Source organism: Protopterus annectens, chromosome 3.part1, assembly GCF_019279795.1.
Source record: "Protopterus annectens isolate FY-2018-M chromosome 3.part1, PAN1.0, whole genome shotgun sequence".
NCBI lineage: Eukaryota > Metazoa > Chordata > Ceratodontiformes > Protopteridae > Protopterus > Protopterus annectens.
The window spans coordinates 730101537-730245715 of NC_056732.1; positions in this window are offsets into that span (position 1 = coordinate 730101537).

A 144179-nucleotide genomic window follows, 5' to 3' on the forward strand; every position below is an offset into this window, starting at 1 on the left:
CCAAGTGATCTCTTGGTTTACATGTCTGGTAACTACCTATGAACCTATCCATTCTCAAGTTAGCAAAAGCATTTAAAAACACTGAAAGACAAATTCATTAAAGTCAAGGGGGAGAAAAATAATAGGAGGAGATGAAACAGATCTTCATTTCATAAATAGATTCAAGCAAAGTTCAAACTTAAAGGCATTAGTATTTTATTTTAAATTTTATAGTCAAATGGAAAAGGACAGAGCTTATATACCAGACCTTTGGTAAACATGAGAAACAGATGAGGTGATCACCAGGCTTATAGAGTTCAAGAAAACTATACAGCTTAAAAAGTAAAGCGTATGACAAAAGGTACTTTATCTAGTTTGAACATTCAACCTAAGCATGGAGGAGCAATAAAAACTCATGTTGATAACCCACCATTCCCATGCATGGCATCCCATTCATAGCTCCATAACATGATATGCTTTCTTCCTGCTGCTGGGGGAAGCAGCAAAAACCATACTGATGTTATGGAACTGTAACTGAGATATTATACATGTGGTGATGGGAAACACCATCTGTTTATTATTATTATTATTATTATTATTATTATTATTATTATTATTATTATTATTGTTATTATTGCCACACTAATTAAAGTAAGTCAATAATTTTCAGTAAAATAGTCCCCCTCCCCAAGCAGTCAGGACACTCACAAAAGACTCATATGGAAGGAATTTAGGAATTTAATATCTATGGCAGGCTCAGCAGATGCATAATACTTTTTAAAGAGCTGTTAATTATGAGTCAAGGTACTTCTTGTGACAGCTGCTGCTGACTATCTTTCCTTTTGCAGTGGACTTAACAATGGCTTTAGGCAGGAACCAGCATTTGAAGAATTGCACAAAGCTATATTTTTCCCAGTGGTTTTGCTACTACTCCACCTTGCAGATTACTGTACACTGTGGTGTAAATGGCATGTACTTGCTAATGTTCCTGTACAGGGTTAAACTGAAGAGAGAAACCTGGGCCGGGCACTGTTAATTATGTTCAAGTATTATCCATCATTGCTTGAAAATTAAACTTAAAATCAGATGTTAAGAATATCATGTCTTTCATTAGGAGGCCACTCAGTAGTTTTGTTCAGGCATAGTACTACTTTATGATAGCCAATTCATTGGTTATATGATAAAGTCCGATTCCATTATTCTGAGCATACCAAATTCCCACTGCATTGATATGCAAACAAGGCTATAACATGTGCTTACACATCATACCATCTCAAGTACTAGACCCATAATAAGCGGCATACCCCAGGGATTGGTCTTGGGGACTGTGTTATTTGAGATATATTTTTCTGAGGTGCAGGCCAAAACCAATGGGCTATGGCTGACCAAGTTTGCAGATGACTGCAACCTGGGTGCTGTCATCAATTCCCCTAGTGATGTGGACATCCTCCAAGTGGGTCTCACCCAAACATATGACTGGTGCCAGAAACATGGACTCAAGCTGAATACCAAAAAATGCATTATCGTCACCTTTGGGGAGAGTGACTTCCCCACAAATTATCACATTAATAACAACATCCTAAGCATGCAGTCAGTCATGAGGGATTTGGGCATCCAGATTGATAGCAACCTGACTTTTGACCACAATGTTGTTTCCGTTGTATGGAAAGCTTTCTACATGGCCCACGTTATAAGTAAGGGTATCTCATCCAGGGACAAGAAGGTCATAATATCACTGTATTCTTCCCTTACAAGGCCAATTATTGAGTACAACACCCCTTTCAGCATGTACACTGCAAAGCACATGCAGCAGCTGGACAGACCACAGAGGTCCCTCACCAGGAGAATCCAGGGCCTCAAACATCTATTGTAGACTGACAGGCTAAAAGCCCTGTCCCTCTACTCAGTTTCATATAGACTCCACAGAGGTGACCTCTGTCTAGCATACAAAGCAATCTCAGACCCCACCTTGATGGGACTGCTGCATATCCGCAAGTCAAGCTCCACTTGAGTAACCCACACAAGCTATCTCAACCTGGTCTGTGACATCAATAGGACTTGTTGGAGGGACAGATTTGTGTCCCAGAGACTCCCCCATCTGTGTAACAGACTCCCTCTCCATGTTAAGCAGAGTACCTTATTATCCCTTTTTAAGCCCAACCTGGATAACTGGGTGGGAAACAGAAAATACAGCCCTGGGATTCCACCTGAGTCCCTGCTGGACTGGGGCATTTGGTGCTGACTTGGCTAAACATGGGCTAAACTCTTGGCTAGGCTTATAAGGGCCTCAGAGCCAATAGCCTAGTAACGTTCTATGATCCTATGCATATACATCAATGCACAAGCACACATACACAAAATCAAACTAAGGTACAAGGTCTGATTCTGACCTCTGGTTATAGGCTAGGCTTGCAATAGTCTGCATACTGATATCCCAGTATTTACCTAAGCACCTATATGTACTAGTATGTCTACAGTTTGCCAAGATTAAATTCCCCAAACTTCAAGTCTCCAAGTCATAAGACACCAAAGTACAAAACACTGAAAACTGTTTAACCTCTTTGTTATGTGTCTAACTAGGCACATTCAGCAACTGGAATGTTCATAGAGGTTCTTAACTAAAAGAACACATGGCATAAATAGCATGTCCTATGCAGACTGCCTCAAAGCCCTACCCCTGTATTCTGTCTCCTACAGGCAATGGAAGGGAGATCTATGCCTGGCATGCAAAGCATCTAAGGACCCCACAATGATGGACCCCCTGTATATCCACAAAACAAACAGCACCAGAATTACTCATTTTAAAGACTTAAACCTTGCCCGTGATATAAATAGGACTTGCTGGAGAGACAGGTATGTATCCCAGAGACTACCCCTTCTCTGGAACAGGGTCCCCATTCATGTGAAGCAGAGTTACTCCCTAATCTAATTCAAGTGTAACTTGGGCAAGTAGATGGGGAACCAGAAATTCACCCCTATTTTGGCACCTACCTCTCTAATGGACACATGTAGTCTGTAAATGGTTAATTTCACCTCGCAAGCCTCTGTTTACACTACCAAAGCTACTAGAACTTGTCAGAGATTTGGGATGCATGGCTATGCTTAAAAAGGCGCCAGTGGTTTTTAGCCTAGGGCACACTGATAAATCTTACATAAGAAGGGAATACAAACATACACCCAACACCACTTTACTTAATTACTCTAACTCTGAGGTCACCACTACCACTGAAAAGAGTCATTGTAACTCTCAGAGTTTATGTTTTGTTTTTTATGGTTTTGAATTTCCATCACCCAATAACCCAGTTTTGATGACTCGCTCATTGACAGACCAGGTTTTACAGTGCATCTTTCCTCTTTTAATTATTACATGCATAATGTTATAAGAGTTAACTACTGCCCAGACATTTATTGATAGGCATTACCCTCACCCTCATCTACTTTGCTCCTAATTATGGGCAGATTACTTTGAAAGCCTAGGAGCAATAACTTGGAGGAGAAAGAGAATGGGAAATAAAATAATAAAATAAAAGGCATAAGAAGAGACCCTAATGTTTTTTGTTTTCTGTCTCTTAATATAAACTGAGATGATCAAACCTAATACCAGTTCTTGCATTCATTTTCTTTAATGTTTAATGCCTTCTTTCTCTAGGATGTGGCTACCTCGAAGATGGCTGTAATAATCTGCTGAAGTCAGAGGGGTACAACCCTCCCCCCAAAACAAAGTTCAACAGTTTGTGGTGGCGACTAGTATTCTAGTTATGTTTTTTAACAAACTTTTTAACAGTTTTACCAACTTCCACAATTTGATGAATTCTGTTTCACTGAACTACCTCTAATCCTTTATAGCTGTAATGTAAGCCAGTAATGCAGCCCAGTCTGAAGAAAGACAAATGACTGTACTATGTGGACCATATCCTGTCTCTGTACCAGTATCTGCCAAGCCAGCTCTGGTGCTATAGAAGGATAAAGCTCTAGTTATGAGGCAAGTGACTAGAGTTAAATTAACACATCTGGTGCCAGATGGAGCTGACAGGAGAAGGGTGATGTGACAAGGCTTTCCCTACTTACCTATCTTTGGGAGGAGGAGGAAGAGAAGGAGGAGGAAGACTGGGAATTACATGACTGCAGAGAATGTGCCACTTCTACAGTCCCAGTTATTTATTTATTTATTTACTTCCATGTGTTTACCTGGTAGGTGAGGTGGCCCATTGACTCTTTTCAGTCATGAGTTAGGTACTGACAAACAGTGCATAACATTGCAGCCAGCATTGTTTTACATAGCTGATGTCATAGAATGACAGCACACAGAGGATACAGAGATGAACAATAATATGTAATGGTACTGCTTTGTATAGAAATTTCTTAAAAATAAGTATAATAAAGAAAGAATAAAGCACAATATAACTTATATACACGTAACAGAAGCATTATATCTATCTGTCTGTCTATCTGTCTATCTATATATCTATCTATCTATCTATCTCTCTCTCTATGTGTATGTTGATGCTAAAAAGTTTCAATTGATATGCAGCAAGACTGCGTTATAAGGGAAGAGAGAAAGAAAACAGTAAACATAATACTCTGTAATAAAGACATTCCATAAATGAATTGAAGGTACATAATTCTTCTATGAGAACTCCCAGTATAATCTGAGCAGCTTTATTTGAAAAAAAATTTAGAGGGTACTTGGAGTATTTTAGTGAGCATCAAGAAAGCAAGTGCATTTGGCCTCATTTTATAGATGTTGATGTAGTCGTGTAGTGACGTTTTGAATGATTTCAGTGTTAGATTGGTTTCCACATTATTAGGGAGTTGATTCAATAGTGCAGGTCCTAATCTTGAGAAAGCCTATTCAACCACTATAGTTTTGGATTTAGGTCATGTCAGAAAGACAAAGTCAATCTGACCATTTCTAAAGGACTAGATTAGTTCCCAGATGGAGAGAATGGTTATCAGTGGAAAGCAGGAGCCTAGTTCAAGAATTTGAAAACATCAATGTGCTGTGCTAAGGAGAATGATGGCCCTGTTTGAAATAAGTAATTACATGGATTGTTTAAAAAGTTGCAATGATGCATGCTCATCTCTGCTAGTAGAATAAATCTACATATTTTATTTTCTGCTATTTATAGCTTATGTGTTTCAGGGTGAATTTAGGGAAACCATGGTAAACCATATTTAAGTTTTGGGAGTAACATATTTTTAGTTATGGCCATTCATGCAGTTGGTGATAGTAGGTTAGAGACTCTATAACAAAGTTTGAGTCAAGAAGTTACTTTAATAATAATGCCATGATTGTAAAGAGAGACAGTTAAAGTCAGATGAAGAGTGATGTCTCAGTATCTTTGTTGTACTTTTTCAGAAACTGGATTCCTTTAGGGTCCTTGATCATTAGAGGCAAGCAAGTGGCAAGTTTTTGAGGTATTGTAAAAAAACTTAATAAAAACAATTTAATATTTGTATTCTTAGGATAAAACAGGAATTTGTTATTATGCAGTCAATTAGATCATTTTGTGAAGGATGCTTGGAGTTTAGGTTGGAGGTTGTGATGAATTTTATTGCAGTCAGTCATTACTATACCTTCAGTGTACATTACTAGTTTGAGGTAGGTGAGTCTAGAATAATGTCATTGATAAACAGGAAAAATAGCAATAGGCCTAGCGGTCAGTCTTGTGGTAACTCAGTTAAATGTGAAAGATCCCGCTGCACTTATTAAAAAGAGCAGGGTTCCATGGTACCCTGGACAAATTTCCCCAAGTCAGTATACACACCAACTCAAGTCTACCTTGAAAAGTGACCACAGGCCAAATATAACTAATCCAGTCAACAAAGCATTAAAAAAAAAAGATAACAAAATGGTTTTCTTAAGTACTGGACATCATAAGTCTTGACTTTGCTATACAGTATTTAATACTGCAGGATACAGACAATGCAGTACTACAGATAGAGAAAATGTCCTGAATTAAATGTTGCTTAAAAAATCCTTAGTGAAATGACCTCACCTAGAACCAAAAATTAAAACGTTAGCTATATACAGAAAACACAAATTCAAGAAGTGCTGAAAACTTAGTGATATCTTTATGGTCCCGTTGTGCATATAATGTGTAGCTAGATAAATGGATTTAAGATCCTGACTCCCATTCCCCTATCTTTTGCTGGAGTTTATTCAGAGTCTGCCCGCAATGCCACATCATCTGCATACAACAACTTTGTTGATCTGTCCCCTCCAACCTATCTGCTAATGTAATCCATCACCAGTATGAACAGCAGTGAGCTCAGAGGTGAACCCTGATGCACGCCCACTCCCACTGGGAACCCCTGTATGAGACAGAACACTGTCCATATTTGAGTCTTTGGATCCTTGTACACAGCCTGCAATAATTCTACTAATGTTTCTGGGACTTTGAACCACAGGTGGTGAGTAATTATATACAAGGGGAGAAAAACCCCACAATTGATTAAATATTTTACAATGAGGTGGCGAGTAGTTAGATACAAGGGGAGAAAAGCCCCTCAACTGATTAAATATTTTATAATAAGGTGGTGAGTAATTATATAAAAGGGAGAAAAGCCCCACAACAGATTAAATATTTTACAATGAGGTGGTGAGTAATTATATACAAGGATAGAAAAGACCCACAACAGATTAGTTTACAATGAGGTGATAAGTAATTATATACAAGGGGAGAAAAGCCCTACAACAGATTAAATATTTTACAATGAGGTGATGAGTAATTATATACAAGGATAGAAAAGACCCACAACAGATTAAACAGTTTACAATGAGGTGATAAGTAATTAGATACAAGGGGAGAAAAGCCCTGCAACAGATTAAATACTTACAATGATTTTGGGAGAAAGTCTCCACAAACAAGCATAAAAACATTTTACACTAGCAGATAAATAATTATATACAAGGGGAGAAAAAACCCACAAAAGTTAAAACACATTAAAACAAATTGGGGTGTACCTTTTATACAAGGGACTAACAGCCCCGACAACAGATTAAAATGCATTTACAGAATATTGCTAGGAGATTTCCCACATTACTTTCTACTACTCTGTTTATCAGTCATCCTCTCCAGAACTTTCATGCAGTGACAGTCATTTGATACCTCTGTAATGATCTACAGTTGTGAATGTCCCCTTCGTTACTGTCACTAATATGCTTATGCTCCAGTCTTCTGGGTATGCCTTTCTCTCCATACTGTTACAAGTACCCTCAGGAGCCATTTCTTCCTTATCTCATAGGTTCATAGGTGAATACTAGGCCAACTGCCTTGGAGGGCTATTTTAACCCTGGCCAATAACATGAGAATCAAATCCTGTATCTTGTGTCTGTAAGGAGATGACTTTAACCATTATGACAAACCCACCCGACATCTTGATCATATCTGCTGTGCCCTCACCTGAGCCTGCTGCTTTCCCTGACTTCATTTTCCTTAGTGTTGTTCTTACTTCATCTAGGGTGGGCTCCTCCTATTCTTTTACTGTAGGCTGTGTCTGAGGGAGTACAGCTTCTGTGGGGTTTTCTTCATTCAGAAGCTGCAGGAAGTATTCCTTCCATTTGCCTCTGATGTCCTGTAAACTGGTGAGCAGATTGTTTCTGGCATCCCTTATGAAGAGTGTCTGACTATCTTGTTTATCTCTCTGTTTTGCCTTGCAGCCTGATAGAGTTTCTTTGTGCCATTTACTGAGTCACTTTCTGATGCCTTGTTCCTTATTTATTTAATTAATTAATTTTACATTTGTTGACCGGGAGTGTCTGACTGAGCTGAAGCCCTTTTTCAGCAGAGGCCTTGGGAGAAAAGCTCCATGTAATATAAACAAACAATTTTACAGTACCAAGGTACTTTAGGAAACAAATATGATAATACACAATGCTTAATGGCCAACGTCAAGAGAGAAAACCAATGTAAACAGCAACAGAAACATCATTATATAAAGGTAGTATGTTTACAAGAAAGGCTAGGAAGTTTTCTATTTAGACTAGATGTTATATAATATATTAAATATCGTCAGTATGTTACAGTTGTTTCCAGAGAAATAAGTAGAAAAGAAAGTGTAGAGGTGACTAGAAGAGAAAGGATGGAGTAGGCTAGAAGGATAGGGAATGATTAAGGGGAGAACAGTAAGGAGAGAGGAAAAAGAAGGTATCTTGGTTAGATAGGTATATTCAGGGAGGGTGAGAACAGTGGCAGGTCCAGTACCTGATAAAGTAGTCTCTTGTAACCAGCTTGAATTGTTTAGGATGTGTGAGCGTTCTGATTTCTAGTGGGAGTTTGTTCCATGCTAAGGAGGGGTAGTAACTTTATATGTTGCACCCATTACTATTGCATCTCCTCTTTTAGCCTGTTTGTTAGCCAACCTGTATTCCTTCTTAATTTGGTCCATGTTTTCTATCTCTCACTTTTTTCTTCACTCTTTATTTCTTTTGAAGACTTCCTGGACTTCTGAATTCCACAACCAGCTTTCTTTATGCACCTTATTTCCATACCTGGCTAGGCCGCATATCTGTTCTAAAGACCTCACACATGCTATTTTGAGGGACTGCCATTTTTCCCCAACTCCACCTATTTCCTCTTCTTCCTGAGGTGCTAGAGTCCTGAGCAGTGAGAAGGATAGCTGCTTCAACCAGTGCCCTGGCCTGGTACTATGATACATCAGTGCCCCACCCCCTCAGCTCTTCAAATGAAGAACAAAAAAAAGCACTTTGCTGTTATAAACTAATCGCCACATTGACACCTCCCCTCCCTTCTGCCCCAGTCATTTAGACTCCTGCTTCTGTGCCATGCCAATAACCCTCCTTCAAATTATTTTATTAAAAAAAACTTTCTTCTTTTAAACTGTAGTTTATACTCTGCCTTTCATGGAGTGGTACAGTGCTCATGTTTTAGTTTAAAAAAAATATATGTAGCAAACTGCTTGCTATAAATGTAGCAAACAGTTGCTACAGTTTATAACCTGCCTGTATGGACAGCTGCAGCACTCAGCTTTTAGTTAAAAAACAAACTTTTTTTTATTTTTAAACTGCAGCAAACTGCTTGCTACAATGTAGCAAGCAGCTGCTACAGTTTAGACCACACACCAAGTGGTACAGTGCTCGGGTTTGACTGCCAATGCAATACCGGCTTTTAAAAGCCAGTATTGCATTTAAGAGAGATCAGGAAGCACCCCCCCCCCAACACTTTGTTCCCAGGGCAGTTGCCCCTCTCGCCCCACCCTAGCTATGCTCATGCCCTGAAAAATTCCTTGAATTACTGTGCTCTGTCTTTCTCCCTCTCTCCGTCTTCAGTCAACTTCCAGGTCTTCAGCCTAGCCTCTGTTGACTTTACAGCCTTCTCTGACTACTGCTTGTAACTGATTGTAGCAACCATTGGTTTATGCTGTGGGCCAACTGTTTTACTGGAGATGTCTTTGAAATTGCTGATTGGTGCCTTTCCCTTACTTGAAGTAAGTCTACTTGAATTGCATGTTAGTCACTCTCTTATGTGATTTTCCATACAGAAGTTCTAGAATGACCTCAGCTTCTTTATTCCTGTTGTCCCACACATGTGGACGCAAGCAGTTCTCATATCCTGTTCTGTCTGTCCTAATATGTGCATTCAGGTCCCCATTATCAACACCAATTTATTTTATTATTTATTTTATTTTCCATTTGTTTACTGGGTTAGTCTGACTGGACACAAGGTGACCGTTTTCAGCGGGGGCCTGGGGAGAAAAGCTCCAGATACATAGTAAAAAAATTATAAAAAAAATAATAAAAATAATAAAAAATTGTATAAACATAGCTATTTCGTACAAAGAGCATAGAACATATAAAAAGAGTAAAACCAGAGTTTTACAAATGATGCAGCATACAGTGGTTAGAATATTGAGAAACAAATAAGATATTATACAACAAATATACAATTGCTTCATTTCAAAAAGAAGTTTCCATAGCCAAACAGCGTCATAAACCAGAAATCATAACTATAAAGGTGGCCTAAACACCTGGTTCACAGTACTATGCACTAAGTGAAACTACACAATACACCTGTGATCTAGGGATGTTGAAAGTCAGGAACAGGTGAAATTAGTCTGGTTCTGTACAGGAACAAGTTTTAAATAGGAAATTTCTTAGTAGGGATTTGAAAGTATGTTTTCTACTTACACATCTAATGTCAGGGGGTAGAGAGTTCCAGGCCTTAGTAACTGCATAGGAATAAAAGGATTGGCCTGAGCAATGTAAGCAATTGGTAACAGTCAGTAGGGTGGTATTGGAAGATCTTAGTTGATGCACAGTATTATGGAAGGTGAGCCGCCCAGAGAGAGCAGGTATTTTATTTGGTTGGTATAGTAGTTGATGGGTCAGAAGACACTGATTGTATTTTAGTAGGTTAGGGAGTTCTAACCATCCTAGTTGTCTTAGGGAGAGGCAGTGATGAAAACTAAACTTAGCATCGGTTGCAAATTATGAGATTTTACTGTAGGAGGTAGATAGTTGCAGAAGGTCAGACTTGTTTAGGTTAGTTAGAACTGGGGAAGCATATAATAAGGTGCAAAGTAGATGAGTATGAGAGATAGTGAGGAAGTGAGTGTGAGGAAGCTCTTGCAGTGGTAGAGTGAACCTAGTTTTTTTATGAACTTTGGCAATTGTTAGTGTTATATGTTTGTCAAATTTTAGATTTTGGTCAATAGTTACACCTAGTACCTTGGCTTGAGTTACTGGTGTGATAAGGGTATTGTTGGAGGATGTTATTGAGAATGGTGAGGTGGGGGTGAAAGTTTTGGATAGGTGGAAGATCATGAGTTGGGTCTTAGATGGGTTTAGTATGAGTTGGGAGGAATTTAGCCATTTTTCTATAGTAGTAAAGGCTTCATGGGTTCTATCTTAGAGTAATTGTAGAGAGGGGGCTGAGTAAATAAGGGTGGTGTCATCAGCATACTGTACTATGTTAGTCTGTTGGGTAGCCGAGGGGAGGTTATTGGTAAAGATGGAAAATAGTAAGGGAACAAGAATGGATCCTTGCGGAACACCTTGTCCCACAAGGGGTGCATATGCCCCTATTGGCCATTGTGTGCCTGTCATAAAGCCCAGCAGCCCAGGGTCAATAAGCTACTGGCTAACCAGTGTCTAGGTGCCCAGCTTGGGTTATCTGGGATAGCTTTGTTGAGTGAAAGCTGGACGTAAAGCCAATCAATTTGCCAATTCATGTTGAACTTCTTTTCTAGTAGGTCCTGCAACTCTTGCCTGAACACACTCTTTTTTTTCCTTTTCAGTGCCACCTTTGCTGTGTGGCACAGGCTGTTATTATGAAAAATGCCCTATCATTACACTGGAGTTTGAGTGCCATGAGTTTGTCACTAATTCTGATGACATCCCTAACTGTCTTTCGAAGCCTTTAACTCTATACAGTTCCCACACTATTTCTAAACTGTTCTTTCCCTAAGAAACAGACTATGGATCCCATGTCAAGTGGCTTTGCTGCACTGCCCTTCCATATTGTCTCATGAATACATAGGAAGTTCAGCCTTCACCATACCATCATATTATCCATTTCCAAGTTGCATCCTGTCAGTGAACCTGCATGGAGTGTAGCAATTCTTAGTTCTTAATCAGCAGGTTGATTGATTTTACATCCAGCTTTCACTCAACAAAGCTATCCTAGGTAACCTAAGCTGGGCAATTAGACACTGGTTAGCCAGTAGCTTATTGACCCGGGGCTGCTGGGCTTTATGACAGGCACACAATGGCCATTAGGGGCATATGCATCCCTCCCACCATTAGCATAGGTCCCTGGAGTGGAGTAGGTCAAATCGTCAACTTATCACCAGCAAATATCCATGCTCATTTTTGGCAACATTAGTTAGCACTACTGAATCATCTAGAGCCAATTTTTACACGATCAAATAGCTAGCCCTTATATGGCACACAATCTGCAATCTGTATTCTCCTATCTTGAGGATACTGTGCACTACAGTTGATGCCCAAAGCAATGGCACCATCTAGTGTTTGTGCTGCTCTCCACAACTCTATTCTTGGGTGAGTTTGAGGTGGAAACACTCTGCATGTTTTGGGGAGGTAGTAGGGAATCCACAGAGACACAGAGAACATGCAAACTTCATACAGGCATTGGCTAGAGGTCAGGCTAGAACCTTGTACTTTGTGCATGAGAGGCAAAGACCTTAATAATTATGGCAACCAGTCTGTTGAACAAGTCTTTTTTCTTTCCACATATATATTTCCATGATTCATTATATAAATATTTTCATTAGTCAGTCTAGTGCATAGTTCAATAAAGCAATAATTCATGACTGTGCGTGGGTATATCAGGATTTACCCATAGTTGGTGTGGTTTGATCACAAGAGTGAAGCCTGTGTGATTAAGCAAAGCCAGACATGGATAAATCCTGATATAAGCATGCACAGTTATGGATTATTGCTTTTATACAATAACATTATTTAAAAAAGAAATTACTTACCTTTATTAAATAATGCGATTGCATAATGAGATTTCTGTCTTCTTCCATGTTGTCTTCACTATTCTGATGTACTGCACAGGAGAAGCAATGGCGAAAACAGAACCTCCATTGTTGTTTGTTTAGTTTTTTTTTAACTGTTAAAAAACAGACATTTACAGGCACAACACAAAAAATATGAAAAAAAGGAGGCATGTTTCTGTTTTACTTTTGCAGAATGTACCCAGTTTTTCTCATATTTTGCTGTGTCCTCCAGTATATGCCAGTGGAAAAGTCTGGATGGGCAATGGCACTTTAGCAGACATACTTTTTTTCTATTGGTCAATGCTTGATTTACACTAGGCACACTGGTTGGACTATCCAAGCAGCATGCTTGTTTTTGAATAATAATGAGCCATTGTTGTACAATAGTTATTAGTTTTGCAATGAAGTAACACAATATCAATATAGTGTGTGTGTGTGTGTGTGTGTGTGTGTGTGTGTGTGTGTGTGTGTGTGTGTGTGTGTGTGTGTGTGTGTGTATGTATATATATATATATATATATATATATATATATATATATATATATATATTAGAAACCACAACCCCAAAGCAAGGACTAGAGAGCATACAACGATATGCTTAAAGTAGAACAAATCTTCCCAGTGTATGCATACGCCCAAAATTGGCGTCCGTTAATGCAGATGGGATACAACAGCTTAATATGTCCGTTCGCAAATAGCATCCAACTATAAACTTAAAACAGAACTTCTTAGTTCATAAAACGCCACCAAACATGACATCCGTGAATGCGGAAACCATATAACAGCCGATGATATTAAAGTAAGAAATTGAGCATAAACAGCCTCTACCATATGACCGGAGCTCCAACATCCAATATCCAACATCCAAAACGAGACCACGAAGGCTTCCAAACTTTTCTCTAGATAAATCCACAAAAAGTCGATGACACCATTCGGTTCAGTTCAAACTACCATTTAATAGTAAGCGCTTTCACGGCTATGAGAAGCCGCTTCTTCAGACAAACAGGTTGGCGCCATTGAGGCGCAGAATTTATACATACTCTACAAACTTTAAGGTCTCCTCCCACAAGCATCTAAGCAAATATTTAAAGTGCCAGTGCAATGTTCGTCAACCTCACTACTACAAAAATACTTTATAGCATACTTTATAAAATAAACTTTATGAAATAAAAACAAATATTTTAGCATACAATATTATGCATGCAGAGCCATAAAAATAAAATAATATAATAATATAGTAAAAACGCAATGGTCCTACATTCTAACATCAAAATATATATAAAAATACATGTTACTATAACATTATTTAAATTAAACATAAAATTAATATTAATGGTGCCAATACAATGTCCGTTACCCTCTCTACTGCAAAAATACTTTTTACAATAGAGACAAACACTTTAACACAAACTACAATAATTAAAAACTCCTAATAAACCTGAAATTCAATATGTGAAGACATGAGTCATGGCTAAGGCATGATCGTGAAAGGCAAGATTCCTGAGATATCTAAGAATGTTAAATATGCCTAAAACTAAGAAACCTGTAGCTCGTGTGTAAGACTGACGTGGACTGCAATGATAGAAATTCCTCATAAACCTAAATATCATTAAGGGAATTCATGAATATAGCATAAACAGCAATGTTACCTACAGCTATTGGTACTAGAATTCTAACTATAGAATACAAATATGATGTACAAAGCTAACGTAGACTACAATAATTCAAAACACCTCAAAACCTAGATGTCATCATAAAATTCATGAATTACAGATATTACATTAACATGATGTTACTAAGAACAATGTGTACAGAGACATCTGACAATTAGGTGCATATATAGAAAAATCAGATTCTTATACATTATGGCGATAAATATAAAAATAAAAATATAAAAAATACACCAATATCTATCTACTAAATACATGTGTAAATAAATCAATTACATCTACAAAATATATATATGAAGGTTATGTAAAAAATGTGTGATATATACAGAGGTTAACAAAAATTCAATTACATCGATGTATACATCCAATATCTACTAAATACATGTGTAGATAAATCAATTACATCTACAAAATATATATATGAAGGTTATGTAAAAAATGTGTGATACATACAGAGGTTAGCAAAAAATGTAATTACATCTATGTATGCATCCAATAACGAGTATGCATGAAAATATCCCCTATAAATATGGAGGGCCTGACTGTGAAATGAACTAAGATTAATGCTGAGAAGGGCAAATACAGATCCTAACGACAAGAGCACATCAACACTATAGAGTAACAAGGGCCAAATGTAGAATACATATGCATGTTCAAGTAATGCACATACTAAGCATGGGAACCATTCTTCCAACCTAATGATCATCTCAATACAGATTATCTGTACTTCAGGTAATCCTGCCAATAGAATAATAATGGCAGAAGATAGTGGTAGTATAGGTGGACCTGAATATTATCTCAATGGTCTTCCTCTCAAGTGAGGTTTTATTGACAACACCTCATTTAGGCCCTTCTCCCTATGCGCAGCTAGCCTGCACATCCATCTTAACTCAGCTTGCTCAGTAAGATTAGTTATATCACCTAGCCTCAAACTAGGTTCCACTACTTGGAAAACTTGAAATAGAAAAGTGTGCATGGGGCCTTCTCTAAGTGTGTGCTTTGCTAAGGCACTGTATTCTTGCTTTCTGATCAAACAATAATTGTGGTCACGTATCCTTTCTCGAAGAGTTCTATTAGTCTTGCCCACATAGAATGAGAAGCATACAACGCAATGGGCTACGTAAACAATATTCCTAGTATTGCAGTCACTGCTGCAGTTAATGGTCCAAAGGTGGCCAGAAACCGGATGTCTGTAGTAATGGGATTCATCTATGAATCTACATTGTTGGCACTTCCCGCATTTACTGGTTTTCTCAAAACCTGTTCTCTCATGGATGGTAATACTCCTCGTACCACACAGCAGTCTCTTAAGATTTAGCATGTTACTGAAGACAAAATTCGGAGTGGGTCCTACTATCCTCGTGATGTTGCTTTCTGCAGTGAGTATATTCCAATTTTTCAAAATTATAGATTGGAGTTGATGTGTACCTTGCCCATAGGGTACAACAAAACCCAATGATCTGTCCCCATGGCACTGATTGGGTTTGTCTATATTACTTTGTCCACCAAAAAGATATGGCTTGGCTCTATTCTCCCTAAGATCAGTCATCTCTCTGTATACCTTCTGGATTTCTTTATGTGTATACGAACGTGCCTTGAGCCCTTCACTGAGCTCATTCAACCCAGTATGATAATCATCCTCTTTCGTTGATAACCTCGAGACCCTCATGGCCTGGCCCTTGATAATGTTCTTGAAAATGTGGGGAGGATGCATGCTGTCCCTGTGAAGGAACGAAGGTTTGTAACAGGTTTTACGATGAATCTTGGTATTAATCGATCCTTCCCTTTTAAAGAGGGTTACATCCAAGAAATCAATGCTTGTAAAATCAAAGTTCATGGTAAACTTCAAGAAAGAACTACTAGAGTTCAACTCTTGGTGGAAAGCATGTAGCTGCTCAATGCTCCCTTTCCATAAAAAGATGAGGTCATCCACAAACCTTCTGTAAAATAAGATGTTTGAATTTTTTATAACATAGGCTTCTTCAAAGGTCGCCATGACCAAATTGGCATAGCTGTTAGCACAGCTAGTGCCCATGGCGACCCCTTTTACCTGCTTGTAGCATGTTCGTTTATACAGAAAGATGTTGTTTTCCAGGACTGTTTCCATGAGTAACAGTAGGAACTCAATCCTGTCCTCATTAAATTCAGAATGACTCCTGAGGTACAGATGTAGCATTCGGAGACCCTCATCATTGGGGATACATGTAAACAATGAGGTTACGTCCATAGTCACAAAGACTATGGAGTCAGTCCTCTCCTTGTCAAAGGTACAAACTAACCTATGTAGCTCTCTGAGTAGATGCTCAGTGTCCTGAAGAATATGGGCTGATTTCTGTATAGGTTCCTTCAATTCGTGATCCAAGAACATTGAAAGTGGCTCAGTGAGCCATCCAGCCCCTGCCACTATGGGTCTGAAGGGAGGTCTAAGAAGATTCTTGTGGATTTTCGGTAAACCCGAGATGGTAGGGATAACTGGGTGATCAACGATTAGGAAGAGATAGAGGTCCTCATTCAAGTACCCCATGGCCTTGCAATCTAATAAAGTTCTGCTAATTCTCGATTGCATATTACCAACTATATCTACAGGAACTTGCTCATATGCTGCATCACTCAGCATATTCAACATTTCTGTTTCATAATAAGATGAGTCCAAAACCACCACAGAGCCTCCTTTGTCGGCCGGACGTACTGTTATATTGTAGTTATTTTTGAGGCTGCTTAATGCTTCTACCTGTATCCTAGTTAGATTTTCAGTCAAAATAGACTCATGCGTCTGCTGCATTCCATAAATATCCTTTTCCACGGCTTTCACAAATATATCCAAATTAGGATTAAACGGTGGCATAAATACACTTCTTCTTTTAAACCCTGTGGGTTCGTTCTTACTACAATCATGATATAATAACTTCAACCCAACATTCCTTGCAAAGGATCTTAAGGCTAGAATAGATTGACTAGGATCTATATGGGAGGTGGGTATGAATGACATACCCTTCTCCAAAACTTCAATTTCTGCGTCTGATAGCACGTGGCTAGAGATGTTATAAATCAGACAGTTTGACCCCAGAAATTCTGAAGGGTCTGTTGTGTGTTCAACAGAGGGGGTAAATCCTTCTTTTTGGCCCCCCGAAGATTGTCGCTCTCTAACGATCTTTTGCGATTTAGTCGAATAGGAAAAGGAGCCTCCGTAGGGTTATGTAATTCCACCCTATCGAGCTGTATTTTCCTTCTGACTGTCCCTGCTAAGGAAGTATTGATTGGTACTTCATTATGGTTCATGTTAGTGCCAATATCCGTCGTACTGCCACATGGAGTGGTATAAACTGAGGTGACCACATCCTCGATGGGTGATTGCATATCATCCAGCACAACCGCTGAATGATCCTCTTCAGCAGAAATAGCCATAGCTGAATTGAGATTAGGTAAAGGTACTGTTTTAGTAGAGACAACATGTTCATTTTGACCAACGCCGTCATTACTACGACCAGGGTTAATAACATTGCCAATATTAGATGTATTGACACTAGATGAACTATAGCCATGTCTATTCATCGGCCTATAGGTGCCAGGAGTACCTCTGGTATACGTAGACTTATTCTGTATGTTACCAGGTCTTCTATTTGTTTCCTGGTCATTCCTACCTTCAGGTAGCGTGCGTGGCCAAACAAAGACATGCTGCTCTGAAAAATCCTTAATATCCCTGCTCAACTTCTTCCTCTTATTGTTGAGTAAGTTGGTTTCGTATCTACCCACTCGATCAAATAACTCGTGCATGTACAATTCAGTCGCATTATCTCCTATAATGTTGTTCAAACGTTGGTGCAGGCTATCCATACTCTTCTTGCATTCTTCCTCAATAGGGAGAAAGAAATCAATGAGAAGTCTAATGTATGCCCGACTGGCATCCAAATTAATTTGTTGCCACTTCTGTAGTAATCCCGGGTAGAGATTCCCATAAGTCGGCATGTTCAGGATCCTTAGACCCCTAGGTATAACACCTTTAGCTAGACATGCCTCCATGTGATATCTCTGAGTTTGTAGGCGTTTAAATCTATATATATCGTTGTCAATGTCCCTTTTGATGTTTCTAATGAGTGCTTCATCTCTCACTTCATTCTCATCATTGGTGGTGGATGGATGACCAAAATCTACTAATGGATTATCAATGTCTTTCATCAAATCTCGTATAAGAATTCGAGTTTGAGGCATCTGGCCTTTAATCGAGCTCTCACCCATAGCTCCTTGCATGTTGAATGTGTGAAAGAAGCCTCCAAAACCCAACTAATGATTTATTAGAAACCACAACCCCAAAGCAAGGACTAGAGAGCATACAACGATATGCTTAAAGTTACTCTGTAGTGTTAATGTGCTCTTGTTGCTAGAATCTGTATCTGCCCTTCTCAGCATTAATCTTAGTTCATTTCACAGTCAGGCCCTCCATATTTATAGGGGATATTTTCATGCATACTCGTTATTGGATGCATACATAGATGTAATTAAATTTTTTGCTAACCTCTGTATGTATCACACATTTTTTACATAACCTTCATATATATATTTTGTAGATGTAATTGATTTATCTACACATGTATTTAGTAGATATTGGATGTATACATCGATGTAATTGAATTTTTGTTAGCCTCTGTATATATCACACATTTTTTACATAACCTTCATATATATATTTTGTAGATGTAATTGATTTATTTACACATGTATTTAGTAGATAGATATTGGTGTATTTTTTATATTTTTATTTTTATATTTATCGCCATAATGTATAAGAATCTGATTTTTCTATATATGCACCTAATTGTCAGATGTCTCTGTACACATTGTTCTTAGTAACATCATGTTAATGTAATATCTGTAATTCATGAATTTTATGATGACATCTAGGTTTTGAGGTGTTTTGAATTATTGTAGTCTACGTTAGCTTTGTACATCATATTTGTACTCTATAGTTAGAATTCTAGTACCAATAGCTGTAGGTAACATTGCTGTTTATGCTATATTCATGAATTCCCTTAATGATATTTAGGTTTATGAGGGATTTTCTATCATTGCAGTCCACGTCAGTCTTACACACGAGCTACAGGTTTCTTAGTTTTAGGCATATTTAACATTCTTAGATATCTCAGGAATCTTGCCTTTCACGATCATGCCTTAGCCATGACTCATGTCTTCACATATTGAATTTCAGGTTTATTAGGAGTTTTTAATTATTGTAGTTTGTGTTAAAGTGTTTGTCTCTATTGTAAAAAGTATTTTTGCAGTAGAGAGGGTAACGGACATTGTATTGGCACCATAAATATTAATTTTATGTTTAATTTAAATAATGTTATAGTAACATGCAGCTTTTTTATATATATTTTGATGTTAGAATGTAGGACCATTGCGTTTTTACTATATTATTATATTATTTTATTTTTATGGCTCTGCATGCATAATATTGTATGCTAAAATATTTGTTTTTATTTCATAAAGTTTATTTTATAAAGTATGTTATAAAGTATTTTTGTAGTAGTGAGGTTGACGAACATTGCACTGGCACTTTAAATATTTGCTTAGATGCTTGTGGGAGGAGACCTTAAAGTTTGTAGAGTATGTATAAATTCTGCGCCTTAATGGCGCCAACCTGTTTGTCTGAAGAAGCGGCTTCTCATAGCCGTGAAAGCGCTTACTATTAAATGGTAGTTTGAACTGAACCGAATGGTGTCATCGACTTTTTGTGGATTTATCTAGAGAAAAACTTGGAAGCCCTATTGGTTTCGTCTTTGGGTGCTGGACATTGGATACTGGAGTCCCGGTCATATGGTAGAGGCTGATTATGCTTATTTCTTGCCTTAATTTTACCAGTTGTTACATGGTTTCCGCATTCACGGATGTTATGTTTGGTGGTGTTTTCATGAACTAAGAGGCTTTGGTTTAAGTCTATAGTTGGATACTGTTTGCGAACGGACATATTAAGCTGTTGTATCCCATCTGCATTAACGGACGCCAATTTTGGGCGTATGCATACACTGGGAAGATTTGTTCTACTTTAAGCATATAGTCCTTGCTCTGGGATCGTGGTTTCTAATAAATCATCAGTTGGGTTTTGGAGGCTTCTTTCACATATATATATATATATATATATATATATATATATATATATATTCACTTCAGAACCTCTAAAGCCCCAAATCTCGAATTTTAAAAAACTGAGACCAAAATCTCCAAAATTCAAAACATTGAAAACTCAATATGCTGAATTTCATAACATTGAAAAAAAACACAGGACACCAACACTTACTATATTCCAGCACAACTACATAGAGAAACAAATAAATGACAAACCATATTACACTTCTCCAACTATAAACAAGGGGGCAAGCCCACCTGCACCCCCTGCTACTTAAATATATCAACTCCGAGATTGCACTTCACTACACTAAGATGAGTTATGTTGTAGTATAGCAAGTTAGAAGGGAACATGACCGAGGTTACAACAGACAGTCATGAAGCATGTAATGGTATGTTTGCCATTTTGTTCTGTGAAGTGAGATCTCGGAGTTGATATATTTAAGTAGCGGGGGGGGGTGCAGGGGGGCTTGCCCCCCCCCCCCGCTTATAGTTGGAGAAGTGTAATATGTTTATGTATGGAGTTGTGCTGGAATATAGTAAGTGTTGATGTTCTGTGTTTTTTTTTTCAATATTATAAAATTCAGTGTTTTGAGTTTTCAGTGTTTTGAACTTTCGAGATTTTGGTGTCAGTCTTTTGAAATTCGAGATGTTGGGCTTTAGAGATTCTGAAGTGAATATATATATATATATATATATATATATATATATATATATATATATATATATATCAATAAATTATATATAATCATCCATTAAATATATTATACACAATCATTCCCATCTTACTCCCATCCCAGCCCCGTTACTGTTTAGTTCAGTTTAATTTGCTCCAGCCTTAATGTCTGCATAAACTGTGCCCATTGTTGCTGTAAAGGAAGTTCTAGGGGAATAGGTTGATCTCAAAAGTTTAATGTTAAGCATTTTGTAACTGCAGATGTTAAAACACACAAACTTTTCAAAATGGTATTCCGGAGTTTCAAGATGGCCACCAGCCTGTGAATCCTCACTCTCTAGAGCTCCTCAAATATCAGTTTAAATCTTTGCAATCAAACCTTATTAATCTCCGTTTCCCTCCCACAGCAGACAGCAATATACTCAACTAATCATCGGGTCTAAGCAGCTGGGATTATTTCTTCATTCGGCACTGTGCAAACTTTATGTTTTAAATCTGAACTTTGTCACTGCAAACCTCATGGCAGCCTGAGGCCTGCACTGAACTCAGCATAGCACAGTCAGCAATCAAGAACAAACTAATCAAATAAATTATCTGAAGATGCCTAATGAATAAGACCAAATGGGCTCACAAACAACCAAAACCAAATTATCACAACTTTTTTCTCCTGAAAAGGAAATTTTAACTAAAAGACAATGAACTCAAAAACAGCAAGAAGCAACAATAAAATCCACTGCCAAAAATAAGCCTGAAGGGGTCTACTCTATGGATGAACTAAAGTCTGCTTTAATGCCTATACAATCTGCTATCCAAAACTTTTCTGAACAAATGATTAAGTTTGGATCTACTTTGGAACAAATTGTAACTCGCCATGACCATGCTGAAGCCAAGTCCGCAGCAAACAAAATGAAAATAGAAGAACTCCAAAAACAATTAAAAAATAATGAATCTATACTAGAGGAAATGCAACAAAAATCACAGACCTTGAGGCTCGAAGCAGGAGGAATAATATTGTTATATGTGGGATTCCAGAATCTGTTGATCAGTCACAACTCCAGGATACCCTTAAAAATATATATAATACACTCATGGAAAAAAATCCAACCACCAATGACACTGTAATAGAAGCAGCCCACAGAGCCCTCTGAAGGTCTCAAGATCCTAAGTCTCCACGTCAGATATATGCAAAAATCTTAAATTACCAACATGTACATGAAATCCTCCATGGAGCAAAGCAAAAGGGTACTTTATTGTGGCAGGGTCACAAAATAACATTTTCACAGGACTTACCAATGTCTATCAAGCAGGCAAGACAACAACTGGCTCCCTATTGTGCTTTTCTCATCAGCAAAAAAATAAAATTTCAAATGAAATACCCCAGTACCCTTGTTTTTCCATGTAATGAACAAAAATACTCAGCCAAAATAGCTCTGAAGCCAAAACTGTCTTTATTAAGGCATTCAGATAACTTCCAAAACTTTAAATAATCCTTAAAAAGCTTTAAATAATATTCCTCTTCTTAAAACTTGACAAATGTAAGTAAAACTATTACCTAAAAGCTGCATTAGATGGCCTGGCTCATGAAATGTGGTCTGAAATGCTCTAGATGTCTCATTGGGATTCTCCCGGCCTTCTTTGCAGCTTCAAACCCCATTTGCAGAAAAAAGTTGCCAGTGCAAGCTCCATTTAGCAGGGCAAGACTCCCGTTGCAAATTTCCACACCAAGGAAGGTAACAATTAACTCTGTCTTGCCGAGAAACGCATCCGCATCTTTTCTGGCTGTTTTTCAACTTCCTGTGTACAGAGGGATGCGTTATGATGTGGTGCAGCACTATTTCCTTCCTTCCTGCAAGGATTCTCTCGGTAATGGATTTCCGGATCGACAATCGTCATTGCAGCTCATCTTAAATGGATTCAAAAGAGGAAAAAAATAAAAAAAGAGAAAGAAAAAAGGCAAATCTGGGATGAAATCAAGGCAGCACATTCCCTGACAGCACTGGAGATGTTTACCTTCTACAGGCAGCCTGCAACTGCTCATCAAGACAGGGTAAACACAGCAACTTTAAGTTAGCTTACCTAAAGCTAACTGGCAACAAAAATGAATAGAAATCAGCTTCATTAACAAACAGGAGCTGTTCTTCTTTATGTAATATGCTCAATAGCATGCTATCTAATGGAAAAACTAATGTGGTTTGAAGTACAATTTAATGGCTATTTCCTAGCTATAATTTTTTTTCTCTTCCTCGGAAGTCAAGAAAATGGACTGTAATGTTGTATTTACTCGGGCTTTAATGTGTTGCTCCGTTCTGTGACATGGTCTCTTGTAAAAAGTCTTTCGACAGGAGATTGTATCTGACTGAATCTAACTGTTTACAAGCCAGTCTATGCTCTTTATAGCAATATGGTCTGAGCATTGTAAAACTATAATGTAATGTAACATTGCAGCTACATATTTTGTGATTAATACCAAATGCCAATTTCTTTGCAATATGTAGCTATAGCAACAGTAGTTTGTAAAGGCTTAATCTTGGTTAAAACATATTGGAGCATTTAAGGGGGATTACGTGGTGTGGTCAAGGTTGCACATCTTGTGTCTGTGTGTTTGTATATAATATGTATATAGTTTTATTAGATTTGTTTACATTGAAATAGCTTGTTAATTATTTAACCTCAAATCCTATTGTAATGTTCTGCTATTTATCTGCTTTACAAAATACCTTGTTAATCTTTCTCTTAGAGATGGCAGGTATATGATTAGGCACAGTTAGGGATCTAAGAGATTTTAGTGCTACAAAACATCTAATCTTGCCATATTTCTACCCAAATCCTTCTGAACACTTTAGGAGGAAAACATATTTAAAACCAAATTTAATTACACTTTACATCTGCTGTGTGTATTTATGCTGTGGGAGGTAGACTCATGGAATGTGAAAGGTTTGCAAGATGTTAAAAAAAGAAACTACTCCTTCATTTATTGCACCAGTCCCAGGCAAGCATTATATTTCTCCAAGAGACCCACCTGTTAAATGATGACTGAAACAAAGACAGGACGAGACCCTGGTTAACCCAAGTTATTGCCTTGGATAGTAAAACCAACTCAAAGGGAGTGGATATTTTGATTAAAAAATAATTTAAGGAGGGGGTTGTAGACTATGGTATGGATACTATTGGTAGATGGTGTTATTTTAGATGCATTAATTCTGTAACCTATAAACCTACACTTTTTCTAACTATATATGCCCCCTGCATAAACCAACAAGACTTTATAGTCCGGATCTACAAGTTTTTGTCAAAATTCCCAGAACATGATTATATAGTAGGGGGAGATTGGAACATAGTTAGCGACCCCTAAATGATAGATCCATCAAAAATAATAAACAAAATGAGCAAGCTTTAATCACCTTAGATGAACTAACACTAGAATTCACCTTAGTTGACCCCGCTCTCTCAAACAACCAGTTCAGTAATGCTGACAGATTAACATTTTACTCACCATGCTATAAGTCATGGTCTAGGATTGACTCCTTTCTGATCTCAGAATCCCTCCTAAATGAAAAAAACTAGTTATACAAACAGTCCGAGATTTCTGTCAGACCATTTCAAAATAACTCTGAAGCTTTTCCTCTTAAATAATACTCCTAAACAAAACACCTACCACTCTTGGTCCCTAAACCCAAATCTTCTTGAAAAGGAAGAAGTAGTTAACGAAATCAACATTATACTAGATGAATACTGACTTATTAACCTCAGACATCACTCTGGACATTCTGTGGGCAGCCACAAAAGTTAAAATCCATGGGCTGATGATACAAAAGGCCTTGTAGTTTAAAAAAAATCCAAGAAATTGAAAAATTACTCCAAGAAAACTTCTGCCCTGAACTAGAAGCCCAATTCTCAACCAACAGAAAGATTTATACCATTTGCATGCTCGAAGTCTCTCATTCCAAGAAATAAAACTCCTAGCCAACTACTCCGAAGAGACTCAACAGCCCTCTAAGTTATTAGCTAGGGTCACAAAAGCTCAACAAGACCCACCTTCGATTTCACAAATTAAACACAATAATGAAATGATCACAAATAATCAAGATATAGTGCGTATCTTTGAAAATATCTATGATAGACTATATAGACCGCAGAAAAGAATAGCTCCACAATCTCACAACTCTTTCTTTAATGCTATTACATTCCCAAAAATTGGAAAGCACCAGTTTGAAAATCTTGAGACCCCTTTAAAAACTGAAGAAATAATTGAAGCAATAAAGAGTCTAAAAAGTAACAAAGCCCCAGGTCCTGACGGGTTTACTTCGATTTTTTATAAAAAGTTTGCCTTGAAACTTGTCTCTATCCTTCTTAAAGTCTTTGATCACATTTCTAAATATGGCTTTGCTGATTTATAACTTAACAACTCCAAAACCATCTTTATTTATAAACACAATACTGACAAATCTAATCCATCAGATTATAGGCCTATTTCACTTATTAATGTAGATGTCAAAATTATGGCTACAATTCTAGCCAATAGAATTAAACAAGTCATCCATTCAATTACATCCCCACAGCAATCAGAATTCATGAAGGGAAGATAAACTTGGGACAATACACTTATCCTAGAGTGGCTATACAGTTTACTGCAAAACACAAACTTCCCCATACCTTATGGCACTGGATGCCACGAAGGCTTTCGACAGAGTAAACCACAAATTTTTATTCTTAACTCAACAACAATTCAACTTTCTTAGTTTTATAAATATAATTAAAATCTTATATAACTCTTCATATACTATGCTAGTAATCAATAAACTACACTCATCTAAAATAAAACTAAATAATGGCACTAGACAGGGTTGTCCCCTCTCACCATACCTCTTTAACATATATATTGAACCCCTATTCTTATACTTAACGCAAAAAAAAAACTTTCACCATATACCCAACATTCTAGGTAATAGTCTTGCCTTTTCAGCATTTGCAGACAACCTCTTTATATATTTCCATCTTCCCAACACTGATCTTACTAAAGTCCAAAATACAATTGAAATCTTCTCGAAAACTTCTAACTATGAAATTAACCCCTCAAAAGCTCTTATCTTTCCAACTAACCCAAACAGTAATAAAGAAGCTCTTTTTCCCATATCCTAAATAAAGCTGAACTATACTCTTAAATATCTAGGGATAGTATTTGACCATAATCATAAAAACTCTCTACAAAATAACCTCCTTAGAATATGGTCACCAGATGGAAAAACATGAAATTCTCCTTCTTGTCTAAATTAGCAATAATAAAAATAAACGTTCTACCCAGAATACTGTTCCAGTTTAATTCAACAGATAATATCATCCCTCTAAACTTTTTCAAAAAATGAACAGAACCTTAACTAAATTTATATGATTCCCTAAAAATCCTAGAATCTCCTTATCAAGATTAATGCTGCCTAAAATCAAGGGATGACTGGGGATGCCTGATTTCAGATTGTATTATGACATAATCTGTGCCAGTAGAATCATACTAATCGCAGACCATAATCCAAATGAAATAACTCACTTTCCCCAATGGATTGGTCTCTGGCAGGCTCATGTGAAAAGTTGTAAAATAAACTCCAAATCACTACCCTTCATAAATAAATCTTTATTAAAAGACATTAAATTACAAAATCTAATTAAGCATAAGATTAACATATTTCAAAAACTCTTTGCCTCATTAGTCTGTCAAATGCGCTCATTCTCTTGCAACCCATTCACCTGAACCCAAATCTAAAACTGGGTAACAAAATGCTAAACCTAGATCAGTTCCTTCAAATTAAAACCTCAACTGTATGGGATTTCTTTCAGCTTAAGGACAACTCCATTAACAATATCAAAATAAAATTTAACTTAAATAGCAAATACACGATAATTTTGAGACAAAGCAAAGAATTATTTCTACCTTAGGATGCTTCCCAAATAAGTTACAAGAAGAAATAAACTTGGCTACATCATTCATGAAATGTCTAAAAATCAAAAAGAAGATGCTTTCAATCACTTATAAACTAGTCTCTACAGCTAAATACCAATCCTCTATTACATTTGTATGATATTGGAGAAACAAAAACCCTGACCTGACAGATGCTCATCTCTCCCAAGCAATTAATCACACGAACAGTTTTGCCCCTTTTAAGAAACTATTATATACCCAGTTAATGATTAATAATAATGCTTACTATACTCCAGAATGTTTAAACTCTTTTTTTCCTAACACTTCACCCTTTTGCCCTTTTTGCCCCGCAGCTACAGCTTACCTCCTACACATTCTATGGTACTGTAAATATGCTCAGAATTTATGGAATTCCCTAAGGATCAAACTTTAAAAAATGAGCTATGATAAATCCACTCTCTCCTGGGAATTTGCTATACTTTGTATATGCCATGCGGACATACCCTCTACTGATCTCAGGATACAGATTGCTCTTTTCATGTTAACCAAGCTCTATATTACACATAACTGGTTAGATCGCTCTAAACTAGATTGGGGCAACTTTAAGAACATGAAATCTAAGTATAGTTTATCTCATAAACTAACCACTAACAATGTTAATAAGTACCTGAAATACCTCAGGTTCTAGAGTATTACCCTTGTTTGCATCTTAACATAACAAACAATGTGTTTCTATATTTATTGTTCTTTAGTAGTATTGCCACCAATCCCCCTCCTCATCAGAGTCTTATTCTGCTGTGTTCTATAATGGTTACCTGTATATATGATGCATACAAACGTAAGAATTTATCACGTCTCATTAAATGTAATTGGAATCTTGTCATTATACTGTAGCACTATTTGTAAATAGTTGTATATAGAAGTTTTTTTTTTCCTCTGTTTGTTTTTCCTGCATTCTATAACACTGTATAGTTATCTAAAACATTCTATGTGCAAAAAGCTACATTGTATTTTAACAGTGTTAATATTGTCATATTTCTTGTATGTCTGTTCATCTAATTTTTCTGTTCATGTTTGTCTCTCTTCATATTGAGAAAATAAACTTTAAAGGTACTTGTCTATTACTAGAATGAACAATTGCTTTATCTAACTTTGTAAATGGTTTACATTCAATGTATTATCACATGATACTGTAGGATTCCGGCGTGTAGCTCGCGAGACATTTGCCTGCGAGCTACATCGCCGAAACCAAACGGCTGCATCAGCACTTTGCCGTAGTGCAAAGTGACTGAAAAGCAACGCTGCAACTATAATCTATGGACGGGCAGCTGCAGCCGTACGGGCTGTGTAACGCATTCCTTCTTCTCGTGCAAGGAATGCATTTATTTAATTATTTATTTATTGTGTTGCCAGTCTGGCAACACAATAAATAAATAATTAAATAAATGCATTCCTTGCACGAAGAAGGAATGCTACACAGCCCATACGCTGCAGCTGCCCGTCCATAGATTATAGTTGCAGCACTATTCAGTCACTTTGCACTACGGCAAAGTGCTGATGCAGCCGTTTGGTTTCGGCGATGTAGCTCACAGGCAAATGTCTCGCGAGCTACACGCCGGAATCCGATACTGTATATTGTATTTAACAATTTGTCTAATGAAACAACAAAAAATAAAAACAAAGATTTGAAAAAAAAACAAAATGGTATTCTGAATCTGATTGCCATTGATAATCCAGAAATCATGTTACAGTACAAATTAACTGCATTACATCTGTTAGACTGATCCCTACTACCTTTCTCCTTTCCTTAAAATATTTCTCTTCCACTGCACCTCATCAATCTGCAGCTCCACTTTTATTTGTGATATCATTCATACCACTTCCTGCATGCCTGAACCTTAATTCCTTCATTCCATTTAGTGTGTGTGTGATTTATAGTTGCTAGATTTCTGTTGTTTCATTACATATTTTTTTTTGCGTTTTATTTCATTTCTCTATTTGCATGAGTTAATATATATTATACAATTCTTCCTCTAAAACGTGCATGCTGATTGGCCAGCCCAACCAGCGTGCCCGTTGTAAATCCCTCAATATACTAACGGAAAAAGGTCCGGTCGCCCGGACTTTTTCCGTTAGTATAAGACACTGTCTCGCTATGTTAAAAGAGTTTAACATAGCAACACAGGTTTAAAAAAAGCAACGCAAATCTCCGTTGCTTTTTTTAAAGCTGTCTTGCTATGTTAAACTCCTTTAACATAGCGACAATGTAAAAACGGAGATCTTGCAATCTCCGTTGCTTTTTTAAACCTGTCTCGCTATGTTAAATGGGTTTAACATAGCGAGACAGCTTTAAAATAAGTAACAGAGATCTCAGTTGCTTATTTTAAAGCTGTCTCGCTATGTTAAACCCATTTAACATAGCAAAATAAAAGCAACGGAGATCTTGCATTCTCCGTTGCTTTTGCCCAACTCTGATGTACTGCGTAGGCATGCGCAGTACATCAGAACTGCATGAATACCAGACAGCTGCGGAAGGGCAGCAAAGAGGATTATACAATGCCATTATTTAAGAAAAGTAATTATTTCTTTTCTTAAATAATGTCATTATATAACAATAACCACTTCTGGGTGTGGGTAATGCGATTTAACCACGGTTGTCTTTGTTTGGTCCCTCGGGCTTCACCCTCGGGACCAAACCACGCCAACCGTGGTTAAATCCCGCATTACCCACACCCAGGCGTGGGTTATTGCTATAATATTCCATTATACAGTCTACAGTTGATGCTTTAATCATTATGCTTTGCATTGCTGGTTTTTATCTTTCTCCTCCAGGTTACATCTGAATCCAGTCTTATCAGACTGTACCTCCTCCAGATGCAAGTACGGGTATTGTGAGAACTTATAAAGTGGAAAGGTACTTTGTATTAGCAGTGATATTGCATACTTCCTACGTACTCTCTAGACTTGAACTAAACCTTTCTCCCCAGTCTGTTTACGTCTTGCCATGCAATGTACAGCGGTTTCAGCACTTCCGTCTGCCTTCCCTCTTCTCATTTTCTTAGTACATAATTTCAAATTCTTACAAAGTTAGAAGGCTAATCATGAGTTTATCTGCATTTTTAATTAAAGGGGAGCATAATTTTCAACATCTTCACTTCAGACTTGGGGACATTTAAAAAAAATATTACTTATGTAAAACAATAATACAATGCAATATATGTATAAATGTGCACTTCCTGGGGAAAAATATGACTGCAACATTTGGCATTACTTAATGACTGTAAAACTTCTGTTTTTTATCAGAAAAACAGCAAACTTTACAGATGAAAGATCAGTATCTGAAATTAAAATCAGCACTCTTCAGAGCTATAAAGTAGAGCATTGTGTCTGTAGACCTGGATCTGTGGCACACAGCTAACTTTCCAACATAACACTGTGGTTCCAAGACCAGTAGAGCTTCTATGTCTAGGTATGTGTTTCCTTAAGAGTTCTTCTTCTACATAGTTGTATAGTTTTTTAAGTGGGTATTTAAAAAAAAAGAAAACATCTTTATTGAGTTATCATTTATGACATAGACATACATTTATATGAATGAAAACAAACCATATTGACATATTTTCACTTGCAAACATTATATATCATATATAATCTATAGTCATTGTCAATCAAACATTACATAGCTCAATCAATTTCTGCCTTCTCTTAAACCTCATTTCTCCTCCAAAACATTTTTCTGCATGTATTGTTCCAAAATGTCCTTTTTTTTCTATGTAGTTTGCTCCTACCCTGTTCTAAAGATCCCACTTCCAGTTATTGTATCTATCTTACTATAGTCACTACTTCTAGTATGGTTGGTTTAGACTTGGATTTCCATTTTCTAGTAATTGCTTTTTTTGGAAGCCACTGGAATTAAACTCAGCAAGGCCTTACTATGTCTAAGCAATTACGATTCTGTATTACAGCTCAAAAAAATAATCTGAGTAGTTACACTAACTCATTACACTCCCAAAGAATATGTTGCCAATTCCGCCCTTCTTTCCCACCTCCAACATTTGCATTCTACCTGAGAAAAATTCTTTGCAATCTGCTCGGAGTATAAAAGTATCTATACAAACACTTCCAAGCAAAAATCCTAAATCTTCTAGACTTAGTTGCATATTTGGGAGCCATACACATGTCGTCTCATGGGTATTTTGATGCCATGCCATTTTTTGTTCTTGTCTGTGCTATTCTTAAAGCATAGAATGGGGTGTAAAGGGGCACATGTTGCAGCAGAACAGGAATTATCATATCTGTGCTATATGCACTTGTGTTATCACCAGTTATGACAGAAACAATTGCATTTTTGCTGTGCTGCTCTATCCTTCTGGGTATCCAAAAATTTGAGCATATATTCTTTTGTCTCTCAGCTTTTTTTTTTTTTTTTTTTTTTTTACAATATCTAAGATTTTCTTACAGTTTGCAAACCAGGATCTTTTAAGGAGACACAACTAGCTACATAAGATTTGCCTTTTGAAGTAAGCACATGAATTACTATATGCGAAGCAATGCCACAGATGGATAAAAAGCCATTACAGGTGACCATAAATACTATCACTCTGTGTCTCTTCAAAGGTGTGCACAATGAAGGCTGTCCAGAGGTGTGCACTATGAAGGCTCTCCACAGGATTGCCTGTACAAAGGCATGCACTATGAAGGTTGTCCACAGGTGTGTCTGTCCAAAGGTGTGATTAAAGGGAGCATAATTTTCAACATCTTCACTTCAGACTTGGGGATATTTAAAAAAATATTACTTATGTAAAACAATACAATGCAATATATGTACAAATGTACACTTCCTGGGGAAAAAATATGACTGCAACATCTGGCATTACTTAATGACTATAAAACTTCTTTCCCACCTCCAACATTTGCAGTATACCTGAAAGGTTGTCCACAGGTGTACACTATGAAGGCTATCCACAGGAGTGCCTATGCAAAGGTTTGCACCATGAATCATGTCCACAGGTATGCCTGTCCAAGAGTGTGCTTGTTGAAAAGTGTGCATTGTGAAGGTTGTCCACATGTGTGCTTATCCAAAGGTGTTCACTATGAAGGCTGCTCAGAGGTATGTCTGTGCAAAAGTGAGTACTATGAAGGCTTTCACCAGGTATACTTATTCCTATGTTAGTAACAGGGAAAGTGATGTCACTCAAAAGGTCATTCTCAGCAATTATCTAGAAAAAGTATCTTAGTAATAAAGAAACAAAGTTACAGCATGCAACAAATATACAAACAGCATCAACAGCTCATATGTCAATGAAGGAGGATTACCTTTCTGACAACTGTCAGCAAGTTCTGTATCTCTGAATTCGCAGCCTGCTAGATATCAAACCAAACACTATTTTCTGAAAGACCAGTAGCCATGAGCTTGGAATTCTCTTGATACACTCTGCCAAGTACCTTATTAGCTGTTAGTGCTATGTAGTGTTATGTGCCTGGATACCATCATTTACCCTACATTTTATCTTGGCAGAAATAGAGCATGCTATACATTTCATGGCCACACGTATTTCTCCATCAGGAGTCGCACATTGAACAGATGGAGTTGAATTTGAGAGTTATATTGTCCTGACATAATTTATGATGCATTACTATGAGCTGCCAGCAGAAAATGTGAATAAACAATAGATAAGACAGGTTTGCATCTGGAAGAGAGGCCTTTGAAGTAAATGCTAAGATGGACACCTGAGCTGAAGAAGCTGAATAGGTGTACTGTTATGTTCAATATAAATGGTTTCACAGCACGAATGTGGGACTTGAAATTACTTTGTGTACACAAAAGCATGAGAGATCAGAGAGAAAAGAAAAAAATGGAAATAAGATGCATGTTAAACAGTGATTAAACCATAAAACACTATTCAGTCAGTCACGTATTAAAATTCCAAATAACGTGCCAGAAATTCATAACATATATTGACATTTGCTTTGGCTAATATGTGTTAATTTCATTTCCTTCTCTCTTGTGTGTTTTTGAAGCTGTCTCTTAGTATCAGGACAGATAGGTCTAAGTAATAAAGTATGGGTGGGAAACATTTCTACCATTGTACATATGAGTGATGCTTTTTTTTTTTTTTTACTTAATGTGCTTTGTTAAGATTTATTCATATAAAACAAAAGCATCAACACACAATAAATCACTCATGAACAGGAAAATCATCTGAGCTATGATTTTTGTATTATTAATATAATCCCCGCAATCATGAACAAAAACTATGCTGAATAAATGTTATGACTGCTTTTATTCTCCTCCCCCTTCCAGCTCTCATATCCCTCTAATAAAATGCCTAATTTTCCTGCTCCCTAATTCTTATCATTTTATTACACAAACAGCTAAATTCTTGACAAATTCACTGACACTGACCGTGACTGAACCATAAGACAAACTACTGCTGTTTACTTCCAGGCGGTCCATTCATAACTCCTCCCACTCACTGTCGCCCAGCACTGAGTGTGCCTTCCAGGCCTTGAGGAACAGAATAATTGCCATTACTCCAGCTCCACATCTTCTATACTACTTTTTAAATAGCACCAAATAAATATTTGTTCATAAAACTTTCAGATGGATTTTAATATGGGTATTGGGAGGAGCTATGCAACAGGTCTGAGGTCTTGTTCTGTACTAGTATTGATGTTTTCATAACCTCAACAGAAGCACTGTTTCAACTGTACTAACCTCTGATGCCCTGTTATTTCTTTATACTTCCGCAGTGTTTCTCACAAACTGTAAAAGTTTATTGTAAGTTAGTCATAATGGGTCATGCCTGAAAAAGGTCACTGAACCAGCACACCTGCCCAGTTAAAAATGTTAAAAGAATGAATGAATGGATAAACAAATAAATAAATGGTCCCTACACACGTGGGACTTTTGTAGCTAACTACCTGATCCAGTCACTGTACTTAGAAAACAAGTCAGAGTAGATGGTAATATAAATAACTCCATCTCTAACAGCAGTATCCATGTCCTGAAGCATCCAAACTACCCATTCTGCTAGCTTTTAAGGGACCAGGAGACTGCCCCAAACAGCTAGGAATATAGATTCATAGATTCATAGATTAGTACTAAGCTAACTGCCCTTGCGAGCCATTTTAAGCTTAGCCAATTATCCCTTGTGGGACTCAAACCCAGCACCTTGTGTTTGTAAGGCAAACACCTTAACCGTTAGGCCACCCTCCCAACCCCACTGATATATAACACTGAAGGAAACGGACCGCTTTCCCATTTATGCCCTCAGTTTATATATATATATATATATATATATATATATATATATATATATATATATATATATATATATATATATATATATATATATATATTTATTGACTCGGTTAGTTCCACTAGGCTAGTTGCCAATTTTCAAGGGAGACCTGAGGTGGTATTAATACTACTAGGGGAGATTTGGCCTGAGCACTAGGGAAGTTCCCCTACTCTTTTTTGGTAAGTGCCACAGAATCTTTTATATCTATTGAGTTACCACCAACTTTGGCAGATAAGACCTCACCTGAAGCACAGCATACTCAGGAGTGCAGCTCTCCCCATATCCTGCACTACAGTGTCAGTTAATCCACATTTACTATTTCATTATTGTTTATAAGATCTGTTACCTTATCCTTTATGAGTATGACCCCTGGACACCTCTCAAGTAATTGGGGCTCTTATCTGTATTTTGAACCTCAGGTTATCTATTAGAAGCTGCCTGACATGTGAACTCGACATAAAAAAAGCTTGTCCTTCAGCTGTCCCAAAGCTAGATAAGTACACCAGTGGTACAGCCTTGCATGTGACCTTGTCAATATTTAATACAACCATCTGAGGATACTGAGCATTCATTCAGACATGAAAAAACTCCATACACTGCAAGCATTATAACCCTGGAAAACACTGATATATGAATTATCACAGAGCCTGGTTCAAGACCAGTAAAAGCACTCCATAAGTGGAAGGCTCAGTGCTTACCACTCATACAGGCCAACCACACTAGAAGTAGGCACTAAAGGTAGAAAATACCAATTCCAGACTCATCAGACAAGATAAAGATTTGGAACTCCTCCATGTCCAACTTACTATAAACAAACTTTTTTATCACATCATAGCTAACTACAAGACCTCCTCTATGTCTCAGTCAGCCCCTATCTCCTACCTAACCAGTATGGCATTTCTATCTATTCAGCCAATCACTATTTTCCTAGGAAACATCAACTATCCCACCATCCTCTGGGAGACTTATACATCCTCAAACATGAATGCCCAGAGATTTCTGGAGTTCAAAAATACAAACTCCCTGGACCAGCTAGTCTGCATCCCAGCTAGGAGAGAGAAAAATCCTGGACTTGGTCTTTACCAGTGTGGAACAACTCTGCTCCTCAATTATTATAAACTCCTCCATGGTCAAACTGGACAACAAGTCAGCCACATTTACCATAAGACTGACGTCAGAAGTATCCTCCAATAGCTCAGTATGCTGATACTATGCAAAGTCTAATCTAATAAAACTGAATGATAACTTAACTAAAATTCAAAATCCCATTCCACCTCAACAATCCCACTGCTTAAGCAGAATCCTTTACTGTCATGTTCTATGTACCTGAAAATGGCTGCACAGATGCATCTGCCCCCACCCCCCAACCTCAGAAACAAATACAGTTCTAAATTTGAAAAATAAACCCTTATGGATGAAGCCTAAATAAAAAAAACTCATTGCATGCAAAAATAAATTTAATCTAAAGAAGTCAAAAATGCTCTTGTTAAACTAAACAAGGAAGTCTGGATCCTGATCAAATCAACCAATGCCTGATATGATGCAAAAATATTCAGTTGATAGATAACCACAAAGTCTTCTTTAACTATGTTGTAAATCTCAGAAACAATGTTCAGCACTGCACAGAGTTCATAGCAAATTATACTACATACTCATAACCAAAGGACATTGCTAATCTACTAACAGACAAATTAGCTCCAACTTCACCCAACCCCTTTCCTGCAACATTCTCAGATCAAATACCCACACCTATCCCCTCCTCAAATTTCTCAATAACGATTTCTCAAGGCACTATCTAAGGCTGAGAACACTATGTTTTTTGGGCCAGATAATGTACCAGTCTGCCTACTGGCTAGCCTAAAGTATGAATTGTCAGACCCCCTACAGAGGCTATGACAGCGAGATACACAAAATACTGATCAATAAATTAGTACAACTAGGTACTGATGTATTCTTGATAAGATGGATAGTTGCATGGCTTACAAATACAACATAGCAAGTATCATACAACCACTGGACAGGTGAAATCCTTGGTTACTGTCAGGGTGTCCCACAGGGCTCTGTCCTAGGCCCTTACTTGTTTAGATTGTATCTTTCAGACCTAACCTTTTCATCTGAGGTGTTCTACTGTCTATATACAGATGATCTGAAATTGGTTAAACTGATTACATGTGTTACAGATAAGGCCTGTTTGCAAAGGAACTTGACCAAATTGACCATTTTTGGCACAGGAGAATAATATGCTGATAACTAAGCATATGAGATTTGGGAGAAATATATTGAAAGGTGAATATTTAATACAGCACACAGTGATTAAAAGGTACAGTTGCATACACTTACCATAAATGTAGATGTTCGAGTGTATTCATTGTTGCAGTCATCACACTTGGGTTATCTGCCTGCAGGTAGTCCTCAATTGGCCCGAATACCAGAGTCTTGGGATTTCTGCATCAGATGCTGTCGCTTCTTCCATGACATCAGGTCATCAGGGGTATAAAACAGGCAGCTGATGCCATTACATCAGTTTATCTTGCTCCAAATGTCAGGAGCCCCCAAATAGGAAGCTAGTATATGGTGGGGAACATCACCAGTAAAAAGTAAATACCACTGCCAGTAAAAATGGCCATAGAGAGGAGTAGTAGAAAGAATAGAGAAAACCAGGGGGCTGGAGGGAGGGAAACCAGGACTGCAACAGTGAATACACTCGAACATCTACATTTATGGTAAGTGTACACAACTGTACTATGTTCTTCGTGTTTCACTGTTGCAGTAATCACACTTGGATTGATTCCCAAAGCTGAGGAAGGGTTGAGGCAGTCAGGAAGTGTTAGGGCTGGCTAGCAGGCCTTGTAAGACAGCTGTAGCAAATTCAGCTCTGGATTTAGAAAAAATAGGTAAGTGGTAATGCTTGATGAAGGTATGAACAGAACTCCAGGTTGCAGCTTCCAGAATGTCCCTGGTAGGGACTCCCTTGAGAAATGCTGTAGAGATGGAAGTAGCCCTAGTGGAATGTGGTTTGATCCCCTGTGGAGTAGATTTTCCATGGTGCTTGTAGCAGAAATGGATGCAGTGTACTATCCATTTGGAAATGGTTTGTTTTGAAATGGCCTTGCCCTCTGCCCCTGTAGCAAAGCTGACTAGCAGCTGGTCAGATTTTCTGAAAGGTTTAGTCCTGTCAAGGTAGAACCTGAGTTGCCTGTGCACATCCAAGGAGTACAGGATCCTTTCCCCTTTATTCTGAGTATTAGGGAAGAAGGTTGACAAATGGATGGACTGGTTTAGAGCCACACTGGACACCACCTTAGGCATAAAGGATGGGTTAGTCCTGAGGGAAACCCTGTCAGCATGAAAAATAATGAAGGGTTCTAGAGCCATTAGCGCCTGTAACTCAAACACTCTTCTTGCTGAAGTTATGGCTAAAAGCAAGGTTGTTTCCCAAGAGAGGAAGTTTAACTCTGCTGAAGCAGCAGGTTCAAAAGGGGGAAGCATGAGCTTTTCCAGTACAAAGGTAAGGTACCAGGCAGGGGTGCTCTCCTAGGGGGCCTTAAGTTGTTAGCCCCTCTCAGGAACTGTTTGATGAAAGGGTAAAAAAATAGAGGTGGCTCAGTATTATAATGAGCCGAGATGGCAGAGGCATGAATCTTAATGGAGGAGAAGGACAGGCCTCTGTGGAGTAGCTCTGCTAGGTAATCCAGGATTAGAGGTAAGGAGGGCACTGCTGTGTCCTTTCCTTGAGACTGATACCAAGAACAATATCTTTTCCACTTTTCAGCATAGGATTTCCTAGTACTAAGCCTTCTGGCTTCAAGAATGACATCCAGCACCTGTTTGCTGATGGTTGCTGGTGGTGTATTCAGGGGATAAGCCAGGCTGCAAAGTTGAGGGTTTCCAACTGTGGATGCAACATTTGTCCCTTCTGCTGGGACAGTAGGGTAGGAGTCTGGTGAAGGTGCCAGGGTGGTACTGTTGTCAGACTGTGTAAAAGTGGGTACAGTGCTAATGTGGCCAATTTGGGGCAATAAAAATTGCCCTTGGCCTGTCCTGTTTGATCTTGAGTAGTACTTTTGAGAGGAGGGGCAGAGGGGGAAAGGCATAACTTGAGAGGTTTTCCCATTGGAAGGATAGGGCATCCACCTTCCAGGCCCTGCTGTGATGGTTCCTGGTGCAGAATTTGCTCAACTGGTGGTTCTCGGGGGAGGTAAAGAGGTTCATCCCTGGTGTCCCTCACCTCTGGATTAGAAGGTTGAAGGTGTTGGGTTCCAATTTCCACTCATGTAGGTCTAGGAGATTTCTGCTTACGTCGTCTGCCAGTGAATTTTGTTTGACTGGCAGGAATTGAGCTTGTAGATGCACTTGGTTGCTCAAGGCTGGGCACCACAGGGCCATGGCTAACCTGCAGAGTGGGTAAAAATGGGTACCCCCCCTCCTTATTTATGTACAACATAACTGTGGTGTTGTCTGTTTTTATCAGCAGCTATCCTGGAAGGATTAGGTATTTGAAGGCTGTCAGAGCATTCTGTACAGCTAGCATCTCTTTTTGATTGATGTGCAGGAGAATTTGGCCTGGGTTCCACTGGCCCTGAATGCACTTGCCTGCCATGTGAGCCCCCCCATGCATAGTCTGATGCATCTGTTGTCAGGGTTTGGGAGGCGAGGGTTTGAGTGAAAGGCAGTCCCTTGTTGTGGTTGCATGCTTCTGCCCACCAAAGGAACTCTGCCCTTAGACAAGGTATGATTGGAATGATTGTTTCCAGGTCCTGAGAATGTTGGCACCAAAGACTTTTTAAGTACAATTGAAGTTTCCTCATATGCAGTCTTGCATATGAAATTAGCAGAATACACGAGGCCATGAACCCTAGGGCTTGCAGTATTTTCCTTGCAGATAGCAGGGTTCTGGTGTCCATTTGTTTGAAGTAGTTGGTTAGATAGACCTGTTTTTCTGGAGTGAGAAATGCCATCTGGGAAGTTGTGTCCATGCTTGCTCCCAGGAATACAATCTTTTGACTGGGCACCAGTTGTGATTTCTTTTCGTTGATGGTATACCCCAATGATGTGAGGAGGCTTTTTACAAATGCCAGGTGCAGAAGCAGCAATTCCTGACTGTCCGCCTGAATCAGGCAATCATCCAAGTATGGGAAAATTTGGATATTTCTCTGCCTGCGATATGCAATGGCTGGACCCAGGCACTTTGTGAATACTCTGAGCGCAGTAGATAAGCCAAAGGGAAGTGCAGAGAACTGATAGTGCACAGAGCCTGCCCTGAAGAGTAGATATTTCCTGCATAACTCCCTTATGGGGATGTGCAGATAAGCTTCTTTTAAGTTTAGAGTGACTAGCCAGGCATCCTTGGCTAGCATAGGGAGAAGCTGTTGCAGGGTAATCTTTACATCCAGGTCTTTCCCTTGGCTGCTGTGCGTCCCTCAGCTCCGGTGTAAACACTTTGTTTGCCCTACCTGCTCGTACAGCACTAAAGCTGTGGAACTGCCCTGTCTTATTGGCCATCAACCTTAAACCATCTTATAATTGCCATCTTCACCCTAAACTAAGGAATTTAATTTTCTCCCGCCCTGAGCAACAGCCCCTCAAGGACAATACAAGTGAAGAAATTGCCCTACCTGCTCGTATGGCACTAAAGCTGTGGAACTGCCCTGTCTTATTGGCCAACAACCTTAAACCATCTTATAATTGCCGTCTTCACCCTAAACTAAGGAACTGAATCTTCTCCCGCCCTGAGCAACAGCCCCTCAAGGACAATACAAGTGAAGAAATTGCCCTACCTGCTCGTACGGCACTAAAGCTGTGGAACTGCCCTGTCTTATTGGCCAACAACCTTAAACCATCTTATAATTGCCATCTTTACCCTAAACTAAGGAACTGAATCTTCTACAGCCCTGAGCAACAGCCCCTCAAGGACAATACAAGTGAAGAAATTGCCCTACCTGCTCGTATGGCACTAAAGCTGTGGAACTGCCTTGTCTTATTGGCCAACAACCTTAAACCATCTTATAATTGCCGTCTTCACCCTAAACTAAGGAATTGAATCTTCTCCCACCCTGAGCAACAGCCCCTCAAGGACAATACAAGTGAAGAAAGTACGTGTTATATAACATCCGTCTGTGGAAGCAACATTGTATAAATTACTGTAGGTCTTAAAGTACACTCCACTACTAGGGCAGCCAGCAGCCATAACCTTCATTTTCCTTCTTCTTAGCCTACCTCCCCTCCTATACCCTTGTAAGTATATTATATCCTTCCCTCCTCAAATTCCAAGACCTGCTACCTCCCAGAAAGAAACTATAGTAACTATACAGCTTTTGGGCACTAGATGGCGACCTTCTCCTAGATCTATCATTCTGTCTTACAGCACAACTCGCAAGAATACAGTATTTCTAGCTTGTAGAGTTATAGTCCCACTATATCCCTCTACCTTCTTACTCTGTATCAGTTAGCTACCCTCCCTCTATCCCCACTATCAAGACTCTCACATCCCATCTTCTCCACCTTCATTTACCTTAACAATCAGCTCTCCACTGATTGTTCTCCTTGGGCACACTCCTACTGTGGCTCTACCCGCTCCGTTCGCCCTGCGGGCTCACTCTGCTCCCCTACCCTACCCCCAATTCCCACTCGCCCCCAGTACATCTACATATATACACACTGGCCACATCCTCTATCCATATGACCAATTGCATCGTCCAACCCCTTAAAGTGCTACAACCCACTTTCTACTAGTTATCATCCTACTACACTAACTGCTCTTCTCCCTGTAAACTAACCTACACACATTACATCTACAATGCCACCTAACACTACCCTTACACACTTGAAACCCTTACTCCTACGATCACTTCTACCTATTTTAGCTATACCATACCTACTTACTTTCTATGAACACCTTAACTGCCTACACTTTCATAACCCCATTAAACAAACTTCCACACCAACACTTTTCACCCCTCATAGCCATAATTACACATCCTGTCTACCGAAGTATTTACCAGCCAAATTTCATAGACTCACTCACATCACATACCACAACCCTAAAGCTAGAAAACCCCAGAACTTAATATGTAAAGGCTTACTTCACAATCTGGTAATACAAGTCCACTCCCTAATTGATGGTGACATGCACCCAAACCCCGGCCCAAATTCTACCACTACCACAAAGCCTAACACCCCAACCTCTATTAATGCACATCTGCTTAATAGACCCACTAACTCTCTCCTGATAGCCCATCTAAATATTCGAAGCATAAATAATAAAGTTGCCCACCCACATGCCCTCATGGATGTACATTAATTTGACATCCTCTGTCTCTCTGAAACATGGCTCAAGCCAACAATACAAGATACTACTGTTATTCCCCCAGGTTACAGTATCCTGCAACTTGACCACAACTCTAAAAAAGGTGGAGGTGTAGCTATTTTATATAAATCTGAATTACAAGTCACCTCCATAGACTCTAAACCTCCTCTAACTAGCAATGCAGAAATTCATATCTCCAAAATTCAACTCAACAAATGTAAATCCATCTATATAATCTGTATCTACCCTCCCCCAGGCAATAATATCAACACCTTAGAGGCCATCCTAAGTTGGCTATCCACCAGCTACCCTCAAGAAACCATAATTCTTGGCGACTTTAATATAAACTGGATGAGCTGTACATCTCAACAGCCTTCTACCCATATCAACCTACATGGTTTTACGCAAACTATTACAGCCCCCACTAGAACCAATAAACATAATAACAATCACAGCACCCTAGATTGGATCCTCACAAATAGTCATCACCAATCTTACAAAGTAGGTACCCTCCCTGAAGATATAAGTGATCACAAACTCACCTTCTTAATCAGGTATAAGAGTGACATCCCAAACCCAACCATTTATAAAAAAACAAGGTCTAACAAAAATTTTAACCCCGACAGCTTTCAAAAAGAACTCTTAGCCTGCAACTGGTCACCCCTGAAACACCTACCATTAGAAGATGCCGTTAACTACTTTAATTCTAAATTTTTAACCATCCTAGACTACTATGCCCCAACACGAATAATAAGAAGCAGGTCTAAACCAGCCCCATGGCTTTCCAAAACTACCAAACAAAATATCCTCCATAGAAACAAACTCTGGGCTAGGTGGCGTACAACCAAAAGTCCAACAGATCAACTAAAGTTTAGACAATTAAGAAATGAAACTAAAAAAGCCATATTTACTGACAAAAAAAAGTTTAGTGTTATCTCCAACAAACCCACAAAAATAAACCTCAAAAATTCTGGTCTGGTATCAATAAACTTTTACACCCAGGTCGCTCTATTACACCCACCCCCACAGGCTCTAATCTCAACAGCTCCATCCAAATTGCCAATGATTTTAACACTTTTTTCACATACACCATTCAATCTTTGGCCAATCAACTATCCTGTAACACTACATCTTCATCTACTGATATCCCTAACAGCCCCCCACTATTTCAATTTCAACCTGTTCCTACATCCTTTGTCTGGACCCTTATTCATAAACTTAAACCCACCACCCTCTCTGCAGATCAACTACCTGCAGAATACCTGCAAAAAGCCGCTATAGCCTACCCCATATCCATCCTTATTAACAGAACTATTTCTGAAGGAACTATTCCATCAATCTGGAAAATCTCACATATCATCCCCCTGCATAAAGGTGGTAATTCCAAAGATTTTTCTAACTATAGGCCTATAGCCATATTATCCCCACTGGCAAAAATCATGGAAAAGTGCATTCATAAGCAACTATTAAACCACCTGCTAGAAAACAACCTATTAGCTACCTGCCAACATGGCTTCAGACCATTTCATAGCACCACCTCTGCTCTCTTATCATTCACCGACTGTATTAATAAAAATCGTAATAATGAAACTCTCTCCTTAGCCCTCTTCATTGATTTGTCAAAAGCCTTCGACATGGTCAATCACCTGCTACTCATAAACATACTTAGAAACTTCTCACTGGATCCACTTGCTATACAGTGGTTCCAATCCTATTTAAATAACAGGCAACAGGCTGTATTACGGGAAAATAACTTGTCTTCCCACCTCCCAGTTGCCCTTGGTGTTCCCCAAGGCTCCATATTGGGTCCTCTCCTCTTTTCTATTTTTACCAACAACCTACACTCTGTATTACTTCAAGCTACCTGTATCCAATATGCGGATGATTCCACATTAATATGCTCAGCCTCCTCACCATCACAACTTCAGTCCCTAACCCAAGATGTGTTTAGCAGAGTAGAGAATTGGCTTCTTCACCGATGTCTCATCCTGAACCCAAACAAAACAAAAATGCTACTATTTACTCCCACCCGCAGAGCCTCCCCACTGCACTTCACTGTCATATCTAGCAATGGTACAATTATATCTCCCAATTCTACCACAAAACTACTTGGAGTACTAATTGACAACAACCTTACCTTTGAGCCACATATTAACAACACAATAAAAACAGTAAACAAGAAACTAGGCTCCCTCTACAGGATCAAACTCTTTCTGACTTCACTAGCTAGGACCACCATTGCCCACACCCACTTAATCTCAACCCTACTATATGCATCCCCTATCTATACTAAACTATGTAAAAGCAATCTCAACAAGCTGGCTATTTCCTACAATAATATTGCCAAATTTGCTACTGGGTCTACCTACAGAACCCATCATTGCAATAATCTTTATCAACTTGGATGGTTAGAGTTGTCAAATCTTATTCTATTGAACCAACTAACTATTGCCCATAAGATTCTGTATCAACTTACAAATACTCCAATACTCACTAACCTAATCACCCCCTACAATAACCTAAAGACCCTGCGGTCTTCAAATAAATTATTAGTAAAGATAAGTAAAACCAACAATCTAGCTGGAGACTCACTATTCTCTAACACAGTGGGTAAAACCTGGAACACCCTCCCTAACGACCTAACCTCCCTACCTACAATTACCCTATTTAAAACCAAACTCAAACCATACCTTAAATCACACTGGCTATGCCCCTGTGCAAAGCCAGACTAACTACCTCCCTTGTCTACAGACACTAATCCTCTCACTCACCCAATCTCATTAATATTTTACTAACAATAATGTGTGTGTAATCCTTTTAGTTTAAAAGTGCCCTATTTCACTTACCTTTATGTATTTTCTGATGTATATCCATACTTATGTAACTATGAATGCATTTTTTGTAACTAGGAATGTATTTTTTTCCTTGCTCATAAACTAATATGTAATGTACTGTTATAATTGCTATTGTACCTGTGTTTCTGTAATACTATTCTGATGTGCGGAGCTTTTCTCCCCGGGCCTCCGCTGAAAATGGACATATATCCAGTTGGACCAGCCCGGTCAACAAATGTAAAATAAAAGCATCTTGAATTTTGGGACCACCAGAAAGGTGTTGAGAATTGATAGATCCAGGATTGGGTGCCAAGAGCCCTCTTTTCTGGGCACCAGGAAAAGTCTGGAGTAGAAACCCTGCCCACTTTGTTCTACTGGAACAGGTTGAATAGCTCTGATATTGAGCAGGGAAAGTACTTGCTTTTGAGCCTCTGTCCACTGGTATGGAGGAAGGTCTGGAAACCCACTTGGGGTTGGCAGTGAATGGAAGCAGAATCTGTACCCCTGGGATACAGTGTTTAGGACCCATTGGTCCTGAGTAATGGACATCCAGTTTTTTGCATGAAGGGCAGGTTTTCCTCCTAGGGGCACAAGTAATTTGGCAGGGCTGGGAAGGATAACTGAAAAGTCATTGTGAGCTTTTTCCATAAGGGGCGGCTTACCACTCCCTGTTTTTGAGGTGGGAGCACTCCATTGTTTAGATCTCTGCATACCCTGAGACTGTAGTCTGGGTGGCCTGTTTCCCCTGGGTTTGGACTGAGAAGGCCTGGAAGGGGCTGGAAAGGACCAGTTTTTAGAAGGCCAATGCCTACTGAATCTAGGTGGCTGCACTTGTAAGAATTCTTTAACAGTTTGCATAGATTTAGCTTTTTCTTCCATCTTTTTAAGAACCGCTTCTGCTTTGGTGCCAAACAAACAGTCCTTATTTAAAGGAGCATCTAGTAATTTGGATTTGACATGATCTGGCAATGTTTGTTCCTTCAGCCAAGCATGCCTTCTCAGTACAGACCCAGTGACTGCAGCCCTGCAAGATGCTTCTAGGGCATCAAAGCCACACTGCAAAGTATGCTTACTAACTTGGTTTGCAGAATGCATTAACTCTTGTAAATCTTTATTTTCTGCACAATCTGGAAGTAACCCCATTTTTTGTTTAATTAGTTCCATAATATGTTGCTGGTACTTCAACATGTGAAACTGGTAATTCAATGCCCTGATGGCAAGAGTTGCAGAGGTATATACCTTCTTACCCCATCTGTCTAAAGCTCTGGAACCCCTGTCTGAAGGGATAGGGTTTTTGGCTGTAGTAGCCTTAATACCTTTAGGTCCTTGGGAAATGGTCTCTGGATCCGCAGTAGGATTCTTGAAAAGAAATGTGTGAGAATTAGGCACTCTGTAGTACCTATCAGGTTTTCTATGGTCTGGGGGTAAAGTATCTGGAGTAAGACTGGATTCCATGAAGACATCATCTACAACATCCAGAACAGGGGGTATAGTTAGAGGCCTGTACTGAGGCAACTCTAAAAATTCTCTGAGTCTCTTTTTGGACTGAGGGTAGTCCTGGCATTCCCAGCAGAAATGCTCTCTTAAAGTATGCAAGGTTTCACCAAAAGAAAAATCCTCTGGAGGGGAGGCAGAGGGAATGGATTCCTCTGCATCTGAATCCTCATATGTTGATAAGGGCATGTCCTAATAATTAGAAGGGTCAGAGTCATCAGACTCCTGGTCTGTAGAATCAGAATGAAACTCAGTTCTTTGTCTTTTAGCAGGGGAAGGCTAGCTTCCCCTAATTAGGGTAATAAGGTCTTCAGCCATTCTAAGCATTTGTTTTTGTGGCTTGGGAGCTTGAGCATATGCTTTGGTCGTTGGTTTTCTAGGCATAGTGCATACTCTGGGCTGAAGAAACTCAGTAGTTTTAGCTACAAACAGAGTTGTCGATTTAATTTGAACATTGGTGGGTTGGAATACACCCTCAGAAGCTGGTGCCTGCACAGCGGCTCCGGACCCATCCAAGGTAGAGACATCCACAGGTTCCATAGTCGAAGAAGCATCTCGTGGCATACCAGACTCCGAATGGGTCTCAGCAGAGGCCTGCGAATCTGTAGAAGCGGGCATCAGGGGCTGCAAAAGTGCCTCACTGAGTACCGGTGGACTGGCGACTAGCTTAACGGAAGCATCGTCAGCAGTTTTGGACCTATGCGGTCTGTCTCTGCCTTTACATTTTTTTGGAAGATTGGTAGTTGGGTGGCTTATCGAAGCCATTTCAGAATACGGATAACGAGAGCGAAAGAATTTAGCGACAAAAATAGCCCAATGAATGGTTCGGGCGTTAAACAAGGCACAAAACTGACAAGGAGGGACGTTGTGGTCTGGGCCTAAACAGGTGACGCAGTAAGAATGAAAATCTCTGTGCGGTATTTGCTTTCCACAGGCAAGACAATTGTTAACTTTTTCTGTCATTGGTTAGAGCAAGAAAAAAGGATCCCCCAATGGGTTACTTAGCTTTAGAAGACTTCAGGTTTGAAACTCGAAAAAAGAAAATTTCAGGTAGCGGCTAACCGGCACTTGTGAACTGCTTCTGCTTCGAGCTCCTCACCAAGAAAGACTGATGTAATGGCATCAGCTGCCTGTTTTATACCCCTGATGACCTGACGTCATGGAAGAAGCGACAGCATCCGACGCAGAAATCCCAAGACTCTGGTATTCAGGCCGACTGAGGGCTACCTGCAGGCAAATAACCCAAGTGTGATAACTACAACAGTGAAACATGAAGAACATCTGTAGACTCATTTAAGGACTGGGGTATATGAGTAGATTCATCTATGAGTTTTTCTAATCGTATCGACCAATTGGTTAATGATAATTATAGAACTATAGGTTGTATAAAAAGATTTATGAAGTCTAGGAAATCAAAAATAATGATGTCACCATTTGTTAGTTATATTAGACCCAAACTTGAGTACAGAACAACAATATGGAAACCCTATAAGAAAACAAGCATGAGTAAATGGGAAAGAGTATAGCGGAAATACACCAAGGGCATCCATGTATGTGAAAATTTAAGTTATTATGAAATACTAAAATATCTGAACTTGTACAGTGTCTCTTACAGATATCTAAGAGGAGATCTTATTCAGGTATATAGGGCATTTAGAGACAACTACCTCTGGGAATGTTTGGGGTTATCAAAAAGTACTAGAAAATCATCAGACAACCTATGTAGAAGATTCTATAAGAATGAGAAGTGTACTAATTGGTTCTCTGACAGAATAGCTGATGCATGGAACAAACTAACAAATAACATTAAAGCAAGTACTAGTTTAGATATTTTTAAGAACAGCCTGGACACTTATTATGGGAACAAGTGTTTTGGTATATTGGCAAGCTAGAAGGGCATTAATGACCGTGCTTGAAATATTCGTATGTATGTATGTATGTATGTATGTATGTATGTATGTATGTATGTATGTATTTGGCATTATCCCCCAAACCAACTTTGTATTGGATGAAGGGAGGACAGCAACAGTCACTCCCTTGTACAAAGGTGGGGCTACAATGGTCCCAGGTAATTACAGCACAATATGCTTGATCAGACTCATCTGTAAGCTTATGGAAAGGATTATTATGAAACTAATAAATAAGGATATAGGTAACCTAAAGATTCATGACCCAATCCAGTTGAGTTTCATCAAGAACAAGTCCTGCCTAATTAAAAGTCACTGAGGCAATGTATGAGGGCAAATGAGTGCACCTGCCTATCTGCACCTTGTAAAGGTGTTCAACACAATCCCACAATAAAGCATCCTTTGATCACCATGTATCTACTATAGTAAGGAAGCCCTTTTTCATTGCACAACATATATCTAAGGGTATGGCTTCCAGATCCTGGGACATAATTGTTCCTCTCTACTCAGCACTCATTAGACCAATTATTGAGCATAATGTCCCTTTCAGTATATAGCTGTCCAAACAATTATCACAGCTGGAATGACTACAATGCTTACTCCCTAAAAAATCAAGGGCCTTAATCATAAAAACTATGCAGACCATCTCAAAACCCTGTCAATCTTCTTGGTATCATACAGGCTACTGAATGGCAACCTCTGCCTTGCGTATAGATCATCAGCAGACCCTGTTCTGTCACACCTATAACACATTCAAAAGTCCAATAGTATCAGAAACACCAGCTCGAGGGACCTCAATCTCCTTTGCAAGATTAACAGAGCATTGGAGGGATATGTATGTATCACACAGAATACTACCTCTATGGAACCAGCTTCCCCTATGCATAAAGAAAAGTACTTCTTTTACTCTGTTCAAATGTAACTTGAACAAACAGATGGGTTACCACCAATTTATAGCACAAACAACAGCTGTTCAGCACACAATGTTCAGAAAAGACAAACGACAGTTGAATAAAACACCTTTATAAAACACAGAGCTTTCGGGACACACCCTTCCTCAATGATTAACATAAGGTTCATTAAAAAATTCACTTAAATACACCCAGAAAGACATCACATGACCCGCAGCCAGGATCATATGACCAAAAATTCAATTTAAAAAGGTCAATATTTAATACATATAAAAGTACATATAAATACATATAAAACATGAAAATTCTTATATAGAAATGAAAATATAAGCATCATCTTTACTTCAATTTTGTTTGTTGTATTTTAATCAATATTGGTTTTAAAGAAACAGCTGTGTTCAAGCCTGGATATACATCAGCCATAAGACGTATTATCCATTCATATTCCTTTGTTTCCAATAGATTATTTATATCCCCACCTCTAAAAGGTTTCTGTACCATATCTAAAACTCTAAACTTAAACTTATGGTTCTCACCTAGTGTCCATTATTTTCACATCCTCTCCTGATTTCTGACTTATGTTCTATAATACGGTCTTTCAGTTTACGTGTTGTTTTCCCGACATAGAAACAAGTACAGGCAACACATGTTGCTAGGTATACCACATTATTAGATATACACGTTGCCAAATCATGAAATACAAATATTCTTTTGGATACTGGATGTTGGAACATACTATTAGAACCCAGATCCATACTATTAGAAGAAATTATATCATTGCAACAACTGCAATTATGACAACAAAAGACTGTTTAATAGTATTGATGTTAAAATCTTTATAACATAACAAACTTGTTCCTATCATAAAAGATGGTCTCATGCCTACCAATGCAGCAATGTCATCCTGTGCAAGAAGTACTTTCCAATATTTACTTATAATATTCTTAACTATATGTGATCTAGAGGTATAAGAGGTAATAAACCTTAATTTCTCATCTTTAGATGTAATAGATGGTGGGGTATCATCAAAATTGCAACTGAAGGTAGGCTTATAAAGTGAGCTCCTGTTGGTTTCTATTTCCTTCCTTATATCAGTTAACAATGATTTAGAGTATCCACTCTCAATAAATTCCTTGCGTTTCATCCATCTGTTTCAAAAAAATCATTTCAGTAGTGTTCATTCTACTTACACGCATAAGTTGTGCTTTTACAATACCCTGGAACACATGAGAAGCATGCATACTAGATGCATGTAAGTATCTACATACCTCTTTTTATCTATTGAGGTTAATATATAATTACCTTATATTGTTAAATTAACATCTAGAAAATTTATATCAACGTTAGAACATTCCATTTTGAATCTTAAAATATTAGTAGTATCATTAAGATGGTCAACAAATTCTGTGAGTTCAGTCAAGGAACCTCTCCATACAAAATCCACAAATCTCTGGTAAAACCTAACTTTCTCATTTATATATTTCGCCCCATCAAAAATATGTATTCTCTCCCATTCATGCAGCACTAAATTAGCATAGGTATTTGCTATGGGAGTACCCATTGCTATGCCTGTTAACTGCAAGTAGTATTCTTCATTGAAAATAAACACATTATTACGTAAAACCACATCAAGCAACATACATATGTTCTCAATATGCCTAGTTGTAAAATTTGAACAACGATAGAGTCAAGGCCTAGGTCATTCGAATAACAGTAAATAAAGAAGTTATATCCATAACTACCAGATATATAGGCCCATAGGTTATATCAAAGTTATTAGCTTTCATATGCCAACACTTCAATTTCTTCAAGAAGTCAACTGAATCTCCATGGCAATGGGACAACAAGGGACCCAATTGCTTTTGCAAATATAGGGAAATAGGCTCAGTAGCCCAGCCATTGCCAGAGACTATTGGTCTCATTGGTGGATTATCTCTAGATTTATGGACTTTGGGTATGCCATATAATTGTGAAATAAATCTATTGAAATATCACAAGATAATTGCAAATCATAAATACACATGTTTATGTAAGATATACATTTCTTTACTTCTGAGTATGATATATTTTTAAATGCTGTAACATCCTTCAACAAACTCAAAACAGAATCAAAATACTTGTGTTTGTCCAATCTGCTTGTTTAATTATAATATTAGAGTTATTTTTTACCACCAATTTATCCCATTTTAGCAGCAATGGTACACATGGAGAGAGGAAACATGTAAGGATCCCAGCAAATACTTGTTTGGTCTATCTTTTTTGACTCATATTACACATATAATGACTAATAATTACCATGATAATATGGGGTTAAGCTTCATAAGATTCAAATGGATCAAAATCCTAGTAAGTACCTTTGAACCTATGAGTCTAACGTATGATTGTGAGGGTAGACTGCTGGGTGGATATACAGCCACAAAGGTTAACAAGGCAGTTTAATATTGGTTGGCATGCATATTCCCCTGTAATACATTTTGAGATATTCCAGAATTCCTCTTGGTTTCAAACAAGATATCCTCGATCTGATATCCTACTCAAAAAAGTGGAGCATTATTTTTTAAAAGAAACTTGGCCAAAACTTTGTTCAAAATAATTAATAAGGACAGCAGGTCTTTGATTAAGGATATTTTTTTCAGAAACTTATCCTAAGACAAGGGAGCATTCAACGTCATCACGTTGTCCTTATTTTTTTTCAAATTGTACTGATATTGCCATTTTCTCTGTCAGTTGGCAAGACTGTTTGGTGTTTTTTGTTTTCTTTCTTTTGTCTTTCACCAAGGAAAACAGGAGGTATGTAGGACACTGTATTACATCTCATAGGTTCATAGGTGTGTACTAGGCTAATGGCCCTGGAGCCTTTACAAGCCTAGCCGATAGAAGTGCCCTGGCATCGTGCCGCCCAACGTTAGTTCCCAGTGCCTGTATCAAGTAGAGCCACTGGAGTGATTTCAGCCAGATTATCTTCAGACATAGCCACTGCTAGTGCAATTATCTTTCAGCACAAGCATAATAGTTGCTGAACTTTCAAGAAATGATTTTCCGAACCTTCAATATCATCAGTGGAGAACTGCCTGTCCAGAATTCAGGAGCAAGAGGCAGCAGCCCAGAGCCCTCTCAAAAAATAGACACACTTTTTTAAAATCTTCTCTTTGAACAGCACATCTATATAAGTAATACAAAGGTATTGGGTGAGCTAATTTTAAAAAAGTAATTAGCAATGGTTAATAGTGACTTATGGTGTCATCAGTGATCAGTTTAACAATTGTTGTTATTCTAATAGCACAGGCTGAGAGGTGCATTCTGTATAAGGTCACTTTTTATTGGCATCTCTTTGTTATTACCCTCATAACCCTTTTTTGTGGTTCACCAAAGAAAGTCCCCAAGATGGGTGCCTGCATGTCCAAAAATACTGGCACATTTACAATGTTCCTACTCTACCTTTTCTTTTGAGCATTTCTGAGGGTAGTATTTTGGTGCTAGTTATTGGCATGGTCTGTCATCCTTCTCTGATACCTGTGGCGCACATACACCTTACCAACATCTGAGTCCTATAATGGCAGTCGGCCTTGTCTTCCATTCCCCAGTTTGTATAAATATATTTTTTTTCATTACAACAAAGTGTTTTATTAGCTTATTAGGCCTAATCAAAGGGTGAATACTTTTGTTAATTGAGTCAAGATCAGCTTTTTTTTTGGGGGGGGGGGGTCAAAGCCACTTTGATGGCAGTTTAGCAGTTAAGCTGTTTGAGATATTTCAGACTTATGTGTTTGCACTCATAATATGCATAAGCCATCTGGCAAATCACCACTTAAAGCAATAGTGCCAATTTCAAATTATAACGTGAATAATTATAGTTTAATGTTCTATTTAGTCTACTGGGTCTAGTTTTGTGCTTTTTTGTTCACTTTATATGTATTAGAATCAACATCATTGACTTATATACACAAGTCTGAAGTATAGTACAACCCTATCAAGAGTAAGGCTATGATCCGAATGTGGTATGTGTACTTTATAAACACATTTCTTGTAAATGTCTACCATACAAACAAGAACATTTATATTATACACAAGCCTAGCTCAAAATAAACGCATGAGTAAACATAAAAAATAAAATAAATTAAAGGCTGCTTTAAGAGTGTTAAAGTACTTTTCATATTAAAAATATTACTACCATAGATTTTTTTTTTTAGAATGAACTCTCCATTTTCATTTTTAAAACTATCTATTTGTATGTTTGGATTAGTTAATTGATACTAGTTTTCCTACTAAATGTGCCAAATTCATTCATTCATGTTGAACAGGAGATCTTGCGATTAAGAGGCCATTTACAGTACAGGCTGAGAGGGAGGGGGGAGAGAGAGAGAGAGGCTTCAAGTCATGGAAGACTTGCTATCATAAATTACAATACAAATATAACTTCCACAGGAGCAGATATGAATATACTCATAGCATACCTCTCAACTGTACTGATTTTCAGAGAATGTCCAGATTTTTGCCTCATATTTTGACCCATTTTTCATAAAATTGTGGATTTCTGGCAAGTCATTATTTTATTTTTTTATTTTATGTATTTATTTTACATTTGTTGACTGGGATAGTCCGACTCGATATATATCATTTTCAGCACAGGCCCAGGGAGAAAAGCTTCAAGATAATAGTACACATTGAACATTTAGTAAATGCTAGTTTCAAGCAGATTACAGTCATAAGCAATACCAGCATTTAGCACATATAGTACTAACTTATTATAAAACACTTTAGAAAACATAACATTATTTTCAAAGTTTTATATATATATATATATATATATATATATATATATACACATAACATTACATTCAGGTTTAAGACACATTGAGCAGCAGTTATGCAATTGACCCTTCATGAAATGGTGTGGTAGAAAAAAATTAGAAGTAGTTAAAGGTAAGGCACCCAAGTAATAGAGAGGTCACTAGTTGGGGTTAGTGCAAGGACATAACCAATGAGTTTTTAAATATTTCTTGAGTTTATTTTTGAATCGAGTTAGTGAGGGTTCTAGGGTGAAGTCAACTGAGAGTCTGTTCCATGTTTTTCCAACAGAGTTGGCAAACAGAGAGTCCCCAGCTGAATAGTTGGATTTGTATGTTTGAACTAGGAGTCTAGTGGATGATGTGGATGATCGCAGTGGCTGGGTTCTGGTGTAGGGGCTGATAATATTTTTTAGTGCAGGTGTATTTTTTGGTTGGTAAAGGACTTTATGTGCCACTATTAGCTGGTTGAACTGCAGTAGGCTAGGCAGTTCAAGCCATCCTAGGTGATTTAGGTTGTGACAGTGGTGTGTCCGGTAGGCTGTGCCAGTAGCAAATCTGGCAATGTGATTTTAGCAGGATGATAGTTTATTAAGATCTGTTTTGTTTAAGTTGCAAAATAGAGGTGAGGCATAGAGAAGAGTTGATAGTAGATGGGAACGGGCAATTGCAGTTCTAGCAAGTGGGGTAAGGAAAGCTTTGATTCTGTAAAGAGAGCCAAGTTTTTTATTAATGGTTTTGATAGTTTGATTGATATGCGCATCAAACTTCAGGTTGTTATAAACTATTACACCCAGTAGATTAGTTTGGGCTTCTGGGGAGATGATAGTGCCATTGTTGCGGTTATGCTGAAGGATGGCAGGGGGGGTCCTGCGTGTGGGGGTGAAGAGGAGCAGCTTAGTTTTGTTGGGGTTTAGGATTAGATGTTGATTGGAGAACCATTTTTCCACTGTATTGAAGGTATTTTGGGTTAATGTGAATAGAGTAGCTGGTGAGGTGCCAGAACAAATCAAGGTGGAGTCATCTGCATATTGAATGCAGGTAGCATCCGGGATGACTGAATGAAGATTGTTGATAAAGATGGAGAAAAGAAGGGTTCCTAGTACTGAGCTTTGGGAGGGACTCCTAATGTGATGGGTAAGCGAGATGATAGCTTGTCCTGCCATAGGACTACCTGTTGCCTACCCTGCAGGTAGGATTGAAACCATTGGAGTGTATGGTTGTTTAAGGAGAAGGCCTTCAAGGTATTTATAAGCATTTTGTGGTCAACCATGTCAAAAGCCTTGGACAGATCTAGAAAGAGTGCTGAGGATAGTTTGTTATTATTGCAATTGTGGTTAATGACATTAGAGAAAGAGAGGAGGGCAGAAGTAGTTCTGTGGTGTGGCTTAAAGCCATGCTGAAAGCTGGACAACAGCTTGTTCTGTGTGAGGTAGTGCATGAGTTGTATGTGTACAGACTTCTCCATAATTTTAGCTAGAGGTGACAGAATAGCTATGGGTCTAAAGTTTGACAGTTCAGTGGAACTGCCTCCTTTATGGAGAGGTATGACATGGGAGATTTTCCATATAGTGGGTACAGTAGCTTCAGATAAAGCTCTGTTGATCAAAATTGAGATGGGGTATGCTATGATGTCAGCAGCCTTTTGCAGATAGTCTGCTGGGAGGAAGTCGACAGCTGAGATGGTGGGTCTTAGTTTCTTAAGTAGGGCATGAATAAGTTGAGTAGGAACAGGTAGGAAGGTGAAGTATGTTTGGGTACTGAGTGTGGTTGTATTAGAATTAGAGCCATTGGGAGAGAGTTGGCTGGCTAGAGACTGGATAGTCTCTGTGAAGAAGCTGTTAAAGTTATTAGCAATGTCTACTGGGGATTTTTGTTGGGAAGCTGAGGGGGGTGGAGTGTCGGTTTGGCCTGGGTGGAGTAGTTTGTTTATTCCTGCCCAGAACGTTTGAGGTTTGTTTTGGTGTTCTTGCAGTAGATGGTAGTAGTACTTTTTGTCTAAGGTTATAGATTTTTTGATGTCTTTCCTTAGTTGTCTGAATCTTAGCTAATCAAGTGGGGCTTTTGTTTTTTGGTAGGTGGCCCATGCTTTGTTTCTGAGTGAAATTTTGGTATTGGTATCTTTAGAAAGCCACAGTGCAATATTAACTTTGGTTCTAATAGAGCTGCTGGGAGCATGGGAGTTAAGAATAGCAAGGAATTTGGTGTTAAAGTATGCTACTGCTTCATCTAGGGGGAGACTTTTTAGTACTGACCAGTTGCATGCCTTGAGTTCATTTTGAAACTTGGAGAGAATAAAATTTTTGTTGTTTCTTAATGTTCTATAGGTGGGTTGGTAGGAGCAGTCTACTTTCAACTTAATTACATAGGTGAGACTGTGGTCACTTAGGTCATCAGGCAAAGTGTCTGATTTATAGGATTGAAGATGGGTATTAATGAGTATCCAGTCTAGGGTACTTTCCTTGTTATTGGGTTTTCCTGTCCTGGTGGGGAGGTTATGATTGACTAAATCCATAGAGGTTTATGTGGGTTGTGGGGGTTTCACAAGAGCAAGTGTTCCAGTCAATGTTGAAATCCTCAAGAACAATTGTTTCTTGGGGGTAGTTATTGGATAACCAATATAAGAAGTATTCTAAAGTTTCTGTGTTCCTCCCTGGGAGAATGTAGACAGAGACAAAGTTTATATTTTTGTTTTTATTAATTTGTAGTTTTGAGATAAGAATCTCAGCATTATTGAACTGGGGTGGCTGTTGGGTGTCTATGCTGACAGATAGGGTAGACTTGTAAAGTATGGCTACCCAACCACCCTTTCTGGTGGTACGGTTTAGTTGAAACATATTGTACCCTGGTGGCAGAATCTCATGGTCCTTGGTGGCAGGCTTTAGCCATGATTCTGTTAGGCATAATATATCTGGGGAATGAACAGCTAAGAGGGCATGCAGGTGCTGTTTTATTTATGCTCCTGATTTTTAGATGACAGGCCAGCAGTGAGTTAGGAGGTCTATTTGTTGGAGCTATGTTGGTAGGGGGATATAGTAGGGGGATTAAGGTCAACAGGTGGGGATGGATCAGGGTTTGGGTGGATGTTGCCATCCTTTGTGAGGTTGTAGTGTATCCCGAGTATGAGTTTTAAGATTTTGAATAACGTTTTGTAATAGTGTCTAGTTTTAGGACTAATGTAACTAGGTCTAGTAAGATGGTAGTAGTATTTAGGGTTAAGGAGGTAAGCATGAGGGAGGTGAGTAAGGGTGCATTATTATCTGTTGTAGATGGGATGGATGTTTGGAATTTAGGGTAGTGGAAACCTGGGTTACCATGATATTTGTAGGTGGTAAGGAGATATGGGATGAGTAACAGGGGTAGTAGAAGAGATAATAAGAGTATTTTGTGTGATAGCATAGCTGAATGAGGCTTGAAACCTAGGCAAAAGGAATAGCAGAGTTATAGGACTAGTGGTATCAGGTTGAGGGTGGTGCTGTTAAGTAACAAGTTGTTACTGATTGGTTTAAAAAAGTGGGGTGTGGTCTAGTGCTAATAAATGTAGCAGCACCAGGGGCAGGGTTGTGTGCGAAGCGAGGGCAAGCAGAGGAGGGATGAACCAATGCCTGTACTAAGTTGTAGCAGTTTAACCTGTTTGAGGAAAGAGGAGGGGTGGGAGAAAAGAGAAGGCAGTAGGAGTGGTTAGAGGGAGACCATGATTGACTCAAAACACCACACCAGAGGTAAGTTTAATGTAATGGGGCTAAAACCTGCACTCAGCACATTAATGTTACTTATGTTTAGCGGGAAAGACAGACCAATAGTATACAATTGTGAGGATTTTTACAAGGGTTACTTGTTCAAATGTCAGACAAGTAAGTAAAACTTTTAAATAGGAATCTATGTCTGAGTGTAGAAAGCCAAAAAGGTACAAGGTATACCTGTAAAAATTAGGGTGAGAGAGACAAATGTAAGAGTCAGTGTACTTTAGTTACAGGGGTAGGAGGCAAACACTCAAGTAGAAAAGAGCCCTATGGCTGACCAAAATAGTGACTCACTTAGTTACACAGCACTGTAAGAGAAAGCTTAACAATTTTTTTTTCTGTGTAACCTGCTCTGATTAATTGCTGGGAGAAAAACAGTTTTTGTTGTTAGAGACTGTGGTAGAAAATTGCAATCCTGTAGACACTGTTATGCAGGAGATGCAGTATGCTAGTGTAGGTAAATGCAGAGTTCAACTCGGAAAAGAGAAAAGCAGAGATTCTGGGGTAAGCATTAAGGCAGCAACAGGCAGTTATTTTATAATAGTACATTCAGAAAGGTTTGGGGGGGGGGTAAAGTAGCACACTTCAGAATGGACTAGGATTTATAGCTAAGAAACCTTACCAAGAGAGCAATGCAGTAAATAACAAACACTTCCCAGATTTTACAGATATACCAGAAAAACTAAATCAATTGTTCACAATTGTACAACCGGAAAATTGTCAGTACAAGCAATTCAGGTATAGCTAGCACAAGTTATTCTGGTCATAAAAGCACTTATTCAATGTGTGTGAGCAATTTAAACATTAAAAACATATGCAGCAAGTAGTAGCTCTGATTATCACTTTTCTAGGTATAGGTTCAGTTTAAACACAAGTATTACCACAAAAATTCAGTAAAGTCACTAGCTACTTAAAGAGCTTCTGCAACAAAAATAGAGCAGTCTGTGCAGTATCAGAATTTAGCATCAGGTCATTCAGTTACACACAAAAAACAGTAAAAAAAATCCATACAATGAAGCTACATACACTGTGAGTCACACCAGGTCAGCCAAGGGGGGAAGAGAGAGGAAAATCCTAAGCACCTAGATTTGAAAATGATGCCCGTACGAAGTTGTAGCAGTTTAACCTGTTTGAGGAAAGAAGGGGGTGAGGGAAAAGAGAAGGCAGTAAGAGTGAAGACAGAAAATAGTAAAAGAGATTTGAGTTTCAGACTTTATATCTTTCAGAAACTTCATGCTAAAGCAAAACCTGTTATTCCAGCAACTTTTTAAGTTTGTAAAAACAATATTTAAAAATTGTCCCTATTTTTGTGCTTTTGCCCCCCATTATTTATGGTTTTGTTCAGATTTTTTGCTCTAACAGGTACAGAGGTATGGGTCTCATAGTAATACTCAAGTGATGTTACAACAGAAAAGAAAAATAATGCATTTGTCAGTGCAGGTTAAGAAAGAAACAATGGCAGGCATCTATTCCTCCTTATCCTCTGAATATTACTACATTGTTGATACCTAAAACAAACGTTAAAGAAACTAAGTGATACAATATTTACACATTGATAACTGTATTTTGAGCTTAAGCAGATAACTAAATATCTTGGATCTAAGCACAAATGAGTACTAGTGTAATATAAGCTGAATATAAATCCAGTCTTGATATTTGTTGTATATGAAGACTATCAAATGTTTTAAAAACAAATTTGATGTTCTACCTGGTAAAAATAAAATGTAAACATACCTACTGACATATGAAATGTGACACAAGATAAATGTATAGTATCAGATTACAGCTATAAATATTGTTGCTTGTAGAGATCTGATGGGATCCATAGCTAACACTGATGAAACCTAGGTTGACTCCAACACACCATGACAGAAATGGAAACTCCAAAAAGCATTTGCAAGGTGCTAACTGCCTAAGGCACTAAACCCTTAGAGACTCTTAATATACTAAATCAGAGATTTCACAACCTTGGAAGTAAGGGAGAAACTTCCTTAGGCCACAGTTTGCACTTGACAAAATAGGTGTCAACAAATTTTAATTGATGATATGGGAGCTGATCAGCCAATGACTCTTAACAGTGGACCTTATCTGAAGAAACGTGGGATAATGTCCAAGAAAGTTTACTGGAGACAGAGGCAAAGGAATGAAAGTCATATGAAAAAATGCAGTTGGAAGTATAACAAAAAAAAAAATAGAAGGGGTGGAATGAGTGACAAGTGTGAGAAATGTGTGAGTGAAGAGCTAGGAAGTGAGTGAATATGAAAGAGAGGAGTGGATAATTCATTTGTAGAAATCAGACAAAGGTTGGAGTTGCATGGAAAAGGGGATCTGTTTAACAGAAGGTAAGATACATTAAATGAAGAATTGGACAGAAGCTAATGACTTGTGGATTGTGAATAGTTAGCATTTTTAGTTTCAGATAATAGAGTATAAGCATGTGAATCTGTGTTAGAGGCAGACAGTGGGATGGTACTGAGAAGTTTGACACTCTAGATACAGGGATACAATCAGTGGAACCAAGCCTAAGGAAAAGCAACCATTTTATAAAGATATTTTTTTTATGACAGACTACAGGAATTCATTTGACATGGTAACATGGGTAAATTTACCCTCTTCCCCACTGTAGTGCAATCCTGGAGTTAGTATATTTAGTTACGGGGTGTGGGTGGGTTTGACATGCTGTGGTCTGTGTTTTCATTCTTTGTTGGCCAAGTGCATACTACCCCTGTATCCTAAATCAGTAATACCGTTGTTCGGTAATATAACATTTTGGTGTTGTCGTCTCAGTAAATTCATTTTCGGGTAAGTGGTCTTTCTTTTATTTGGAGTAGACCCATATATATATATATATATATATATATATATATATATATATCTGTTCTTTCCATTTTAAATCTACAATAGTTAATCTTCCCATTTTTGCTAAAGTCAAATCTATTATCTTTACTGTATTTGTACAGAATATGACTATTCTAGAACATCTCTCATTTCACAAATTTGATATTATCTCTCCTCCCTATAATTACTCTGTTTGTAATCTTTCTTGATTTGTTAAAAATCTTTTGTCTTCTAATATAATTACATCTACAACACATGCATTACATCACTCCAAAATCCTTGTTTTTCTTATTATATTCTTAATACTAGTCACATTTACAATAAGCACTCTAAAATTTCCATTTTCCCTTTTATTCATGTTTTTCATATGTTTATAGCTAACTACTACACTAGCTTTCTTAATAGGGCATTCTAAACCTAGTCAATTTCCCTCCTAAAGGTAAGAATCAAACACTGTACCTTGTCATGAGTCAACCATCTTAACCATTATAACACGGCCCAATCATTAGCTGTATATATATATATATATATATATATATATATATATATATATATATATATGTATGTATGTATGGATTCACTTCACAAGCCTGAATGATCACAAGCCTAAATTGCATAAGTTGGAAGACCAAAAGCCTGAAATTTCATAAGCCTGAAAACTCAAAAGCCTGAATCCCATAAGACTGAAAACAAATAGGATACATATACTGACTGAAGACAACACAAAACAGATTATATTCCACCAAATATAAGCAGGAGGGCCCCCCTAATCCCCCATGCGGGGGGCTGCACCCCACACCCCCTGCTCTATATATATATATATATATATATATATATATATATATATATATATATATATATATATTAACTCCAAGATTGCACTTCACTACACTAAAATGGAATCTCAGAGTTGATATATTTAATTAGCAAGGGGTGTGGGGGTACAGGGGGGCTTGCCCCCCTGCCCATACTTGGTGAAAACTGCTATCCTTTGTCTTGTATGTGTTTTTGTGTGTCATTGTTTGTGTTCTGTATATTTTTAGTCTTATGGGAGTTAGGGTTTTGAGTTTTCAGGCTTATAAAATTTCAGACTTTTGGTCTTCTGGCTTATGCAATTCAGGCTTGTGATCATTCAGGCTTCTGAAGTGAAACCATATATATATATATATATATATATATATATATATATATATATATATAATTTTTCATCCATTTCCCTTTTTTCTTTTATGCGTATCCCTTTAAATTTTCTTTTTCTGTCTTTTACCCATTTACCAACATAATTCTTTCAGAACCTTGTTCTATGTCCTCTTTATTACTTTTGCTCATTTAATTTCTCTTCTATTTCTACTACTTCTAAAATTTCTTCTCTTTGTTCATTTTATTCCCTTTCTTTTTCTTTTTCCATACTCTTATTTTCGTTTTTGCAATCCATCCATGAATGTTCAATTTTGTTATTTTACAACATTTTAATTCAGTTTTTTGCATAATGTCCCATTTCTCCATAACATTTCCTTTCATTGTCATTACTTATCAAATATCCTTCTTTTCCACAAAAAAGACATGTTTTGTATTTCACCCAGTATTTTATGACACCCATTTTCCCCTCCACATGTATCATGCTTGTTATATGTATATTTTTCTCTCTTTCCATTTTTAACACAAAATTACAATACCAGTCCATAAACTCCTTTTATCAGAAACTTTTGTAATGTCCAGTACTTCTTCACATAAAGTTTTCAAGTGTCCTCTCAAAGTCTCTCTTTCTACCTCTGTTTGAAATTTTACATGAATTTTCTTTTTGTTTTCCTGTTAAATGTTTTTATCACATAAAAGATTCCATGGATTGCAATCTTTCTTTTTTTTTTTTTTTTTTTGCATATTCTCCAAGAAAATTTTCCATTGAAAAAGTCTCAAATATAATGTCACAAAATGTCTCTTTGTTAATAAGAATAAATTATCTTACCTCATGTGTTTTAACACCCAAAGGAGCTATTAAATTGTCTCACACCCATTTCTTTGTCTTCTTTACTTTGAATCCATACTACATACTTCTGTTTTTCATTTTTAATTTTCTTCTACCTTCCTTTTTGCTATGCACATTTTGCCTTCTTTTACTTTCTCTGCATGTTTTCTTTTCCATTTCACCACTATTCTTCAGGATTGTCTCTGCATCCAGTTTTTGTATTTCCTCCATAATGCCCCCCAGAGGAAATGTCTCCTTCATTTTGTGGCTCACTCTGCATCACCATTTCTTTAAGTAAATCACCCACAAACACTCCCAGCTGGAGGGTTGTAATTATACATCCATCTTTGCTGACTCATCTCCATCAAACAGATTTCTTTGAAACATCTCCTCAGAATCATGTACACATTCTCTGGTCTCAATATTTGCTTTCTCCTCCCATTTACTCACCACTCCATTATCTTCTTCCCTCTCTCCAACTGCCTTCCTCTTTCTCCAGGCCACCTCTGCACCAGGAATGGAAACAGGAAGTGCTCCTGCAAACTGGGTCCCACTCATAACAATGACATGTTTACATTATATATTATTTGCATATTTACATATTTACATTATTTTCATCTATTTACAAAACTCCATACATTATACACTTCAATTTAAACATTTCCCCACTATTTTATCCATAACCAAAACATTATTTTCTCCAGAATCTTTGTCAAAGTCTATTTTCCATTGTATTTGATTTCATTTAATCTCTCATTCCATATAGTCCATGAAACATAAAATATTACTCTGTTCATTTTCTTCACTTTTCCTGCCCTATAATAACCAAATTCTATTATGTCCATTTTTATTTGCTCAGATTTTAACACATTTTCACCCTATTATGTTTACATATTTCTTTCTACAAATTATTAACTCTTTCACATTTCAAAAACACATGCGCAGTAGTCTCAAATTCTCCACATTTATTAGATATTCTATCTTGCCTTTTCTTTTATGGCATAATTGCCTTAACTGCAATCTTCTAATAGACCATCTCCATAAAAAATAATTACATTCTTTAATCTTTTTATAGTTATTATATGTCATCATTATGGCTTTTTTCTTATCTATTTCTAAATCTTTCCATGGATCAATGCAATAGAATGCTTTTATAATATTTAAGTACCATTAGTTTCTATTTTTTCACATATATTCTTTTTTATTTTCCATAACACAATTTAGTTTTGGTGCTTTTTCATTTCCTCATTCACAATGCTTTTATTCCTTTTTTAAACTTCATTTCCTTCCCACAATTCATTGTATTTATAATATAGTATCATTTCTATCAAGTTTTTATTTTCCTCCATAATTTCTTTTAATACCTTATATAAAATTAAAGATGTTGTATGTACTATTGTGTTTGTTAAACCCAAGACTCCTTGCTCTTCATATATAGAATCCCCCTCTTGAATGGATACAGTCTAGAACCCCATATAAATAAAAAATATAATCATCATTTCATTTTTATACTTAATAGAAATTGTATAGATGTTAGCAACATAAGCAATTTTTCCTATTACCATGGTGTTCAACAAGTGTGCTTTTTTCTATATGACAATCTATATGATTTCCAAAAACAGTCATACCCTTTACTTCCTAGAGTACATTATCCTATTGTCTGTATTCATTCCTTCCAAATATTATTCCTAATATATCTATATATTTTTCATTGAACCTATCATACCTTCAAAACTAGATCCTTTACTTTTTATTTATACTTAAACCATTTTTTTCATTTATCCTTAATTTTTCATTTACTTCTTCCATCCATACTTTATTTTTAGCAATTAGTACAATATCATCCACATAATTATACATTATTGGCAATTGTACTTCCTTCATCATTTTGTATCCATCCACTACTTGACATTTTATTGATTTCTTTCACTATTACATTCATAACTAATGAGAAAATTACACTACTAGCTGGGCTTCCCTGCTTTATTCCACATCCTATTTTTATTTCCTCCCAAATCCAGCCTTTTACATTTAGTTTTACATAGTTCCTTTCATGAACTGATTTTATTACTTGTAATATTTTTTGCTTACATTATATGCCTGCAAAATTCCCCATAATGATTTATATTGACTATTATAGGCTGTACTTATATCTCCTATCATAACATTCACTTCTACATTTTTATTTATGATACAATCAATTATTTCACTTATTATCTATAATAACTCTTGACTTCCTTTTCCTTTTCTTCTGAATTCATTTTGGTCATATATTATATCCATTTTCTTTTTTAACCTTTTTGTTATTATTCTCATGAACATTTTATGATTCATATTATTCAATGTAATAGGTCTCCAATTTTTTATCTCCTCTGTATTTCCTTTTTAAATATAAATTTTATAACTCTTGTACATATCACTGTCTCATTAATTCCAGTTTCTAACGATTCATTCATAACTTGTATGAAAATTATTTTTTGCCACTCCTTCATTTCTTCATACATGCCTTATTCAATTCCATCCAGTCCTGTTGTAGAGCTCATGTTAATACCTTTTACAATTTCATTCCATTCTTTCATAGTTATTTTTTGTTCTAAATATCTATTATCTCCATTATTTAATTTTTCACCTTTATAAATTTGTTCTGTATGTTTTCTTTTTTTAACAAATAATTCCAATAGATATTCTTTAATTATTTCATATATTCCTTTTTGCAGTCTTATTTGCTTACCTTCCTTATGCTTTAATTATCTTATTATTTTTCCTTCTTTTATTATTTTACTCAAATATGGTGCTACCTCTTCTTTCTTTCCTTGTAAACAATATTTTACATAACGAGTTAATTTTAATTTGATTTATTTTATATATTCTCTTTCTTTTTCATAAAATGATTTTTTCCTCTCTAATAAGTCTATGAATATTTCTTGACTTAATATCTTATATCTCTTTTTTCTTTTCTTCTTTTCTTCCTTACACATTCTAAAAGCACTTTTTTTATATTTCTCTTCAAAGTTAAGCCACCAAACAGTCTAATTCTCATAAAACTATCTCATATTGATATGATTTTTCCATAATTCCATAAGTTCTTTTTTCTCTTCTAAATCTAATACCTTTACATTAATTATTTTTATTCCTTTTCCTATTCTATGTTTCCTGTACTTTAACCAATATAGACATATGTTCTGAAAATCCAGCATACTTAATTCCTTTTTCTTTAGTTTTTAACTATCAGATATTAAAAAAGAATCAATTTCTCTCCTAATTTCATTTCTTTTGTAGGTCCAGTGGTTATTCTCCCATACACTTAACTTTCTACTTCTCATACTTTTTTGACCATTTTAACATCACAATTATTTTTTCTTAAATTACAATTAAAACCACCCACCACTATAATGGCCATATTTATACAAACATATTCAATAATATATTTAAACATCATTTCTCTCTCTCTCTCTCTCTCTCTCTTTTGCTATATATGCATATAAAACTATAATTCTTTACACATATTTTTCCATTTCAAGTCTATTACTGTAATTTGTCCTAGTTGCACTAAGGTTACATCTAATATTTTAATGGTTATTTGATATAATATACATATGCCTAAGCACATTTCTTTCCCCATGTTCCAAACTACCCCACCATTTCAAAGTTTTTTTCAGTTTGTGTTCTTTCTTCCTCTGTTAATAATCTGCCTTCTAAAACAATAATATGTGCGTCTACTGCAGCACACCATTGTAATATACCTATTCTCCTCTTAATATTTTTCATACTGTTCACATTTAAAGCTATTTTCAGCTTTTAAAAACAGTTAGTATAATAAAAGTGTTATCCCTTTTCTTTCTTATTTTCTCTAAGCATTACATTTTTAAATTTTCTTTTCCTTTCTTTAACCATTTTTCCTATTGAATTATTTTTATTTCTTACTGTACGCCAGTTAGCTTCTTCCTCATTTGTTTCCTCTGTTTCTTTTTCCTTATTACTTTTTCAACTTCTTGTACAACCTCTTTATTAATCACACATTTTTGTACATTTTCTTGTGTAACACATTCTTCTCTTTCTCCTTTATAACTTCATTTTCATGTTTATTTTCTTGCACATTCATTTCACATTCTAGCCATGAATGACCAGTATTGCCACATTTTTGTACTTTAAATCACATTTTTTGCATTATGCAACATTTTTCATATTCACTGATTAAATGATCAGTCTTTCCACAAAAATAACAAGTCTTTGGTTGACCCCTGTATTTCACAAAACCCCTATTACCATGAACATTAATAATGCTAGGTACATGCATAATATTATCATTTTACATTTTCAGTGTTACTCCACATTCTCATCCCCCAGTCCATAGTCTTCTTTCATCATATATTTTTGTAGTGTCCATTACTTCCTTACATATATTTAACAAACGTTCTTTCAGTACTTTTGCTTCAGCTTCAGTTCTAAACTGGATCATTGTTCTTTTTTTTTGCATGTAAAAAGCTTGCACCACATATTCTGACCATGGATAAATATTTTTATTTTGTTCATATGCACCCAAAAAATTTTCCATGGCCTGCCCAGTCTCAAATATCAAGTCACAAAAATTCTCTTTATTAATTAAAATAAATGCTCTTACCTCTTTTGCTTTGACACACAGTGGTGCTATGACAGACTCTCAAACCTCATACCTGTCCAAACTTTCTTCTTTTTTACTGCTCACATGTACTGTATACTTCTTTTTTGTTTCTTTTATTTCTTCTTTCTTCTTTGTTCCTTCTCCAACAGTTTGTGCATAAATTTTTGTTTCTGGAACTTTTTCTGATGCAGTCTCTTCTCCTTTTTCTTCTTCTATTTTTTCCATGATGTTGCTCCATGAAATTGCTGCTCCACTTTCTAGCTCCCTTTGATTTACCATTTCTTCCAAATAATCATCCCATAACCCCCCCCCAAATTGGAGAGTTGTAATTATGCATTTTTCTGAGGTAACTGTCTCTCCCTTAAACAATCTCCTCTGAAAGTTTTCCTCTGAATCCATCTCGGTTTCAGCTACATTCTCCTTTTCCTCCAATGTCACTATTTTTCTCTACACCCACACCATCAGAAAAAAACTTCTGGAAGCGATTCTACCATTTCAACTACATTTTCAGCAACTTTCACTCCAGTTTCAGCAAAAGCTGAATCAGCCATGTTTTTTCCCTGTTCCTCCTGGCTACCTCCATGCCTGGACAGGAAACAGGAAGTCAAGATGTGTGACACACAAACTCTTCCCCCGACTACCAAGAGTAGGGGAAGTTCCTTGATGTCCTTGCTAAATTTCCCCTAGTGATATAAATACCACCTCAGGTCTCCCCTGAAAAGAGGCAACCATCTTAAGGGGTTTAATCCAGTCAAAAAAGGATAAACAACTAAATAAATAAATACATTAATTAATTAATTAATTAATTAATTAATTAATTAATTAATTAATTATCATATCAGCTAATGTGAACCATGTTTTTGATTATAAAAGTCTTCAGTGTAACATAAATCTTTGCTTGGACTTTTGGCTTCCAGTGCAGATTGTGTACTACTTAAATTTACCTCCTATTAACTACATATATAATTCCTTTAAAAGTTGTCTGCAATTTGATGGTTCAAAAAATGCATCAGGGCTATTCCCCCTACATCTTCTAGGACCCTTAAGATTCTGCTAGTGGCATACAGGGTGATCTGTTCTCATTGTACTCTTTATTTCTTTAATAGGCTGATTTGCATTGAGCAGCTACATGATAATTCTGTTTCTTTGGTCCTGGCACCAAACTTAGAGACCAGGACCTGGCACCACCCTTAGAGATCATGTGATTCATGTGAAAAAGTAAATGTCTATTGCTGTGGAATATTTTTTTAGCTCAGAGGGTACCATAGCCAGCTGTGGACACCAGCAAACCCTGTGGTCTCTGTGGGCTCCTGTTCCTGCAGCCCCAACCACAACAACTTATCTTGATATTTTGTAACATGTCTTTCAAACCAACAAAAGTTAGTAAAGCAATATTGTATAATTAATAAACCATGTGGGTAATAATAACACTTATTTATATTCCCTTTAAAATTCAAAAATATCTCTGGTTATAACAATAGTATTTTATCAAGTAACAGGCTTCACAATTCCATTAAATATTTTACCACTGACATAGTAGCCCTGGAAATTCTCTACACTAAAACTAACAACATAGCCAGCTTTAGGTACCTGCATTACCCATGGCTGCCGAGGGTCCTTTAATCATCCTTGACTGTGTGGGGCCCAAAAAGGTTGCTGCTGGTTGGAGAAAAATGAGGAGACAAAATGTACTAATTTCCTGAACAGGACTGTGATATGACCCTGTTATAATAATCTGATAATGAATATAAGCAAAGTAGCTGCTAGAGACCAGCAGCCCATAATGACAGATTTCAGGACACACCTTGGATTTTAAGAAGATATGATGGTTCCAGTCTTCAGGAATGGTTTCCTCTTTCAGAGAGTTTTATAAATACTGGCAGAACACCATATACTATAACTCTCAATTTATTGCTGAAGAATTCTATGTAATGCCAAAAATAATAGCAGAATAAAGGCTCACAATGAGGGACATGTTTAAATATGACTCTATGTAAAAATCCCAAAAAGCCCAAAGGCAGAGTAACACTGAGCGAATAACACAGAATGAAGCAAGTAGCATAAAATATAAAACTTTTATTGTACAAACGTAAGTGCTTTCATGGTTAAATAAGAAAACTTCATCAGACAAAAAATGATGAAACTTAAGCACTTTATATACAACATTAAATGTCAATTAAAAATTCCCTCCAAAAATTTTAAAGAGATACCAACATAAACCATCAATCATCATTTACCCAACCACTTAGTTTTTAATACTGGCTTAACAGACACAAACTCATTCAAACCATACTGCTTGTGAGCCGCTAGCCTAAAAATCCACTGTAGCTCTATATTTTCTGTATTGGATACAATGGGTCCTAACCTGATGGGTTTCTGCATTACATGAAGAACCTGAAAAAGAAACTTTTGGTCAGATCCATGCTCTAACATATGTTTGGCCAATGCACTATAAGTAAAACCTCTTCTAGTGCAATAATCATGATCTCTAATTCTCACTCATAAAGAGCGATTAGTTTTTCCCACTTAAAAATGAAAACATTTCACACAATGTGCTACATAGATCAAATCAGTAGTATTAAAACCTGCCCATGGTCTCAGTTCCCATAATTTGCCCATAGCAGGATGCCTAAAAAACCTAGGTTAATCAATAAATATGCAGAACTTACATGAACCACATTTATGTGTCCCAGGCACTGCTGAGGGTACTTCAAGAATCTTAGGGTAACATAACTGTCTCAAATTTTTCTTATTTTTAAAAACAAAATTTGGGCTGTGTCCCACTACATCCGTAGTTCTGGAGTCAACCAGCAAAATCGGCCAATTATTAAATATTACCCTTTTTATATTGTCAATGTCTCGAGTAAAAGATAATACAACAGGTAGCCCATTCTCTGCTACAAACATATCTTCTACGTTAGTTGATGTTACCTGTGCAGGTAGCCTTTCAGAAAAAAGGGCTTAGCCCTTCTACCACATTCTGCACATACCCTATTAAAGGCTTTAGAAATCTCATAGGTAGAGTACCCTTTCTGTAAGAATGCATCCTGTAAATATTCCATTTCATTCATAAAATCCAACTCATTGCATGATAAATGTGGCACCCTCATTCCTTGACCTGTCAATATATTAGTGAACATGTGGGTAGGATGCATGCTTGTGCAATGGAGAAAAGAGAGAGTGTAGCAGGACTTCCTGTGTACTTTAGTTGTAAGAGTACCATCACTCAACATAATCGTAACATCTAAAAAGTCTATAATACTAGAAGACACATTTAGTGTAAATTTCAAAAAATTACTACTACGATTGTGCTTTTCATAAAAACAATTCAATTCATGTACGCTACCACTCCATCCAATAAAAAGATCATCTACAAAGCGGCGATAAAACACCACATTAGTAGTACCTAAGATATTCATGTGTTCCCATTCCATCATAACAATATTTGCATATGAATTGGCACAGCTGGTGCCCATCGCAACGACGGCTGTTTGCCAATAATATTTATCTGCAAATAAAAACACATTCTGTTCCAACACAAGCTCTAAGAGCATACATATAAAATCTATCCTATCTACTGAAAACAGCAAACTTTTCTGCAGTGCATTTTTCACCATGCAAACCCCTTCCTCATTGGATATGCACGTAAATAATGAAGTCACATCTAATGTAGCTAATAAACCAAAGCTGCATTCTCCCTTAACCTGTGTGTAATTATACAAATTGGTTACAAAATGTTGAGTGTCTCGCAACACTACAGGATATTGATTCAAATCTAACTTCAACTGTTTACCCAAATAAATGGAAAGAGGTTCCGTTAGCCACCCCCTCCAGCAACAGGGCTGTAGATGTCCCACAAAACTGCTGCATGTACTCCTCTTAGCAAATTTATTAATTGGCTAGAATTCCAGCCAGAATAAGCAGTAATAGAAACTTCCAATAGAAATGTAGAAACTGCAGTGGATGCCTTTGGTTTTGTTTGAATGAGGGGTCACATTTCAAGAGTGTTTTCTACTACATTGTCATTGGTGTACTGACACAAATGAAACTTTTCCCTTGTTTATTTATATGATAAATGCAGCACTGGTAGACATGGTAATCCTTACTTCATTTAGTATTACATATCTTCTACTGTGCCTTAGAGGGAACATCACACATTGCATCTGAATGTTTAGGACACAGTCCATTCTAATACAATCTATTTAGATAATGCCGACAGCAAGGATGTCTATCAGTGCCAACTGTGTAGGTTGTTTTGCAAGCAATAATACTCAACAGGGTTTGTTATATTGCGTAAATAATACACACCAAGAGGTACTCTGAGGCCCGATTCCCGAAGCTGAGTGCCGCAACACCTCTGGAAGGGAATTATTTAAATAACACATATCCTGGAGGGCATTATTGCACTTAGAGAATTCCTTATCTGTTAAATTGTTTTGTATTTGTTTTTTTTTTAAGTACTATATATATTTTTTTAAATTTTTGATGTAAAATAGATCCTTTGCTTAATGTTATAGATTTGCTGTAGTATACATTACTGTTGTTTGGAGGAAGTATTTTACATCCAAGACAAAAGTTTGGTAAATGTTTAATAGCTACACACACATACACATGCACACATATTCAGAAGCACAGATAGACAGACAAACAAACATAAACTGAAACACACAAATTCAGAAATACAGACAGACTCACATGCTTATGTATAGAAACACACAAAAATCAACTACAACCAATTTCATCCTCATACAACCAAGTTCATCTTCAGATGTTAATTAAAAAACATATAATATAAGGAAACCATATTGCAGCTCACTACCCCACCTCCCACCTCCTTTCCATCATTCAGTTTACTGTCCCTGATTTCAGTAATATTGCTGTGGTGTACCTTTAAAAAATACACAGGATTAAACCCATTCAATAATGCTAGGAAAATGTGCTGATGTACTGCCTATTGCAGCCAGCGCTTGATCTCCCTCTCTCTCTCTCTCACACACACTGCTGCTTTCACGTACACAAGCACACATACATTCACACAGACACACACACACACACACACACACACACACACACACACACACACACACACACACACACACACACAGAAGTATAAACACACACATATTCATACACACACAAATGCACTTTTCTGTTTTTTATTGACTTTTTTTTTTTATTTTACACTCACTAAGCAAAAGAGCTGTTTAGTGAGCATAAAAACTGATGTTCATTGGATTTTAATTGTCCAAGCTCTATGACGGCTTGCTATGTTGCCATGAAGCAGTGAACTCGTTTTTTATGGGCATTACCTGTTCATTAGCACCCCGCTAGAGAACATTCATTTTCCAGTCAGGTTAGCAAAGTACAGATCGAGCATTCTCTAAAAGAAATCAACACCTTTTTACTGGGAGTTGGAATGTGATCACTGTAAATTATTCTATGCATGCCAATAAAAAGCTTTTCAGTGATAATGATCTTTAGCATCTAGGAACACAATAGCTGTGAACTAAGGAAATCGAATTGTTCTTTAGAAAACCTTCATTTCTGACAAATGGATCCCAGAGTTAAGCAAAATAAAGCAGGTCGGGCTAGAGGGATGAGTATGCTTATTTATTTCATTATGTTTAGTTTTCTTCTTCATAAGAGTAAACATAAAACTTGTCTTAAGGGGCATTCATCATCAGCTTTTTCTGTATAAGATATAAAACCTGAAATTATAAAAAGAGCATAAAGCAAGTGTCTGGAAAAAGTTGGATTTTTTGTTTTTGTTTTTTGAGAACCACGGAGGAGCAGTGGTTAGTACTGCTGCCTCACAAGGCTTGGCTTTCTGATTCATTCCTTATTAGAGTGCTATCTGTTCTAGTCTGCATGTCCTTATAGTATCCACATGCTTTTTCACCATGGTATCCTTTTTTCTTTTTTTGTGTGTCCCCATGGACCTCATAGCACTGGCCCAACGCCCAGTGCCCCAAGTCCACTCCAAGTCTACCAAGCACCCTCCTACCCAGACTAATACAGTATTTTTCTTGGCAGGTCATGGATCCTAAGGGCATGCTTGAGGCAATATATGCCCTACCCCCTTTCCCTTTTTCCATCCCCTCACATTCAACTATGTCCGAGGAAAACACCCTTATATGGCCCCTTTAAGGACCATTGTCAACAAGTGCCCTTCCTCCTAGGGATGAGTGCTCCCATCCTTCCCTGCCACTCCATCAGTCACCCGAATCACTAATGAAACCTGGTCAGCTGGGCAGTACTTAGGGATTTATCTCTTGACACCACCGGAGCAGCCTGTGGTATCCTCTTTTCTCCAACATCCTAAAGACACATGGATAGGTGAATTACTGATCTTCTAAACCTTTAAATTCCCCACAGGGTATAGGAAGTGTGTGTGTGTGTGTGTGTGTGTGTGTGTGTGTGTGTGTGTGTGTGTGTGTGTGTGTGTGTGTGTGTGTGTGTGTGTGTGTCTGTTTGTATGTGCATAGATATGTGTGTGTTTGTGTGCAAATGTCCATGCATGTGTCTGCGTGTGTGTGCAAATTTGTCTGTCTGTCTCTGTCTCCATGTGTGTTTGCCCATCTTGCAAAGGACCAGTATATACAAAACTGGTTCTCTGCTTTATGTCCCATGACTTTGATTAGATTAAAGCACGAAAAAAAGAATGAATCTCTTTATAAGAAAAAAATTATTACTTCAAGTAAAATTTTACATATAGTATTGGCATGCTATCACTAATAATTTCATAAATTATTTTCTTGCCCTATGGAAAGAAGGGGTGGGAGGTTGGCATAATGGTTAAGGTGCTTACCTTACAGACACAAGGTGCAGGGTTCGATTCTCACATGGGGTAATTGGCTAGGCTTAAAATGGCCCACAAGGGCACTTAGCCTAGTACTAATCTATGAACCTATGAACCTATTAAGCCTTCAGTTGGGGCATGGATATTGTACTATTGGAAAATGGCAAACTGTTATGTTAATGAAAACAGTATTTCTCAGTCTTCTTTTTAATAGTTTTGTTTTACATGTACACCAGAGGCAGGAATATACATGTAAAGTTATCTTCAGGACCTGAATGAAGTGCTACAGGCTCCTTTGCTAACTGATGATAAAGCTGGTGCACGTGTGGTATTTCTTACTCTAAATTCTGCAGGCAAATAATTGCCAGTATATTTTTCTGTGAAGGTTAAAATCTGGTCTTTTTGTGTCATTAGTGTTATCTGCCACAGTGATATTCCTATTATTAAAACACTTCCAAGACTCTGAAATATTTTAGAAGGATTTGGAGGCTCTAGCTTTAAAGGGCTATTAAGGATGGTCAAAACGTTATACATATTAGCTACTGTATGCATTAGGATTGCAAACATCCCACAGTCAAAATAAAGACTGGTGTATTTCAATTCTAAATCCTCTGTAGATAAAATAAGAGATGAAAAGAATAATGTAGCATTTCATTTTTAAAAGAATAAATATAGGTCTGGATTGTTGAATGCTTACACTAAGTGGATACAATCTGAATTCAAGAACATCCCTAATTTACTCAGAAAGATTATACTAGGTATACACATACTACACTTTGTGGTAACCTTTATGAATCACCCTCAATATTTAAGGCTGCAAGAAAATCAGTAGGGAAACTAAAATTAGGTGAAAGAAGGTGGGAGTTATGTATATGTTGTCTATTCACTCAGAATGGTGTATACTTAGTGTGCACTTAGGTCATGTGTTCATGAACCTTGCCTATGAAGTTTTTTTTCAATGAATCCAAAGCAATTATTGTTTTCCTTGATGAAATAACACAAAAATCATTGTACTAATTAATAACTATTATAACCTTTATTATATGTTTAAGAGTGATTATCTCTGCAATCCACAACCTACATGGTGATAAACAGATTCAGTACTGGTGAAACAACATTAACACACAGAATGACTGAATATGATGCATTTCCATACAATTAACTCCACTACAAAGGTAATGAATCCATGCTGTTTTTTTCTAATTACTACCTTAAATTCACTGCACTTCTGTTGCAGAAGTCCAGGCTCAAAAACAGTCTCACTATAGTATGACTGCAAGGAAAGCATACAGCATGCAAGTTTTGATCTCACTTTCGTCCCAGAGAAAATTAGTACCAGTACTTAATACATTACAATATACAGTAAGCTTGCATCTTTGCAGGGATGACAAATATTCAGAAGTGTTTTAGAGCTAGAAACTCCATAAGGTTTTTGAGGCCGACGTAATTATGAGATCAGGATTCACTCCAGTTGTGCATGTAAACTTGATGACAATGAAGAAAATATAAATATTATCAATTAATTCATTGTACTGATCATTCTGTTAACAGGCTGCATAGTCAGAAGGCATAAAGTGTTGTATCATTTGCAGTTACCAGATGATATAATGATTGTAACAGAATAAGAGCAACAGTTAAATTTGCTTATTATAGCAACTATTTCAAATTCTCTGCAAGATATTTTCTTTGAACTAGCAAACCCTGACAGGGTAAGAGCAACCTGGCCATTTTATATCTTTTCATAGGCCTGAAAATCAAGATACAATATTTGCCTCATGACATTTGCAGTTATACAAATCCTTCCAATGTTGTTACATAAAAGTTGGAGGGGAAAAAAAAAACAGGCACTGCATCATTTACAAATGCTACAAAATAAAACACGATATAGCCCTGGATGTCATTATTAAAATATCATAGCCTGGTTCAAAATCCAGTTAAATTATATGAGAATTTTATTTCAACATATCATTTTAATATAATTTCCAGTTTATTAATTTATTTCTTTTAATGGGGTAAAATCCAGAGATCCAGAGGCTCGTTTGCAAGAGAACTTATAAAAAATTACTTCTGCATACACACCTAAATATCATTTTGGAAGAGTAAGTCACCCTAAGTATCATGTCCTTGTGAGGGTGAAACAATTCAAAAAGCCTGGAAGTAGCCCAGAAAGATAGGAACAGCATCCAATGACCATGGTTGAGTAGCAGACTCTGGAGCGAGGTGGTGGCCAGTCTGCCACCCTTGATCCTTGTAAGCAACTAAATTTAAGAATACATTGTTAATAACCTACTGTGGTCAAACAGAAGTTATCTTCGCTCTGTCAGATAACTTTAAAAAGATAAAACTCATTAAGATTCTTAATTATACCAATGACTAAATAAAACATATTAATTTGGATTAAGATACAGAATGATAAAATATTAAATGCCTTAAAACCTCTGGCTAACAAAACATCTACCATATTGCTATAATGAAACTCACTGTAGGACAAATATATATATATATATATATATATATATATATATATATATATATATATATATATATATATATATATATATATATATATATATATATATATATATATATATAAAGTTTATTGCTCTTCTATTTTCTTGTAGTTAGGCTGAATTCCAATTGTATCTTGTATGCTTGCACTACTTAAAACTAATATGTATATGCATTTTAAAATACGTCATTTATAATGAAAGAAACTGAATTATTGTCATTTAGGCCCTTTGTGCTATTTGATACTTTCTTCTACAAGTTCTAAATATGCCTATTCACTTAAAATGACTTGATGTACGCATTCTCGCATACAGACTTTCTGAATTCTGTCCGGCTCCCTCATGGTATATTTTTCAGATGACTTTCTAGAGATAAAAACATGTTGTTTTCTAGACCGATGATGTCAGTCTGTTAATGTTACGTCTTTGTGATGATGTCAGTCTCCTAATGTTATGTCTTCGTTTTATTGTTTGGTTAAAAGGAGTGGACTATGGCTATGTACTCTTTAAGATATTTTGCTGTAAGGTGCTAATACCCTACCTAGTAGCTAGCTAGCTTTAGAGGATAGTGAAACATCAACATATTTAAAACCTGGTCATTTTCTTTATATTTCTTTTTATCTTGATATCCCTGATTATTTTTGGCTACAAGACTACAAGACCCATTTATCACCATGGTCTTTGTATCCTATATGTCCTTGAGGGGAGATAGTCCTTTCACAAAGGAAATTTGCAAGGAAATTTGCATTCTGATTCCCCATTAAGGCTGGTCACTGAGGACAAGAGCTTGCCCCTGTCACTGTAATGATAGGAAATGCTCCTCCTTAGTTCCCTTATTCTTTAAAATGCCCTGGCACATAATAGTGAAGCTACTGCACACCATCAGGTGAGCCCTGGCATGTACCTTTTTCCTTAAATAATACTCTGTCCGGGGCTAGCCTCTGCTATGCATGTGGGATCATTTAGGAAAATAAGTAGCCTTCTCTACTCTGTGTTAAACTTTCTGCAATGTTATTTACTATTGTTACTTTTTCTTGTCATAGTAGGGAACAAGGTGCTCTGGAGTGGAAAAAAAATTGCAGAAGCACATTTTATGAAATCCTGAAGAAATGTATAAATTGTATACCTAGAAGGAATTACTGAAACCTTGCAAAGTTGCAAGGTTACATTTACTATGTTAAAAATGGTCATAAATTTGATGCATTTCAAACTTACAGGAAGAACTTACTTATGCTATCTTCTTATAAAAATGTCAATCCATCCATCCATTTTCCATAACTACATTAATTCATTTCAGGAGTTAGAAACAATAAAAATGGGTCCTGCATAAAATTAGGTGTTATTCTCACATTTTGCCCTTAAAGCAGTTTTATATATTGAATGCAAAATCCAATTAAAGAGCAGCAGCATATTTTAGTTTCTAAATGAAAAATAATAGCTGCAACATTTATTATGGAGTTTGCAGAGATGTGTACATTATCTGTGTATGTAACTGCATATGCCTCTGCTGAATTGTATATTTCACATGATTTTAACATAAATTACCACCCCAAAAAGATGTCATCAGAATACAAAAGGCATTTTATTCAAAGCAACACAAAGCCTACTAAACCACAAACATAAGATGTTTGCCAAATTTCAAACATAAACATGACTAAGCTAAAATATATACAGGTGTTTATAACAAGAGAAGATAATTCTGCAATATAAAATGAACTCTTAAACTTGCAGTTAGTTTTCTCTTTATCCTGTGAGAATCAAGGAGTCAATCTCACAGACGAAGTACAGATGTCTTATCTAGGAACAGTACAATTTGCATTTCAATTTTTTTCACTCAGACTAATTTTACACATGAGGCTGAGTGATTACTGGATAAGCTGATTTCAGCATGAGTGTGCCTAATCTGCCTGCCAAAAATGGTGGGATGGTATGGGAAATTGTAAATTCACCTCGGGGATCACTTCTGTGGCTCTGCTCAACAGTGGCACAGGAAAATAATTTTCTTGGGTGGCAAAAGCCAGGGTACCTTTTTGGCTGGGTTTGTATAGGCCCTAGGGCCGATAGTCTAGTACCTACCTATGAACCTATAAGATGTTTGTCACTACTGTCTCATAGTTTAAACATACATTAGAAGATTCCGTCTTTACATGTGTGTGTTAGAAGACTGAAAGCAAAAAAAAAAAAAACAAAACACATAATTGAAACCCAGTTTAGATTGCTTCAAACACTATTTTTAACGTATATTGTCTTAAACTGAAACTTTGCATAAAAGCTTAGTACACCAGTTTTTCAGGCTACATATAGAAATATATATATATATATATATATATATATATATATATATATATATATATATACATACATTATTGCCCAGTATTACACTGGAGTAAGTTGCTTGCACTGACACCAAGTCCCTTGGAATTGGTCTCATTATAATTACTAACACTTTGTATACTTTATGACATTCCTGTGTGCTCAGTGGTGGTCCTGCAAAAGCACACCATCCAGCTTTACAAAGAAGAACTTGGAATTTCTAAAGCAGTGTTAGAAAGACACATCTGCACAGATGACCACACGGGGACCCTTACAGCTGCTTGAGCCCCAGCTGCTCAAAATCCAGGAACTCAAGAACATGGGTTTAAGCAGCTGTTTCCCTGTCTGCCCACCTGGCTGATCAGCTGCTCAGATTCGAACATGAGTTCAGGGACACAGCTGCCGCAGTGGATGGACACCGTCAAGGTATCATCGCAGAATTGGTAAGTGGGGAAGGGAAATGGAGAGAGGGCTTTAGGTTTAAGGAGGAGAGGGGGATTTTAGGTTTAGGGAGTGATTGGGAGTTGGCTCAGGGTTAGAGCTAAGGAATGATCAGAAGTTGTCTCAGAGTTATGGTTAGGGAGCAAATGAGAGATGGCTCAGAGTTAGGGTTAGGGAGGGATTGGGAGTTGGCTCAGAGTTAGAGTTAGGGAGTGATTAGGATCTGAATCAGAGTTAGGGTTAGGATGTGATCGGGGAATTGTCTCAGAGTTATGGTTAGGGAGCAATTGAGAGTTGGCGCAGAATTAGAGTTAGGGAGGGATTGGGAGTTGGCTCAAAGTTAGAGTTAGGGAGGGATTAGAATTTGGCTCACAGTTAGGGTTAGGGAGTGGTCGGGAGTTGTCTCAGGGCTAGGGTTAGGGTTAGAGAGAGATTAGGAGTTGGTTCAGAGTTAAGTTTAGGGAGTTGGCTCGAAGTTAGGATTAGGGAGTAAACAGGAGTTGTTTTTAGGGTTAGGGACAGAGTTCTGGGAGGGATAATTAGCTCAATGGTAGTGCATGGGAAGTGGGGTAGTGGGAGCTAGGGCACTTGTCAATACAAGTGAGTGGCAGTAGGGAAGTGTGTCCTGAGATAATGGTACACAAGCACTTATAGTAGATCTAACTACATGCTGTACTAGTCCATTCTATTAACAATGCTGCTCTTATGCCAGATCCCTTGTTTTAGTATTTCCCATGCCACTTTGGCTCTTTTATGGCAAACTGGAGCTTTCACAATTACAGAAATTAGCCAGTGTGATTTTACTGAGTTTATTAAGTGCAGGCTATAACTTAATCAACTTTGTGACGGCTTATGTTTTCTTGTTTACAAATAAGTAAATTGAGAACTGTCTTTGTGTTATTTCAGAATAAACCATTACCTCTTATCTAAGAAATCTTTATGACAATGACTAAGTATTTTATTGGAGAGTTACACAACACAATTTTGCTGCCATGACCTTTGTAACAAAATGACTGCTAACCAGTTTTAAACTGTCTTCAAATAACTTAATTACAGATTATTTGATCTTTGAAAAGGTTCAGTCTGCCGCCTCATTGTCTTCTGCTGGAATGTTTGACTTAACTAACAGTATCAGCAAATACAAATTGTTTTAACTTCTGAGTGAAGTGCTTACTGTGTAATGCCAAAGCAGCAGATGTGATTGTACTGACTACTCCTAGTCTCATATATAATACTTCCAATTAAAAAAGTAGAATACTATGGCAAAACATTTTATCACTGGGAATATTTTTTCCTTATCCAGAGTTGTTTTGAAATTTGCAGTTACTCAGTGGGCTATGTTGCTAGCACTTGCTCATATTATTTTTTCCTAAGGTGCTGTGCGTCAGCACTCAAACAAAAACTGGTTTTGGAAAAACTGTATTCAGAATCAGCAACAGTAGCTCACAATGAAAGTATATCAGAAATATCAGTGGATCCGGAAATGTTTTCAGGTTCTGCATATTTTTTAAAATCCCGTGTTCATCTTTGGTAAGCTGGAGTAATAATTTTTATCAGCTTGTGAAATTTTATTAACATAAGTGTTTAACTTTGGATTTCTTCAATGTCCCAGAATACCTGGTTTTGAAATAAATCCATAATACAGGATCACTACACTGTTGCAAACAACCTAAACATTTACATGTTTTCTCCAGAAATACTGGTTTTAAATAATCTCGTGGTCACATCACTGTAGTCAAAATGGTTTTCACTAGCTGTATATGGATATGCATTACTATAAGTAATTAGTTTTGGTATGTGACAAGCTTAATATTTCTTTTCCTTTTTGGGCAGCAATGGTTTAATTCATTTTTACGCACATTTTGACATGTCATCCAAAACTGCATTACATGGACAGAAATGTTAGTTTAGAAATGTAGTCACGTTTCATGTATTTACTGATAAGAAGTTTCGCAAAACAATGCTGCTTTTAAAGAATGGCCTTTTATTTTTGCAGCATCAGTTATTTTCCATGAAATCAGTTGTTTTGTTAAACTAGCTTCCATAGCACTCAACTGTCCAAATTTTTGTAGACTATCTAGATTTTTGCCTCATAACTCGGAACATTTGTTTTCCCGACAAATCAGTGAGGACTAAAGTCATTAAATAATGAAATACATTTGTGTTTCAGATTTCATGTCCTTCAGAAAATGCATACTAAACCTTTTATTCTGCAACTTTCTACGTTTATAAGAGCAATATTTAAGATTTGTCCCTATTTATGGGCCTTTGTCCCACCAATACCTCCAGTTTACTAGAAGGAGAAGTAGGAAATATCTTGATTTCAGAATATCAGGCCTTACAACCTCAGCAGTCTTCAACCAACAGTACAAGGTGAATTGTGGTCCACAGGGGGCACAGTTTTGGTTATACAAGTAGGCCTGCTATCCTGAAAAGGTCTAGCCTGTCGGTTTCTCACTGGCTCACTTCCATTAAGTGGGTGGTGTCCTTCCTTTGGCTGGACAAGGAGGACAGCCATGATACTTTATCAGCTGCTCAGAACATATTTATTTTGAATAAGTTCATCTGATTTCTTTTTGGCAACTTTTTTATTTTCAGTATGGATGGCATTAAAGCTTGGTTGTTGACATCTTTTTGTATTTATTATTTATTTGCTTATTTACTAACATACTTTGCACTCTGTGGCCCCTGGGTTTGTTCATAGGTTGCTACTAGGGTAATGACCACTACAGCCCATGCAACCCTAGCCACGCACCTCAAACCATTTGAGTCCTGAGTATCATGGTATCATGAGTGTCTATACAGGGGGGAGCATGCTATAGGGAGGTAACTAAGGACTTGTAAAGGGGGATTAATGTTCCCATAACAAAAGTTGAACCTGGGCCACCTGGGTTAAAAGCAGGAATCCTAACCGCAAGATTTTTGGGGCATGCAATACATGATGGCAAAGGGCATTTATGTTTGAAATGGTTTGCTGGAGGGGCAGTATCTATCAAAGTGCAAACTTACCATTATTACTATTATTACTATTATTATTATTATTATTATTATTATTATTATTATTATTATTATTTTGTGACAACTTCACAGTCAGAGTCTCAAAAGGGGCACATTACACTGGGATAGTCTGTGTATTTTGACCCCAAACAGGTTATTAAGAATATGTTTTTTATTATTATTAGTACTGTGAGATGCATTAAGAGGACGGAAATATGACTTCTTACATAAAGCTAACAAAACCCAACATTTCATAGGGCTTAAGTTGTCCCAGTTTAGCAGTGTATCTCGATTTGTGAGATTGTTTGGCTATTTCTTGCAAAGTGTGATAAAACTACTCTGCACTAAATCATTATTAGATCAGAAGGGGAAAAAAGCATTTTTTCCAATAGTCAAGGCAATGTTTCTGTTACGGCATACACAGCAGTATATTTATATGTTTGGGTCATTATACTTGTTTTCCCATTATTCATTATCAGCAGACAATGTAAGCCCTGATTTATATTCAGTAGACAAACTGAGACAATTTGTCAGTTATTAGCCTCCTCCACAGCCAATTTGCTTATTTATTCCCCATTTTCCCCATCACTAGTGTAAGGATCAATCTCAAGGGGTGATTATTCAGAAAGCCATCAGGAGTGGTTCAATGTGTTTTTCTACTTAGTTTACCCTGCCTTAACACAGGCATCCAGCAAGGCATGTGGGGAGAATGTGCAATGGGCTAATGGCATACTTCATCCCCTCTCTTCTGCAAGGGCTGTTCCCTCCATTTAGTTCTGTCCCACACCAAGGCATGAGCAGTGAGCTATTCAGTTTCCACTAGAGCGTTAGCATTGACCAATGTGCTCCCAAGTTCGAGACCCCCACCCAGGAGAGGTGAGTAGACCATGCTCCTTCAATCTTCCACCTCCCTGTCTAACAGCTGTAATGCCTAGGCTACTAATTGAACCCCAGTCATCTGGGTCACAGATAGGAATCTGTTCCCTGCACCAAGGAGACAGGCTATAGTTACATTTTTTAAGCTTTACTGCACTTTATTTCCTTCTTTTAAATAAGATAGGTACTACTCTTTTATCATATGAGTATCTATGCTTGGACTGTTTTTAGTCGCTCCTTTTCTAACTTTCCTAACTTCAATTTTTAGGTTGACGTAAGAAAGTTGAAGTAAGTAATTTACTTTTTAATCTATGACTCTTCAAATATTTAGCTGGTAATAGATATATGTTTTACAAGGGTATTTTTATATTTAAAAAAAAACTACATGTACACTCATTGTTAATTCTCTGAGCTCTCTTTATGATATTGTATGTCTTGAACTGTCATCTTAGCTAACCATTGATCTGTGGATAGTGTAAGACACAGGTTACTTATTTAAACTTTCAATACTCTGGACACTGGAGCATATCTTATTTTCACTGATAAAAACATAGCTGATTTCCCGAAAGTCAAAGGAAGAGAAAAAATAAACTTTAAATAAAGAACTAAATAAGTAAACAAAAGGCAAACACGTTTCAGGTTAAATAATAAACAAATACAAGAAAACCCACAGAGATGCACGCACCCATGAACTGGCTAACAGCTTTGAGTAAAATGGCCATTGCAGTTAATTTTAATTAAAGAAGAACTGGGAGAACATATAAAACAACATAACTAAGCAGCATTTCATAAAAGTATGTAACAGCCCCACTCCAAGCCCCAGTGTTTTCAAATTCAGTAAAGCATGCATGATAGACTGTCTCTGAAACACAACACTTTAACTTTCCTTTACCTCAAAGATAAATGCACAATTTATTTTTGATAGACACATCACAAAAATCCACTCGTGTCTTAACATGGTGGAATAAATTGCTGCCTGCTTTTTGCTTCTTCTTGTGAACTATGAACCCGCAGCCACAACCTTTGAAAACATTAACATGCATTTAGGCAAATGGATATTCTTACCATTAATTCTGCACATAAGTGCCATCATTATGCATCATACAAATCATAGTATGTATGGGCGGCGCAGTGGTTAACGCTGTTGCCTCACAGCAAGAGGTTCTCCGGTTAGATTCTTGGCTGGGGTGCCTTCTGTGCAGAGTTTGCATGTTCTCCCTGCGTTCGCGTGGGTTTCCTCCGGGTACTCTGGTTTCCTCCAACATTCTAAAGACATGCTTCTGGAGCATTTCTCCCCAGGCCTCTGCTGAAAACAGGATCTGTGGAACCTAGTTGGACTTTCCCGGTCAACAAATGTAAAATAAAAAAAAAATAAATGTACATTTATAAAGAAGCTGGGAAAGTATAAGGGAAACAACAAGGAAAACAGTTATGCATAAGGCACTACACACACACACACATATATTATATATATATATATATATATATATATATATATATATATATATATATATATATATATATATATTATTTTTACCTTTGGCACATAGCACTACATATTAACTTTGCCCTCAGGGTAGACATGCCACGGAGAAAAGGTTTTTAATACTGAAATAATATAGCAATCTTATGATATATGATTTCCTCTTCTCACCCTCCATTCACACTCTCCTACATATTCACTCTTCAACATGGAAGGGTAGCAACCTCAGAAAGATGACATTGCTCATCATTTATGTTGTATACTATGTTACATACTTCTCCTTAGTTCATCATTGATGGATATACATGATATGCGCAATTTACATCCTGATAGCCATGCAAAAATCAAAGTGTTTATAATCAGTACTAAACTACGCATCCTAGAATTAATTGCTTTAGTAAATTTCTATGCTGAGTTGTAGTACATATCTATAAGATGGGCTCCTGCTTTAAACCAGTAACAGATTTTACATTGTCAGAAAATAGATATGCTTTAACCCAATAACTAACCCCAGTTTTAAACCTCTCACCCAATAGGCGCATGCTATACTCTCTGAAGTAGTGCTGCAAAATTTAGGAATGCATGAGACATCATGGCCAGAGTCCAGATGCCTGACTGACATGACATTCATAGATTCATAGCTCTTCTTAAGGCCACTGAGTTTCATGACCATTCTCACCTTGTTAGTACCTTCCCTCAGGCCATGTTTTTACCAATATTCTTAGTACTGTCCTACAGGACTACAAGCAGAATTACTGTTAACTTTAATTATCAATGCTCTAATCTATTTTTCACTACAACTCCTTTCCAAATTTTAAATATGAAGCTTTCATTCATTATTATAACAAAGTCCAGAGAGTATAACCCCAAGTAAAGTTTTAAACATTTACTGTGGCACTAAAAATGAAGTATGACAGCAAAGGGTTTCCTCCATCCTGCAACACTATCCAGATAATGAAAAGCTGCTCTGCCTCTCAATATGGTGTCATATCAGGGAACAGTATGCCTATGAATAGCCAATGCTATGCAAATGGTTCAAACTATACAGACTACCTGATAAATCCGGACAATGCAATGTTGTAGATGGAATCTCATTACCTGTTTCTGGCATAGTACAAACTTTGCCATGTAGCCACTGAAGCCTTCTTATGCTGACCTCACCTGCAGTACTACATGCTTGTTAGACATGATAATGCACACATGACAGCTAAAAGTCTATCATGCATGCTTTATTGAATCTGACAACATTGGGGCTTGCAGTGGGGCTGTGCTAACAAACCACAGTCCATATTTAAGAAAAAATTTTAGAAATGAGCCATCCCCAGTGCACAGTGAGGGGTATCTCATGAAGAACAATGAGTGCACACGTGTGTGGTCCTCAGCCATAAAGAACAATGAGTGCACATGTGTGTGATCCTCAGCCATGCCCCCCAAACTACACACAGCTTGCAGTACATCTCCACCTGTATAATGGTGCTGGTGCTGCACACATTCATACTGGACCACCAGTACCAGCATACTTGTGCAGCACCACCTATGCCAGACAAGCCCATTTACTTAAATAGGCCACAACATTACTATGAGGTTTTATACTGGAGTGTAACACTATCATAAAATTTCTAAGTCCAGTGCCACTGAAAGCCAGATTCATATTTAAGAAATGAGCATAGATTTACAGTATTTCTGATTAGCTTACATGAACTGAGGAGTCCATATGTCCTTTGCTTAAACTGGGTTATAGCAGTATTTTAGTTGTATCGTGATTTTTCCAAGCATAACTTGTTTTGCAAACTGGACCATGAAATGAAATGATACTTTTATTCTTGAAGTAATAGTAATATTTACCAATCATCCAAAAATATCTGTAGCTGGAGAGCAGTGATAAAGTAAAAAAATCACTATTTGATGGAACATCTGTGATGTTTAGGAGTTTATTTAAAGTTTAGAGCTTTCTTTTTCAATTTTTGCAAAAACTTCTTCAGAACTACATTTTTCCATTTACTTAAACACACTTAAATAGTAAAAGTGATCACATGATTATGATACTACCACTGCCACAAATCTAATTAACACGTCCTTTAGTAAGACATCTAAATGGACCCAAACTTAGAACACTTGTGATACTTAACACTCATTCAGTCCAATTGCCAGACTAACTCTTTAAATTCAGTCTTACAGCTAAACTCCTTCCCACTAAGAATTATATAATACTTTGTCAATAATGTTTGCTTTGAAATACTTTGCAAATACTGTTTACTGACTGTTTTTTTTTTTTTTTTTTTAATTATCAAAAATGTATATCTAGCCTTGTTTTGGAGCTTTTCTCCCCTGGCCTCTTCTGAAAATAGACAGACTTTTCCTCCATATAAAAACAAATAAATAAAATAAATACTCCTTCTTGCATAGTATTAATACATTTCTTAAAGCAGCCACATTTTTAAAAATGTTTGTAAAGAGCATGCAATGGCATGTAAATGTTCACACATTTGTTAATTTAACTTCTTGCTAGTTTTGCCAGTGCAAAATGATTGTCAGCTTAGGCAAGTAGTGTCATATACACCACAAAACTGCTGTTATATATGTAGCTACCCTTACCTGGAAAGGTATTATCTAGGTGCATTAAATGAATTACTGGTCCCTTATTTTCAAGCTACATTATGAAAAGATTCACACATGCCATTATCTTTATTATAAAGGAATAAACTTTTAAAGAGATTACTAAGAGGTATGAATCTTTACATATAACAGAGTCACTCCCTTAAAAAATTACCAGTTGTATTTGTCAGTTTAAATCTTGCATTATCTGAATGACTCCTAGTTCTTTCCAATATTTATACCTGTGTATGGCAGTAGAGCTAATGGGAGGTTTTGTCCCTTCTCATCAAGGCTCACTTTACTGGAAAGGCTCACCTAGACTCTTGCTACAGTTTGTTGTGAGAGAAAAGTTAGTTTGCTTTTTATTTGTTGTATTTTGTATTACTTTGTTGCCTTTTTCTATTTTGTATACTGTGATTTGTTTTCTTTACACTGTGTTTTACTTGTATTCTGCTTTTAACTGCATATTAAAACTTGAAAAGAGACCATAACTCTGTCTCTTGTGAGTCAGACAGAAATTTTTCCCCATCCTGCCACCCAGTTACTATTGTGTTCTTAAACACCACTGTCTTTCTAGTTGCCTGCCCCTTATGTTAATTTGACCATATATCTCTTTTCCTCTCTGCTTTTACTGGCTGGTGTGAGTAAGCATAAAATTATCCTTTTGTGAAATCACTCCTCTTCAACTATTTAAATGTATTGGCCATCCTACTGTATTCCATAGTACCAGAATAAAAAACTGACCACCCCCTTTCAATCTATCTTGCTGTTTTAAAAATAGTGACTCTCCACTAAAACTTAACTTTTTACTCTGGTAAAACTTAAGTTACCTACTTTCACATCTAACTCCTCTAGTGCACACTGCAGTGTTTAAAATAAACCATTTTTTCATCTTACCTTTAAGCATCTATTTAGTTATTGGAGAGCCCACGTTCTGCATCTCAGTAGTCATCTTGGGATTAGTGCTTCTGTTTTCTCCTGGTGAGAGAAGGAGTGTGGTTACATTATTTCCTGGAGAATGCTGATCACCAGAAAGCTTAATAACTGCTTTATAGGTGATAGCTTGGAATGCTGGAAAGGATCATCATGGACCTTATGGAAATAACAGAACCCACATGGTTAGAATAGCTGAGGACTGTGGTTACCACATAGGTGGTAATCCATTAACTCTCCCTCATCAGGCCCATAATTGAGTACAATGCCCCTTTGGGATGTAATTAATGGACATGCTGCACCTCAGAAAAAGAGGAATCTTGATGAGTGGATGGCAGATAGCCTAGTATGAACCTATGAACCTTTGAACCTATCTGTACTTATATTCTGATCCTGGTGAGAGTAGGAGAAGAGTGCATTGATTCCTGACTCTTTCTGGTTGGAAAGTGAACATCTGTGCTTAACATATGTGACTAATCTGGTTGCTATTCGAGGCATCTATCAGAAAAAGGCTACAAGCCATCAGACCCTTGCATCATCTGGGACAAGACTGTGGATCACCAAACAGGCCGTGGCCTGCTTCTCTTCTTGAGATTGGTGCTAACATTTTGCTTCTGGTGAGAGAAGAAGCAAAGGAGTATTGTATCCCAACAGAGTGAAGCTGTGCTGAGACCAACTTTAGTAGTAGCCAGACAGTAGCCATTCATGCGACTCCCCTCTTTTCATCATTCCTGACAAGCTAATTATTTTACAGTAAGTACTGCTTGATTTCGTTCTAACTTCAGAATATCTGCCTAAATACTTCATCCTTAAAGTTTCAGGGTCTATGTATTAGTTTCCCCTCAAGTGTTTGGCAGTGTTCTGTACAGACTCAGACACCTTGAGTGACATTTTTCCTGTAAAAGGAATATATAAGAAAACAGCTCCAGTACTTAGTAATAATGACCATCCCTCCTGGCATGTCTAAAGGTTAGTTCCCTGTGCTTTCTCCTATTAACCTGGTTAACTTGGACATTCTGAGGCAGTGTAGCACTGCCTCATTTACACAGACAACCCTCTCCTCTTACCTCCTAATGCTCAGACTTGTGAGAGATACACATATATCCAAATTGGAAGCCATGCACTTTCAAGCCAAGACCAGAATAGCTGGTCAAGAGGAGAAGGTCAACACCTGCACCACACCACATGCAACACATAGCCCTCCAGAATACCCAGCATCACAGCTCTCACATAAAAACACAAACCACACACCCACCTTCATGGAGGTTCTCAGTAGAAATCTACCCAAACAGCAGACACCTCTAAGGCAGAAATGCACTCGACCACCACAACACAGCACAAATCACAAGTTACATAGCTCACCTACACAGTGTGCCCCTCAACCTAAGCCCCTAAGGCAAAATAGCTTGGCCAATACACTAATCATAGGTGACTTGATAGTGAGGCACACTGATGCCCCACTCACTAGGCTGAATAAGGAGAAGGTAACAGTTAGCTTTCTATCAGGTACTAGAATCCCACACATAACACATGCACTCAGGTCACTCCATAACAAGTACAAGTATGACCCTGTCACTGTCCATGTGGGTGTGAATGACCTGAGATGCACCTCCCTGGACTACATGAAAAGAGACATGGAGGAGCTCTCGGATTATGTGGCCCAGGCAGGTATGACCCTAGCCCTGAGCAGCATCCTACCGTTGCCCAGAATGATACTGCAGTACAAGCAGAAAATTATTGACTTCAACAATTGGCTAAGTTTCTGGTGTCATTCTAAGGGTATCCAGTATCTGTCTACTTGGGATGACATGATTTACAGACCACGATGCTTTGGCAGAGATGGCCTGCATCTGTCACCCCTGGGTTTCTGGATACTGGCTAAGTCTGAGGTGTTTGAAAATCTAAAATGTAGGCTAAGTAGTTAAGAACCCTTAATAAAAGGTAAAGAGTATATAGCTTTGCTTCTTAAGATAATCCACTGCTCTTGATTCTTTAATTGGTGGGTTAGCTGCATGGGTACTGTGAGTTCAGATCTCATTTGAAAACAGCTGCTAAGACTAACTTGTCTGTCTTGGGAGTCTCTGACTAGAAACTCCACTCCCTAGGAGGTAACGTCATGTGGCTCACTTTCTTCTCTGCTACAGCAAGAATACTAGGGCTTTCCCAGGTGTTAACTAAAACAGGAACTACCCAGGAGTACTGGTGTGTACTCTAAAAATCCTTGTATAATATCCTGTGGGTCGGATATTGGGTCAGTGTGTGATCCCCTGCCCAACATCTTCAAGGCGTCTATGAATTAGGGGAGAATTGCAAGGTGTTTGGGAATCAACATACTCATCTTCATCAGTATCAGCTGTAAGAGATTCAGTAGGTGAATCAGTATGTGTACTTAAGCACACATGCTTCTTGGGAACCTTTTGAGGGGGAGATTCTGAAGATTTACACAGTGGTGCAGTGGACAGCATTGTTGCCTCACAGCAAGAGGTTCTCCACTTCGATTTTCAGCTGGAGTGCCTCCTGTGTGGAATCTGCATGTCGTCCAGGTGCTATGATTTAGTCCCATATTCCAAAGACATGCAGTAGGTGGACTGGACACTCTAAATTGTCCATAGATTTGCATGTGTGGGCAAATGTGTGGTATGGAAGAACATCTGTTGCAGGGCTTGCTACCCAACAGTGTAAACCTTGCTGTAGATGATTGTCACTGCTGAAGAGACGCCCTGAATGATGGATGGATGGATGCATGGATGGATGGATGGATGGATGGATGGATTGATGGATGGATGGATTCTGAAGGTGCTGTAAACTGGTAAGTCAAGGCTGTATTTGCTGCTGTGAGCAGTATAAGGCCTTAGGCCATTTTGTCCTTCTGAGTGACTTTTTGCAAGTAATTGGTCTCAGGAAAGGACTTATTTGTTTAACTTGCAAATGCCAGCAATGGAGTTGTATACAACACTGGGGATATCATAGCAAAGATAATTACTGAATGACATCAGAACTGATATCAAGGAATGGATCAGCATCAAGATAACCAGAGGTAAATTATCCAGTAACACAAGCAATGGGTTCATAGATTCGCCAGAAGTAAATACTCCAATAACACAGGCAATGGATCATGGGTTCATAGATTCATAGGTTTGGTTATCTTCCTCAACACCTGTTGACCATTGAGGAGTTTGATGCCCTGGATCCCATGTTGGAGCTCACAGGTGACCATATAGTCATCTCAGTTTAATTAGGAGGGAGGAGTTTATTCCTCTGGCATGGAAGTGTTTGAGTTATTAAACTGTAACATTTTATGGCATTGTTATATTATTTTTTATTGAGGCTAAATATCTTGAAGTGTTCAGGTCCTGGAGGAGTATTCTAAGCAAACAGTTTTATATGGTAAAGTGTTCTTTAATTTTCTCTATGTGAATCCCAGCTCTCATCTAAGAAGGCTGTAAGATACAGAGAAGAGGCATAGTTCCCCCAGTCAACAGAAGAATAATTTAGGACACACTTGAGTCTTTTATGGGGAAGATTATAAGTTTACCAAGGAAGTGGTCTTGTACCTGAGCTGACATGGACGGAGTATGATAACATGTCACAAAATTGTAGTTTGTGGTGATCAGTATATCCTGTCTGTGGAGTACTTTATTCCTACAATTTATATCCATAACCCTTTTTTACAAGGACTAACATAAAAATGTATAAACTACTTCCTTAATTATTGGGCTAGACTGACTTGACAGAGTTGTAATCGGGTATTTGTGGAATGCACTGTAAATCTCTGAACCATGTCTCTGTGACAGCACATACCTCAATTCCCTCTAGGCAGCTTTTTTTCCCTTTTTTCAGGCTGTGGGCATTGATGAGTCCCACTTTACCTTGTTGTTAGACACAGATTTTATCTTGAAGTGTCCATTAATTTGACCCTACCTAAAAAGGGTGCAAGGTGGGAAGAAAAGAACATATTCAGTATCTTATCCCAATATGAGGGGAAGAGGTATAGCCATAACTTCTTAGCACAAAAACATCTGATCAAAGCCAAAAATAATGGGGGGACAAAGGCCCAAAAATAGGGACAATTTTTAGATATTGCTCTTATAAACTTATAAAGTTGCTAGAATAAAAGGTTTTTCTGCTGCCATCTGTTTTTTTTTTGAAGGATACGAAGTCAGAAACAACTCAAACGTGTCATTATTAAATGAATAAAATCCTCACTGATTTGCTAGAAAACCACAAATTTTATGAGGAAAGAGACCAAAAATATGAGGCAAAAAACTGGGCATTCTGCAAAAATACGGACAGTTGAGAGGTATGGCTATAGTCCATCTCTTGCAAGTTCAAAGGTTCATAGGTACCTAGACATGTACTAAGCTAATGTCCGCCAGGGCCTTTATAAGCCTAGCTGTGCAATCCAACCCATTTGTGTCCCTTTGTGTCATGGGCATTAATTAGGAGAGGGTATGTTAGTTAGGATGTTTCTATAGGTTATGTGGGGGGGGGTATTTAGTTTGGTCATTAATGTCTACCTCTGTCTATCACAGAATTTCCAATTTCCCATCCACTGGTCAAGGTTACACTTAAACATTGTTAGAGATGGACTCTGCTTCACATGGATGGGGAGCCTGTTCTTGAACATGGGAATCCTCTGAGACATATATCTGTCTTGCCAACATGTCTTATTTATGTCACAAGCAAAATGAAATACTTGGATCTAGTGCATCTGTTACTGTTCATTTTGCAGATGTGCAAAAGGTCCACGAGATATGGATCTGAGGCTACCTTGTATGCCAGGCAAAGATCGCCTCCCAATAACCTGTAGGAGACAGAATAAAGAGTAAAGGTTTTAAAGTGATCCATATAGGACAATGTGTTTTTACCCTGGATTCTCCTGGTAAGGAACCTTTGTGGGCATTCCAACTGTTGCATATGTCTGGTCAGGTGCACACTGAAGGGGGCATTATACTCAGTGATGGGTCTGATAAAGGCAGAAGAAAGTGGAAGTGGCACTATGACTTCCATGGACCTAGATGCCATGATCTTACTTTTAAGTTGGGTGATGTAGAATGATTTTCTTACTACCTTGGTCACATGTTGGTCAAACACCAGATTACTGTCTACATATTTTACTAGATCCCCAACAACTGAGTCAACTCTTAGGACTACCAGGTCAACTCTGGACTCCTTACATGTCTTCCAAATTAGAGAGGCACTGAATTCTTCTGAACGGACACCATGATCTAAGCCAATAGCTAAAGCCAGTTATCTCTTCCACATATTTAGGTCTTTCATCCTTGAAGGAAGGATCTCATTTGAAAAAAAAAATTCCAACCTGGATAAGGGCATCTGAAAGGTCACCCATATCCTTCTGCATCATTGGGAGAGAAGCATCCAGTGTCATTGATTCTGCCACACACAACTGCAAAGTCAAAATCATTATGAAAACCCTGGGTACAATTAAAGGACTTACTGATATCCTTAATCTTAACTTCATAGAGGCACAGCACCGAGACTCTCTCCTTATCCAATTTTCTGAGTAAGTGCATCTAAGGGTTTTTCAGTGTGTTCTCTTTTCGTTTTAACATTAGATGTAACAGTTGAGTTACTGCTTGTCTTTTTGTGACTGGTGCATGCCAGCTTTATGTGTATTGTGGGATGGTTCAAGGCACATGCCCAACAGAAGTACAGGACTTGAGGTGAATAGGTAATGCATCATGGCATAAGTTGTCCTAGAAGAAGAAGCATGCCCACTGAATATTTTTGATGTGGAGGGCTTTGCCTTTAGTTTAAGTAAGTATTTTCATCTCTCACACTTGGTATCACTGGCCCAAGTTAAAAGGAAACTTTCAGTGTGCATCAAACAATTTAGGCATTGTCTAAGGAGTCTAAGTGCAAGAAGGTTACAGGTGGAGAGAGATCAGGTGTTGCATGCATTTTCTTATCTAGGACAGGAGTATGTAGAATTAGAATGCAGACCTTGGGTTGTATTAAAAAGCTGTTGGCAGATGATATAAATCACCTATTCATAATCATGTGCAAACAGGTAGCAATTTGGTCAAAATAAGAAATGCATGTACTTAGCTCAGCCTTTCCTACTCCTTTCACAGGACAGTGCGACATACTAGGCCAGAGGTTTAAATGTCAACTGGAAAGGAAGGGGGGTTAATTTTGCACATGCTGCAGTGAACACTTAGTGGGTGGGAAGATATGATGGGAGAGTAACTAAAATCTATTCTGTCTATGAGAAGGACCTTCCAAAATATTTTCCAGTGCTCACTGATATAAGCAGATTAAATAAGACTGGCAGAGGCTTCAAAAATCAAATTTACTTAGAAGGGCAACTCAAAAGCCATAAAGATACAACAGAGACAGAGTGAGTCAGGTGAAGAAATCAAAAACAGTCAAAGAGCACTCTTACCTGGCAGCTCTCAGATTTAAAAATGTTCCTGTTTTCTTTACCTTAAATAAATATAGTACTTCTCAGCTCCTATAGTTCAGATGCAGTTAATCCCTTTTCAGTCAAAGAATGCAATACCCTAATGTATAACATAAAACTGCAAGAAGAATTAGTTTAAAATAAAACTACACAGCAATATAATAAAAGAAAGCACAGGAAAAAATATATCTATATATATATATATATATATATATATATATATATATATATATATATATATATATATATATATACACACACACACACACACACACACACACACACACACACACACACAAAACCAAGAAACCAAAAAAAAAGTCAAACAGTACCTGGACTGGTGGAGTAAAGTGATAAAGTCTCGAGTACAACCTAGGCAATCTGTGTTTGACTAACGGCTTGGGTGCTTGATGGTGCAGGTAAGGAGCATGGCCATGCCTGTCCTAGGGAAAAACAGTGGTTCCCACATGGCTTGTGCCACTGTTCAAATGTAAGGACCTTGGCTGGAGAACAGAAGTTCATCATGATGTGAGAAGCCAGTGCTAGGAAGATGTGGGCATGACTGTCTGTATCAGAGATGGTGGACTTGTCAGTGTCAATACATGTGAGGCAGAATGAATGTATGGACAGAGGGGCATAGGTGGTACTTATGTTCACCTTGCCACCAGGGATGGGGTTAGGCCCTAAACTGAAAAATACTCTCATTACTGGGATACAAGTGAGAATACAAAACAAGCTCATGGTTACCTGGATGATGACACCCCCCTCCCCCAGACACCATAATATCATATCAAACAGAGGATTGGTGGTCAGCAGGCATGGAGGCAAAAATCATAACAAAAGACAGGAACAGCAATCATAATAGGCAGCTCTCAGAATTGTGATCAAAAGATCATGCACCAATATTGGCAATGATTCCCCAGGTCAGTACATTGACCCTGATGGCAACACTGACATCAACATAGCTAACATCAATAACACTGACGAATAAAGTGTCGAAGTCAAAAGCATTGACTATGAGACAGATGACCTTAAAGTAGACACTGATGTACTAAATATCAAAGCAGACTCCAGTATGAACTCCAACACCAAAAGGGTTGAGAATTATATGCTCAGGATTAGTGGCAGGAACTGTGAAGCTGATGAATATAATATTGGTCTCCTAGATTTGGGAGGAAAAAAGGTGGACTTCCTGTCCTCAGCAAAATAAGATGGGGGTAGTGGCATCAGGTAATCTTACCTTAGCCCTAATAATAGCCACTGCTAAGCTGGCATGGTCAAAATGTTGAATGGCAGGTGTTGGAGATGGTCTCAGCACTGAATGCTTTGACTGAAAAATCAGTGTAACATCTTTATCAGGTCCAAAGCCAGATAAATTAGACATGTATTAAGATCTAGAAGATTAAAAAAAGGAGAGAAGCTTTCTCAAAATTTTTAACTAGTAACGGTTTGACAGCTGATCCCACAATGTTTTGTTTTATCACAGAAAACAGACAGAAGGAATGTGAATGAGAAATCCTAGGCTACTTAAGCAGTCCATGTTTTCTCATAACATGAAAGGAAGTTACTCTTTCTGTGAGCTTAGAGTTTCTTGAGGTGGTTGGCCTTAATGCTAAAGAAATAGAAGCCTGAGAAGAATGTGTTTGCTTCTGAGCTGAAAGAGATAACTTGTACAAATAAAGCTGAAGCTGGTTTTGTCTACTTTTAATTGCCAAGCAGATAAATTGTCCACATATATATGGCACTTTGAGACATTATGTTGCTCTTCAAGCCAAATCATGCAAACATTATTGTGAGGGAGTGCAATTTGTCAGCCTGAAGTGAGATGGAAGATCGTTCCACCTGTATCACCAAGGATAGCCTACACCAATCCCCCCAGGGCTTTCATATACAGGTTATCGCATTCTTTATCTCAATATTGTCTTTTTTTAGGCAATGTCAGTATACTAAGGCTACCATTCTGGTAAACAAACAAATAATCCTGTCGAGTGAAGTGCCCTTGGATAGCAGAAACACACTGTGAGCAAAGTAAATATTCCAAGGGTGCACCAAAGCTGTAAAAAATCCAATGCAGCTGCGATGGCTTAACTCTTTATTAAAACCAACACCACCAAGAAATAGTAAGCGCTTTCACGTCCTTACAACGCTTCTTCAGACTTCAATAACACTCCATATAATCCACATCTTAAATACATTCACAATTAACACGTTTTCATTATCAATAAATTGATATTATTAAATTAAAGTGCTAGTGCCTATTTATTCAAACACAGGAAAACGCTAACAGATGAAACAACTATAATTAGGTAGCTTAAAGACCTGTATATGGTTCCATATATAAACATCTAAAAACTCTCATAAAAACATATGTATATATGGACAAAATATGCAATTCATAAGGCTAAAACAACAATATTTAAACAACCTAGCTGCCATGGACGTTCATAAAAACATATATGTAAAGAAATATATATACAATTGTGTTTATCCCAAGGAGCTAGATGTCAATGCTTAAATGACCTAGCTACCAGGAAAGGTCTCAGCGTTGTTTTTTTTATTTAACCCATATTATGTGCCTGTAGCCTAAGGATCCACTTACTTTCTACTTCTTCTGTGTGATTCTTCACATTCCCCAGCCTACTAGTTTTTCTCACTAATTCTAACACTCTAAACCTAAAACTATGTGAAAACCCATATTCCATAATATGATTTGCTAAAGCATTGGTGGTGTTTTCCTTGTTTACTGCATATATATGTTCTCTTATACGTTCATGTAGTGTTCTATTGGTCTTCCCTACGTAATACTTTTCACAGGATTGACATTGAGCTAGATACACTAGATCTTTTGTTCTGCAATCCGCATAGCTTCTGAAAGTGTAAGTATGCCCTGTGTGTGGATGTACAAAGACATTGCCTTCTGCTATATATTTGCACTGATTGCATGTACGACAGGGAAAAGTCCCTATTCTCTGTGACTGTATAGACCTTACTTCTGTTTGCTCATAGCATAGAATCCTTTTTAAAGACTTCATGTTTCTGTAGGCTATATTTGGTTTTTCATCTACTAATGTCTTGATCTTATCATCCATTACCAATAGTTTCCAGTTGTTCTCAATTATTCGTCTAACATGTCCATTCCTGTTTGTAAATGGAATGATCAATCTATTTTTGCCTTTAGTTTGCACATCACTTACTGAGGTGTTAACATCAACATCTCTGTGGAAGAACGGCTTGCCTTTATGTGCTCTTAACTTGCCACATGATAGTATAGTGTCTTGTATCTCATCCTTATTATAACCTCTCTGGGTAAAATTATTAACCAATCTATCTTGCTGTTCTTTAAAAGCTGTATCTTGTGTGGTTAATTTCGACACCCTAAGTACTTGATTTTTCATAATATTGGAGTGAATGTAATGTGCGTGATGTACGTAGGAAGACACCAGCCACTGGTCCTGCAGCAGTGAATTTTGAAAGTGATGTTTTTACAGAAGCGGAGGATTTTCCATCTTTTCCGCTTCCATTTCAACAATTCGAGAGGAAGAAATGGTCGCCTCAAAACAAAGTGAGGAAAAGGAAAAGTACGGAAGAAGTGTACGAACAACAGAAGAAGGCATTAAAATCGATCAACAAGGCTTAGTTGTCAATATTTCCAGGTATGAATTAAAAGAGCTTGAACTTTCAGTCCTCAACAGAGGTCTGAGTTTCATACCATCTGGTTTTATAGACATTACTGACATAATAGTTGATATTAAAATGTTCACGAGGAACATTGCCTTGAAAATGATGTTTGGAAATGATGCCTTTTATACTAAGGATAAAGAATGTAATAATGTTTTTAAAAAACCTTCTACTTATATGCCACAATTACATCCGCTCCTTGAGGTTTTTGAGCGTGCCTGTGAAAATGATTTAATTGATTTGTATAACAGTAATAATGTTAAACCAGAGTTTTTTTAACATGACAAAAGAAGAGAGAAAAGCTGTTTCTGATTTACAAAGTAATGATAATATTGTCATAAGACAGGCAGACAAGGGGGGAGCTGTAGTGATTATGGATAGAGGGATGTATAAAAGTAAGATAGAAAACATGCTAGCTGATGAAGATACCTATAGCCCTTTAGATAGAAATCTATTGAATAACCTAATAAAAGGTGCTTATGGTCATTTGTATGACCTTCTGTTGAGTAATGTTATAGATGCTGACTTATACAAGTACTTTTTGGTAGAGGATCCATTGATTCCTACTTTTAGGGGTCTTCCCAAAATTCACAAAGAGTTCTTCGACCCCCCCCACTTAGACCCATTGTCTCCAGTAAAGGCTGGTTAACGGAGTCGTTGTCTATATTTTTAGACAAACAGTTCAAGCCGATCGTCAACAGCACAGATCATATATTAAGAGACACGAAACAATTCTTGGAAAATTTAGCGCTATCCAATAGCCGTACACCCATTGGATCTAATGACATCCTTGTAACACTTGATGTCAAATCATTGTTTACATCTATACCCAATAATATTGGCATAGAGTATGTGAGACTTTTTCTGTTAGAAAAGGGGGTTACCAACATTAAGATCATACAGTGGATGCTACTGTTAGAAATAGTCTTGGAAAATAATGTTCTGTTATATGAAGACAGCTATTTTTTACAAAAAAAGGAGGTAGCGATGGGTACCCCTTGCGCAAACTCCTATGCCAATTTGGTATTGGCTTATTGGGAAGGTGCATATGTTTTTAACAATACATCTTTTGTTGAGTACATCAAATACTATGGTCGATTTGTAGATGATGTGTTTTTTGTATGGGGGCGGGACTGAGAGAGAACTATGTGAATTTGTAATGTACTTAAATAGCACAACAGATTTTCTTGTTTTTGAAAGTATGCATTCATCAACTATGATAGAATTTCTTGATGTCAAGCTTATCAAAGGGTCAAATAGGATAGATACTGAAATATTCAGGAAGCCTAGTTGGAGGAATAGTCTCCTACACCATAATAGCATGCACCCCAAACATATTCACTCTAATATTATGAAAAATCAAGTACTTAGGGTGTCGAAATTAACCACACAAGATACATCTTTTAAAGAACAGCAAGATAGATTGGTTAATAATTTTACCCAGAGAGGTTATAACAAGGATGAGATACAAGACACTATATTATCATGTGGCAAGTTAAGAGCACATAAAGGCAAGCCGTTCTTCCATAGAGATGTTGATGCTAATACCTCAGTAAGTGATGTGCAAACTAAAGGCAAAAATAGATTGATCATTCCATTTACAAACAGGAATGGACATGTTAGACGAATAATTGAGAATAACTGGAAATTATTGGCGATGGATGATAAGATCAAGACATTAGTAGATAAAAAAACAAATATAGCCTACAGAAATATGATATCTTTAAAAAGGATTTTATGTTATGAACAAACAGAGCTAAGGTCTATACAGTCACAGAGAATAGGGACTTTTGCCTGTCGTACATGCAATCAGTGCAAATATATAGCGGACAGCAATGTCTTTGTACATCCACATACAGGGCATACTTATACTTTCAGAAGCTATGAGGATTGCAGAACGAAAGATCTAGTGTATCTAGCTCAATGTCAATCCTGTGAAAAGTATTACGTAGGGAAGACCAATAGAACACTACGTGATCATATAAGAGAACATATATATGCAGTAAACAAGGAAAACACCACCAATGCTTTAGCAAATCATATTATGGAATATGGGTTTTCACATAGTTTTAGGTTTAGAGTGTTAGAATTAGTGAGAAAAACTAGTAGGCTGGGGAATGTGAAGAATCACACAGAAGAAGTAGAAAGTAAGTGGATCCTTAGGCTACAGGCACATAAATATGGGTTAAATGAAAAAATAACGCTGAGACCTTTCCTGGTAGCTAGGTCATTTAAGCATTGACATCTACCTCCTTGGGATAAACACAATTGTATATATATTTCTTTACATATATGTTTTTATGAACGTCCATGGCAGCTAGGTTGTTTAAATATTGTTATTTTAGCCTTATGAATTGCATATTTTGTCCATATATACATATGTTTTTATAAGAGTTTTTAGATGTTTATATATGGAACCATATACAGGTCTTTAAGCTACCTAATTATAGTTGTTTCATCTGTTAGCGTTTTCCTGTGTTTGAATAAATAGGCACTAGCACTTTAATTTAATAATATCAATTTATTGATAATGAAAACGTGTTAATTGCAAATGTATTTAATATGTGGATTATATGGAGTGTTATTGAAGTCTGAAGAAGCGTTGTAAGGACGTGAAAGCGCTTACTATTTCTTGGTGTTGTTGGTTTTAATAAAGAGTTAAGCCATCGCAGCTGCATTGGATTTTTTACAGCTTTGGTGCACCCTTGGAATATTTACTTTACCATTCTGGTAAATTCAAATTCAAATATGGCAAATAACAAGGTAGTGCTGCTTAGTGCTATGAGCCCAAATAAAAAAAATAATGTCTTCCCGCAAGGCTTTCCTGACTCCAGAAAATATGAATGTTTGTGTTGTTACTGAAACTGGTTCCAGAGCAGTGACACTCCCTCCTTTCTAGGTCTCACTTCTTACCATTTGTTTAGACCCACAGATGTAGGTAGCAGTAATACTGGTGGTAGCAAATCTGTCTTCACCAAAAATACCATCACATCTACACTAATCAAACAGCTCCATGACCTTGAACTCATTTGTATCATATTATTTGTAAACAATACATCATATCACATCAACGACACCTGCAAATCATAAATCATGTCTTAATAAATTAAAGACCCTCTCCATTGACCCAAACATCAGCAATCTAGGGGAATCTAAGTAACTTTCTTTTAATTGGAACATCTATAACTCATCATACAAATATGCACAATGCTTCCTTGTCTTTATTAATACAAATTCTCCTAATCAAATAATACCCTCCCTCATTAGTGAAATCAAGAAATGTTGACATTGTCCTCCCAACACAACCCCTGTCACCACCCTGTCCATTTACAAACCCAATTAAGACAAATCAGATCACCACACTGAAATATTCACCATACTACGTTTCTGTACTTCAAGGTCAACTTTCTCGTGCTTGCTGCTCCTTGTGATCTTTCAACATTCCCTCACCACTCAATGAACCTATAGCAAGTAGTGCCACATATATCCAAAGTTTACGCTCCAATCTAGTCTTTTGCATAGAGACATATTCCTATTCATCGCAAATATAATCTCAAGTTTAGAAAATTTTAGAAACATTACCTCTTTGGTGGAACTCAACAATAAACAAACTTTATAACAAAAGTAAAATACTTAAATAAAAATGAACATCTCAGTATGCTAAAATATAAATAATGTCCAGCATTTCATAGATCTTATCTGTAATAGCATCACTTACTTAAACCCCAAACATTTAGCTAACATCCTCGGTGGTAGTTCAGCTCCACCTTCACTTATGTGTTACTTCCATATTTCCCCAATACAAAGTCCATTTTTCCAACCAGAAATCACCCTGAACAGATGCACAAATTGTTCTCCTGGACCAAAAAACAGCTATATGAGTCCTGACAACATACCACATGGTTTCTTGGTCAATATGATATACTGCCTATTGGACATTCTCTTTAAATTATTTGGTCACAGGCATTCCAGTGCATATCTACCAGAAACCTGCACAAGACCTATAGTGGTGCTTACCATAATGGAGGCCCCACCACAGACTTCATCAATTATAGCCCAACCAGCATCATTTGCAAGCATATGGAATGTATTTTAATGGACCTTGTGAAGAAACTAAAAACATGGTCATCTGTGTTAGCATGCCTACTTGGGAAAATGTAAATAATAAGTTTTAAAATGTTGAGTATTTCCCTATTTATACAGAATGTTTAGAGAATTTGTCAGTGTTTTGATCCATTTCTAATTGCGCATGTTTGAGAAAGACATTCTAAAGTAGTGTGGAGAATCAGCTGAACAGTGAGTGATGTCATTAGAATGTTCCTGGTTGCTAAATAATTATTTAAACAGCTAATTGACAGAAAAAAGAACTTTATTCAAACAACTGACTGTTATTTTTAAAATAAGACAGTTGAGACTGCAGTTAGTCAAGTACTGAGCAGTTAGTTACAGTGCTGTGCAGTCAGTGGACACCCATGAAAGAGAATTCACCAAAAACTGTAAGCCTGCCTTTTGCCTTGCTGTTATGTGTTAGAATAGATCATGAACTTTATTATTTAGTTAGATTAGGAAAGCTTAGTTATTAAGATAAAATTTTTCTAGAATAATGGACCCCCTAACCTACAGTTTAATTTTACATTTCTTGTGATTGAATTCTGGTGTTTATTGAAAGCTATTGACTTACATTCTTGTAATCATTTTACTTATTATTAAATGTTTTTCATTACTTTACATTGTGGCTGGAAATAAGTGTTTTTCTTTAGAGACTAGAAAGTGCTTTTACATGTTTGATACTCCCCAAGTCACCTTGAAGGCCTGGTCGCTTATAGTCATAGCTATCATTTATTTTGATATTTAATTTTCATAATTGGACACCCCTTTAGAAGGGCACAAAGACACTCTGATTGGTGGTAGTGTTACAGTATTATTTTGGGGAAGGGACATAGATGGAAATCTGTGTTAGGCTTTCCCAGAAGTGCTTGGATGTGTGAGATTTAAATTTACTTTTAGTGTGTGTGTATCAGAGGTCTTAAACTGGGACACATTGCTCTGAAGTGTATAATAAGAAGTTACATTTGGGTCTAAAATAGTGCATGTTATGGTTGTGCTCTTAAGGGAAAGTTGTGAAACATTACTCCTGTTTAAGTGACAGTCTCATATTGGAGTCAGTAGTGAGGATTGAAGCTCCTTAATTACTGATCAAGTATAGTAAAGGATGTCATTTAATTGTTGGCAGTTCAGTGGGATATAGCTGGACATCACAGACCATATCAACAGGCACATAAGGCACTGACATCGTAAGACAGAAACCAGTTTGACTTTGTAAATGGTAGATCATGCCAATTAAATTTAGTTGACCTTTTTGAAAGAATCACATAAGTGCTAGATGAGGGTAACTCCATGCACATAGATTACCTTGATTTTGGGAAAGCACTATACTCCATTCTGGCATCACTGACAAATTAGTTTATCTCAATATAAATCTCTATATAATCCAATGGATTGTCAGCTGGTTTACTGATAGAACCCACTCTCTTAGCACTGGTGGGCCACTATCACCCAAGAGACTTGTCACTATTGGTGTACCCTGAGACTCTGTTCTGGATCACTTCTATTTGGCATTTATTTCTCCATTGTTAAAACTAACATTAATGGTCTTTTGCTGACCAAATTCCTGAATCATTGCAAGCTTAAAGCCCTCATCATCACCTCTAAAGATGACCATATCCTCCAAGAGGGACTAACATGGACAAACATTTGGTGTCTCGATCATAATCTAAAGTTGAATGCCAACAAATATAGCACTGTACAGTTTGGAAAACAGGAGCTCTCACACACCTACTGCATAAATGACATCACTATCACATAAATGACAGTTATTACAAGCATCAGCTTCATAGATAGCAAAATCTTCTTTTACTACCTATATCCACTGTCATTAGGAAAACAGAAATAAAGCGGTAATGATTTAATTAGCGTGTTCATAAAACTGAAGGAAAAAATAAATTCTTCAAACCAATACAGCCAGCCTGGGGCCATTTTGAAGTTGTCTGAGATGAAGCACAGCAATTAAAATGTGAAGAAGCTAAGCACCATGGTGCATGATGGGATTGGGAAGGGTTCTTGCCAACCTGAAAAAGTTTTACCTGCCAAGAGGTCCTCATACCTGCCTTCTTTAGTTAGGTTATTATTAAGGATGAACCTCCTCTTAGTGGATCACATAATTCAAATCCCAGTATGAAAGCATGGAAATTATATAACTTAAAAAGACTTATCTTGTAATATTATTCATACATCGACTTTTTAAACTAAAAATCATGACTTTTTATAAAAGAAAATATTAATATTTCTGCAATGAGGTAATGGGCAGATATTCTGGTAATAAAGGCATGTCATGATAAGATACACACACACACACACACACACACACACATATATATATATATATATATATATATATATATATATATATATATATATACACACACACACACACACACACACACACACACACGTATTTCCTTCACTGTACATTAAAGAAGTCATGTCTCAAGACCAGTAAGTCTCTGTAATCGTAGAATACAAAATCAGACATGAGAAGGCACTTCATATATTACTAAATGAAGTGATTAAACTAAATCTTTCCTAGTATTACCAGGACAGTACATGATCCCCTCCCCAGTAGTCACTCCCTCCTAATGGCAAGGCTTACCATTACCTTTCTGAAGTCTGAAGTACTTAGCAAAATTAACTGCATCACTAAATAGTACTGTCACATGCTTACCATTTCACATCCTTGTGAACTTTAACCAACATTTAGCACATAAACTGAGTGCATCTATCTAGAGCCAGATCATGGTCAAATGGGGTCCTAGGCAGGGTAATAGATTGGGCTCCCCCTCAGAGCAGCCCCTCCTGCAGCAACCACCTACCTCCCTCCCTGCGTTAGCCCCCTCCCCAGTCATTCCAGTGTTCCATTACGTGGCTATTTATCCTCAGTTACCATAAACACTGTTCAAATCTGTCTGTGTATACTGTTTTCTTAATTACTTCTGCAGTGATTACAGATATTGAAATAGAATAGCGCAAGCACTGATAGCCATTTGCTAAACAAACAATACAGTCTCATGATGAAAACAGACTTCACATGAGCAGTAAACATCTCTGCTCTCGAAACTCACATTGATTGAACCCATATTCAAAGAAAATGCATCTGGCCAGTGGAGGATTAAGTTTACCTTTGGGCTGTTTTCAAACCAGAGGCTCCTTGCACACATTTTTAGGGTCATGCATATATGTATGTGTTCTTTGATTCACCTTGTATTAAATTATATTCCTGGTATAATACAGCACCACTTGTTAGAGTATTTTTTTTAATTAGTAGCTTTGAACATTCTTCCACTAAGCAATGAAACAAAATGCATGAACCAATAATGACAAAACTACCCATTTCAGAAAATCTCAACCATTAAAGGCCACTTAAACTTCTGTCATTACAGTCCTCCAACAGCAATCAATAAGCACAATCTATGCAGAAGTAAAAGTCATCCAAATAATTCCACATTAAAGACATCTGTAACTAATAAAGAGGTTGCTACTGGCAAACAACTTTACATTTCATTGTTTTATCTACAGATTCAGTGCCTGCTCTCCTTGAGGAATTAACTGCCTATGTTGCAAAAAAAAATTTAAGCTAGTAATACTGCAATACAGAATGACTGACAAACCAACAACAGGGTCATAGTTACTAGGTGTCTCATACAAAGGAGGACACACCTAGGAGTGTAGAGCCCCTATCCCTGCTTACAATGCACTAAATAAACACCAATCCAAAGGGCACTGCAGTATCAGCACTCCATCTACATAGTGTGGGAATAGAATCCACAGCCTTCTGCACCGAAAAGAACTATGCTACTAAGACCACTTTCAAATTCTATAACGCAAACAGTGACTGCCATTTGCTAAACTTTGGCCACATGGTTGTCAAATGAGAGATTGCTATCAACTTGGATCATCTCTGAAAATATTTCTGCTGAAAAGCTGCATACTTGAGCTGTTTGGTTAGCTTTTACATACCTATATCAACTTTATTACAAGCTGAGATAAGTATAAACTTGCAGTGTTATAAGATATTACTGCATTTAATTTTTTTCTGTTTTATTGTTTCATTGAATATTGTGTTAAAAATAGTACTGCATTTATCTGCTTATTTATTTGTTCACTGAAAATTGTAAGCTCTCTCTCTGTCTGCAGTTAGTAGGTTTATTCTTCTCACTTTATTGATATTCGGTGTTTCTCTGTGCCTTAAAGTCTTAGTGCCTTATTGCTGAAATTATTTCTGCTGAAAAGCTGCATACTTGAGCTGTTTGGTTAGCTTTTACATACCTACATCAACTTTATTACAAGCTGAGATAAGTACAAACTTGCAGTGTTATAGGTTCATAGGTTCATACTAGGCTATCTGCCCTAGGGCATTTATAAGCCTAGCCAGAATGTGTTTGGCTTTCGCCACCCATTTTAAATTTATTTTGCTATGCCCTTTTTCGAGGTTAGTATACTGTGCCTTTGTCTAACAGTGACACAGAAGTGATACCAGGGGTAAACCTACAATCTCCCATCCACTCATCAAGATTCCTCTTGAAGAGAGTCAATGAGGGACTCTGCCTAACCTGGACTGGGATTTTATTCCAGAGTGAAGGGAGCCTCTGGGTTATGAATCTGTCCCTCCAGCATGTCGTATTTATTTCAGTGCTGAGGTTCAAGTCTCTCGAGCGTGTAGCTCGATGGGATTTGGATTTTCTGAGGTGCAGCATGTCCATTAATTCCGGGTTGGACATGGCTTTATACGTCAGACACAGATCACCTCTGAACAGGCGGTATGCCACTGAGTAGAGCTGGAGTTTCTTTAACCGGACAGCATATGGCATCTGTTTGATCCCTTTGATCCTCTTGGTGAGGTACTTTTGGGGTCTTTCCAGTTGCTGCAGGTGTCTGGTAAGGTACATCCCAAAAGGGGCATTGTACTCAATTATGGGCCTGATGAGGGATGAGTAAAGAGGCACGATGACCTTCCCTGATCTAGATGTGAATCCCTTCATGATTAGGTGGGCTATATAAAATGTTTTTCTAACCACTTTGGCCACATGGTTGTCAAATGAGAGATTGCTATCAACTTGGGTCCCCAGGTCCCTAATTACTTCTTCTGTACTTAATGGATTACCACCTATGTGGTAATCTGTGGGCACTTTGTTTTTGTCAAAGGGGATGACTATACACTTTTTGGCATTTAGCTTGAGACCATGGCTCTGGCACCAGTTGTCTGTTTCTATGAGGCCCTTTTGGAGGATGCTTGTGTTGGCTGGAGAGTCAATTATGGCGCCCAGTTTGCAGTCATCTGCAAACTTGGTCAGCCACAGTCTTTCTGTGTTGGCCTGTACCTTCGAGAAATATATACCAAACAAGAGAGGTCCCAGGACTGAGCCTTGTGGGACACCACTTGTAACTGGTTTGGAGTCTGACATGGCTCCAGCAATTCTAACCATGTGGGTTCTGTCCTTGAGCCAGTTTGCAATCCATCTAGTGAGATAGGGGTTTATATTTAAGCTGGTGAGCTTATCTATAATGCCCGAGTAGGGTATTGTATCGAAGGCTTTTGCAAGGTCCAGGTAGGCTGCGTGGACCACCATCCCCTCGTCAATGGCCTTGGTGACTATTTCAAAGAAATCAACCAGGTTTAAGAGGCAGGATCTGCCCTTAACAAAGCCAAACTGGGTAGGATCCAGTATCTGTAGGTCCCCAATATCTTTATTTATGAGGTCCATGATGATCCTTTCCATAGCTTTGCAGACTAAGCTAGTCAGGCTTATGGGGCGATAGTTTCCAGGATCCGTTAAGGCACCACCTTTATGGAGAGGGACCACTGTTGCTGTACGCCACTCTTTGGGCACATATCCTGTAGTAAGGCTGAGATTGAACAGTAGTTTTATGTTTGGGTTTAGCTCTTCTTGGAGTTCATGTAGGACACAGCCCGGGATACTGTCTGGTCCCATTGATGCTGTGTTTTTTGCTTTAGTATAAGATAGTACTGCATTTTATTTTTTCAGTTTTATTGTTTCATTGAATATTGTGTTAAAAATAGTACTGCATTTATCTGCTTATTTATTTGTTCACTGAAAATTGTAAGCTCTCTCTCTGTCTGCAGTTAGTAGGTTTATTCTTCTCACTTCATTGATATTTGGTGTAGAAGTCTTAGCCTAGAGGGTTTCTCCGTGCCTTAAAGTCTTAGTCCCTTATCTCTGAAATTATTTCTGCTGAAAAGCCGAATACTTGAGCTGTTTGGTTAGCTTTTACATACCTACATCAACTTTATTACAAGCTGAGATAAGTATAAACTTGCAGTGTTATAAGATAGTACTGCATTTTATTTTTCTGTTTTATTGTTTCATTGAATATTGTGTTAAAATAGTACTGCTTTTATCTGCTTATTTATTTGCTCACTGAAACTTGTAAGCTCTCTCTCTCTCTCTCTGTCTGCAGTTAGTAGGTTTGTTCTTCTCACTTCATTGATATTCGGTGTAAGAGTCTTAGCTTAGAGGGTTTCTCTGTGTCTTAAAGTCTTAGTTCCTAATCTCTAAAATTATTTCTGCTGAAAAGCTGCATACTTGAGCTGTTTGGTTAGCTTTTACATACCTACATCAACTTTATTACAAGCTGAGATAAGTACAAACGTGCAGTGTTATAAGATAGTACTGCATTTTATTTTTTCTGTTTTATTGTTTCATTGAATATTGTGGTAAAAATAGTACTGCATGTATCTGCTTATTTATTTGTTCACTGAAAATTGTGAGCGCTCTCTTTGTCTGCAGTTTGTAGGTTTATTCTTCTCACTTCATTAATATTTGGTGTAGAAGTCTTAGCCTAGAGGGTTTCTCTGTGCCTAAAAGTTTTAGTTCCTTATCTCTTAAATTATTTCTGCTGAAAAGCTGCATACTTGAGCTGTTTGGTTAGCTTTTACATACCTATATTAACTTTATTACACACTGAGATAAGTACAAACTGAGTGTTATAAGCTAGTACTGCATTTTATTTTTTCTGTTTTATTGTTTCATTGAATATTGTGTTAAAAATAGTATTGCATGTATCTGCTTATTTATTTGTTCACTGAAAATTGTGAGCTTGCTCTCTGTCTGCAGTTAGTTTTCCCACCCACCCTCCCTGTTCTTGTTGTGATATTAATCTTGGTGGCTTTGGAATTGACTGCCCCTCCTGTAAATTTGTGTTTGAACACTCCTGGGCCCATCTCATTTGCTCACTCAACCGAGTACAGTGAGATCATATTTTGATTTCAGACACTCCTACCATTCCCATCTATTCTCAGCCCTATCCCAGCTCTATTCTAGTCTAGTCTCATAAGCTCATCCTGCCTAATACAGAGAGAACATTTGAGTAGGCATACCCACTTAGGCCCTGAACTTGTCTGACTGAAGACTGCTGGAACAGGGCTCAGTTCTGAGGTTTTTTACAGGTTAATTGGGTAATTTGTTTAAATCAGTTTGCTTTTTTTCGATTGTTATATAACAAATATTGCACTTTATCTGCTTTTACTGTATTTGTATTTCTTCCTACTTTATTACCTTATCTTGCTTTTGCCTCTTCCTAAAAGTACTCAATTGTGTTTATTCTGCTGCATTTATTACTGCTTGGTAGTAGCCTGATTAAATTGTAACTGTTATTCTAAGTCTTTTGGTTAAAGCACTTGGGCTTCAGACTAGTTGTTTTACATTAAGAAGGTTTGTGGTCTGCACTGTTGTGGCAGGACAGGTAGCTTACATCCTTCTAAGTTGGGAATTGCTGATTGAAGGCTCAGTGTCTGTTATTCTAAAAGTGTATTAGTTCTGGTTTAAGCACTTGGGCTCCAGGCCTGTTATTTTACATCAAGAAGGTTTGGGGTATGCACTCTTGTGAGAGGAGAGGCTAGAATCTGCCCTTCTGAGCTGGGAATTTCTGGTTAATGGCTTACTGGGCCTGTTTATTTGAACTGTTTTTTTCTGATAATGGTGCACCTTGTCTGCAGTAACATAGGCTAGATTCAGGCCTGCTGAATCTAACTTTGCTTGTATAACTTGAGCACTAATCCAGGCCATCATTTTTGGAGAAGGTTCCCCTGCACCCCAGTGGCAGGAGTGTGTAGTTAGAACTTGTCTGATTGAAGACTGCTGGAACAGGGCTCAGTTTTGAGGGGGTTTTTTACTGGTTAATTGGGTAATTTGTTTAAATCAGTTTGCTCATTTTCTATTGTTATAACAAAATAAATAAAAAATTGCACTTTATTCATCTGCTTTTACTATAATTGTATTTCTTCCCACTATATTACTTTATTTTGTTTGTGCTTCTTCTTAAAAGTACTCAATTGTATTATTCTGCTGCAGTTGTTACTGCTTGGTAGTAGCCTGTTTAAATTGTAACTGTTATTCTAAGCCTTTTGGTTTAAGCACTTGGGCTTCAGACCAGTTGTTTTACATTAAGAAGGTTTGTGGACTGCATTGTTGTGGCAGGACAGGTAGCTTACATCCTTCTAAGTTGGGAATTGCTGATTGAAGGCTAACTGTCTGTTATTCTAAAAGTGCATTAGTTCTGATTTAAGCACTTGGACTTCAGGTCAGTTATTTTACATTAAGAAGGTTTGTGCTCTCCACTCTTGTGGGAGGAGAGGCTAGATTCTGCCTTTCTGAGCTGGGAATTTCTGGTTAAAGGCTTATTGTGCCTGCTTATTTGAACTGTTTCTTTCTGAAATGTGTGCACCTTGTTTGCTGTAGCCCACAGGTTAGTAGTTTATTGGCCATTTTGGGCTAATTTCTATCTCTTTCATTTCCCTGCTATAAAAACCACATTTGCACATTTTTTGTGCTTGTATTCAGCTCAGCAAGTGCCTGCCATGTGTCCTGCAGAGTTCTATAGCAGCAGAGAGACAATAGAGAGACTTTGGAGTGATTAAATACCATGTTTCTGTATTTTCTTGCTGTCTTTAACTAATTCCGCCTAAAACACTGATTTGTTTTAGCATTTCTGTGATTTAAAAAGCTTGTTTCTGCTACATATTGTACTTATTTGCTGCCTGCACTTGAAGTCACTTTTGTGTTTAAATAATCTAACTGTTGTAGGCTACATACTAAAGTGCAATACCCATTTCTGTGCATATATATATATATATATATATATATATATATATATATATATATATATATATATATATATATATATATATATATATATATATATATATATATATACACACACACACACACACACACATATTTGTTTCCCGCCTTTCTGAACTAGTATAGTCCAGTTTTCAGGTTATTTCTGATTTCAGGGCTGTGTTACAAGTTTCTGTGTTGCCCATACCTTACTTGGATAGAGTGAAGTTTCTCTGTTCACCTGTGAGAGAGGGGAGCTTTTACGCCGGGCAGTGCAGGTTAGCTAGGGATAAACTATTTCCGGCTCCACTAAGTCTACTCTTCAATTTTTCCTTTGGAACTAGGCAAACTTTCAACTTAAGCACTCAAACCATTCATTTCACAGCCCAGCACTTGCTCAAAACTCATAGCAAGCACTAATTAACCGTAGCACTAGACCCCTCTATACTGTCCAGAAGGACAAAGCTCTCTATTTGTCCCTACCAGCCAATCAGTAAAACAGCTCACTTTACCTATTCAGACATGTCCAAAGGGCAGTTTCAGGTGTACTCTCCAGTCCAACTGGTGAATCTGTGCATTTTTTGAGGCAATGTTACAACTGCCTCATGTACACAGACAACCCTCTCCTCCTACCACCAAACACTAATATATGTGAGAGATGCAATTATACAGCCAAACTGGAGGCAAAGCTCTCTTAACCCAAGACTGGAACTGACAGTCAAGAGGAGAAGGGAAATACTTGCAACACACCACCAGTCTCACATAGACCTACTAAACCAACACCGACAAATAACACACAAAAATACATGAAAACATACTCGAAGTCTCTTAATAAAAATCTACAAAAGCAACAGAGACCTCCAAAGCAGACACCCAAGCAACCTCCACACCCATCACAAATCATGAAACACATACTTCACATAATCAGTGTGCCACACAAACACAGCCCTTAAGGCAAAATGACATTCCCAACACACTAGTAACAGGTGACTCTATAGTCAGGCACACTGATGTCCCACTAACTAGGCTGGACAAGGAGAAGGTTACAGTTAGCTGCCTGTTGGACGCCAGGATCCGCCACATAACACAAGCACTCAAGTCTCTCCAGAACAAGTACAAATATGACTCTGTCATTGTCCATGTTGGTGTGAATGACTTGAGATGTACCTCCTTGGACTACATGAAAAGAGACATGAAAGAGCTCTCTGATCATGTAGCCCAGGCCGGTATGACCCTGACCCTGACCCTGAGTAGCATCCTGCCCTCACAAAGAATTATGCCACAGTATAAAGAAAAAATGATCAATTTCAACAACTGGCTAAGTTTCTGGTGTCATTCAAAGGGGATCCAGTATCTGTCCACCTGGGAGGACATGCTCGACAAGTCATGTTGCTTCACAAGAGATGGCTTGCACCTGTCATCCTTAGGCTTTTGAATGCTGGCCAAGGCTTTTGCCGCCCCCGTAGTGCCTTTTTTTAGGCAAGGCACAAAAGACAAACGCACCACTGTAAATAGCACAAGTAACCAAAAACTGAGGGTAATGCTACTCAATACCAGAAGTTTAAACCTCAAAATGCATGCACTCCAAGCATTCCTCAGTATGGAGAACATCGATATCTGCGTACTAACACAAACCTGGTTTAAGGCATCAGAGAGCACCCCAGCACTACCAGGCTATAACTCATACCTACTTTTCAGCCACAGAACCCGGACCAAAACACAAAAAGTGGGAGTGTATCCATATTCATCAAGGATACCCACACCTCCAGGTTAGTGGCACAGCACAATGCCTCAGAGATCATCCATGTGCAACTAACAATAGGCAAAACTGCAATTCTAATTGTAGCTTGCTACAGATCACCCACCATGACCCAGGACCCCCATTCCACATTTCTGGAGACACTGGAAAATATGAAGGTCCTACCAAATACCCTTATACTGGTTGATTTCAATTACCCAAACATTAACTGGGAGAACTACTCAAGTACTAACTCCCCTGCCCAATGCTTCCTAGAATTTATAAACTCGAATGCCCTGGATCAACTGGTCAATACCCCCACCAGAGGTGACAACATATTGGACCTGCTCATCACCAACATGAGTGATCGGTGTTCCACACCAGAGGTCAACCCTTCGCTGGTAAGATCAGACCATAGACTAATCACTCAGGATATCCACATTCTGCCCCCACCCCATAAAGGAAACCACCATGAAAAACTTTTCAATATCAAACTTCACATTACTTAAGACCGAGGTGGAAAGGTTAACAGCCCCCATGCTAAAGGACAACGCTGTCCAAGCTGCTGAATCCCTTACAAAGGCACTCTATGAGCACCTTCAAGAATGCATGGATCGTGCTATCCCAAGCAAAACCAAGACTCACTCCTCCAAGAAATGGAAACCAGTCTGGTGGACCCCTGCCATAAACAAGCTATGCAATAGAAGGAGGAAACTAGTACAGAAAAGAGTAAAATCCCAAGAAGGAAAGACATCCCTGATCAGTAACAGCAAGAAACTATGATCCCTCATAAAACCATCCAAGGCTAGCTTCGAAAGAAAAATTGCTAAGGACTCCAAAGATAACCACAAGGCATTCTTTAGCTATGTCAAGAACGTAAGTGGAAACTCTCAGATTTGGTCTGAGTTAGTGCAGAATGGCACAAAATACATTAATCCGACTGATATTGCCAACATTCTGGCAGACAGGTTTAGTGCAAACTTCGCCCCCCTTTCACCCCCTAAAGAGCCCATAACCATATCAGAAGAATGTAGAGCCCGGCAATCACTGACACACAGGTTAAAACAGCACTATCCAAAGCCAAAAACAAAGCTTCAATGGGACCGGACGGTGTCCCAGGCTGTGGCTTACATGAGCTCCAAAATGAACTAACCCCTCACCTAAACACACTTTTCAAACTCAGCCTCTCCACAGGCTATGTACCCATAGAGTGGTGCATAGCAACAGTTATCCCGCTCCACAAAGGTGGAGCCACAACGAACCCTGGGAACTATTGCCCTATAAGCCTGACTAGCCTGGTCTGCGAGGCTATGGAGCACATCATCATGGAACTCATTAACAGAGACATTGAGAGCCTCCAAGCACTGGACCCTACCCAGTTTGGCTTTGTTAAAGGCAGATCATGCCTCCTAAACCTGGTGGACTCCTTTGAGACAGTTACCAAGGCTTTAGACGAGGGAAAGGAGGCCCACACAGCCTACCTAGACCTCGCAAAGGCTTTTGACATCATTCCCCATTGTGGTATTATAGACAAGCTCACCAGCCTGAACATAAACCCCTATGTCATGAGATGGGTTGCCAGTTGGCTCACAGATAGAACCCACATGGTGAGAGTTGCAGGCTCTAGGTCCAACTCTAAATTGGTTACAAGTGGCTTCCCCCAGGGCTCAGTCCTGGGACCCCTCCTGTTTGGTATATACTTCTCGGAGGTACAGGCAAGCACAGGAGGGCTATGGGTGACCAAGTTCACAGACGACTACAAACTGGGGGCCATAATTGACTCTCCAGCTGATACAGACATCCTCCAGAAGGGTTTCACTGAGACAGATACCTGGTGTCAAAATCCTGGCCTCAAGCTAAATGCCAAAAAGTGCATAGTCATCCCCTTTGGAAAAACAAAGTATCCGTGAACTACCACATACGTGGTAGTCCCCTAAATACAGAAAATGTAATAAGGGATCTGAGGACCCAAGTAGATAGTAATCTCTGCTTTGATAATCATATTGCCAAAGTGGTTAGAAAATCCTTCTATGTGGCCCACCTAATCACAAAAGGGTTCACATCTAGAACAAAAGAGGTTATTGTGCCCCTCTACTCATCACTCATCATACCCATCATACAGTACAACACCCCATTTGGGATGTACCTTACAAGACACCTGCAACAGCTGGAAAGACCACAGAAGTACCTCACCAAGAGGATTACTGGCCTCAAACAGATGCCCTATGCAGCCTGACTGAAGAAACTCCAGCTGTACTCAGTTGCATACCGCTTACTCAGAGGTGATCTCTGCCTGACATACAAGGCCATGTCCAACCCAGAATTGATGGACATGCTCCACCTAAAAAAAACAACTCCCCGAGAGCCACATGCTCTAGGGATCTAAACCTCACCACAATGATAAATAGGATGTGCTGGAGGGATAGATTCCTGTCCCAGAGACTCCCCATGCTTTGGAACAGGATTCCAATCTACATTAGGCACAGGCCCTCACTTACACTCTTCAAGAGAAACTTTGATGAGTGGATGGGAAACAGAAAATTTACCCCGGGGATCACTGCAGTGGCTCTGCTGGACAGAGGCATAGGGAACTAATGGCTCTGCTGGACAGAGGCACAGGGAACTAATCTAAGGGGGTTGTGAAAGCCAACACATTCTGGCTAGGCTTATAGAGGCCCTCGGGCAGATAGCTATGAACCTATGAAACTATGAGCAACAGTAAACTTCTCTTCCATTGAAACACACAATTCCATGAAAATGAACTGAAACTCATAGTCACTTGAAAATGCACTGAAACTCATAATTCCCTGGAAAAGTACTGAAACTCAAATTCACAATTCCTTCAGCAGTCTGGTAGTTGGTATAGAGGATTCTGACTATTCTCCCCACTGAAGCTTACAATTACTTTAACAGTCTTGCATTTGGTGTAGAGGATTCAGGCTCTTGTCTGCACTGAAGCTCACATTTTCTTCAGCAGTCTGGTAGTTGATGTAGAGGATTCAGGCATTTGTCTCCTGTAACCAAGTTACAGGGTCAGGCCTGATCAAGTTAATTGGCTAACCTGTCCTTCTCTGCATTGGCATTCATGCGTGCAATGCATGCATGGTCCTCCTTAAAGGAGAAGGCACTGCCACCAAGGATGTAAACACATTCCACATTGGCAACAGGAATTTTTATTTTTTATTTATTTACTTTTAATTCTTAATCATTGAAGTCTCCTGGCCAGAGTGGATGCCCCCCCCCCCTCAGCCACAGAGCCCTAGGTGACTGCCTATGTCACCTAGTGCTGGATCTGGCTCTGCATCCATCTTCTACCAAGCACAGGCAGATAGTATACCATAAGCACCAACAAACCATTCAGAAAAAGCCAGTGGCTGGCTCATAGTGAACTGTCATTAATCACATGTAGCAGATTTTGTGCACTATAAACTCAGAAATAAAAAACATCTGTAGTCTGAGTACTTGTTTTGTTGCTTATTATTAGTATCAGTAACAAACAAGCACTTTGTCAATGGTTCAGAAACTAATGAAGAGAAAGAAAAACTAATACAATTATGTCAACCGACTTGCTCTGACTGACTCTTTATGGAGTGCTGCCCATTTCATTGCAAGTTACTAATAGCTACAAGTTATCACTGCATAAATGGGAAGTATAGCAAATCAGTTAGTGACAAGAAAGTGCTGACATATCCCAAAATTAAAAATCTCTAGTCTTGTGTTCTATATCACTGATCACTGCTAATGATGTGACATACAGATAAGAAAGCATGACAGGCATTTGACACAATTCTTTATTTATTTATTTTATATTTGTTTATTGGGATAGTCCAACTGGGCTGTTAACCCCTTTTCAGCAGAGGCCCAGGGGGAAAAGCCCCACATTACAATTATACTATATAATCAACAGAACTATATAATATGTAAAAATAAAATAAAATATACAGATAGCTGAATTAAAATTAGAAAAATACACAAATAAATTACAATAATAGACTGAATTCACACATGCGTTACACATGCAAAAATTTCCCATGTGACAACCGACCAGGGGGAAAAGCCCCACATTACAATTATACTATATAATCAACAGAATTATATAATATGTAAAAATAAAATAAAATATACAGATAGCTGAATTAAAATTAGAAAAATACACAAATAAATTACAATAATAGACTGAATTCACACATGAGTTACACATACAAAAATTCACTCAATACAATCTAATAGAGCAGTACAATAATAAGAGGAAATAACTATATTAAATATGAGCAGATCAGAATATATATGAATAAATTAATGATAGCGTCTTTGATTAATAAGTTTACAAAATGAGAGTTAAAAGGTATTAAATAGTGATAATTATAAGAAAGTTAAAACTCAGAGTAAGTGAGGAAAAGAAATAAATAAAAGATTACGGAAGAGAGAAAGAAAAAAGATGTAGGTAATTTAGAAAGCGAAAATGACAAATTATTAGATAAGTCAAGTAGAAAATAGAACTATAAATACAATAGATAGCTTGGTTTAAGACATGAGCAAAGCCATGATTTGGATAGGTGAAACTTGAGAAATATTTTAAATATATGAGGGTTAGAAGTGGAAAGTATTGGCTGTGGGATCATGTTCCATAACCTGGAAATACTACTGGAATATAAAGGGTCACCATGGAAGTCATTAGACCTAGTAACTTGTAAAAACAGCTTATCACAGGATCTGAGTTGTCTAGTGTTGGAATAAGTTTTAAGTAGATTTTGTAGAGGTGGACATTTCTCGGGTTGATATATTATCTTATGAGCTGTAGAAAGTTGGGTGTATATAAGGATATTAGGTAATTCTAGCCAATTAAGTTGCTGCAATGAAATACAGTGGTGTGTTCTAAGTGGAGAACTGTTAGCAAATCTGGCAGTTTTATTATAACATACTTCAAGTTTAACTAGTTCAGTTTTCTTCAGATTAGTGACAACAGCAGCGGCATATAGGAGGGAGATAGTAAATGAGTCCTGGCAATGGAATGCCTGAAGAAATCAATGAGATAAGGTTAGCTCTATAGAGGGAGCCAAGTGTAAAGTGAACATTTTTCATGACAGTTGACGGGTGTTTATCAAATTTCAAGTTATCTATTGTGATACCAAGACGTTTGGTATGAGATACTGGTTCAATAATAGAGTTATTTAAGGGGTGGATTTGGAAAGATGTAAGTTGGCTTGAGAGTTTGTTGTCTGCAAATAGCATTAGTTTTGTTTTACTGAGGTTAAGGATTAATTTTGAGCTAGCAATCCAAGATTGCACTTCATTAAAAGAGATTTGAATTTTTTTAAGGAGTTCAGAGAGGGAGGGTGCTGCACATATAAGAGTAGAGTCATCTGCATATTGTGTAGCTATAGCTGAGTTAGTAGCAGAATGGAACGTTTGTTGATAAACTCAAGAGGTTAGGTACAAACCCTTATGTCACCTTGTGGATAGCCAGGTGGCTCACAGACAGGAAACAGTGATCAGGTAACAGTAGTTTGAGGACAGTTTGTAAATAATTAAGACAGCAGTCAATTTCTGAAGGAGACTGTCACACAGAAATACGTTGGCACCTTGACTATAGTATCTAAAGTAGTGTGGCAGCGTGTGTGTGTGTGTGTGTGTGTGTGTGTGTGTGTGTGTGTGTGTGTGTGTGTGTGTACATGCCTGTGCATGCATTTCCATGCAAAAGTGTGTATGTTTGTTTGCAGACTGGCTGTGAATTTTCCTAAAACGTGATATTTCTGAAACAGTTACATGAACCACCCTTTCTACACAAAGAAACATTGCAAATGTGATTTAGACTGTTCAAAGCTACATCAATGCTCATAGCTACAGCATTAGAACAACACTTACCTTAAAAACTCAAATCATTACAATGAAAAAGATCACACATTTTACAGTGTTCTATTATATCAAAGTGGCATTTCTTTGAGTTTTATTACAGCTGTCATTGTGTTGAGTGTGACAGTTGAATATGTTGTGCTGAGACAATATGGTTTTGAGATTTTTGTGCATTTTTAATAAATGCTATGAACTTTTTATTTTATTTTAATTTATGCTGTTACGTTTATTGTTGCTGTTTCTGAGGTTGCATAACTATGGACAAGGAAGGACGAAGTTTTTTTTTTTTTTTTCTTTCTTTCTTTACACTTGCGGAATGTTAGAGTTAGTAAACATTTAAAGTAACGTTTAAGGAGTTTAAAAAGAGTGAAGCTGAGACAATGATATGACCACACCTCATTTTTTTTGTACTGCAGGGCTGGCCCCTAATGATGTGAGCACTGGCTCTAGGTGATAGTCACTATTAATGGGTATACCCCAACTCCATGTACAAAAAGAGAAAAGTGAGGTTGATACCAATGCCAATTTAGAAACTACTTTCTATAACACTACTTATAACACAGACTACCAAACCACACTTAGCTACAGGGAGCCCTATGTTTACATAACAACAAAACCAGGCATAATATTTGATAGGCAATCAATTGCCTATGACAAAATTTCAAAGACACCTGTTCTGTCAGCCATTATAATATACTTTCACAACAATGTACAATTAACATAATAATATCATACAAAATTACACAAACATACCTTAGTCTACATGTAGAAAACTGACCTGAAAAATGTTCAGCAGTTAACGAACAGTTACAAGACTTGAAATTGGATCCATAACTGCAAGAACGCTATGCCTCTATTCTCTGGCATCATTGCTTATTAGCTCATACTGTTTTCCTGGGAACAGTAGAATCAGCATTTCTCATGCTGTATACTATAATGGCAGAGAAAGATTACTCTTGTAACTTGCTTGAAATTACAGAAATAAGTAAAATGTCATGTCTCATTCAAGCAGTTTTCTTTCACACCATGTAACAATTTAAAGCAATCTTTCTTCCTGGCTTTAAGCAGTGTATACTATGTGGCTTTTGATCTTCTGTCGGCTTTTCCTGGTTAGGGGTCGCCACAGAGGATCACACGTGCACACACTCATGCCTAGGGCCAATTTAGAGTGTTCAATCCACCTACAGCATGTCTTTGGGATGTGGGAGGAAACTGGAGCACCTGGAGGAAACCCATATGACCACAGGGAGGACATGCAGACTCCACACAGAAGGCACCCCAGCCAAGGATCGAACTGGAAAACCTCTTGCTGTGAGGAGACAATGCTAACCGCTGCACCACCGTGGCCACCCATACTATGTGGCTTTTGAAAAATGCATTAAATGCTGTATGTCCATACATAATAATCACTCTTTTTGGTATAACAAGCCTAAAATAATGCAAGGCACAATTATTACTATCAAAATAATCAATGGTGGATATAACTGCAGTTTAAATACATCCCTGCTTTAGATGAGCACATAAAAATGCCATACCATTGTGAAACTGTTATTCTATTTATATCTTTAGTTTTTTTAACTATTTTTTGTTTTTATATATATATATATATATATATATATATATATATATATATATATATATATATATATATATATATATATATACACATATATATATATATATATATATGTGTGTGTGTGTGTGTATATCAGCAAATGCTTATTAGAGAGAACACAGACAAAGTGAACATTTTGCATCAAACTGTAAAATGATTGAACATCAAAAAATGAAAGCTATTTTTTTTCTTTTGCAGGAAGCAATCCTCCCTGCACCCCCACACCCTATGTTAATTATAGATACAAATTCTGAGATCATACAACAACAGGGTGAGGGCTAATTCCCTTAACACGCTTTAATGCAATCCAATGCAAAAGGCTGCCAACAAAAACTCCATTTAACAGAATTTTCACTCACATGACCATTCACTTTTTTCCCAATAGCGAATAAAGGACCAGTAATACCATCACAATGATTTCAAATGGTAGTTAGATGATTTTTATGATATACAATTACTTCCATAAATGTTTAATCACTTCATTTAATAAAATGTGATTTGACCAAACAAAACAAGGCAGCACTATCAATTTGATACAAATTTATTTCATTAATTGCACACTGGTGCTAAATGTGCTCTCTTGTCCATTAATACAAGTGGGGATAAGGATGCTCACCTTTTAAACATGTAACAAAGTGGTTCCAAAGCTATTCAGGTTCTCTTACTTATAACATACATGACAATTAATACTGGGGTATCTCAAGACATTGTTCCAGGTCCTTCTATTCTCTTTGTTCATTAATGACCTCATTGAATACCTTCTTGCAGTAAATGTTACTCTACATGCACATGACATTCTCATTCTATCTTCTTTTTCTTTCAGCTGCTCCCATTAAGGGTCGCCACAGCGGATCACCTGTTTCCATTTCTTCCTGTCCTCTGCATCTTCCTCTGTCACACCAACCACCTGCATGTCCTCTCTCACCATGTCCATAAACCTTATCTTAGGCCTTCCTCTTTTCTTCTTACCTGGCAGCTCCATCCTTAGCATCCTTCTCCTGATAGACCCAGCATTTCTCCTCAGCACGTGTACAAACCAATGCAATCTCTCCTCTCTGGGTTTGTATCCAAACCATCCAACCTGAGCTGACCCTCTAATATACTCATTTCTAATCCTGTCCATTCTTGTCACACCCAATATAAATCTTAACATCTTTAACTCTTCCACCTCCAGCTCTGACTCCTGTTTTTTCGTCAGTGCCACTGTCTCCAACCCATAAAAGATAGCTGGTCTCACTATCATCTTATAGACCTTCACTTTCACTCTTACTGGTACCTGTCTGTCACAAATCACTTCTGACACTCTTCTCCACCCACTCCACCCTGCCTGCACTATCTTCTTCACCTCTCTTCCATACACACCATTACCCTGAACTGTTGATCCCAAGTATTTAAACTCATCCACCTTCGCCACCTCTACTACCTACATCCTCACCATTCCTCTACCCTTCCTCTCATTTACACACATATATTCTGTCTTAGTCCTGCTGACTTTCATTCCTTTCCTCTCTAGAGGATATCTCCACCTCTCCAGGGTCTCCCCCCTATATATTCCCTACTCTCACTACAAATCACAATGTCATCTGCTAACATCATAACCCACGGGAACGTCTGTCTGATCTCATCTGTCAGCCTGCCCATCACCATTGCAAATAAGAAAGCGCTCAGAGCTGATCCTTGATGTAATCCCACCTCCACCTTGAATGCACTCCTACTGCAGACCTCAACACTGTCACACTGCCCTCATACATATTCTGTACCACTCTTACCTACTTCTCTGCTACTCCTGACTTCCTCATACAATGCCACAACTCCTCTGTAGGCACCCTGTCATATGCTTTGTCTAAGTCCACAAAGTCACAATGCAACTCATTGTGACCTTCTCTATACTTCTCCATCAACATCCTCAGAGCAAACATTGCATGTGCAGTGCTCTTTCCTGGCATACTGCTGCTCACTAATCATTACCTCCCTTCTTAACCTAGCTTCCACTACTCTTTCCCATAACTTCATGCTGTGGCTGATAACTTTTATCCCTCTGTAGTTACTACGGCTCTGTATATCACCCTTATTCTTAAAAATTGGTACTAATACAATTCTTCTCCACTCCTCAGACATCCTCTTACTTTCCAAGATTCCGTTAAACAATCTGGTTAAAACCCCCACTGCCATCTTTCCTAAACACCTCCATGCTTCCACAGGTATGTCATCTGGACCAACAACCTTTTTATTCTTCATCCTCTTCATAGCTGTCCTTGCTTCCTCCTTGCTAATCTGTTGCAATTCCTAATTCACTATTCCCACATCATTCAACCTTCTCTCTCACTCTTTTTCATTCTCCCTCTCATTATATTGTTGTCCGCATATTTAGAGCATTTCTCCCCGGGCCTCAGCTGAAAACAGGCTCTGCCCTAGTCGAACTTTCCCAGTCAACAAATACATTTTACACTGGATTCCATTCCTGATGTAACCCTCTCCATTTATCTGGGCTTGGGATCAGCACGAAGAAATACACTGGCTTGTGCATCCCCCAGTGACTGGGTTGATATTCTCATTCTCTAAGCCCATAAAATCATCCACAGGTCCTCACATACAACTTCAGCAGTCCTTCTCAAACCTGTGTTCTTGGGTGGATCTAGCAAACTTCTAGCCACAAAAAAATAAATAAATAATAACAGTAATAATAATAATAATAATAATAATAATAATCATAATAATGTTATGCGATTTCCTTCAGGCCACAAGTTACCAGATTTACCAATCATAACCATTACTGATACTCAACAACAATATTATTCCTTGTGTTTCAGAGTACAAATACCTTGGTCTTATGATCCATCCTTCTCTTTCTCCTTCTACAATAACAATATTGTTAATAAGGTACTTGTCCTTCACTTAGCATGTAAAACACATAGGCTTCAAATTGCAGAAAACAAAATCTGCAGATTTGCTCTACTAACAGACTTATAGTCATACCACTGCAACCTTCTAAAGCGTTTGCATTGGCTACCAGTGACAAAAACCTATCTACTTGACAGCCTGGTATAATGACATTTATTTAACATTTGTTGACCAGGAAAATTCGACTAGGACGGAGCCTGTTTTCAGTGGAGGCCTAGGGAGAAACAATCTAAATATGCGGACAACAATACAATGAGAGGGAGAATGAGAATTACTGCTTTCCATTGAAAATAAAACTACCTATTAGGGAGCAAATATACCAACTAAGGATTAGCCAAGACAACAGCATCTCCTTAATAAAGCCTCCTTTCAAAGTTGTCATTGGAGAGCATGCATTCTCCTGAACTGGACCAGTATTATAGAATAAACTTCCACCTGAAAAAAAAAAAGGACTGACTACAAGGATTTAAGACTTCATTTTCAGAATTCCTCCACAAAGACACTACCTGTACCTGCTTCAAGGATAATAGTTAAGTAAGCCACATGTATAGTTTGAGATGCTTTCAATTTTATGTTTCCTTAAAGCATCTGTCTGAGGTTCAAGTCATTCCAAAGAAAGTTTTCACTCCATTAAGACATTAAGTGGAAATAATGCATATTAAGCACATTAAGTGTACATAATATATACAGTTAACTTGGGCTACCACCATTTTTAGATAGTGAATTAGTACGTATATATCAGGTATGGAGAATGAGTGAGTATGCTTGCTTATTTATGCTATCATAATGTTCAAACTCATCTGTCAAATCATGCATATCTTATTTATGCTCACTCATAATTTCACTTTGTGACAGCTCTTATACTGTAATATTGTCTCAGTTTGACTTTGCTGCTTAAAATATTTCAACTGTATTCAATATGAATACGTGTATTTCTTCTCCCACCCATGCTTAATTTTTTTCTGGAAGTCCCCTTCCATCGCTGGGTCTACCTGCACTTCCTTCTGCCCTGGATGGCTCTGAGTGAGCTGGGACTAGCATGGATCTTAATGGCATGGCAGGAACTGCTGCTGCTTCTGCTGGTGAGGAGTGATATTTATGACCTACTTTTATTTCCCCAGACCCCCCATCCCTGTGTTTGTTAACATCATCTGAGGGCTAATCTGCTCTGTGAACCACACCTCTCCTCAGGGAGCATCTTTGACAAATGCCCTCCCACCTGAATGGATACCACCCTTCCCTCCCTGCCACTGCTTCAGATGCCCAAGCCTTTAATCATACCCGGGTTGCAAGGCTTTGATTAGGGCTTTATCCCGTTACACTACAGTGCTGGCTGTACATGTATTTCTTCTTTGATCATATTATTAAATTCAAAATACTTATAAATTCACAGGGGAATAAGCCAACCCAAAGTCAGACGCAAACCCTGTACTTTGTGTCTATAAGGTAAAGATCTTAACTATTATGCTAAACCCACACACTACTTTACTTACTGCCTGGGTTGTGGATGAAAAATATCTATGGGCCAGGCCAAACTGTAAATAAATAAATAAATAAAGGTGCGACTGTATACTTGTGGTCATCGGTACATCTTACCAAATTTAAAGTCTAGCCTCTATCGTAGATTAATTGTGCATCTACTTCCAGTAGTCATCCTTAAGTCATGAAGGTAATGCAACAAAATGACATGCCACTTCTATTTTATGTTCTGGCTGTACATAAATAAATTATGCAATACATATCTGTTCTTTATAATAAAAAATGACTAGCTAACAGATTCAACATCAGTAACATTGAGAATTCCTATCCTTGCACCCACAGTTCCCACCACAGTTACAAAAACATTACTTTATATTTTTGTCTTTTTAGTGTTAACTGCCTTACAAGATAGAGTTGCTATATTGTTTAGTACGGTAAATTCTTACTTAGGTTTACACTTCACATATTAGTCTTTACGGTCACATGCTGGCTAAATAAAACAGCTAAAATGTATTTTTTTCTTTTTCCTTCCTTCTTGCTCATCTGCAATCAGTGTTGTTCTCATGACTAGAAGAATGTATGACTTCTGTCTTTATAAATATAAAAGAACAGGGAATGTCTTTCAGGTGTATTGGCTCTTCAGACTTTCTGCCTCCTCTTCTTAATGTAACGAGCATAGACAAAAGAACAGCAACTGTCTTGCTAATGGGATGTAATTGCTATAATGGCTGATACTACATATCATTAAGGCATCTGAGTAGATATAAAGAGAAGGAACCAGACTCTTAGGTGTATTGTCAAGTCTACTGTAGTAAGACAAGTAAAAAAACTGGCTTTGCCACTTACTTTCCTTCAGTGTCAGGAAGGTGATGTCATGTGATGAACCTTGGGGCTCAGGTAAAAACACTTTATTTAACTGGGTATATGCAAGAGATGCTAGTCATTGATGTCTTTTCTGAATGGACCTGTTTGTGAGTACTACCTATTTATTTGTAATAGTTATTGCTAATATTTCTGTTGTAAGCTCTAGCCACTGAATGTCATTATTTAGAGCTTAGTTTTTTCTCTTTATATTACTAATGATTTTCATTTTATTTTTTCCGAGTGTGCCAAAACATGTGTATTTTTAATCTGTATGTGCACTATTTTCTTTATTACTCAGGTAAAGTAAATTTATTAACCTTTAATATCTTGTTGTTGGCATTCATTCATTTAGTTATTTTATTATTGCACTATTTATTAGGAAGTTGGTAGTCATTATCTACACTGTTGGTTAGCAAGTTGTGTGGCACATCTTTCATTTGACTGCTTAAAACCTGCTACCAATGAAAGAGAGATTAGTGGATACAATTTCATATCTGGCTTAATTTGTGAGCAGCCATGGATCTATATCCCTACAATTCAGAGTGATGGCAGTACTATCACACCACAAAAAAGACCCATAGAACTGGAGAATTCTGCTAGCCTTCCCTGGGAAATGTGTGTGTGAGGCACTCTTGGAGCCAGATTGTACTTTGTGGATTAATTATTGGCATAAACTTGTGTGCACTTTCTTGTTACTACTTCACCCTTGGTGGCAGTGATGGGATTCTTCCATCTGGGTGTCACATTGGTGGCAGTGGTTTAATCATACTGTCATATTTAGTGTCATTGGTGCCAGCCTACCATCACACCTGACAATACACCCATTTCCATCAAAAGTAACAGTTCTGATGTCTTTAGTGAATAGCTGCATTGACTCGTTTTAATAAGCTCAGTTTTTTTATCCATTTCAGAAACTTGCTCCATATTTAAAGTTGAAACACAATATCATTAACAGCAGCAGGAACTTTAAAGATTATTCATCATTTTTTTTCTCAAGTGATACACAGCTTATAGTCATTTGCAAAAAAAGAAATGATTGACAGTGCAGAGGATTAATGCCATGAGTTGTTAACAAGCTGCTACCTGTAGTCCAGAGTGTGATTCTTTCAACCTCCACTTGCCTACTATGTGTCTCTTCACAAGTCACATAACCAGTCACTTGTGCCCAATAACTTTACAGGTTGTCATAATTAAACAAAAATAAAATAAGAAACATTTTTATATCACAGGTTTTCTTATGTTGCTCTCAGGCAGCAATTACAGTTCCTTCCCATACTGCAAGGTATGTGGAACAGCCAACAGTAAGATCTGCCACAATCAAAGGGAAAAATTCAACCAATGTTTTACAGTCAGTAGTACTTTTGTTTGACCGCTGGCTGGATGATCCATACATTGTAAGCAGAGAAGTATCAGCAGTAAGAAGTTTTGTATGTTTATGTAATCAATGTTTTCATTAATCTGGTATCTTAAAATAGGAATACTTTGATAATCTACAAAGAGGAAAGTAAACAGGTGTTCAATTTTGTCTAAAAGTGCAAATAGCATATTACCTAGCTCTTTGCCCAAAACAAACCCTTCCTGGTCATCTTGAGTTGTTTTAGCCTTACTTTACTTCCCAGAAACTCTATATTCTATTTAGAATGAACATCTTCCAGAATGATTTATGCATCTCTATCCAAGCATAGTTTCACCAGCAGTGGTCCTTTGGTGACTATTCATGAATGGATAGTGGGTTTATCATCATAACTATTGATTTACAACATGCAGTTTGCTCTTCTGTTTTTTCTTATTTTCCAACCCACCAGAATGTCATTTTGAGACTGGAGAGGCATACTGTAAGAGTTTTACAAAGCACTCACTTACTGGAAGATAGTTCATATGCAAGTATTTGGTTTGCAGAGTTCATACTGTTTTCTCATTTGATTATAGTGTACTCTTTTATTGCAGTCACTAAAGTTTTTTAACATTTTTCCACCCTGGATATCGAAGGTTCTCGGTTAGAGAAGAGAACAAAGTTTATGTCTCATTTGGTAAATCATATGAACTAGAGGAGGTTCATTATCTGGAATCGTAATAACAAAACAATGTGTCTAGAGCTACAGTTGGATGTTTTATTGGAATAAACAGATATACAAGTCTCACACATTGCCATGTGTTTTCTCAAGTAATTAAAACATTGTTAACAAAATCATGTTTAAATAATCTCATCAGTTAAAACCAATGACATCATAATTAACTACCATCTTCATAAAGAGTATATAAGTGCTATGCAAATTGTGATTCAGAGAATCTGGTATATTTAGCAAAATGAACTACTTAGGTAGGATGAATCAGAAGTTTAAGGAAAGAATTATATAGCATCTACGGAGCATTATAAGAAAAAAAGAAATGAATGTTTTATAAAAGCATGCAGTGTTAGCTGATGGTGATCATAGTTCTATGTTTAGTGTTTTAGAGATTATATAAAATATGCTAGAGGATGTGATGTAGTTAATGTCACAGAAAATAAAGAACGCATGTGGATTATAATTGTACTTTACTCCTGTTGTATTCTTAAATCCAGTGGCTTTGGAGCTGCTTACGCCTTATTTTAATGTGACTTCAATATTCCTTCCCACTCTTCTTTCATTGCCTCTTGTTAGTGGCCACATAGATATCATTTTGAGAATGTAGTCCCTTTAATTTATTAAATTAATTTACCCTCCCATTGTGTTCAGGAACACTGATTAGCTACATACAGGCAGTTCAATCAGCAAAGTAAGTTTTTACAATTAGGTACTTTGCTCAAACAAATTGTTTGCCCCTATTACCCTAATATTGGTTTGTTTGCAATTAAAGCCAGTGACACCATACTAATAATCAAGGGTGCAAATCTGCACAACAGCTACTTGTATTCGAGCTTATGACTGACATTTCACCTGTTTATGTAAGGTCAGAGACAAAAAAATGCTATAATCTCCCTACAGCCTGTTTTGATACAGTCCAGCCTCCATATACTAATTTTACATTCTCCTGTCCTAAATCAGAAAATGTAAAACACTTGGAATCTCCATCTCCAAACTCTCTGTACTCAAACTCCTTCAAAAATTACTTAAATTTCCTGATGTTCACTTATAATTTCATTTTAACTGGAACTAGTGATTCCAAGTATCACCGATTTAGATATTTATGTTAGCAAGGGGTAAGGTCCTCTACATATAAAATAGTCAGTGAGCACCCTTCTATCTCTAGAAGAATTTATACCAAGTTATTACCTGGTTCACTCTTTAATCCCTTAATTCTACTAGACATGAACATCAGGCCACCACCACACACACACACACACACACACACACACACACACACACACACACACACACACACACACACACAATCACTGGGCAACAATCACAAGGAAACAAGTTAATAACTCCCCAGACAGTACCTGCATGTGGTCAGTTGTGATCAGTGTACTACCCAAATAAAAAAATATAAAATAAAACAAAATAAAATAAAATAATCCATCTTTAAAAGCAAAACAGAACATATTTACTCACGAAGGAAATGCACCAGCTCTGCACTTACAAACATGGATAAACAGAAAAATCATATTGTCCTGCCATTCTGAACCTAGATTAGAGATGACATCAAAGCCATTATTATACCCAGGGTGCTTGCAATGATTTTAAATGTGTAACTGTCTGTCTCAGAATCAGTGATACTGGCAGTTCCTTTGTCATTGTGATGCAACGGGATATGACTGACCTTACCCAGGATTGCAGATAATGAGATCCTTCCTTCACCAGTGATGGCAACTAAATAGACTGAAAAGATCATTGGCTTCCACAATTACCTCAGAACATGGTGTTTACCCATAAGGGACATGGGCAGTATCCCGGGAGTAAATTTACAGTTCCCCATCCATTTATCCAAATTCCTTTTGAAGGCAGTGAAGGATGGGCTTTGTTTTACGAAGATGGGAAGCTTATACCATAAATAAGGTAACCTTTGGAATATGAATCTGTCTCTCCAGTAAGTTCTGTTAGAGTCACAAATAAGGTTCAGGTCCATGGAACATGTAACCCTCATATAATTTTCTTGAGAATATGTAGCATTTTCATTAGGGCTGGATCACAGAATGCCTTGTAGGTCAGGCATAAGTCACCCCTCAATAAACAATATGAGACGGAGTAAAGGGATAGGGCCTTTAGTCAGTCTGCATAAGACATGTGTCTTATGCTTTGTATTTTTTTAGTGAGAAGCCTCTGGGGCCACTCCAGTTGGTGTAAGTGCCTAGTTAGATACATGCACAAGGGAACACTGTACTCGATCATGGACATGTTATTGTACTCCCTCCATGTCACCTCAAGAGCATGACTGCTTCCTTTGCACATGTATAACCTTCCCATATCAGAAAATCTTTTTCTACTTGGTGACATAAATTACTACCCAAATGACTAGGAGAACTTCTGTCTCAGCCAATACTTGGGTAGAAAGAAAGACTACACTCCACACAGATTAACAGTCTAAAATAGATGGTAACAATGCCAGCAAGGGGTAGAAGCATTCAGGACTAGGACAGACCAGGAAAGGTTATGTACCATTCTTCCAGGGCTTTTGCTTCATCTCTGGCTTTTTGGAAAAGGGTGGAATTTAGACATTTTCCAAAGACAGCAACTTGATCCACTATACAACCTGTTCTTCTGATTTTTGCACTTTTAACTGGCATGCAGTTCCTTGCAATTTTCAGCTGCTGTATATGAAGTTAAAACAATGCATGCACACAAAACTCCTTAACTTGGATTAATCCAGGTTAGCAATTAATTTACACAGTTTTAATTTAATCAATAGTGGAACACAGCAGATTAGAAGCTAGCCCCAGCTCATCCTAACTAGAAGTTCATCCAGTTCATTCTTGAAGGTATGGACTGGACAGTATAGATAAATGGACTGAGTTTGTGAGAGGAACAGTTTATATTATAGGTGTGGGAGTCTTTGAGCTAGGATGTCATCACATTTCACTGATACTTTTATTGTGGTTGAGTGTTCTCTTGTGTTTAGATCACTGAGGGGTAATATTCCAAGCAAAAGGCTTGAAATAGTAAGAGGTCCTTTAATTCACTGTATGTCAGGAATAGGTCTTCTATGAGACGGTGATAAAATGCAGAGAAAAGAAAGAGAGAGTTGCTGTAATTTTTGGCTATAAGTTAAGCTTTGAAGCCCTTCGGTTATTTTTGGTGGGAATCTTTGTATCCTGTCTAACTGCACTGAATAGCATATGTGTTTGTTATAGAACCAGGTGCAGTATTCTGTAAATGGTCTGATAAGGGCTATATACATGAGGCCAATTAACCACATCATGGCTCTTGATCCAACAGAGGAAAAAGTGTGCAGCTCCATATAGTTTGTAGATGGTATTGGTTATATAGCTATTGAATGAAATTATATCATCTATGAGATATAGGTTCATAGGTGTGTACTAGGCTAATGGCCCTGGAGCCTGTACAAGCCTAGCCCATAGGATTACCCTGGCATCGTGCCACCCGACCTTAGTTCCCAGTGCCTCTGATGAGTAGAGCCACTGGAGTGATCCCACGGGGTGAATTTTCTGTTTCCTATCCACTCATCAAGATTTCTCTTGAAGAGGGCCAGTGAGGTGCTCTGTTTGACATGTATAGGAAATCTGTTCCTAGCATAGGCAGTCTCTGAGTTATGAACCTGTCCCTCCAACTTGTTCTGTTGATTGTGGCAATGAGGTTGAGGTCTCTGGAGTGTGTGGTGCAGAGGGATTGGGGTTTCTTTAGATGTAGCATTTCTAACAGAGCTGGGTCAGACATGCCTTCGTAACTCAAGCAGAGATTGCCTCTAAGCAGGCTATATGAGACAGAGAATAGTTGGAGTTTTTTGAGTCTGTCCATATAGGACAAGTGTTTAAGGCCTAGGATCCTCTTTGTGAGGTACTTTTGTGGCCTCTCCAGTTGTTGCAGGTGTCTACTGAGGTACATGTCAAATGGGGCATTGTACTCGATGATTGGCCTAATGAGGGAAGAGTAGAGGGAGACAATTACCTCTTTCTTCCTGGATGCAAAACCCTTAGGGTTCTATCTGTGAGCCAGTTTGCAACCCACCTAGTGATATAGGGGTTGATGCCTAGCTTAGTGAGTTTTTCTATGATTCCTGAGTGAAGAATGGTATCAAAGGCCTTGGCCAGATCAAGGTAGGCTGTATGAACCACGTTGCCTTCATCCACTGCTCTGGTGACTGACTCAGAGAAGTCAACCAGGATGAGCAGGCATGATTTCCCCTTCACAAAACCAAACTGTGTGGGATCCAGAGTTTGGAGATTCCCTATATCCTTGTTTATTAGGTCCATGACGATGCATTCCATAGCTTTGCATATCAGATATCAGACTCATCAGGCTAATGGGGTGATAGTGCCCAGGGTCTGAAGTCACTCCTCCTTTGTGGAGAGGGATGACTGTAGCAGTGCGCCATTTGGTAGGGACAAAGCCTGAGGTGAGGCTGTGATTGAACAGGGCACACAGGTGAGGTGCCAGTTCCCCTCTGTAGTTCATGTAGAACACAACCAGGGATATAGTTAGGTCCTATAGAAGCTGTATTCTTGGCCTTAGACAGTGCTGTTTTAACCTGTGCAGCAGTAATACTGGGTGTCTGGCAATCTACTGGTATTGTGATTGCTCCGTCGGTGGGGGAGAGAGTGGTAATGTTGGCACTGAATCTGTCGGCCAATATATTGGCAATATCTAGTAACTGAAAAATGGTCTGGATGCACTGGAAAGCAATAAATAATTTATTCCACAGATAAATACAGGCGCTTTCACCCGGCTGTAGTGCTGGGCTTTTTCAAGTGAAAACCTTTTTACTTGAAAAAGCCCAGCACTACAGCCGGGTGAAAGCGCTTGTATTTATCTGTGGAATAAATTATTTATTGCTTTCCAGTGCATCCAGACCATTTTTTCAGTTACTAGTTACCAGTTTTATGGTCTGTGTTCTCCACATTTTGTTTGTTTATTGGTAATATCTGTTGGCTCAGTATAGGAGGTACCATTGTGCAGTAGCTCGCAGCAAATATGGGTATTGCTATGGAGATTCTTTACATAACTATAGAAGGCCTTGTGGTCATCTTTACTATCTGCTGCAATTCTGTTTTCATAGCTAGCTTTAGAGGATTTGATGAGGGATCTCAACTTTTTGTTGAGACTGATAAGGGAGTTTTTCCAGTCTTGGGACTTCACTTTATTCCTCATCAGTTTCCTCCTTCTGTTGTAAAGTTTGTTTATGGCAGGGGACCACCAGATTGGCTTGCTTTTTTTGGAGGAGAGCATCTTGGTTGTATTGGGTATGGCGAGATCCATGCATTTGTGTACGTGTTCGTATTATCGTATGATTCAGTGGTCATGCAACTGTTCTCCATTTGCATGGGTGCCGTGAAGTTAGCCACCTCTGTTTTAGGAGGCCAAAGTTAGCTTTGGATAAGTTTTTCATGGTGGTTACCTTTGCGGGGGCGGTGGGAGGGATGTGGATTTCCAAGGTGATTAATTTGTGGTTGGATCTAAACAGGGAGGAGCTGACTGTTGGTGTAGAGCAACAGTTGCCCATGTTAGTAATGACCAGGTCAAGGATGTTGCTACCTCTAGTGGGGGTAAGAACGAGCTGATCCAGTGCCGCATTGGAATTAATGAATTCCAGGAAATGTTGCAGAAGCATATGTGGTATAATTATTTAGGCTATCAGCCTTGTTTTTATATATATATTTTTTTAAATTCTATGTACTCGTATTCAGTTTTGATATTAATTATTCATAAAATTAAGTGTTTTTATTCAGAATGTATAGAGTGATATTAGTGTTGGTTAGGTTATATTTCATATTTCCATTTTAACAGTTAATGTATGAGTTAATGCATGTGTCAATTTCATTGGATAGGGCATTAAGGGTGGGGTATTTAAGAGTGCTGGATGTTATTTGTTTTGTGATTCTGATGAAGTACCTGTACGAAAGCACTAAATCTCTGTTATTGTGGACATTAAATATTTTGGATATTTACTCCAGTGTGGTTGTTCTCTGTTTCTGGACCTTATCCTGTTACTGTGCTGAATTTTGTTCTTAGTGCTTTTTTAATGTTTGGTACTACAGTTTTGTTCTTGTGGAGCAGGATGCCTGGGCTTGGGGCATAGTATAGTGATATGGAGAAATTAAACCACAGTGTTGGTTTACTAACTCAACTTGTTCATGAACTTAATGCATAAGTTAATAGCATCCAGCAACAGTGTGGCAGTACGGCCACTGCAGAGAACAAGTTTCTGCAAACCCCTGCCTGCCTATTAACTACCGACCAAAGGGCCAACACTACTGGTGGTCATCATGACAATGGTTCTGGCATTGTTTCAGCGGCTGTGGATGATTTTAAACAGTGGCTAAACTGGACTGTGTCATTTGAGGGTCCTGGGGACAATGTTCAATCTCTTACTTTCAAAAATGCCCTGTTTTCCTTCGAGAGAAACATTTTCAAATGCAAGAAGTTGCAACTTGAAAATACCTATTTATGTGAGAGCTTAAAAGTTAGAAGAATCCCAAAAGGATTAAGGTCCTGGAAGTTCCCTAATGGGGTAAAATCTAGCACTCCATTCCATGATGAACTTCTTCAATTATTTGATTGACATGGGTGCGAACTGCTTGAGTGTCTGATCAAACACAATCAGAAGGAAATTGAGGGCTTGATACTTGAATCAGAGAGGCTGGATCAAGCCATCCATAACGATCTATTGCTTTGCCACTTCAAAAAGGACCATGTGGCCATGTTTAATAAAGTGGACAGTGAACTAAATAAAATAAAAAATACCAAAGCTAAGAAATTTGAGCATGACCGAATTTCCTATGTGGAAGGGAAGGCGTACCCAAAACCACAAATGACCAACCGGAATGGAGCGAGTGATGACGTTCTTCAGGGGGAGGATTCCATGAGGTTTGATAACCAGGCACAGGAAGAAACCAAGGCCCCTTTAGGGGGAAACCATTTTGGAGAGCCACGAACATCTGAACAGATTCGGAACCATAGGGATTACAACCAGGGAGTGTATCGACAAGCCTGGGGTCACCAGCAAGGGAATCCTCAGTACACGAAGCGGCCATACAATCAGAATTAGCATTGGAAGGGGCAGAGAATGCTATGCATGTTCATGTGGACCTGGTGAGAGCTGGTATGGGTGAATTGGAGATCCATGGCACTCTGCTTTCAAGTGGGACATCATTTTTGGATTTATTTAACAATTCGGCCAATAGTTCATTGTGTTGGAGTTCAGAAGATGAACCAGTGCTGATGGAAGGGGGCCTGGATTTGGAGAGAACTGAAAAGAGTTTTTTAAGGCCTGTCAGTAAAGGAACAGGTGATTCCGTGTTATATAATTACACTGATGTTTGTTGTAATATTGAACAAGCTGAATTATTGAGTGGGGGGACCTTTTTGTTCCCTCAGCAAATGTAGGATTGATAGCCTTTTAATTGATTTAAAACTTTTCCTCAGAAAAGTCAATTTTACGATTTTGTTTCAGGAGGATGTAGGGGATGTTATTAAGAGAAGTAGTATTTTCAATCCGACTTTGCACCTTCCCTTGATCATTTTTTGAAAAATTGGTGGAATTTGAGTTTAGGGGCCTTGTGGGGATGAGCTCCTATAGTAATGTCCGTGGGAATTTGAATGCTGCGGAGTCGTGCCTATTGAGACAACTTTCTAGAAATAAGGCAACTTAGGGTTATGAAACCCGACAAGGGAGGTGGGGTGGTTATCATGAGCAAGGTAGAATATATATCAAAAATGTCTTGTCATGTTAACAATAGTGACATGTATGAAAAGACATCAATGAATATTATCAATGTGGCATACAAACGCATTGACTTTTACCTACAAGACATGTTGGATGAGGGGGAAATTACACCTGACATCTACGATTATTTCCAAGTTAAGTATCCAGTGGTACTGTGTATCTTTGGTATTCCAAACATACACAAAAGTACCACTGATCCACCAATGAGGCCTATAGTCAATGCAAGGAAGTCAAAAACCCACCCCCTGAGTTAATATGTGGATACCATCTTAAAGAACTGTTTAGGGTCTTTTGATCACATCTGTAAAATCTCCTGAGATTTTCTAATGAAAATGAAAAATGTCAAATTTAACAAACAAAGTATTTTTGCAATGATAAATGTGGTTGAATTGTTTAACACAATCCCACATGATGTGGGATTAGAATGGTTTCATGATTCTTTGTGCGAATGCACTATTTTAGACAACAGTACTGTCAATGTCCTTGTTCTGTGCATGGAATTGGTCTTAAAGTATAACTTTGTTTATTTGGAAGGACAGTATTATAGACAAAGAAAAGGGGTAGCAATGGGAGCTTCTTGTGCCCCCATTTTTGCAAACATTGTATTGTTACAATGGGAGAGACACATCCTATTCCCACACTTTGAGAGAACACCTTGGAGTCTGTATCTTCGATTTTTGGACGACATTATTATTGTGTGAGATAGGGAAGTTAGTGAAATTGATGGGTTTATGGAGTTTCTAAATGCATCCACCCCATTTGTGAGATTTACATATCAATACAACCCCTTCAATATGAAATACTTGGATGTCACCATGTTTAAGGAATTACAGAACAAGAGATGGGTTAGTACTAATCGAAAACCAACCTACAGTAACAGTATATTACATTTTGAAAGTAATCATCCCCCACATCAAAAATTTGGCATTATCAAAGGGCAATATATCCGTCTGGCCCATATGGTATCAAATCGGGAAACCTTCATTAAAGAATGTGAAAAAATGGAACACGTTTTTTAGTAGAGGTATCCTGTTAAGATGGTTTCCCAGGTACGTATGGATATAAAAAACAAAAGAGAAATGGGAGAGATTATTACCCTTATTTGTTCCCATGAGCTCTCAGGTAGCAATTCCTTTGGGAGAAGTAGTACAAACAATGGTTTGGATTTACAAGGAGCCTTTATCACTCAATATTGCAACAAGGTTGCTCACATTAGAAATATTATTTACAAACATTGGCACATTTTTTCCCACTTTAAGGAAATGAGCAAGGTGGCAAATAAAAAAAAAAAACAGATTATTTTCAGGAGAGGAAAAACTATGAAGAACCATTCAGAGCAGGGCACCTTTGATTATGGGTTGGACTATACAAGTAAAAAAATGTGGAACATATAAATGTGGTAATTGCGCCCAATGTAAAATGGTTATGGAAGGAGACCATGTAATAGTGAATCATTTAACAATTTTTTCGAGGATTCACAGCAATTACAACTCGGTGGGGGTCATTTATGTAGCCAGGTGCTCAAAATGCGAGTGTTTTTATGTGGGAAAAACTAAAAGAAAATGTAAGGAGTGCATGTATGAGCATGGGTTGGATATTAGGAAGGGGGAAACAAAAAATGCATTGGCCAAGCATATTAGTGAGCATAATGATCATAGCTTTGGCTTCTTTGTTTTGGAACGTGTACAAAGGGACCTTGGGGGGGGGGGCCCTGGGAAGACGTATTGGAAACAAAGGAGCTTAGATGGCAACTAAGGTTCGATGCTACCACTTTACCTGGCCTGAATGAAAGTACATCTAGAGCAAGTGTTCTAAAGTTGAAATCATATGTGGTATAATTATTTAGGCTATCATCCTTGTTTTTATATATATATATTTTTTTTAATTCTATGTACTCGTATTTAGTTTTGATATTAATTATTCATAAAATTAAATGTTTTTAGTCAGAATGTATAGAGTGATATTAGTGTTGGTTATGCTATATTTCATATTTCCATTTTAACAGTTAATGTATGAGTTAATGCATGTGTCAATTTCATTGGATAGGGCATTAAACGTGGGGTATTTAAGAGTGCTGGATGTAAATCTGTTTTGTGATTCTGATGAAGTACCTGTATGAAAGCGCTAAATCTCTGTTATTGTGGACATTAAATATTTTGGATATTTACTCCAGTGTGGCTGTTCTCTGTTTCTGGACCTTATCCTGTTCCTGTGTGGAACTTTGTTCTAAGATGGAACCTTGTAGGACTCTGGTGGGGTTTAGTAGAAAGGGGGAGATAGTATTAGACTATCTTACTGCTTGTTTTCAATCATGTAAGTAACTGTGGAACCATTTTAGTGTGGGAGGTGTAAGTCCTAAGAGACCCTATTCAAGAGTAATGAGTGTGACACAGTGTCGATAGCCTTTGAGAGGTCAGGAATAAAGCAAACGCATAGGAACCTGAGTCTCTAGCTTGATGGTGCATGGTTGGAAAATGCTAAAATGCTGCATTTTTTTCAAAGTCATTTTTTTTTTGTCACTGATGCCTGACAACCACCAGTCCACTTGGCAACCACTTGGCCCACTCATTCCCCACAGGAGTGCTGTTTCTAGCCCATTCTTTCTCTGCAGGCCAAGTGCTAATTTTAGAGGCCATTATCCTGGCATCCATCATGGCTGTTATCTCCTTATTTCTTTTTTTTTCTTTGAGGCTTTGTGACTCTAACCTGACTCCATGGTCGCTGATGTATGTAAATACGTGCATCACCTCAAGGGCCTATTATACTCTTTTCTGATTTGCATGCATCTACACAGACAGTACTGAGGGCTAACAACATCAGCTTGGCTAAGCCAAACCGTCACTGGTCATGTTCACATTTGGCACCCGGTAAGCCTCTGGAAACATCATTCTCTCCCCACTGAATATTGTCTTAGTACCCACAATTTGAAAGGAAGTGGTGTCACTGGGTTAAGGACAATGCTCTCAAGTTTGCAATAAGATGCATATTTGGTTAGTCAGATACTGGAGTTAGTTTTAATGGCTGAGAAAAAAAAAGATGTCCAAAACAGAGTGGTCTCAGAATAAAACTTTCAGGGTCTCTATTGTTGACATGGAATGACGAGGATGGGAGTCCTCTTGCACTTAACTGTTGTGTATGGCCATATAGCCAGCCATAGGGTCAAGTTATTGTGGCTTTATTAACATTTAGATCTGAGAGTTTATGTATGATATCATCAGGAGCTACAATGTTGAATGCTTTAACCAGACCAACGTCCACTGCCTAGCCAAATTAATCATTCAGGCAGGACGTCACAGACTAGAAGAAATTTACGAGGTTAACCATACAGTTAACAAAGCTGTACTGGGTCAGATCATAGAGATGGAGGATTCCAGTGTCTGTTTGAATAAGTACAGCAGGCTTGACAGGCTGATTGCTCTGTAATTATTAAGGATCTATGGAAAGGCTTCCCTTGTAGATTGGGATTATAGTAGCCCACTTCCAGATATCAAGGAAGCAGCCATTTTAATGTTCTATTAAGAATGTGTGTTAAGGGGTATACAAGACTGTTGTTGATTGCACACAATAGGCTTCCTGGTATCTCATCTGGGTCCATAGAACTGATGTTTCCAACCTGACAGGGGCAATTGTGACCATTTCAGATGTTACCTCAAGAGGGAATGTGCTGCAGCGAGGAAGAGTGGGTGGGATTCTGTTTTGTGGCCTGTAATTTGTTCCAAATCTGTACTAATAGCATGTTGGTTAAATGTGTTAGGTCTACAATGACAAAAACATTTTGCTCTAGCACGCAGAATTCTCATTCATTCTTCTTCCGTTTTGGATGAGATTGTATAAGGCCTTATAAGCCTTATTTTGCCATCTGTTCTAATGGCAAATTTTACTTCAAATGAAGCTTTGCCTCTTGACTGTTTTAGTGAGTTCTTGTTAGAATGCCTTAGTAATGTTTGAAACACTTTGTATGCTCCTTTCTTTAGGTTTAGTAATTTGTTTATTCTGCAACTCAGCCATTTAGGTTAATTGTAGCATTTCCACTGAATTCACAAGGATGAATTTGTCAATGCAGTTATTTAAAGTGTTGTAGAGGGCTGTGAATGATGCACCAATAAATTGCAAGAAGGATCCTAATAGACAGTCCCAGTTAACTGGTGCAGAGGGGTCAACAAGAGTACCATAGTTACTGATTGAAAACTCCTTAAAATGGTATAATTTTTATTAGGTATGGTTTGGTATATATGAGCCATGCCACGGGAATGCGGCTCAGAGCAAAAAGTGGGTGGGGTGCTATTTAGCGTAGCAATACAAGCAGGAATGTTTTCCAGAAACCCAGTGTCCAGTTTGGTTCATAGGTAGTTAATATGCGTGCAGTGCAAGAAGCCATTAATAAGCCTAGCTCAAATTCTTTAAAGAAATTAATTATGTAAAGGTGATTGCTTGTCTAGTAATTGCTCATAAGCTCCTAAAAAGTCTGTCATAAATGTCACATCTAACTTTCAGCTGTACAACAGTGACTTGTTTATTTGGTGAGGGGGCATGTATTGATTCATATTCTACACTACTTGTTTCCTAGATAATTTAATGCTAGATAATATCTGTAGCTTCTGCACACAAATTACACATTTTTATTTTGGGGTTTTGTAATAGTTACTGTGTTTAGAAAAGAACCTAGGGAACAGCTTGGACTATTAGACTGGCCAAGCATACTGACAATATTATTAGCAAAACACTCCACCAACTAAGACTATGCCATAGAATCTCACTCCTCTTCACCTCTACATCTTGCAATTCCTTAGCTAAAAATGTGCTTATCCCAAAAATTGAATATGGGCTGTCTTGTGTAACCTTACATTCCAGCTAAAAAAACACATGTGAAATACAAACTACTATAAACAAAATCTGCAGAGTTGTTCTTCTTAGTGAACCTCAAACTCATCATGCCAGCTTCTATGATGGTATAAACAGTCACCTGTAAATGACAGAACCACATTTCTTCTTAGCTGTCAAATCTACAAGCTGAGCCTAATTACACAATTAGAGACACCAAAAAAGCTAGCATTACATTCATTAAACCTTGTTTAAAGCCTCCACAGGACAAACAGCATTCTCTAAGCTAGGCCTAGCTGTTTGGAATTGACTACCTGTAGAAGTTAGGCAACAAGAAACACCTCAATTATTTAGAAACAAACTAAAAGAACAACTGTTTAAAGGATGCCAAATGGTCTTGCTTCTGTGATGATGGGTAGTCCTTGCATCTCACACTATAGTCACATTTCTTATAAAGACATATTTTAACAAATTACCACTATTAAATGGTCTTGCTTCTGTGATGATGGGTAGTCCTTGCATCTCACACTACAGTCACATTTCTTATAAAGACATATTTTACCAAATTACCACTATTTGAAAGATTACTGCGGTGATGGTGCTGCGGTAGCGTTGTCGCCTCACAGTTAGACGTTGCCCGTTCGATTCTCAGTTAGAGCGTCTTCTGTGTGGCGACATGTGTGAATGGGCATTCCTTTGTTGAAGGTTGTGCATTAGGCCCAGCAATCCAGCACATCAAAATCTACTGCCAATCATTAGCGGACCGGAGTTCCGCTGTGGCGACCCCTAACCTGGAAAAGCCGAAAGAAAGAAAGAAAGGAAACCACTATTTGAAAGATTATCTTAGTTATACATACTGTAAATAATATCATTTGTACTTATAACTGCAAGTAAAACACAACTGTATTGTCTCTACTTTGTTACTGTACTATGTACAACCATTACATGTACAACTGTGCGACTCTTTAGTCTATATATAATTTTTTTGTTTGTGCCTTGCACCATAGTGCCCAGGTTGTGGTCAAAAATGGTCTGTCAACCAGTTCACTTATCCACTTATTCCAAATGAAATAAATAAATAAAAACAAACAAATGCCAAATTGTTTGATGGTGTCTAGCTATTTGCTGGATATTGTTTAATGATGTATAATTACTTATGGGGAAGGGAAATGTTCACAGGTATTTTCATTTCTAGCCACTTTAAAGAAAGTGCTGAAAACAGATTTCCTGATTTCCTTTTTTTCTACCTTCCCATTATTTTACTTTATTTACTGTTTTTTTTTTTCACTTTTAGCCATCCTTCATATCTTCTTTGTCTACATTCAACATAAAGTACAACATATCATGCAACATAGCCAGGTTCTAAACCCAACTAAAACCAAAACAATATTGTTCAGCACCACCTAGGGGGCTGCCAAATGTCCCAAGCATCCTCTCCATCTTTGACCTAAACAACACTGATACAGAAATCATTTCCACATTTAAATACATTGGCCTTTGGTTTGACCCCCCCCCCCTTCCTGAACTTTCAGTACCATACTGAATAAAGACAAATGCAATACTAAGCTCCATAATCTTTTAGTCCAAAAAATATCTCTCCATTTCTAACCTCCTCGACTAGTGTCTCTGTACGAAAGGAAACTTATTCTCCCAACTGTAATATGTCCTTCACAAATTAACTCAATCTCTGTAAAAAAAAAAAAAAAAAACAATCCCCCATAAACCATCTTCAACTTCATTTCATCACCAATTCTCCCCCAAAAGAACACCCCTGCTGCACTCTAAACAAAGCCAATGTCTTCCCATTAAACAAAGAACCAACCTACTACTCTAGGCAAAAATCTTTAAATTGCTACACCTCAGCATATCCCATCCCTCCTGCTACTTATCTCCATAAAAAAATCATCAGCATACAGCCTGTGTCATTATGTCCAATCTGGTCCACCACTTGCTAACTGAAAATCAGGGGTACAGTCCACCAAGCATTCCTTCTCCATAAAGACACCTACCCTTTGGCAATCCCACTCTCCATGCCTCAGAGATTCCACCACCCTTCCCATCTTAAAAAAAAAATCTAAAATCTCACATACTTCAACAAATCAGATTCTTCTGCATCCCACATTCCCAATGTCATCCCCTCTCTCTCTCTTCTCTCTGCAGTCCTGCCTTATCAAACCTTTTTGAATACTCACATCTAGGTCCACATCAAATACATGTTACAATCTGGTTGTTAATTCATCATGTTACATGTTATATGCCTCCATGATTTCCAAATTGTTTTGTAAATATCATTCACTTGGGTTGTGCCTGTAAATGGTCAAGAATGACCACTGTCCTACCCAGGTTAACTAACAAAAATGATTAGATAGATAGATAGATAGATAGATACACAGATAGATAGACAGACAGATATTGTTTTAGGTTCATAGATAAGTACTAGACAATCAGTCTGCAAACCATTATAAGCCTAGTCAAAACTCTTATTCAAAAGTGCACAACATCCTCAAGCAGGCAATACAAGATAGAATGTGGGAGAATTTGAGACTGCCCGTCCAACTCTCTAGGTTTATCTTGAAGGTGAAAAAGGGTGCTAAATTGCTTGACATGTAGTGTAAGTTTGTTCCAGAGGTGAGGGATGCTTTGGGATATGAATCTATTACACTGCATCTTATTTATGTCAGTGAAGACTTAGCTCCTTTACAAAGGTAATTGGAACACAATATTGTTATGTGAAGGAAAAGGAAGCCAAAAATGGTTGTATCCTTCATAGCTTGGAACAGCAAGGAGGAGTGTGTATGAGACTGAGTATAGACAGAGGACTGCCAGTCTGTTCTGGCAAAGTACAGTTGCATAACTGCTTAAAATAACAGCAGTTGTTCAAATCGATCACTGCTGCAGTAGCTGAAGCTGAACGGGCTAAATATTGTCAAGGATATGACCAGCTGGCCAGCTTTAGAAAGCTTAAGGGAACCTTCCATGTGCCCAAACTTCCTGGAGTTCAAGCAGAGCTCCATATAAAAAGCACTTAGAATGAAAAAATCGTTAGAGCTTTCTTAGTCCAAGAAGGAAGGCTACAGCCTTGAAGGGAACAAATGCTAGGAAAGAAATTATAGTTGTAGAAGTAAACACACCATAACAGTAGATGTTCAAATGATCAGTGATGGAGTAGCCTTAGCTATATGGATTATATCCTTCACAGGATATAATAGCTGGCCAGCATCTAAAGCTTCAGGGCACCTGCCACATGCCTAAATCATTAATCAGCTTGAGCTGAGTTGACTAGAAAGATAGGTTTGGGTGCTAAGTCCTTCAAAGCTTTACTTTTAGAGTCCAACCCTTTCAAAAAAAACATAGATGAAGACAAGGCCCTAGTAGAATGTGCCCTGACCCTGTCTGGAATAGTTTTGTTGTGATGGGAGTAACAGAAAGCAATTGCCCAACAAAATCATTTAAAAATAGTCTGCTTTTGACACGGGGTGAAATGAACAGCTGATAGAAAGTTCTGAAAGGTTTTGTTCTGTCAAGATAGCACCTAAGTTGTCTGTGTACATCCAAGGTATGAGTTATCTCTTCTCACTCATTTTAAGGTTAAGGAAAGAACACAGTGAGATGAACAATTTGGCTTAAAGTAAACTTGGATACCACTTTAGGCATAAAAGAAGGATTAATTCTCAAAGAAACCCTGTCTGTGTTGAAAATTAAATAAGGTTGACCCACCATAAGAGCTTGTAAATCAGAAACTCTTCTTGCAGAGGTCAGAGCAACCTGCAAAACTGTTTTCCATGTTAAGAACCTTAAGTCAGCCAGATGAGTTGGTTCAAATGGAGCAAGTGTTAGCTTTTCAAACACAAAATTAAGATCCCAGGGAGGAGCCACTGGTTTTCTTTGATGTCTCTTACACAAAACCTCTTTCAAAAACATTTTGGTATGGAAATGCCTTGAAAGAGGGGGAATCCATGGGAAGACATTGAAATGGCTGACAAGCGAACCTTGATAAAAGAGTACAACATGCCATAGGAAAGTAACTCACACAAATAGTGCAAAACCATTGAAACACTAGCCCCGAATGGGTGCTGGCAATGTTGTTGGCACCAACTAGAAAACCTTTCCATTTGTTAATATATGATTTTCTACTAGCAGGCTTTCTTGTCTCCATTAGTACCTGCTGCATGTTCTCAGTAAACAGGTGCCTAAAAGGTATTAAGACCCTATTACCCACACAGTTAATTGAAGATGATTGATGTCTAGGTGTATCAAACACTCCTGTTCTTGTGTGAGTAGATCCAATCTGTGAGGA